Consider the following 144,179-nt stretch of genomic DNA (forward strand, 5'->3'; position numbering starts at 1 on the left):
AGGTAATGCTAAAATGATGTTGCTTGAGAGACACACACGAGAAGTGATGTTCTTTTTTTTGTGTAGTTGAAAAGAGAGTTTTTTTCTGAGAAGAGATATTTCGTTTGGGTAATATTTTGTGATTTTTCGTGTGAATGTTTAAATAAATTGTTTGGTACAACTCACGTCTTATTTCTGGTTGTTGTGACACAACAAGCATATGTATGCAAATGAATGTATGTACAATGTACCAAAAAAAACGGATAATCCTAAATAGCTTTCGATCTAATGATCTGATCTTCACGTTCTGTTACTCATTTTTAATTGTTTGAGGGGGTGACCACAAATATGCGAATGAATACATACTTTAAAATAATGTAAGAAATCGTGTAACAAGTTTTCGACTATTTTTTAATAAAATAATAAAAATAATAAATATTTTCTGAAATTCATCTTTTGGATGGAATTATCTTCTAAAAAACTAATTTTCTAATTGTGTACAAAAATTTTCAATCCGCTTAAAACTTTTTCGAGACATAGCGAAAAACGAAACAGTAAAATTAACATTAAGGGATCCAAACTTCGAACCCCATTTTCTAGTTTGCAGCTACACCCTACGTTTTGGGAATCAGAAATCCGAATCCGTTGAAAAAAAGGTATGTTTATTCAGTAAAAGTACGTTTTCGAGTCTGATTTCGTAACTTAAAATATTGTCTGCATCAATTAATTAGCATATCTATGGTTACCCCTTAAAACCATTAAGATTGAGTTCTAAAACGTAAAGATCCAATCATTAGATCAAAAGTTATTCAAGGTGGTCCATTGTTTTCTGCACTGCTCATACGTACAGTGCGCAAAAAAGTGAACCACCCTGAGTAACTTTTGATTAAATGATCGGTTTCTATAGTGATCTAATATTTACACCAAAAGCGCAAGCTTAATGGCTCACGGGGATTACCTCAAATATGCTAATTAATTAGTGCTGACGATCTTTGATTTTACAAAATCAAACACCAAAAACATTCTTTCTCTGAAAGAACAAAGATTTGTTTTAGATGGATTTTGAATCCTTATCTTCAAAATATAGGTGGTAGCCGCAATTTGGAAAATGTGGTCACGATAATTTGATCCGGAGAACGGTCGAAAGTTTGCAACCCTCATTGTTAATTTCACTTTCTGAATATTTCGTCATATTTTGAGAACTTTTCATGCGAATTGAAAAAGTTACACGCACAATTGTAAAATTTGTTTAATTCCAAGCAAAAAATATTTTTCAGGAATAATTTATTAAATCACTTATTTAGGATCGAAAAAATTTATGTATACGGTATTGTTATTGTTGTTATTGCTAATGTCACTTGCCAGTTCTGCTATGGGAATTCAAGTGATTTTAAAGTAGAGGGTGCATTTCTTGTTTTTCAGTGGCGCTACTGGTAAACAAGAATACAAGTTCACACACGTCACAACCCGTTCATACAAGGAGAACCCATTCATCCACAAATCGTTATTTTTGACATGAGCCAAAGAACGATCAATCTCCAATTCAGAACCCTCAGAGGTACAGTGCGAAAAAAGGTTTGTTTGTTTTGAGAACTTGGAACTTTTAGGACTTTGTATCCCCGGCGCATCAAACGTGCACAAGTCACCATTTAATACACGGAGATCCTTCGGGATTCGAACTCATGTCCTACCATCCGGGCAATCCGGGGCTGAAATTTAAGGTATAATATATCAATTAATCTATATCAATTAATGTATCAATCAAGGTAATATATCAATTTCAATAATCAAGGTAATATATCAAGGTAATAAATCAAAAACATAATTTTAAATGGCAAAATACAAAATTTGGATTAAATCGATCAAATTGCTTCTGCGAAATCGAAATTTAAACATTCAGATATTTGAACGTTTGAACAAACTAATTGAAATTTTTGAACTATTTTTAGAACTGTTGGCTTAAATTGCCCATTGTATCCGCGACACAAACTTCAACTCCCTATCATAGAAGGCTCTAATTTTATAACAGATACACAATTAACTCTCAGAGACAAACTTAATTATTATAACTAGTGTGGTGAAAATGGCTTATTAATATTGCTGTGATTTCCAGAACGGCATTTTAACGCAGTTTCAACTACATGGGTAATAGCGAAATGAATGCTAAAGTTGGAAAGATGTTAATTAGTGGTGCATTAAATTTACTTAAATGGCTAAAATTGCTTTAAACACGCATTAACTAACGGATACTTCATATTAATCAGTTATGCACGGATACACTTACATACGGTATAGGAACGCATGAATAGTAGGCGAAATTAATCCCATTCTGAATTGTTGAGCTATACCTGGTCTGCTCAGGTGTTTAATTTTCGCAAGCACTCACTACTTTGTTACATAATAGCACAACTGTATTATCGACGTCATTTAAATGTTGAATCTTAGAAGCAGCTTTCAATATATGTTAAAAGACGCCTTCTAATTATATGCAACGAAATGGAATTGACTAACTTATATCTTAATATAGAAAGTGGTCACTATTTTCTAAGAAAAAAAACATATTTGGGTAAAAATATACTTGAGGGTGCCCCTTGGCGAAATTGGCGACTTATGTTTGGCGCCATTCCTCTTTGCGAGGAGCACCGTGGTAACAGGAATAGCAACCAAAACAGTAACTCCCTATTACTCAATAACAATGGGGTATGGTGACTGATGCACGTTAAATCTGTCGAGTCTCAAAGTCCTCCATGCTCCCATTACAAATCAATACCTCTGGGGATACCGATCCAGGAGTTTCCTTGTCTTCTGGATTGGTTCAAAATTACAAGGCTACGGCGTTGAACATTAGTAGTCGTAAATCCGAAAATTGGGTCGGCTGTTCAACGGCGGTCATAAAATAAAATAAAATGAAATAACAGTGAGGCGGGATGTTCAAAATTCTTACTTTTTAACCAAACCTATAACTTTATTTTAACGTAATTAATTTCTTGTATTTATAATAAATTAATTATTAAGATATTTAAAATTACAATAAATTCATTGTATATAATTGATGCAAATTTATAAAATCTAAAACAAAGTAAACGCCAATTAGGCGGCCAAAAAAAAATGTTTCGTTTATTTGTAGAACTGCTCATATCTACAATTTCCAAACCAGGTAATTTCATAAAAATCATTTTTAGAATAAATTGTCGGCACTTATGCATTTATGTATGCAGGACAAATTTTTCAAATAGAAAATGTTACATTTGTTACACTAGACTAAAATAAATGATAACTTTTCATCTCTAAGAAACATTTAAAGGTCATTACAATCTTTCTTTCACAAAAGAAAAAGATATATTTCTCGTCTGTCTCCTTAAATAAAAAGTTATTTTTTAAAAGGAAAAAAACGTAAATGTGCTTAATGTTTTCTGCATCATTCGTTATATTTATTATATCTTTTTTTTCTGTTTGATATCCTGAATTAAAAGTACGAGAACTTTTAAAACATTATAAAAGAATTCAAATGCTTGGTCCGTAAGGAAACAAGATTTTTCTAGTGGTCCAAAATTGTACTTACAATAAAAAAAAGAATGTGGATTTAATGACATAGTAAACTGAAGGATTTTTGAAAAAGAGATGTAATTTTGCAATTACAAATTTTTCACAAAAAAAGCGCCTTCTTGTAAAAGTTGAAGATCTCTGCTTATTACAACAAACAACTTTTGATGCGAAAAAAATGAGCCATTACTGAAATTCGTATACTGAATACAATTTATATCATTTTTTGAGAATAAATTATTCAAATTGCTTAAATATATCTATGTCTATACTTTTTTTAAGATAATATATACGTTTTTTAACTATATTTTCGATAACGAATCAATAATGTTGCACATTTGCTTCTGGAAACTAAAATAAAAATTATTTGCTATAATTGTTACAAACTTGTATTAAGAGTAGGGGAGAGTGGGGTCAATTGTAACAGGGTACGATTGTAACAGAGCAAAAATTTCGAGTGTCGGGTTCTAGATTTGGTTCCTAGGAGGTGCACAAGGTGTATTTAACAAATCTACATGTACACCACTGATGGCAATCATTTTTATGTACTTTTGAAAGAGTTACATCACAAAAGATATTTTCACGTCACGCAAGTACTATTTTTGGTATTAGAATATTTTATTGTAATAAAGTAATTTTGTTTAAACAAATAAAATTAGTAACCGAATATGTAAGTGGACACCTTAATTAACATTTCAATAAAAAAAAGATTAGTTTAACTAGCATTGCTTTTAACAAATGAAGCTGAAATGGCGTCTTGGGGACAATTGTAACAATAAGTAAAGGGACGATTGTAACAGCTGAAAATAAATAATCTTATGTTTACAAACCATTACTTAACTCTTTAAGAACCACCAATAGTTTCCTATAGCATTTATATTATGTTGCATGTGCATCATTTTATTTGTCACCTTTCACAGCATAAATTAAAATTTTTAACCCCTTAAAGTTAAAAGTTTAACCCTTTAGGTCTCTGCTCATTATTATTTTTACTCCTAAAATATCACTACTATTTTGATCAATAAAAAAATATATCACAACTATGATAATATGTATAATTAACTATGTTTTAGTTGAATTTATGAACTGTTACAATTGACCCCGTAAGTGGGGACAATTGTAACAAGTGCACGACTGTCAAAAATTGTTAATAACTAATATAATAATATTTAAAATCAGGTATTTAATTTTTTTTCTAGTAGAGGATAGTCTAATTTACTCGTCTGTCAATTAATACTAATAATATATTGGATTTTTTGTTAGTTAAAAATAGTTAAGTAAAAAATGTTACAATTGACACCACTCTCCCCTACTTCATTGTGAGAATAGAGCTTGATTTATTCTTTTTACTCGCCATTCGTGCAAAAACCACTGTTGAGCAAATTTCAATTAGATAAAATAACCAATTCAGCGAACTAGAAATTTATTTTCTGTAAGTATAATTTATAATTACTTTCTGAACTGTTTCAACTCTAGATTATGATCAATGACCGGTTGCAATGGCATGTCTTCGGATCATCTTCAGGAATGTTTGCCAGACCGTCGCCAATAGCCCATTGTGCAGCTCTAGTGCGATGTACATAAAGTACCTACCTATCTAGTAGCAATTATTTTTAAGAATAAATTTTTTGACAAAAATTTTTATGCAATATAAATATTTACAAACAAGCAATTTTAAGAAATTAGTTCAACTGATTCTGAACATTTTAACAATTAACCTCACAAAAGAACATCTCAAAATCATCTTAGATTCTTTTGTCTTTTTTTGTAAATATGTCCTCTAAAAACTATACGAAAGTTTATTAAAATTTATATTAAAGTTCAGTAAAACTATAGAAAGAGGTTTTAATCAAATTAATTATTATTAAATTATGTCTCGGTGCTTAAAATTTCTAAAATAATAAAATATTAGACGAAAGACGCTCTAGCCTCAAGAGTAAATACAATTCAAATTAAAATTGCACTCTAAAAAATTTCAATAAGATTTGAAGAGTTGAAAACTAATTCATAATTCTAGCTTGCTTCTTTGAGTACGATGTCCAATAACTGTAATTTTTACATAAACTGCTGTTTGTAGAAAATGCAACACCATGAAGGAATCATCAGAATCAAATGAAATTCGCAGCAAATGTCAATTATATGATATTATGCAAATTAATAAAGTTTCAGAGCCATCGCGCGTGCGTGGCGCGCGCAGCGCCCTCTGAATTGATGCTGAAAGCGTATAAATAAAGTGCTGTAGCGGGACGTTGAAAATAGTCTATGATTATTTGTTAGTGGCAAACGTTTAGTGAGACCTGAGTATGCCTCCACGACGGAAGAATAAGAAATTCAAGCAACTTACGGAGTTTGAACGAGGGAGGATAATCGGCCTTCGAGAAGAAGGATTTTCCTATCGCGCAATAGCAGCTCGTATGCAGCGGAACAGTTCCACAGTGATGCGAGTTTGGAAGCAGTGGACCGACGAGCACCGAACAACTCGAAAAACAGGCACTGGACGACAGAAGGTGACGTCAGAGCGCGATGATCGACACCTGCTCCGCATGGCGGTGAATGATCGCACAGCTTCCTCCAGGTAGCTGGCAGCACATTGGTCTACTGCTACAGGTGTACAATTGTCGGCTTCGTCAATTCGTCGTCGTCTGCTGCGCCGTGGATTGCGTGCAAGGGTGCCATTATACAGGATTCCCCTCACGGCGGATCATCGACGGCTGTGTCGGCAGTGGGCTCTTGAGCACAGAGACTGGCGAGCTGATTGGCACCAAGTTGTCTTTTCAGATGAATCACGCTTCAATTTGTGGACCCATGATGGCCGTGTTCGTGTTAGACGTTATGCCGGTCAACGCTGCCTTCCTGAGTGTATTATTGAACGACATAGTGGTCGAACACCCGGAGTTATGGTCTGGGGTGCGATTTCGTATCATGGACGATCCAATTTGATACGAATTGAGGGTAATCTCAATAGCAACAGATACGTCCGTGAAGTGCTACAGCCCGAAGTCGTTCCTTTCCTTCAAGGCATCCCTGGAGCTATCTTTCAGCAGGATAATGCACGCCCACATGTTGCGCGGACTGTTAGAGACTTCTGTTCAGCACAACGCATGCAACTTCTTCCTTGGCCTGCTTATTCGCCGGATATGTCGCCTATTGAGCACGTGTGGGATATGGTTGGTCGGCGTCTCACTCGTGATCCGCGTCCTGCAGTTTCCAAAGACGAACTTTGGTTGCGCATACAAGCGATATGGAATTCTCTTCCTCAAGCAGATATTCAACATCTGTTTGACTCCATGCCACGTCGTATAGCAGCACTTATTGCAGCGCGTGGTGGCTGCACCAAATACTGATTTCGGACGCTTAATTTGTTTCTTTTGTTTTGAAAATTTCATCATTTATCTGTATCAGTACAAGTCGTTTCTGCATTAAATTTCATTTGATTCTGATGATTCTTTCATGGTGTTGCATTTTCTACAAACAGCAGTTTACTTCAGCAATATTATTTGCACTGATCATTTAGTTAAATAGTTGCCTCCCTTTTTTGATAAAAATGCTCAAAATTGTAACAAACTTTATCAAAATAAGTATAGTTTATCCTTAATATATATGGTTATAATCTAAAGCTTCCTAAATAAATTGGTGGTGGTCACATGGTGGAAACATGGTGTTGACAAAATCAGGCTGCAGAAGCAAAGGTCCTGGGTTCATTCCCAGTCTCATCTCTCTCTCTCACTCTCTAAGTTGGTGACCACGGATAATAAGTCTCTTAATCTTCAACTAACGTCAGTAATACAGTATTTCATCTCATTCGACTGTTTGTCTTGATTCGTTAAACAAAGCGATTGAGTCTCAAACAACGTCAAGGCTTGAACTGAAGATAACTTAGACGAGCATACCTCTTTTTCAAGGTCAGTAGACACATATTTTACGATCACAATTTTCGGTCACACCTGTATTTTGATGGTCCGATGGTTATGGGCATAAGTTTATTATTACGTAAGTGGCGTATGCTTCCGGTCACTGAAATTTTTAAAGTTCTATATCTGAAATTCTAAAGATTAAATTTTTTAAAGTTCTATATTTGAAATTCTAAAGATTAAATTTTTTAAAGTTCTATATCTGAAATTCTAAAGATAAAATTTTTTAAAGTTCTTTATCTGAAATTCTACAGATTTAAATTTTTAAAGTTCTATATCTCAAATTCTACAGATTAAATTTTTTAAAGTTCTTTATCTGAAATTCTACAGATTAAATTTTTTAAAGTTCTATATCTGAAATTCTAAAGATTAAATTTTTTAAAGTTCTATATCTGAAATTCTACAGATTAAATTTTTTAAAGTTCTATATCTGAAATTCTAAAGATTAAATTTTTTAAAGTTCTATATCTGAAATTCTAACGATTAAATTTTTTAAAGTTCTTTATCTGAAATTCTACAGATTAAATTTTTTAAATTTCTTTATCTGAAATTCTACAGATTAAATTTTTTAAAGTTCTATATCTGAAATTCTAAAGATTAAATTTTTTAAAGTTCTATATCTGAAATTCTACAGATTAAATTTTTTAAAGTTCTATATTTGAAATTCTAAGGATTAAATTTTTTAAAGTTCTATATCTGAAATTCTAAAGATAAAATTTTTTAAAGTTCTATATCTGAAATTCTACAGATTAAATTTTTTAAAGTTCTATATCTGAAATTCTACAGATTAAATTTTTTAAAGTTCTATATCTGAAATTCTAAAGATTAAATTTTTAAGTTCTATATCTGAAATTCTACAGATTAAATTTTTTAAAGTTCTATATTTGAAATTCTAAAGATTAAATTTTTTAAAGTTCTATATCTGAAATTCTAAAGATAAAATTTTTTAAAGTTCTTTATCTGAAATTCTACAGATTTAAATTTTTAAAGTTCTATATCTGAAATTCTACAGATTAAATTTTTTAAAGTTCTTTATCTGAAATTCTACAGATTAAATTTTTTAAAGTTCTATATCTGAAATTCTAAAGATTAAATTTTTTAAAGTTCTATATCTGAAATTCTACAGATTAAATTTTTTAAAGTTCTATATCTGAAATTCTAAAGATTAAATTTTTAAGTTCTATATCTGAAATTCTACAGATTAAATTTTTTAAAGTTCTATATTTGAAATTCTAAAGATTAAATTTTTTAAAGTTCTATATCTGAAATTCTACAGATTAAATTTTTTAAAGTTCTTTATCTGAAATTCTACAGATTAAATTTTTTAAAGTTCTATATCTGAAATTCTACAGATTAAATTTTTTAAAGTTCTATATCTGAAATTCTAAAGATAATATTTTTTAAAGTTCTATATCTGAAATTCTACAGATTAAATTTTTTAAAGTTCTATATCTGAAATTCTACAGATTAAATTTTTTAAAGTTCTATATCTGAAATTCTAAAGATAAAATTTTTAAGTTCTATATCTGAAATTCTACAGATTAAATTTTTTAAAGTTCTATATTTGAAATTCTAAAGATTAAATTTTTTAAAGTTCTATATCTGAAATTCTAAAGATTAAATTTTTAAGTTCTATATCTGAAATTCTACAGATTAAATTTTTTAAAGTTCTATATTTGAAATTCTAAAGATTAAATTTTTTAAAGTTCTATATCTGAAATTCTAAAGATAAAATTTTTTAAAGTTCTTTATCTGAAATTCTACAGATTAAATTTTTTAAAGTTCTATATTTGAAATTCTAAAGATTAAATTTTTTAAAGTTCTATATCTGAAATTCTAAAGATTAAATTTTTTAAAGTTCTATATCTGAAATTCTACAGATTAAATTTTTTAAAGTTCTATATCTGAAATTCTAAAGATTAAATTTTTTAAAGTTCTATATCTGAAATTCTAACGATTAAATTTTTTAAAGTTCTTTATCTGAAATTCTACAGATTAAATTTTTTAAATTTCTTTATCTGAAATTCTACAGATTAAATTTTTTAAAGTTCTATATCTGAAATTCTAAAGATTAAATTTTTTAAAGTTCTATATCTGAAATTCTACAGATTAAATTTTTTAAAGTTCTATATTTGAAATTCTAAGGATTAAATTTTTTAAAGTTCTATATCTGAAATTCTAAAGATAAAATTTTTTAAAGTTCTATATCTGAAATTCTACAGATTAAATTTTTTAAAGTTCTATATCTGAAATTCTACAGATTAAATTTTTTAAAGTTCTATATCTGAAATTCTAAAGATTAAATTTTTAAGTTCTATATCTGAAATTCTACAGATTAAATTTTTTAAAGTTCTATATTTGAAATTCTAAAGATTAAATTTTTTAAAGTTCTATATCTGAAATTCTAAAGATAAAATTTTTTAAAGTTCTTTATCTGAAATTCTACAGATTAAATTTTTTAAAGTTCTATATCTGAAATTCTAAAGATTAAATTTTTTAAAGTTCTATATCTGAAATTCTACAGATTAGATTTTTTAAAGTTCTATATCTGAAATTCTAAAGATTAAATTTTTAAGTTCTATATCTGAAATTCTACAGATTAAATTTTTTAAAGTTCTATATTTGAAATTCTAAAGATTAAATTTTTTAAAGTTCTATATCTGAAATTCTAAAGATAAAATTTTTTAAAGTTCTTTATCTGAAATTCTACATATTTAAATTTTTAAAGTTCTATATCTGAAATTCTACAGATTAAATTTTTTAAAGTTCTTTATCTGAAATTCTACAGATTAAATTTTTTAAAGTTCTATATCTGAAATTCTAAAGATTAAATTTTTTAAAGTTCTATATCTGAAATTCTACAGATTAAATTTTTTAAAGTTCTATATCTGAAATTCTAAAGATTAAATTTTTTAAAGTTCTATATCTGAAATTCTAACGATTAAATTTTTTAAAGTTCTTTATCTGAAATTCTACAGATTAAATTTTTTAAATTTCTTTATCTGAAATTCTACAGATTAAATTTTTTAAAGTTCTATATCTGAAATTCTAAAGATTAAATTTTTTAAAGTTCTATATCTGAAATTCTACAGATTAAATTTTTTAAAGTTCTATATTTGAAATTCTAAGGATTAAATTTTTTAAAGTTCTATATCTGAAATTCTAAAGATAAAATTTTTTAAAGTTCTATATCTGAAATTCTACAGATTAAATTTTTTAAAGTTCTATATCTGAAATTCTACAGATTAAATTTTTTAAAGTTCTATATCTGAAATTCTAAAGATTAAATTTTTAAGTTCTATATCTGAAATTCTACAGATTAAATTTTTTAAAGTTCTATATTTGAAATTCTAAAGATTAAATTTTTTAAAGTTCTATATCTGAAATTCTAAAGATAAAATTTTTTAAAGTTCTTTATCTGAAATTCTACAGATTAAATTTTTTAAAGTTCTATATTTGAAATTCTAAAGATTAAATTTTTTAAAGTTCTATATCTGAAATTCTAACGATTAAATTTTTAAATTCTATATCTGAAATTCTACAGATTAAATTTTTTAAAGTTCTATATTTGAAATTCTAAAGATTAAATTTTTTAAAGTTCTATATCTGAAATTCTAAAGATTAAATTTTTAAGTTCTATATCTGAAATTCTACAGATTAAATTTTTTAAAGTTCTATATTTGAAATTCTAAAGATTAAATTTTTTAAAGTTCTATATCTGAAATTCTAAAGATAAAATTTTTTAAAGTTCTTTATCTGAAATTCTACAGATTAAATTTTTTAAAGTTCTATATTTGAAATTCTAAAGATTAAATTTTTTAAAGTTCTATATCTGAAATTCTAACGATTAAATTTGTTAAATTTCTATATCTGAAATTCTACAGATTAAATTTGTTAAAGAGTCTATAAAAAAATTTATATAAAATGTATTTAGCAGAGTCAGGTCAAGAAGCAAGTATAGCTTTGGAATAAACTGATTTTGAAATTGATTCAAACAGTATACTAATTTATTGCAATTCCATATTTTATGACATTCGACTATTCACTGCAAGATATAATAGCCTATACAGTAACAAAGTTTTGCAATTTGACAATATGACCAAGAGATGCTAAAAAAAACCAAGATTGAAAAAAAACCCACTATAAATTACTTTAAGCTTAAATAAAACCCACTGTCAAGTGCTATATTCAACAAGAATCTAAATATATGTTATATGTAAATATATTTAATATATGTTATAAAGGTATATATTTGGTGCAATGCCATCTGTTAAAAAGACACTCACTGAATGTAATATAATTTAATACGAATCACGTACACTGCAAAATGTAACTTAATACGGAATGTACGAAATATTAAAACAGGGCACAATGCATTATTGTAAATTAAAGTGTGAACACGTATTTTTAGTTGTATAAATATACGACTGTACGTCGTATATTTATATACATTATTTTTATATTTATATACGCATATTATATTTATATACGTATACTTATATTATTTTTAGTCGCATAAATATACGACTGTAGTGTCGTATATACGACGATACAGATACCATTGACAATATCGATAATAAAAATAAAATGTGGTAGAAAATATGTGCCAAACAGAAATGTAAAACGATTTTTATTTATAAAAATCAAGTATCAAAAGAAGTATTTCTCATGAATGCAGAAGGAAAAAAAAATTTCTTTTGAAATTGTGTATCAGACAAGTTACATCGAAATAAAACAAGTAATATTCATTTATGAATAGCGAGCATTAAAGGAAGCAAAATAAAAGAAATAAATCGCTATACCTTTTTCTAATTTACCTGCCATACAAATAACATAATAGCATATTTCCAACAAATACTTGTTGACCAGGCATCAAAACTTTTATTTCATTCAAATAAAAAATGCAGACAAATCAATGAAATATTTATATTTTCCAATAACGTATCATACATTTACATTTAAGTATCATACAAAATATGTTAATACTAAATAACTTTACCTTAAAATACAAATAAAATACTTATTTGCGGGAAAAAAAATCATGTATAAAAATTACTTGTATAAAAAACGTCGAGAAACATAAAATAACAAAAGTCAGCTAAGTATCACTGGAATTACACCTTTTAAATATATCAATCAATATTTATTTATTCAAAAAATAATTACTGACAAATCCATAACTTGCTGAACAGATTGCACTTCTCTTTTGTTATTAAAATCATGCAGTATTTCAAGTCTTAAAATAAACAAGCACAAAAAACTCATTAAAAAAAAAACTCCAGCACACTTCATAAAAAAAATTAATTAATTCCTTTTAAAAGTGCATGCTTTTATCATTATAAAATAAACAATGGTTCTGTTGTTTAGATAGTTCATAAGATTTTAAAATATTAACTGCAAAAAAAAATAATTTTTTCCCACTATTTCTGATTAGAAAATATCGGATAAGCTGAAAGTTATTTTGCTTGTGCAATCTTGAAATATTTTTACAGCATTAAACTGAAATTACTTTTAATAAAATTATTTGAAAAGTTTTTTTTTCGGGCTGGCGCGTGGATTCCATTTTTTTTTTCTCTCTCTCTCTCTCTTTCTCTATGTTGTAGTGTTCCGTTATGTGTTAGTAAAAAGAGGAGATTTAATTATTCATTTAATAAAAGTCTCGGTCTTAGGTATGTTAAAAAGTATGTGAAATGAGAGATGTTTACGAACTAAGAAAACATGGTAACTGCATATTCTTTTAAAATTTCATTAATATTTCATTACAATTTCATTAAAAATTCATTTATTTGCATTAAAAAAATCATGACTGCTAAAGGAATGTTTTCTCGTTATTAAAATTCGGTTTAATTCTATTATTATTTGAAAATACTTTATCGATTATTAAAAAAATTTCTATGCTGATATCGTGCTTTCTCTTTCTTTCTGCTTCGCTCTTTCTAGAGAAATGTCGCGTAAAGTGTAATTAAAAAGAAGAGATTCAATTATTTATTTTAATTAGTAGTGTTAGACTTTAGTAGATGTTAGACTTTAGTGTTAGACTTTAGTAGATGTTAGACTTTAGTGTTAGACTTTAGTGTTAGACTTTAGTAGTTAGACTTTAGAAGTAATGTTAGACTTTAAATTTTAATACGCTTAAAATTAGCCAAATGAATGAAAATAGCATGCTTATGATTCTACAAAATACAGAAGTCAGAGTCGTAATTTTGGCGAATAAAATTGTGCTTTAGCGAAAATATTGGGGTGTGATTTTTCCACTGGAATGAAAATTTTATATTTAACTCGATCCTCAAAATTACGTCAAAATGAATTTTTCTAAGCAAACCAGTATTTTTTTATTCGATAAAAGTAATTTTCGGTAGATTCCGCTAATGACCAATTAGAATTGGGTCCATATAATATGAGCCAGAAATAAACTACTGTAAAATAGTTTTCTATGGGAAAAAATTTATCATTAAAAAAATTTTAAGGATTGCGTTTGGCGATGAAAATTGGCGAATGCTTTTGATATTTTGAAAATTTACTGGCTAATAATTTGAATTTCTTAACGCGGGCCCTGAGTAACTGTATATTTTAATGAAATCCATTTACATTAAAAAAAATAATTTCGTTAAAAAAAATATTACAGCTTTGCGATGCATGTAAAGAAAAACTTCGGAAATCTACCCAGGGTTCGCCCAATGGAAAAAAGACACTAGTCAATGCGAAGAAATTTGTCTACTGTAAAGAATATGTGGTAATGTAGTGTATGCTGTGAGTAGTATACTGAAAAAAAAATTTCGTAACACCAATTCGAATTTCGTATTGAAAAACTCTAAAAAATTTTCAAGTTAATACTGAATTGAGAGTAAACCATTAAAAATGAATTAACTCCAATAAATGAGAAAACTTACTCCAATATTTCATGCATTGAATTATTTTCGCTCCCAAAAACACTATCGTTGGCACTAATTAGATATCGTCAGCAGTATGTTTTCATTGAGCGAGTGTAGGCGAAAGTTAATTATTTCCTTTCACGCAGCTTAATAATATTTACTGAAACAAAAGTTCGCTATTAAAATATGTATGTATGTTTTGCGTGATAAGGATAATTGTATTCTGACTTACAAATACCTTTGAATTGCATCAAATAAATTTATAATATTTAATTTTTGTCCTCTTCAGTTTGCTAAGCTTAGTTTGACTTCATTTTAATATTGTCTCTGCACTGTGTGTATATTTTATTAACAAATTAAATTTGTTTCATGAAAGTGCATTTATTCGATCCTAAATTTATGGCTTCTCGCAATAATCATGAAAGTAACTCTTTTATATGTATCATATCTTACAGCAATTTTTAAATTTTAGTGTTACGGAATTAACAAATTTGTGATGGTTATGTGGTGTAACCACCACAATAAATATTAAATACCAATTTTACTAGTATATAAGACATGTTAACTTGATTTTATCTGGTACCTTTGGATATATGAAGGTTGACATAGTCGATAATGAAATCCCCTCAGTTACTTTACACAAAAGAGTGTAGAAGTACATTCTAGGTGCTTCGTTACACCAGGAACTATCCTTAGTTCTCAGTGTAGTAGAGCACCATTTTGATGTAAAGTACTACTTTTGGTGTTCAAACACAGGAAAAACCTTTTACAGTACACATAAATCGATCGTCTATCCTCTAGATTCGAGCTTGTATAATATAAAATTAGATAAAATCTCTTTAAATTTACTTTATAAGCATTTGAATATTATTACAAAGTTTTGAAATTTTTCAAGACACATCTATAATATTTTAAAACTTTTTAAGAAAAGGATTTAATTGCTATAATGATTGTAATTATTAACGATATTTCAGTAACACTCAAGAAATATTTCAAAATTATTGTAAATGTAGAACACTTAATCATTTTCTTATTCGCTTAAGTAATTCAATTTTACTTAATTTAATCACTTTTGTCAAATAGTAGAAGAACATTTACAGAAAAATATTTTTAAATGGATTATTTATGTGTGATTAAATGTCAAGTATGTGCTTTGATATACCATTTAAGCTATAAATACATCATTAATCCTCTTAACTATCCTAATAGCATTATTATATGATGTAGTTTAGTAACTAATATGAGATATCGCAAAAGCAGATAAAATTGCTAATAGGAAACATATTTATACAACTGATAAGAGATTCCCATAAGAAAATCATTTTTATTATAATAAATGGCTCATAAATAAATGTAATAAAGTGGAATAAAATCGGAAATAACATTCAGAGAGACTATTTCTTGGGGTTAACAAGTCGGCTACGCAACGTTTTTATTCTTAATATTAGTGAAGCATCCTTCAGAATTTAATCTTCCAATAAGTTGAGATTTGAAATAAATGAAATATGTATTAAAAATAAAGAAAATATTCTGCATCTAGCATTTCTAGATTAATTTTTGAGGAGAAAGTAATTTATAAATTACAAAAAATATATATAAAACATCGATTACATATTTATCTTACAAGCATAAATATAATATTAAAAATTAATTATTTTGTTTTCCTTTGTTAAAAATTTATGAAAATAATATATTTATTTCTCGACAAAAGTAACGGCAAAAATAAGTTAGAATGCGCAATGATGAAATATGTAGTTAGTTTATAACGTTAAAAGGATCTCGTACAATATAAGAATCTGATTAAGATATGAAAAAAAAACCTTTTTTTATATTCTTTTTATTCAAAAGTTTCTGAAATAAAATATTATAATTAATTTAAAAAAAAGGCATAGAGAACGAAGAGTTGCATGTAAGTAGCTAGTGGAGAACAAATAGTAGTAGAAATAGAGATAGCACAGGAGAAGGGACTAACAAAGACATAAAAGTTTTTTGTGCAGATGGAATATTTTTGCTATTTATCACTGAAAATTTATTGGTAAAATTTAAGGAATTGGAAAATTTTATTAAACTTTCACGTGAAATTACATGACAACACCGGTGGTTGTAAAGTAATAAACTAAAATTCATGGGTTTTTTTAAAGAAAAAAGTTCTTAATTTACTTTCCAAATTTAAGAAAAACACTTGTTTGTAAACTTTTTTTTCATACAAAATTTTGATAAACTATGGAATTTCATTTTTTATAGCAACCGTAAAATGTGTAATGCCAAAAATCTTGTAATTCCTCTTCGTTGATGCTTGATAAAAAAATTTCAAGCAAACATAAAAATAAAAATAAAAATAATTACCGTCATTCGGGGCTACTTTGTGCAGGATTTCGCAGTTTTTGAACTTTGACTCGTAAAAAAACTATGTTTATTCAAACTTTAGTAAAATTTATCGATATTATATTCATAACTGGACTCAGACGAGTGAATTTGATCAATATTGGCATTATTTGTTTGTAATATTTACGAATAATAAGTCAAAACATACCTTGCACAAAGTAGCCCCCAAATGGGGCTACTTTGTGCAGCGATTGGAATTCAGTTTAATAATCATGTTTTTAGTAAAATATTGATATAAAATTGTTAAAAAAGTTAATTGTTGACATTTTTAAAGACAAAAACATCAAGATATGTAAAGATATTAGTTTGAAAATAATTTTCAGCGTTAAAAAAACATTTTTTTTGAAGAATTTTTTCTTAAAAAGAATGTTTATTTCAAAACATTTGAGTTTAAACAAAAGGAAACCATATACATTTTTAAACATTGAAATGGATGAAATTTTAAAAATAATAATTATTACATATTCATTAACATTTATAATATTGTTAAATTTGAACATAACATCCTTGAATGAACATGACAGAACTTGCTCTTCAGTTTCTGTCAAAATCAACTGATGTCCTATAAAATATATTTTTATGTGTTAAATCGTTTGATTAATTCATTAGAAAAATCTTTGCAGAAGAAAAATAATAGTTTACCAGGAAGTTTCACGTGTTTCTTGTGAATTTTATTAGAGATAGTATTTCTGTGGATTTTGTACTTCCGAGATACTTCTGTAATCGACATACCACCAGCAACTGCTTTCAAACATTGTTGCAGCTTTTCTAAAGTGTCATCACGGTAGTTTCTCGTTCCTGGTACTTTTTTATAACGTCTGACCATTTTTCTGTCGAAAAAAAAAACGAATGAAACTTTGCACAAAGTAGCCCCAAAGTGCATTTTTTTTCATTTTCCGTTTATTTGTTATTAATTTTCAAATTTTTTTAACGCTAACATGATATAATTGTTTATTACTATATAAATAAAAAATTTAGCACTTACGACAATTGTTTTATCAACGTCTTTGCATTTCACAGCTAAAGTTTCCACGCACACTTTTCGACATCCGACGTTCTCGGAAAGTTGTTGACATTGGATGAACGAAATACACTCTGAGATTGTTTTAAAATTCGAAAAAATGTTTGTAGTAATAGAAGAGACTTCTATCTTCAAATTCCACACATTTTTAACGTGAAATAAACATAATAATGAATAGCAGCACTTGAAAAATGCCAAATTCGAATTTGCACAAAGTAGCCCCCGCTGCACAAAGTAGCCCCGAATGACGGTAATAATAAAATTTCTTAAAATTGAAGAACTTAATGACTAAAACAATATTTTACTGCTGTATAAGGCTTAAAATTAGACTTCCTGTCTAGTAGCTTCTGTTTGAAATAATTTCCTTTACCTTTTTTTCAAGTAATCCTAATCATAAATAAGTATTTATAACAATTATTAAAATTAACATTATTAAGAATATATTAAGAAGTCCAATTTGTTTAATTTACTTGCTTTTTTATAAGTAAAATGACCAAGTACGTAAACGCAGAACAAAAGAAATAAAAGAAGATAAAATTTTAAACAATAAAAAAAAAGAGAAATCTTAAAAAATATTATTTTTTCAAAAGAAAAGTAAAAATTTAAAATTATGAACAACGAAAACATATAAACTCGTCCTCATCTCACACGATTATATCCGCTATAACTGTGCTTTTTAATATTGTATTAATTCCTTGCCAGTGTCACCCGAATCCAGTTCGGGTAACTACTACTACGTGCAGTATTTGTGATGCCCGAACTGATTTCGAGCAGGAGAAAAATTAACGTTTCTAATTTATGAAGCCCGAGCTGTGTTCGTTTCTACTTTAGGATACTTAATTCACTATTTTCCTAACAGATGGCATTATTGGTCCTAGTTTTTCCCCGATTACGACTTCAGTCGAGGGAGGAAAAATATGGATGATGCAAAGACTGCGATATGTTCTTGCGTGCAGTACCGTGTTTTGGGTTGGGATACATCATACTGTAAAAGATTTGTAAAAATTATTTATTGAAAATCACATTGTTGTGTTTTTATATTATATTACACTAGTTATATTATATTTAGCTTCAGAATTTTGTTTAATTTGCTCTAATTGAGTAAGAGGTGCGCGTAATTCAATACTCTTTCATGGGTATGTAAAAATTATAAATACAGTAGTTATTGCATTTAAAATTTTATTTTTGTAATAAAATGCCATTTTCTAACTTTTATAATAATATAAAGCACAAAATGAAACAGTCAAAAAAATTTCCATTTTTGGACCATTTTTCTGAAATATCTGTTAAGAGGTTAATGCAGCAAAAGCAAAACTTAGCAATACAATAGTGTGAAGAGCACCAAAAAAATCAAAATAAAAATACTATTTTTAAAAACCACGTTTTTGTAGTGGAGAATATTAATTAAGAAACAAAAATTTGAAAAACGAAAAACGTGGGGCGCATGAAATACATAACAGTAACAGTATGTGTGCTCATGAGAAGATGTGCATGTATATCTGTAATTGTATCTGAATGTGGATGTGATTGTGCATGTGTATGAGTAAGAGAATGTGTATGTGTATACGTACTGTTATGTATTTCATTAGTGGTAGTTATGTATTTCATTTCTTTAGTGGCAGACACTCTACAATACTCCTCCACCAGAATTATAACTGTGATAGAATTCGATGAATGGACATCACTAGTTGTTTCAATACGGTTTCGCGAAAGACCAGGAGAGCTGTATTAAGTTCTCGGTCTGTGTTGCCATTAGCAGTCGAGTGTATATGTTGTGTGTGATCGAGACTGAGTAGCAACAGCGCGAGGAGATGGATAATGTCACAGTCACAAGTAGCAAGTCAACTGTTCAATGGGGACCATCTATCAAAGTATGAGTGTTCAAATCGAAGTGGGAGTTTCCGTCAAGGTCGGCGTGTTCACATCACGTCTGGGTCACCAATGTGAGGGGAGTCACGTCGACCCTGTCAACCTTCATCAATGTAAAATTAACCCAACATAGAATCGAGTTAACAAGTCTTATATACTAGTGGATTGGTATTTAATATTTATAGATGTAGACACACTACAGATCTTTCAATGGAACAGAGTTCCTTATAAGTAAGTGAGGAGCCAGTGGCTTATTGTGACGTTTATCGTCACTCAAAATTAGAATCACACGAAAGAGCTAAAATTAGATTTCTAGCAATTCTCAAAGTCTTCGATCAAATAAGACTTTAGTGGGTAATCTCCATTGCAAATAGTAACTTAAATTCGGATAGAGTAATTCAAATAAACTATTTAGTTAAAATCTTACAATGCTACCCACTAACTCGAAAACAACAATAACTTTTGGACTCATTATCTAAAACAAGGGTTTCAAACTTACATGAGACCGGGGGCCACAATTCAAAACACAACTCAAATGGCGGGCCGCAACTTTATCAAAATTTTATGTAGTACTTTTTTATGTCTGAAGGAACATTAAATATTACTGTCAGATTTTTACCAACTTGTACAAAACAAAAGTATTGAATTACAAATTAAAATAAGAAGTAGATTTTTAAAAATATTTAATTGCATATTAAAAAATTCGGGCTACAATAACTTTAATGTGCACCCATGTATCAATACCATGTACAATAACTTTAATGTGCACCATGTCAAAATTAATGTGCAACAGATATCTAATTGTTAAGATATGAAACTTTTAAAAGGTTGGTATTAAAACTTACATAGTGGCAAACAAAATGTTCAATGACAAAATTGAGTTGTGACAATAACAACCACCAGAGAATAAATCTTTACATTTAAAATTTACAAATGTGTGTGTAAATATTTTCGTCCAAACTGAGTGGTTTCAAAAAGTTAAATCGGAGAATTTCTTCGAGAAAATTTCTGATACACACATGCTAAATTATATTCACAAAAAACAAAAAATGAAATAAAAAAGAGCCACATACACGATTATTTTTGTATTTGAATAAATATTTTCTTGGATGCAAAACCTGAGAAATATTTTTTTTTGCACCATTGATTTGATAAATTTTACAGAAACGAAGAAATTAGGTTTTTATTAACGAGAAAAATATTTTAAACCCATGTAGATTTGTTCAGAAATTGTTCTCAAGAAAATGACAACTGATATATTTTAGTTCGCGGGCCGGATGCGGCCCTGGGCCGCCAGTTGGGAACTACTGATCTAAAACTTGACCTTTTCAAAAATTTGTAAAATTTTATCGAGCAAAAAAAATAACGATATAAAAGCAGCATAAGGAAAAGGTTAGAAAAGCAAGTGAGTCTACTCTAAGTAGATATCGAGAATAAACCATGTATAAACTTAGGTAAGTCTCTCTTTCCATCTATTCTAAAACAATTTAAGCACTAATGTTATAATGCTAAAATGGTTTAGTTGTAATCAATTAGCTGTTATATTTCATTTTATTTTATAACCATCGTTGAACAGAAGACCCAATTTTATGGGTTTACGACTACTAATGTTCAACTCCGTAGCTTTGCAATTTTGAACCCAATCCAGAAGACAAGGGAACTCCTGGATTAAGTATTGGGAGAAATTTGCTTCCATGGAGAACTTTTTGATGGAACTAACCCGCATTTGCGTTACATGGAGAGGAAGACCACGAGAACCTCCCACGGTAAGCCTGACGGCAAGGGGACTCTAACCCATGATCCGTCTACCACTAAGGCTATTTCACGTCAGCACTGTGATCGGTTCAAGCCAAATGCGGAATTCGTATCGACTAGGATTCGAACCCGGTTTGCCTCATTGGAAGACGAACGCTCTATCCATCGCGGCTCTAACTGCTATATTGTAAATAAAATATTATTTGTTTACATTTAAGACGAGTAAATTTCCTTAATTTATTTAATTATAACAACTATATAATCCCGCCCAAAAGAGCCAGATTAATTTACTTGCATTTCATACTTACAAATAACGTGTAAAAAGGATTTAAATCATTTTTGCAAGATTAAGTTCGCAAACAAATTCCCCTAAATATCTCCAAATTAATTGCTCTAACTTTTATTTATTTTATTTACCTACTTCATTTTATTTACCTACTTTCTAAAATGTGAATAATCATATTTTAAACTAAACATATATGAGTATCGAGCTTTCCAAAAGTTTAACAACAAAATCAAACAACCCCATTCCAAACGTAAATCTTGACAAATGACAATAAAACCATCTGAAGCAAAAATAGGTGGCCTTTTCTGGACATGTTGAAATGTAAAGAACAAAGAATTTTCGAGAAAATGTTCTCCTGAGATCGTTCCAAGCCAAACATTGATTACTTTGGCGGAATAGAAAACGACTTCGCTTTATCATGCCAACAAACAAAATAAATGACCAGGACCCATAACAAAAGAACCGTCGATTGCGCAGCTCCAAGAAAAGAAAAACTTGTATTATTTCAACGGGAAGGTATGGGGAAAAAATCGAACAACAGAACATTTTGCCAAAAATCTATCCGAAAATTTCGAAATTTAATTTCAAGTGTTGTATTTATTAGATTAAATTTTGAAGTAACAAAATAATGCTCGAAGAAATAAAATTAAACTGATTCATATTGAAAAATTATTCGTTTGATTAAATAAAAATTATTTTTAATAATTTTAATTACAAATAAAGATTTAACGCAGCAATCTTAACTTTATTTTAGAGTCAGCAAAAATTCTTGAATCGATGCAATTTTACTGTTCCGAAATATTTATTGCCACAGAAATTCTTTCAGAAGTTTTAAGGGCATGAAATACTTTCAGGAAAAGAATGTTCCATTTATTCTTAGATGCATGCCAAATAATTAGATTTATTCCAAACAATTCTAATCAAGATATGGGCTTACTGTAATATCCAGACAAAAAATATTTTTAAAGAAAAAAAAATGCTTTCAGCAAGAATAATAGTGAACAAAATATGCTTCAAATGCAAACGTAATATAGAACTGAAGTAATGTTTAACCATTTATAAAAGTCTTGCGAATAAGTCAATACATTTCATTAATTTTAAGAATTTGAAATGTGACTAAACAAATTGTGGATTTTGTTTTAGTTATGGATGCTCGTTAATTTTCCACTTACAAATATTTACTTTCACTTCGAAGTTGCTTTCAGTTATTTGAAATGTTCAATTAATCATTTTCAGAAACACCCAAGATAAACATTTTTCGCAAAAGACTAAGAGGCTGAGCCCCTGCTCGCACCGTCACCAACCCTCCTAGTGAACTTTCATTCATTCATAATTTAATTCATAAGATATTGAATCGTTATAATTTTATTTTTTAATCTTTTGTTAATATGTTAATTGCCACAAAAAGAATGATTATTTGGATTCGAAAAATAATCAATTCCTTTAGAAAAAATGTTTAAACTTAGGAATCTAGATTATGTGCCACAATAAAAAGTAATAAGTGATTAATAATTTTACTTGTTAACAATTTATAACAATGACCATATGGCAGTTAGAATTGGAAATAGTTCTTATCCCTTTTTAGAATTTTTTTTTTCCTCAAAAAATTTAGATATGAAAGATTCCGAACATATTATAATTCAAACAACATCTAATTAGTTTCTCTTATTTTTTTTTTCATTTTTATTACTTTTAAGAGCAAATCAAGCGCGAGCTTATAAAACGAAAATATGAAAAATTAGAATTATTCTGTAATAACTGCAACACATCATGCAATTTTGAAATCAATTTCAACCCTTCAAAACGCTAAGTGTTTCATAAATACCACATTTATGTATGTTTTCTTAGAATCTAGATCAAAAATTAAAACAAATATCTGTTATCATGGGATTTGCGAACTAATATTGAAGCTAGTAAAACCACTATCGAAATCTGACCAATTACAATGAAAGAAGGCGCATTTAATAAGCATCGAAACTGGTTTCATTGAAAGTTTCAAATAGTCATCTTTCAACTCTTCGTTGTTTCCCCCGCAATCAGATCTGCCACGTTGTGTATTACATTCGCTTTCCTATAATGTTACTTGTAAGATATCGAGAGCGTTTTTGCTTTTTCCGCGGAAGTTTATGGGAGATGTGTAGTGTATCTGTCACGGTGAAAGACCGAAATCGGTGGTTGTTGACTTTCACCGGTGAATGTCGACAAACACCAAATACGGGGCCGGGATAGCCTGGTCGGTAGGGCGCTGGGCCCATATCCAAGAGGTCGTGGGTTCGATCCTCGCCAGCCGAAGACTCCCCGTGTAGTAAATGGTGACTGATGCACGTTAAACCTGTCGAGTCTCAAAGTCCTCCATGTTCCCACAACAAATCAATACCTCTGGGGGTACTGATCCAGGAGTTTCCTTGTCTTCTGGATTGGTTCAAAATTACAAGGCTACGGAGTTGAACGTAAGTAGTCGTAAACCCATGAAATTGGGTCGGCTGTTCAACGACGGTTATAAAATAAAATAAAAACACCAAATACGTAGGTGAAAGATTGAATATTTCATTACATTCTTGTACATTCGGACCCTCACCGGTGTATGTCGACAATCACAGATATGCTTTGGTGAATGCCCGAAATATTTATTACATTCGATTTGATATGAATTTATTCGTGGATATAATTACATTTATTCGATATTTTAACCCTACACTGATGTTTTTTTAAGGTTAAGTGCCACTGCCCGGTGTACATTTGCCCGGTATACCCTACACTGATGTTTTTTTAAGGTCAAGTGTCATTGCACGGTATATATTTGCCCGATACTCCAAACACTGATGTTTCTTCTAGTCTATCGTCAGTAAGTATTAAAATTTCGAATAAGTATAAATATATCAAATAAATATAATAATATTAGCGAATAAATTAATATAAAATTGGATATAACAAATATTTCGGACATTCACCAAAGCGACTATGTGATTGTTGACTTTACCGGTGAGAGTCAGAAATAAGGGTATTTAGCAAATATTTCGGACATACACCAAGCGACTATGTGAATGTCGACATTCTCCAGATTTCGATGTTTCACCGTAACATATCTGCCACTACAAAAATATAATTCCAATTCCTTAGTATATAAGACATGTTAACTCGATTCTATGTTGGGTTTACCTTTTCATAGATAGAGGTTGGCATGGTCGATAACTACTTTCCCCACAAGATGGTTCTTCAGCCCACGAATGTTTATACATAAGAATTCTAAAAATGCATATTAAAGGTGGTATTTGTGAAACACCCTGCCTACACACATATTTTGTAAAAAAAATACAAATACTAAGCCAAAGCATAAATGAAAAATGTACGGACGTATATAAACTATCAAAAGTTATCAAATCATTCAATTTAATAAACGCAAGTATCAAAAAGCTAAAGGTATTTACTCAGCGAATAATACAATTATCTAATTAAATGCTACTTTAGAATTAAGTACTAATTTAAGGGTTTAAAAGTATCGTTAAAAGAGGTGTTTAGCAAATCGTCAATATTATAAACCATTCTACTTGACATTTCAGAATTTTTATTTTTCCCAGTTTCAAATAAGATTAATTTTAGTTAAACTTATAATCCTTCTCTAGTTTAAGTCCTAGTTATTCTTGCACAATCTGTGTCAAGCTAAGTCTTGGTATCATGCAAGGAATTAAACACATTTGTCCATAAGTCGTTAATACTTATTATTAGGCTAATAATTATACCTTTAATTTCCTTACCTATTTTTTATTACTCATTTTTGTTTAAATCAACTTCACGCAACAACCAACCTTCCTAAAAAAACATCCATATATCTAGAACATTTCATAAAATCCGAAAGCGTATGTTTCATTTAAGAACATCTATTATATTTCATAAAACCCGAATGCGTATGTTTTATCAAAAAACTTCAATCAATCATATTTCATAAGACCTGAATGTGTATGTTTTATTTAAGAACATCCATCACATTTCGTAAAACCCGAATGCGTACGTTTAATTTAAAAACATTTATCATGTTTTATAAAACCCGAATGCATAAGTTTTATTAAAAAACATCTATATATCTGCAATATTTCATAAAACCCGAATGCGTACGTTTTATTAAAAAAACATATATCTATCATATTTCTTAAAACCCGAATCCGTATGTTTTGTTAAAAAACATCTATCTATCATATTTCATAAGACCTGAATATGTATGTTTTATTTAAAAACATAGACAATATTTCATGAAACCCGAATGCGTAAGTTTTATTAATAAACATCTATCGATCTATAATATTTCATAAACCCGAATGCTCATGTTATATTAAATAATATCTATCTATCTATAATATTTTATGCAACCAGAATGCGTATGTTTTATTCAAAAACATCTATCTATCATATTTCATAAAATCCGATTGCATAAGTTTTATTAAAAAGCATCTATCTATCTATAATATTTCATAAAACCCGAATGCGTATATTTTATTTTTAAAAAAATGAGTGTTTTTTAAAACTCCACGTGTGATTCCACACAAAAAATCTCTAAAGTTATATAGGGTAAATTAACCACTGAAGGAAGCTTAAGCTTCGCTTGCCTTTTAAAAATTCATATTAATTTCAGAATTCCTAATTTTAGTTAAATGACTGTGGCAACATATTTGTTACTAATTGCAAATTGCGAAAAAAAATTGTCGAGAACTTACATAATATTGTTTTAACGTTTTGGAGGTTTAAATAACAAGTAGTAAGAAGACCAAGTGAAGGAACAGCTATTACCAGTGAAGGAACACAAAATTTCCCAGTGAAGGAACACTTAACTTCGGTTATTTTTTAATGCTCTTTATGAATTTATATGCCATACAAATATCTGAAAACAAGCCTATTCTTGAAATTACAACATACAAATACTTGGAAAATTTTAACTTTTTTTTGTAATCATGAATTGAAAAGTAAAGTGTCAACATATTAACACATATTGTTCATTCACTGGGAAATCTATGCCCAGTAAAGGAACATGCCTGTTCCCTCACTGGTTAGTAGTTGTTTTTAGTATTTTTAACATGCTTTTGATGCGGAACATCGCTAAAGGTACAAGAAAATTAAAGTTTATCTTTTATTTTCATTAACTTAGAAAAAAAACCAGCAAAGGAACACTTGTTCCTTCACTGGTTTTTCATAGTTTGGTGATCCAGTGAATAAACACCCCCTTATCTCAGTACTTTATTATGCTATGATGCTTAAAAAAATAAAACGTAACTTCAATAACTATATTTTGAATTCTCTTTTTCACAGTGAGAAAAATAAAACTATAACATGCAATTAATTCCACTTCAAACATATAAATACAAACACTCGCCTTATAATTTTTTCAAAGAAATAAGGTGTTGCAGAGATAATAACATATTCAAAAATATTTCCAGAGAAGTCTATTTGACCAGGTAATCCAAAATATTGCTAGATGACTTCCTATTGTTTGGCAGTAAGCTATTGTTACCAATCAATCTAAAGAAAAGCTTTCAAATTCTTATTTTTAATCAATATATATGAAATGTTCCTTCACTGGTTCGTTTACCCTAATCATTACTTTTAAGAAAAATGGAAGCTAAATTAATTAAATGTGTACACTGTCAATTTTTAGCGTGTCCAAATATCAAAAAATCGTGACAACAACTTTCCACCAAAAACTGCAGGACGTGAAACATATAAAACTCGGTTAAATAACAGATAACTCTTTGCATTTCACCACACCAAGAACCAGGCATCGTTCCAAGTGAAGTGAATGTTTTTTTACATTAAATGGTGAAAAGTAGCTGCCTTCATTTTTAATTTTCAGTCACTCCTAAACTTATAATTACGATAAGATACGAAACAAATAAAAGTCAGTAGAGTAATTTTTTATGATGAAATAAGAAACATTTACTTTGGAACCATATACTGTGAATGACTTCCACTGGTGAATGTTGACAATCACATAGTCGCTTTGGTAAATGTCAGAAATATATACTAGGTCAAATGCCAATGCCCGGTATGCCCTACATCATTTTTAAGGTCAAGTGCTATTGCTCAGTATGCATTTAACCGGTACTTCGAGCACTGATGTTTCTCCTAATCTATCCTCAGCAGATATTAAAATATCGAATAAATGCAATAATATCAACGAAAAAAGTTTGATCTAATCGGATATAAAAAATAATAGAAATTCACCAAAGCAACTACACTGGTGGACAAAATTAAGAGATGGGAGACATTTTCCCAAATATCTCAAAAAATACTGAATATAAATAAATGAAATTCGGTATGGATACAGCTTATTCCATGATAATAAAGTATGCAAAACAAAAACGAAAGTGCCATTCCCTGGCAAGACCTATTGCCAATAAATCCAATGTAGACTGAACTTATGGATAAGAGATGACAATAGAAGTGAGGCTTGTACAGTGTGTGTTGCCTCTCTAGTATTGTGCATTGTCACCCTTGGCAGACAGACAGAATGCACAACAAGTATGCATGCTGTTAATAAGGGAGTTAAGGAGGACTTGTGGAACACCCTCCCATTCTTCCACCAGAGCAATTTTTAACTCCAGAATGGTTCTGGGGAGAGATTGGCCCATGGCAATAGCTCTCCTAAGAGTATCCCAAGCATGTTCAATAGGATTCATGTCAGGGGATTTTGCTGGCCAATCCATTCGTTGAATATCCTCGCTTTCCAGATACTCATCAACCATGAGAGCCCCATGTGATCGCTCAGTGTCGTCCATAAAAATGAACTCAGGGCCAACAGCGCCCCTGAAAAGTCCCACATAGGGCACTAGGACCTCTTGCTTGTACCTCTGGGAATTCACGGAACCATTGTCAAACACATGGAGTGGTGTGCGGGTATCTTGCATGTGCGAATGAATGTGTGAAAATGCTTTCCATATCTTAATTTTGTCCACCAGTGTATGTGTTTGTTGATATTAAACGGTGAAGGTCGACATTCTCTTGATTTCGATCATTCACAGTAGCATATACACTAATTCTTAAAATAAAATTAGTCTATAGTTTGTCTAAAGTAAGAACTCTCCTAGCCATTAGTCTGGACCCAGGGGGGTGACTGTGGTAACAAAGTATAACTATTTCAAGTAGGGGTGTGGAGTCGGCGAAAAAAAAGGGAATATTTTCTTCGGTCTATTGTGTTAACCTTAGAGTGAGGAGAAGCTACCCTCCCTGAAATGCGCTATTCTTGTTTCCATAGCAGCAGACGGCCTCAGACTTTGTGGCGGGGGGGAGTTCTTACTGTAGACAAACTATACTAATAAAATTAGTTGTAATTCTACACAAAACATAGAGAGGAGTTTGTTTTAGGCCTAAGGAAACAGAAACAAAAAGAAATTAAGTATTATAAAAATACTTAATGAATTGGCAGTTTTATCCAAATCCTGTTATAAGAACATAATTGTCGTAATTTCACAATTAAAGCCGTGTATATTTTTTTGTAATAGTAAACTTCTGTCTCTGTGAAATGCTCTACAGCGTGTGAACCTCTTTCACCCCTTCATGATTGATTTTAAACAATCCACCATAATCACCTTTCTAAACGTCTGCCAAAATTGTCGGAACTAATTCATAAATAGGCAGGTACTCTATTTTACGCTACACTAGAGCTGCACAATGGGTTATTGGCGACAATCTGGGAAACATCCTTGAGAACGACCCGAAGACATGCCATCACAATTTTGATCCTCTGGAGAGGGTGTGGCTCCCTTGCTTTGGTAACCCGACAACCTGCGCACGAAGCACTTTACGATACACTTTACAATAGAACAGTTTAACGAGGACCGATACCGCGCTCCCTTATTTCCTACTCAGGTTGATCAAAGTGGTCACCCTCCCGCTTACTGACCGCAGCCAGTGATGCTTGACTTTGGTGTTCTACTGGGTACCGTGTCTTTATGATCAGTCCACTGCAGGATAATTCTAAATGGAGCAAATGCATTCGAGCATCTTGTAAGCTTTCTCAGTTGTTGTTGTTTAGATTTAACTACTTCCCTTAAACAATGCATGAATGCTTGGCTCGGTATTCACTTGAAATAAATTACTCATTCAGTTATTTTTAATAATTTTTCTATAACATACAGTCTCTGGTCAAATTATTAGACGCACTAGTATAAGATTCTATGTAAAATCTTAATTATCAGGTGATACTATACAGCTTTATTGTTTTTACGGGACTGAAACCTGTTTGCACTTGTTTACGCTCGTGTATCAGTTGGTGAAATGAGACGATATATAATATAAATTTGACAATAGGATAAATTGGACAATGTATTATATAAATGAAGAATATTTATTATATCAAGCATTATATTAGTATATTATAATAATTAGATCAAATTATTAGATACACTGTAGTGTTTTAATAATCACATGTTTTGCACGAGTTTATAGGCAATACTTTTATATTTAAACATACATGTAATGGGTATTTTATTCAGGAGAATTTTATATACTTCCTATTTGTATTTATTTTAAACGTATTGCATTACAATGATAACCAATTGATATAGAAGCGTAAGCAAATGCAAACCGGTTTCATCCGAGTAAAAACTATAAAGCTGTATAGTATCACCTGATAATTAAGATTTCACACAGAATCTTATAGTGGGTCTAATATTATGACCAGGGACTGTATTTGGACAGTTATAACACGACAGTTTTTACATTGTTTACTTATCACTTGAAAACAATTTTAGACTTTTGCGCATTTTTTAAAAACGTTTCCCTGACCATACGGAGAAAAAGTTTCAGAATTACTCTCGGAAACGGCTAAATAAAAAGAAATATCACAAATAAAATTGCCTTAGAACCATAGATTGAACTCTAAATTAATTAATCCAAAAAAAAACATATCTAGACCCCCCATCCTTTTAATACTTACCCGTTTCCTAATAGGGATGCAATGGACAATAATTCTTTCACTTTCATAAAAAGAAGAAATGTGACGCGTTCGAAAAAAATAATATTTCCAGACGTGGTTACAGACAGGCCCCTACAGGAATAACAAATTTAATTAACCGGAACTTTCCCGTCAATTTCGAGATTGCTTCTAAATCGCAACCACATTAAGAAAATTGAAATCTCTCTCACTTTCGCAAACTTTTATCACTCCCCTTTTCTTTTAGAAGGGAGTTGTTATTTTAATACATCAAGGGATGTATTAAGGTAATATTCATTCATAAAATGATTAATGTTAATTAAAAGGCTAGAAATTGAATTATGGAGGAAAAATAAAAATTGTAAGTCTTTTAAAGGAGAAAATGAGAATTTTTTTTCATATTTCTTCTGCGTTTACATTTTTATAGAAGTTGCAAATTAGTTCTGTTATGAAATTCCAACTTTTGAAGGAAACCAATGTGGACTTGTGAAACGGGTAGAATTTAAAAAAACTTTAAATTTAAGCCACGTTTTTTCTTAATGCATGCTGAAACATTTTACTTCAACTCCCTTTTTATTTATAACTGATAATGCGTAGTTTGTTTCTCTACAAGGTAAAAAGAAGAAAAAAATTGCATTATAATTTTCAGTTTTTAAAAAGAATATCCTTAACGTTTGTTTTCTTAAAGTTGTAATATAGACTGTGAGAATGCATCAGAAAATAAAATAACAAAATAAGAATTGTGAGAAGTTATTTACTATTTATTAATACTGGTGGATTCTATATCTTCATGCATATGCCGGAGATATCTAATGTAGAAATATAATTTATAAAAGAGGAACAAAGGTGAAAAACTGAGTTTTTTAGAAACGCGTATGCGCAGCATGTTACACAATTTTCTTCCTCCTGCAAATCCTCCAAGTATTTAAATGTCAAAAAGAAATGATGTAATATTTCACACGAATCATTTTTTTATTAGTAAGTTTTTTTTTTGGACGCAGGGAATGCGCTGTATGTTACACAACTTTCTTGATCCTGCAAGTCCTCCAAGAGTTTAAGTGTCAAAAAAATGACGCAAGATTTTACACGAATCATTTTGTTATTGTTTCTTACTTTTTAAAAAAAAATGAGAAGTAAAATAATTTTTTTGGAAAAAGTATTGGTTGGCTTTCATCATCTTCCTATTCCTCACACTGCTTTTTCCTTAAGTATCTTTAGAAACAAATGTTAAATCTCCTTCTTTGGAAAAATGCAGGTTGGTATCAGCTTTCAGCTGATTCTTTACGCTCATTTTTTCCAGAAAAATCTCGGGAAAAAATTGATCTTTTTGGAAGAATTATAGGCTGGTATCCACCTTCAGCTAATTCCTTACACCAATCTTTTCCAGAAGAATCTCGGGGAAAAGATAAATTAATCTTTTTGGAGGAATTATAGGCTGGTATCCACCTTCAGCTAATTCCTTACACCAATCTTTTCCAGAAGAATCTCGGGGAAAAGATAAATTAATCTTTTTGGGAGAATTATAGGCTGGTATCCACCTTCAGCTAATTCCTTACACCAATCTTTTCCAGAAGAATCTCGGGGAAAAGATCAATTAATCTTTTTGGAAGAATTATAGGCTGGTATCCACCTTCAGTTGGTTCCTTACGTTGATTTTTCCATAAAATTCTCCATAAACAAAAGAGAAATCTGACTTTTTGGAAAAAATGTACAGGTTGATATCTACCTTCAGCTTTTTTCCTACACTGGTTATTCCTAAACTACCTTGAGAAATAACAGTGAAATCTATTATTTGGAATAAATACCGGCTTTTGTCAACTTTCAGTTGATACCTTAAGCTGATTTTTTTCTATAAACATCTTGGGAAGAAAAATATCGGATTTTCACTCAATTTTATTAGCCCGAAAGCCTCACCTTAAACATACTAATTAATTAAAACAGACGATGTTTTTTTTAAGTTATAAGTATAAACAGAAACCTTCTCTGAATTACAATACATATTTTTCGTATCTAAATGAAAAGACCTTTCTTTCCTCTATATCTGGATCCTTAAATGTAGGGAAGGGTGACTGCAAGGAGAGAGGTCAAATGTTTCGACCTTTCTATGTCCAATTTACTTCTTGCGTTTTTGCTTTTTAAGCGAATTGAAAAGATTTGTGCACACAATTATAAAATTTGTTTATTCAACGATAAGTCCATGCGTAATAAATATTTTTTTAATAAAATTATTTATGCTTTAGTATTTTATTGAACAATAGCCAAAAAAAGATTGATTTTATGGTAAATAAATGATTGGATGAATTTTAAAAATACATTTAAAACGGGAAGATGCTAAATTTCTGCGTGTTTGGCCTAATAATTCTTGAAAAAAAAATACACAACTTTTTCTTAAATGTGATAACTCAGAAACTGTTCGACCAATTAGGTTTAAGTTTTAATCTTGATCGAACCAAAAGTTAATCAGAGTTTTCAATTTTTTTAAATTATACATTAAAAAATTAAGCATTATTTTTCCATCTCCTTCTAACATACAATATTTACATTAAAATATTTAATCATCACATACGAAAATAATTCACTTTTCCTAACTAGATATTCTTAAAACATTGAAAAAATTATCCGTGAAGACAAAACAAGCAATAGCAATTCAATAGAATTTATCAGTAGCGTTTTAATAGCACTTCAGTCATAGCAATCTTTCAATAGCATTTTTTGAATAAAAAAAATTGGCTAAGTGAAAACAAAATGAAACATCTAGCGTTCTAATTAGAATTTTAAAAAAATTATTTATTTCTGTTAACCCCTTCCCGAATCCAGTGCGGACAATGTGGAAATTTGTGATGCCTGAACTGAATTCGGGCAGGTGAAAAATTAGCGTTTCTATTTTGTGAAGCCCGAGACGTGTTCGTTTCTACTTTAGGGTACTTTAGTTCACTATTTTTCTAATAGATGGCATTAGTGGTTCTAGTTTTTTATCAATTACGACTTCGGTCGAGGGAGGGAAATGTGGGTGGAGATTTTGGGATATACCATACTGTAAAAGATTTGTAAAATTTATTTATTGAAGATCATATTGTTGTGTTTTTATATTATATTATGCTAGTTATATTATATTTAGCTTCACAATTTTGTTTAATTTGCTCTAATTGAGTAAGATGTGTGCGTAATCCGTTACTTTTTTATGTGTATGTAAAAATTATAAATACAGTAGTTATTGCATTTAAAATTTTATTTTCGCAATAAAAAACCATTTTCTAACTTTTATACTAATATAAGGAAACAAAATTAAACAGTCAAAAAAGTTTTCCATTTTTCGTCCATTTTTCTGAAATATATTCTCCAGTGTTAAGTTGTAAAAAAAACTTTAAAAAATGTTATCAAGTTACTTACTTATAACTCTTAAACTATAATTTTATTAAATGGAGAAATACTTTACAATCATATAATGACGTGAGAGTATAGGAGCACTAATTTGTAACACTCTACTTAAAAGTATTATAATAACAATATGCCTTTACTCATTGAACATTAAAATACATCAATAAGCAATCAGTTACATTAAAATATTGTTAAAGGAATTTTATTATCAATTTCTCTTCTTTCTTATTTAAAAATTAAACTTGAAAAGTTTCTTAACTGATTTCATTGGTAATTTCAGAATAAAAACGAATATATAGATACTTTATTTCATTTTCTGCAACTTAAGAACTTTTATCATAAATAAAATAAGTGTTAAAAGATTTCATATTGAATTCGAACTTATTGCATTTCATTTAAGATGTATTGGTAAACAAAATAAAAACCCGACTTAATTTGGGGATTGAGTTGAATGGTTGTTTATTTGCTTTCTACTTATTTTGCAAAAGAGGAAAACAATGCTCCGTGCCAGATAGCAAATACAAAAAAAAGAAAAAAACAGATTTGAGAAAAGTGGAAAGAAAAAATTTAATTTCATATATTTTAGGAAAGTTTATTGAAAATAAGTACTAGTCCAACACTATTAACATAAAGTTGGCTGCTTTCCATATAGAGTTGAAAATAAAAGAGGAAACTTGTTTCAGATTTATATGATGAAATTACTTTGGAAATAAATAAAGTTTGACTTTCTCAAAGTTAAACATTTCTAGAAAGTTTCGTGATTTAAATTTAGCCATCAATATTTTTTTGTTAGCTTGAAAGTGTATTTAAAAACGAAAGTTTATTAAACATTCGGAAAATAACTCATTTTCAAGGAATGACTACCACATGGGCAGAAACAGAATTGGCCTAGAGGCTCTTAAATATTAATAATTAAAAGATTTTATAATTTAAGATTTTCACATCTCGTTTAAGGTTGATTCAGTAAACATTTACACTAGTCTAAATTTTGTTCAAAGGAATAATAATATTAAGTAAGCATTTGTGAAAATATTTACTTAATATTATTTATATAATACTTAATTAATTGTGCTAAAATTGTGGTCACCAGCACCCTGGCTGCTGACCGGTACCGATCCGTGGTTCAAATGGTCACCAAAGGAACCCTTTCCATTTTTTCATTTAATTCCAAATATTCGTCTGACTTTCTATGGACGAGAGGTTAACTGGAAGCTGAGATGAAACTTAATCTGAGATTAACTTAAAACTAAAATCCGTCACCTAAACCTGCTTCCATAGTATATTAACAGTATATAACTTTAAAGGCATGTTTAAATACAATTAAATTAAAATAATTAAATCAAATTCCTCTAAAATATGAACAATCTTCGTCTTCCCACCCCCCTTGAGTGAGCCGCAAGTAGTAATCGGTCCATGGAAATAAAAAGGGTTGCGAAGCACTGTCCTAAAGTACAGAACAACCAGCAAATGACAGACTGTTTTTAAAGTTAAAAATTTTGGAAACAAGGAGCGATAGACAAATGAAACAAACAATATGTCTATTGCGAAGGCTGTCAAAATTGTATTCAGAAATTTTGGAATTTTTCATCACGTACCGACAAATGGCACTGTAAGTTGTACAGAACACAAATATCATGAAACTATTCTCAAACTGTGATATTTCTGTATCAGAAATGAAATACCAAAATACACCTTATTCAATAGAATATATGATTTAAACCTAATATTTCGGCAGGGCTAAAGAGAATACAAGGGCTAGTTCACTACGCTCTTAGAGCTGAAGCTACGATTTCACTCTTCATGACGTCACTGTGTCCACAGATCTCGGAGATCGCAAGCAAAGATATGATAACTTTGCATCCTTTTCTTTGTAAAAATAAGTTAGACTTTTTCTGGTTATTAGCCTTCAAACTTTAATTAATTAACACATTATTTCCGTTCATAAACATAGTTCAAAAAAAACTTTCTTGGTTATTATATTAAAAAAAAATACCATTTTAAACTTATAAAAATGTTCTGCTAGTTGGTGAAAATGACACGATAAATACTTTATTTTAAAAAGTTCAGTTTTAGCTTTAACTATTAAGAAAAATGAAGGCATATATCGACACTTTTTTTATCTACATATTCTTTTATTACGATAAGTTAAGTTAAATTTATAATCCCTGATTTTAAAATATGTCGTTAATAGCAATTGGTTCATACTTAATCATTAGGAAACATCAACCTTAAACGCTAATTACTGAAACAAAATAATTTAGGTTCATAATGACATTAGAAATTTTACAATTGCTTATAAACATTTAAATTTACGATGATATGATTTATAGATATTTAAATTGAAGAGAATATAATTTTTAAAAAAAATCATAAATATTTAGAATAACTACATTAAAAAATATGTTATGAAATTAGGAGAATTTCAACTATATACTATATATTTTATTTATACTTTTTATTTACATTTTAATTTTCTTTGACTTTATCCATTTTTTAATTCTTTTCACCTGCCTTTCTTTATGAAGTAACGAGGCGGTTTCTATTTAGATAATGAATTTTTATAAAAGTTCTTTACGACAGAATAAACGTATTGCTGTTTTATATTAACTGCGTCATTTCGGAATCTATTATTTGCATAAATGTTCATTTACTTTAGGGAACACGCGAAAAATTATACTTTTTCCTTTTGTTTTTGTATCAGAATTTTTGCAAGTTTCAATCGCCCAAACTGGCGTTTCGATAATAGTTTTAAATTCTTGTAAATTCACTGCAAAAACTGAGGAAAGTCATTATAGAAAATACCAAATGTCTTAGAATATCTCGCAAAAAGAAATGATCCAATATTAGTTAGAGCTAGTAAGGTCAAACGCTCCGTTCTTGAAGTAAAAGTGCGAGCTTTGCGCCAAAGTGACGTCACTAGAGTGACGTCGGAGGATCGGCGCGGCGAGAGATAGTTCAAAGGAGTGAACCAGCCTCTTTAGCCCTGATATTTCGGTGCAACATCTTTTCACATTTGACAGCTATTACTGATCAGTGATGGTTCTCAGTGCTATCTGTCGTCAATTTTTGTAACTATTTTTCAAAATTTTCGCATGGAAATTTTAGAGTGGTTCGTACTATATGCATTATACACTTACAATGGAACCTAGGGAAGTGTGACTCGCCAATTTTGAAATAAACTAGTGGGATGCATGCCTTATGAGGAATAATTTTAGGAAACATTCATTTCGGCCCATAGAAGGTCCTATCAGAGATAAAAAATAATTTGATACATAGAAAAATCGGTATTTTATTCAAAGCAGACTATGCAGACTATTAGTTATTGTAATTGTCTCATACTCCAATTAATTCGTAATTAATTGGATAATTAATTACTTTCACGCACTATATAATGCATATTTATTGTTAAAATTGATTTTGAAAATTTTATATATCTGTAGTTTTTCCGAAAAACCTGTTAGGTTAATTTAAAAAAAAAAACTGACATCAAATTTCTTTAATTTTTTTTTCCAAAAAACTTTTTAAATTAATTGGAGCATGTAATTGCAAATAAATAAATTAATTAATAATTAATTAATGATTAGCAAGTAATTAATAATTAATTAATTTTTGATTAATTTAGTAATTAACAAATTTGTTAATTATCCAATTAATTACAAATTAATTGGATTATGAGACAATTACAATAACTAATAGTCTGCATTGAAGTAATAAAATACCGATTTTTCTATATATTGAATTATTTTTTATCTTTCACAACACCTTCTATGGGCCGTAACGAATGTTGCCCCCTAAAATTATTCCTCACAAGGCATACATCCCACTACTTTATTTCAAAATTGGCCAGTCACACTTCCCCAGTTTCCCTTGTTAGATGCAATGCAACGTGGTCATTAAGGGGTGAGGTAAACAAATTTAGAATCTCATTGATGCAGCATTGAGATGCTAATGACCATAATAAATAACAATACAAATCACACTATTACTGCACAGTCTAGTGCTTGTTCGTGAAATTTTAATTGATATAAAGTAATACAAATTTCATGAACAGAAAAACTAGCCGGTCCCTTTAATTAGTAATTAACTATTTAAGCGCAATTAATTATTTTGGCCAGGTCCTCAACTTCTCTTAATTAGCCCAATCTTGCTGTCGGGGAAAAGAATAATTTATGCCGACAGTCTTTCTTTGGTTCCCACAGTTAGCCTGACGGCAAGGGAACTCTGACCCATTATACGTCCACCACTTAGGATATTTTACGTCAGCACTGTGTTTGGTGCGAGCCGGTTGCGTAATTCTTATCGTCCAGTAATCGATAAGAAATGTAAGATAATTAATCAAATAAAGGAACTTAATTTTAAATTTGTTGCTAATTTTAAAAACAATATTTAAAACTGTGCATAATATGCAAAATCTGTTTTAAGTATAAATTTAAGGGAAATTAAAATATCTATAAATTTCCCCTACTTTAAATATTGGATAAATAGATTACTAGTATAAGTGCCTGAATCAACATTTTCATGCAAGCGCAGCTAAGTCAAACAATCTTACGCAAGTTTTATATTTGACAATACTTTAATTCAAAAGAAAATTAAACAAATCATTTTTTATGCATTTTGCCAAGCAAAGATTTTTAACAGTATTTTTCCATTAAAGACAGTATAAGTATTTAACACAATACATTTTATGATGATTAAAACTGCAAACAAAAGATATTTTTAATTTATTTTTATAATGTATATTTTTTGGCTGCCCAATCGCTTGTATTTCTTTTAAATATTAGGAACCAGGAAATTAAATATTAATTTTGAGTTAAAAGCCTTTATTATATTTCTATCTTTCTTTTATCTTGATTTTTTTTTGTCAATATCAAATAGTATTACGTTACTACACACAACTTTAGTTCTCGCGGATTTCTCAAGTCCTTTGTGTTCTTAAAACTTTTATCAAAAGGAAATATTTTCTATTTCTTATTTGTTTTTCATTTACCTTTTATATAATGTTTTTTTTAATAGCGGCATTAATCTCTTTTTTCTTTTTAAATATTCTGAACCCGAAAATATAAAATATTGTTCTAAATTGAAAAAGTTATATATTCATCCACTTCTTTTACTTATTTTTGTTATTTTTTTCCGACACCAAATGCTTTGTTAGATATAGAAAATAAATATTTGACAAAGAACAAATATGTTTCTGATATACAAGAAATAAATATACTGGGATTTGAATAAATCCTCAAAAAAACTCTGATGAAAATAAAATGTATACACATAAGTAGAAGCTTTCTTAAAAAAGAAGAATCGAGGGAAAAAACAGTAATTCCTTATAAATTTTATCTAAAAAAAAATATTTCAATTCCTTTTTTCTTTTGGATTTTTTTCCAGATTTACGGCAGTTTGGGAAAGAAATGGGATATTTATCAAGAAAAATCTCCCACTTTATTACCGAGGAGTGTTTGAGAAAGGAGTCATTTGGAGCTTATTTGTTATGGAACTGAACAGTACTCACTTTTATTATGTCTAAAAATAACTCCAAGAAGAAAAATTATTCCCACGTGTTATTTTTAACATTTCTTCACTGTTTATCCTTCAGTCTTCAATTCTTCTAAAAAATATTATTTTTACCAAGCAGTTGAAATTTTAAAAAAATTGAGCTAAATCGAATGATATATGAATATTAGAGAAAAATGTCAAAAATATTTCTACTATAATCTATAAAAATATTTATAGATGCAGCACTTTATAGACAGTAAAAACCAGTCTTTCTCTTAAAGGCACCACTTTTTACTTTTACTAATTTAAATTATTACTTCATTTTACTTGAATTTTTACAAATATATTAAAACTATATGAGAGAAACATGAACGATTCTATCGTCATTTTCAGAAATATTTTGATATCTTTTAAACATAATAAAAAATTTATGGATACTGTTTACACACTGTAGAAAATTCTGAATCAAATTACGATATAAGACACCAACACTTTAAGTGCATCATTCGTAAAACCCATTTTACCGTAAAATCTATTTTTACCACAAAATATTATACCGCCATTTTTACAGTAATATTTACTTTTAAAAAAATTTATAAATGATTTTAAGATAATTATTGTTTTTAAAATTACAGTATAGGGGAGAGTGGGGTCAATTGTAACATTTCTTACTTAACTATTTTTAACTAACAACAAATCCAATATATTATTAGCATTAATTGACAGACGAGTAAAGTAGACTATCCTCTACTAGAAAAAATAATAAATATCTTATTTTAAAAGTTATTATATTAGTTATTAACAATTTTTGACAGTCGTGCACTTGTTACAATTGTCCCCACTCACGGGGTCAATTGTAACAGTTCATAAATTCAACTAAAACATAGTTAATTATACATATTATCATAGTTGTGATATATTTTATTATTGATCAAAATAGTAGTGATATTTTAGGAGTAAAAATAATAATGAGCGGAGACCTAAAGGGTTAAACTTTTAACTTTAAGGGTCTAAAATTTTTAATTTATGCTGTGAAAGGTGACAAATAAAATAATGCACATGCAACATAATATAAACGATATAGGAAACTATTGGTGGTTCTTAAAGAGTTAAGTAATGGTTTGTTAACATAAGATTATTTATTTTCAGCTGTTACAATCGTCCCTTTACTTATTGTTACAATCGTCCCCAAGACGCCATTTCAGCTTCATTTGTTAAAAACATTGCTAGTTAATTAACAAAACTAATTCTTTTTTTATTGAAATGTTAATTAAGGTGCCCACTTACATATTCGGTTAATAATTTTTATTTGTTTAAACAAAATTACTTTGTTACAATATAATAATCTAATACCAAAAAAAGTACTTACGTAGCGTGAAAATATCTTTTGTGATGTAACTCTTTCAAAAGTACATAAAAATGGTTGCCAGCAGGGGTGTACATGTAGATTTATTAAATACACCTTGTGCGCCACCTAGGAGCCAAATCTAGAACCCGACACTCGAAATTTTTGCTCTGTTACAATCGTACCCTGTTACAATTGACCCCACTCTCCCCTACTGTACAAAATTACAGTATATTGTACAGTATAAGTACTGGCATCTTGAGTGCCGGTACTTTTTATCGTAATTTGGTTCGGAATTTTTCACAGTGTAGCCTAGGATGTTTGACATTGGTTTACAAGGTTATTTTTTACTTAAATTGCAAACGTTCTCTATTTAATAATGATTTTTGAAGAATTTTCAAACCTTCTTACTTAGAGACTGCTAGATCTTCTAGAAGGAAACTCTTACAAAAATGATTTCGTTTTCATACCACAGTATTTAAATATCTAAAGAATTATCAAATGTTTGAGTTGTGCCCAATTATTTACCGATAAAAATCTGACCTTAAAGTGTAAAATGAATTAAATATTACATAAACTGAACTGCATTTATACAATTTAACTTTTGATTTGTTTGCTTCTTACTGTTCTTCATAATTTTTTTTTATTTTTCGTATTGTTCGATGTATCTTCGATGTTACAGAGGTATCTGCTAAGATCCTTGTTTCAGTACAATGAGTTAAACCTCCATTATCAACAATTTGGTAAAAAGAATTTTAAAGAAAAGCTGAAAGCAATTTAAAATGGAAAATAAAAGTAAACGATTAGCAATGTGGCTGTTATTTAAATATCACAACACAGGAAATTCAAATATATATTTCAATGACAGATGGCAAAGAAATCGAAAACAGAAATAAAAAAGAATAATAAACAATTATCAAACAGCAGCGGTCGCCATAGCAACGCATGCAATGATGACGCATGCGCACTGTTTACTATTACTCTTCAACACAGTTGAGAAGCGTAATGACGTCCAAATAAGGTGCGCATGTCATCAAACCCAAAACAACACTCTTTTTGCCAATAGCTGAAATTTGAGACTCAAGTCCGGAGAGTTTGGTAAAAATCTACTTCACTATGAATTAAACGAAATAAAATTTAAATCCTATTAGGTGAAAGATAAAAGTGTAAATCAATCAAAATTATTTAGACAAAAATTTACAACCATATTAACAAAAATATTACTCGGGTGAATATTATGATAAAATTACATCTTATAACAAACTTAATTTATCAATTTTGAATTGATAAGTTAACTATAGCCTTGTGACTTTTGAAGAAGAAGGCAGAAGAATTTCAAAACTTCGGAAAAATCGATATTAATAGAGGAATAAGTTGTGTTTTGATTCATAAAATCAAAAACGAAGTTTATTTCGTTAAGTTGAAAATTCGGTTAAAAAGGTATGCAAATGATTTGTATGCATCATTTGTAAGAATCTCCTTACTTCATGAATATTCACTAAAAAGCTTTCTTGTAATGTGATACTTGTGTATGTGGAAGTGCATGTTTGCTTTTAATGGTATTTTGTACAAATTTACTTTGTGAATTTATTTTTACTATTATATTTTTTTAACTTGAAGGGTAGTTTTAACTATAGAAAAATATAATTAATATTTAACATTTACTAATTAATAATCTTAATACTTTACTTGGATTCGGTAAAACTTATTTATCTAAAGTAAGTTAAAGTTGGACTCTCAGAAAAATCGTTTCATCTAACGATTCCACAGTTGCAAAAACAACAAAAAACTATTTTTGTCAGTGAAAAATATATCACACGGTTGATTTTACATGCATGTTCTGTTCCTTCTTGTAACCATGACCAAGCATAAGTTCCCTTTTGTAATCCTGGCCAAACATAAGTTCCTTCTTGTAACCCTGGTCAAACATCAGTTCCTTCTAGTAACCCTGGCCAAACATAAGTTCCTTCTTGTAACCAATTCCAAGCATAAGTTCCTTCTTGTAATCATGACCAAGCATAATTTCCTTCTTGTAACCTTGGCCAAACATAAGCTTCTTCTCGTAACCCTGGTCAAACATAAGTTTCTTCTTGCAACCATGACCAAGCATAAATTCCTTCTTGTAACCCTGGTCAAACATAAGTTCCTTCTTGTAACCTTGGTCAAACATCAGTTCCTTCTTGCAACCCTGGCCAAACATAAGTTTCTTCTTGTAACCAATGCCAAACATAAGCTTCTTCTTGTAACCATGACCAAGCATAAGTTCCTTCTTGTAATCCTGGCCAAACATAAGTTCCTTCTTGTAACCCTGGTCAAACATCAGTTCCTTCTTGTAACCCTGGCCAAACATTAGTTCCTTCTTGTAACCAATTCCAAGCATAAGTTCCTTCTTGTAACCCTGGCCAAATATAAATTCCTTCTTGTAACCAATTCCAAGCATAAGTTCCTTCTAGTAATCATGATCAAGCATAAGTTCCTTCTTGTAATCCTGGCCAAACATAAGTTCCTTCTTGTAACCCTGGTCAAACATAAGTTCCTTCTTGTAACCCTGGCCAAACATTAGTTCCTTCTTGTAACCAATTCCAAGCATAAGTTCCTTCTTGTAACCCTGGCCAAATATAAATTCCTTCTTGTAACCAATTCCAAGCATAAGTTCCTTCTAGTAATCATGATCAAGCATAAGTTTCTTCTTGTAACCAATGCCAAACATAAGTTTCTTCTTGTAACCATGACCAAGCATAAGTTCCTTCTTGTAATCCTGGCCAAACAAAAGTTCCTTTTTGTAACCCTGGTCAAACATCAGTTCCTTCTTGTAACTCTGGCCAAACATTAGTTCCTTCTTGTAACCAATTCCAAACATAAGTTCCTTCTTGTAACCATGACCAAGCATAAGTTCCTTCTTGTAACCCTGGTCAAACATAAGTTCCTTCTTGTAACCCTGGCCAAACATCAGTTCCTTCTTGTAACCATGGCCAAACCTTACTTAAAACAGTTATTAAAAAGCCTCTCTCCGCTTGATCGAACACTAATATAGAAGGTATAGAAGCCGAGGAATAAAATTCGAAGTACGCTTTTAATCTTTTTTGAAGAATTCTCACGGCAACATCTTTCGAAACGTATAAAATACAAGATTAATTTGAGATATAAAATGTTAGGTAATTTAGATTCTCTTTTAACTTTTTCTGATTAAGTTATACCAATACAGTTCTGCAGGCAAAGGTTTTTGTACAATTAGCGCTTAGAGAACTTTTTAGCATCGTTCATAAACAACCGAAATTTCTTCATCAATAAAATTAAATTTAAAAAAATATAGAAATGAGTAATTTTAAAGTACTGACTCAAAACTACGAATCACGAAACTCTATTGCCTAGAAGCTTTTGGGATTTTTTTAAGCTTTTAGGTTCTAAAGCAATTTTTTTCTTGATAACATTAAAGAAACCAATTTAGATAGCTAGCAGAAACAGAGATTAGCAGAAATCTTAGATAGCTAGCAGATAGCTAGCTGAAATCTTGATTAAAAGCGAAACAGTTAAAAAAGTTATTTCTGAAATGTATCTTAAATTCTTTTCTTGTGTCTATATTCTACTGTTATTTCCAACAAATTTTTTATATTTCAAATTTCAAAAAAACTATTTTTACCTCATACAAATTCCGCATATTTCTATGTACCTTAATAATTTTAAGTTTCTAAGCCCGACAGTTTTTCCGGAGGAGAATAAAAAAAGAAGCAAAAATATGAGAAACACATAAAATTCCAATAATTTTTAAGCAAACTGAATCTCTTTTTAAGAAAAAATAATTGCCCATGTTACGTTTATAAACAATCATTGCCCTTTTCGCACTTCAAATTTCAACTCTGTATTTGCATTCATGCGGCCTGCAGAGCATCGCGTGGTGTATTCTTTAATTTCTCGAACTAGATATCAAATCTTATTTTTTACAGCACTTCCAGCGTACCATCTGTACACTTTTCTATACAATTCTTAATTTTATTTTAATAACCGTCGTTGAACAGCCGACCCAATCTTGGGTTTATGACTACTAATGTTAATTTCCGGAGTCTTGTAATTTTTAACCCAATCCAGAAGACAAGGGAACTCCCGGTTTATGTATTGGGAGAAATTTGCTTTCGTGAGGTAATTTTTGATGGACCTAACCAACTTTTGCATTACATGGAGAGGAATACCACGAGATCCTCCCACATTTAGCCTGTCGGCAAGGGGACTTTAACCATTGATCTGTCTACCATTGAGGATATTTCATGTCAGCACTATGGTTTTGGCAAGCCAGATGCTGAACTTGTATCGACCATCCATGGCTGGGATCTGAACTCGGTTAACCTCGTTGGAAGGCGAACACTCTATCCCCTGAGCCATCGTGGCTTTCTACCCACTTTCGTAATTTCCAATTTCTGAGTCTTATAGTTTCTGCGCAGTAAAACAAAGTTTAACAATAAATTACAATATTTTACACAATTTTCTATTTTTACAGCTATAATTTTTAAATATAAAGCAGAATTTCGAAATTTTGATCAATTTGAAATTAACATTTCATTATAAATCGTTTTATTTATTTTTCAATATTTTTAGTTTATATTTAAAAAGAGTTATTTGGAATAATATAGAATAGAATAATAGTAATGAGTTACAATAGAATAATAACTTCATTGCCATAGAATAGAATATTAATACTTATTTACTAACTATTAATACTTATTTACTAACTATTAATACTTATTTACTAACTATTACTACTTATATACTAAAAAAAAACATTCTTTCAAAAAAAAAAAACAATTATTCAAAAAAAACAAAAAAACATTTAAACAATTGACGCAGGAACAAACGAGAAAAATAGGATGTTTTCATTAACTTTCTTCCTATAAGACGTCAAGATTCCGCGTCGAAAAAGTGTTTAGATTTGGTTACTTTCAATTTTGGCGAGAAGATTATAATATCAAAGACCGGCGTAAAAAACTTATTTGCATACATTAAGCGAGAAATTCGTGCACCTTTTTTCTACTTAGAAAAGTAAAAAAAGAATTGTGTCAAAAATGGAAAATACATCTTTAGAAGGAATTCTTTAAAATCCAAACCATTGCTCGAAATAAATTCCATTTCACTTTGATTTCACTTTGTAAATAAAAATTTTCAACCTGGTTTTCAAGTAAAATATTATCATATATTTTACTAGTATTCTTTTTATTCTTTTGGATGAAGGAATTTATCTTTTTAAAATGTTACCGAGATTTTCAATTCAAAATGTTTTTTTTTTTTACATCTGAAAGAATAATATTTTGATACTAACAGTTTTTATCTAAAAAACTTTTTAAACTATATAATGAAAAGAGTTTTATATGGGAACTTTAATGTGGTTTTCTCTGAAGGAAATAAAATATTTGTAATTGGTTTCATAAATCTGTATAATAAATGAAAAGATATGTATTTTTTCAATCATTCTAAGCGTTCTGAACAAATTTAAAAATAATTTATGAATAAAATTCTGAGCCTGATGATGATGAAATACTTTTCTCTCTGTCAAACTATCGCTTTATAGCAACAAAAAGTCTGCATAGTTTGAGAGTTTTTTAGCTATATAATAAAATAAAACAAAATATTGTAAAAAAAAATTTATTAAGAAATATGAAGAACAATGTGTGGTGAGAGTAATTTTGACAATGCGAACATTCATCTGTGAAAAGGTACCCCAACAAGGAGTCTAATATACTAGTGAATTGGAATTATATTTTTGCAATGATAATACTACAGTATTATCCCACCAGAATTATATCAGTGATAGAATTCGATGAACTTATACCACTAGTTGATTCATTGCTATTTTGAGAGAAGCAGGGAGAGCTACATTAAGATCACCGCAGTTTTTAAGTGCTGTTCGTGAGATCTGTATTAAGTTCACGGTCATGGTAGCTCCTGTGTTACCATAAACAGTCGAGTGTATGTAGGCCGACGTTGCGTGTGATCGAGACTGAATAGCAACAGCTCGAGGAGAGGGATAATATCGCATTCTCAAGTAGCAAGTCAACTGTTGAAAGTAGATCATCCATCGAAGTAGGCGTGTTCAAATCGAAGTGAGAGTTTCTGTCAATGAAAACGTGTTCACATCACGTCCGGGTCACCAATGTGGGGAGAGTCATATCGACAATGTCAACATTCATCTATGTACTCCCACATAGAATCGAGTTAACGTGTCTTATATAAGAGATAATTGGAATTGTATTTTTGTAGTGGTAGACGCACTACAAATGTAAAAATTAATATTTCCAACGTAATGCCAATTGTACAGCTCCTCTTTGATTATAACCTTCTCCCTGAATGGCTTGCGGTTAAGCAAGTGGGCCTAACTGCTTTCAAGTTGAATTGTGTAGCATGAAAAATGCTTTTTTTTACATGAAAATATGTGCTTCTTGTCCATTTGAGGCAGAAAATAACGAATCAATAGTTACTTTAGTTTACTACGCACCGTTTATCCACCTGTTCACATTTTAGCTTGAGACTTTGCATGTTTCAACTGCACACAGTAACGATTTTCAGGCAAAAGTAAGGCGCGCGATTGTGGCTAACTAGCAGGACTTGGGGGAAGATTTGTATAAGTATTAATGCTAATGAATGGTGAAAAGTTGCACTTAAAAAAAACGCTCCTGAAGTTTTATCACTCACAGAACATAACACTACATAAATACTCGACACTACGTAACACTACATAAATACTCGAAAATTGAGTACTTAAGGAATATTTTACTTTAAAGTAATACGATATACTTTAAGAGAAAATAAAATGAAAGAAGAATTCTCGAAAATTCTAGACATATCTAGTCTGTAACCCTTTAACCTTACTAATCTAGTCTGTAACCCTTTAACCTTACTAATCTAGTCTGTAACCCTTTAACCTTACTAATCTAGTCTGTAACCCTTACCAATTTTTTTGAAGAAAAAAAATTTCAAAAAATCAACATATTACAATATAAGTACAAGAAACTAAAACAAAACATAATACACAAGTTCTAAGTCAAAATTTTAATTGTTTTATGCGTAAAAAAATATTTAATTTACCATCAGTTTACTGTCCCGAATTATTTCGGGCAAATGAAAAAAGTTAAATATGAGTCTTTGTATAGGTTCACATCTTCATCATCTGAAAAATCATCTGCATTACTTTCACTTTAGCTGACGAACGCCATTTTTTAAAATATTTTTTCTGAGTAAATTCATCAGCCGTTGTATATACATCTGTACAAAACACGTCTGCATTCCCACAAACATCAAAACTCCCAAACAAAACTTGGTAAACCTCCAATCACAGCAGATGATTATTATTTTTCGTTTTGCTTCCGGCCGATGAAAAACGTGATAAAACAAAACATATTGACGAATTCTGTTATGACCGAGTTTACTCGGGATAATAAATGTTTGCAATATATACATACCCTGTCGGGATAGCCTGGTCGGTAGAGAGCTGGACCCATGTCCAAGAAGTCGTGGGTTCGATCCTCCCCTGCCGAAGACTCCCTGTGTAGTAAATGGTGACTGATGCAAGTTAAATCTGTCGAATCTCAAAGTCCTCCACGTTCCCATAACAAATCAATACCTCTGGGGTATTGATCCAGGAGTTTCCTTGTCTTCTGGATTGGATTCAAAATTACAAGGCCACGGAGTTGAGCATTAGTAATCGTAAACCCATAAAATTGGATCGGCTGTTTAATGACGGCTATAAAATAAAATAAAATATATACTAGTACTTACCCGAGGGATAATCAAGGAAGCTGTTAGAAAAGAAACGTGATCAATCATTAAATTTTATATCAATTCTTTCAGTGTAACTTAAATTGCTCTGAATTACTGAAAAATTATGTATTTGTTGTGCAATATTGATTGTCAAGTAAATTCCCCCACATTTAATTTTTTTTTGTAGAGTTAAAGTGAGTTAGTATTCCAGTTTCTCCATTAATTTCTTTTTCGCTTGACGCAATTTTTCAAGCAAATTTTAGTTTTATCGCTCAACTGGATGTTCTGACCGACCCACATCTTTGAAGTCAAATTTTCATTTTTAACCTTGGTTCAGAAATATTTCGTTCAGATACGCTACCCTCTCCATATACAGCACAAATGGCACGAGAAGCTCTTGTGGCCTTAAAATCTTGATTAAAAGCGAAAAGAGAAGGTTACAAAAATGCGCACTTTTTTCTATTTGATATTCCATTTTAATTAATTTTAAAATATATAGAATTTTTTTCATGCCAGACATCTTATTTTCGCGATAATTAATATCGAAACACGTTCATTTAATCGTATGAACAATTCGCTGACATGCATTAAAATAAATATAATTTTAGAATTTTTAAATATTTTCAAAAATGATAAATTCTTTCGAATGTAGATTTGAAACTAAATAGCGTTATTCAGAAGAGATTACAATTGGGAATTTCTGAGAAAATGCATCTGCAGAAATTCAGAATTCTGTCAATAAAAAAAAAACCCTTTGTATTTTTAATGCATTTTACATTTTAGCAATCATGCACCAATCTATTAAGTGCAGGTTCTTGTTTTGAATAGTATTGAAAAATATAATTTACTTTTAATTTTTATAAAAACTTCAGCTAGTTTTTCTTAAATTTCAAATTTGCTGTAATATGATTCGAAACAAAGACAATAAACAATGACAACTTAAAAAAAACTTTTATGATGTCGTTGACTTCATGTAAACTAATTGCTTAACTTTTTTAAACATACCTGATAGACAATAGAAAAAATTAAAATTGGGCAAATTTATTTACCACCCTTAGTAATTTTTGACCTAATAAAGCTGACCTAAAGATTTCATTCTTTCAATTTTCCTTAAAAGTGTTATACTGAAATATACATAACACATTTCCTAACATTTAAAAACCAAATGGTTGTCTTATTTAATACTTTTTCAATAAATCATTAATATAATCTGTAATCTATTCGTACCATAACCTTGAATTGAGTACAGAATAAAATCTATTTTTAGAGATTCCCTTTACATCTGCCGAACAAATTTCATATTTCATTTTATAACCGTCGTTGAACAGCCAGCCCAATCTTATGAGTTTACGACGACTAATGTTCATCTCCGTAACCTTTTAATTTTGGACCCAATCCAGAAGACAAGGAAACTCCTGGATCAAGTATGGGGAGAATTTTACCTTCGTGGAGGATTTTTCGATGGTGCTAACCCGCATTTGCGTTACATAGAGAGGAAGACCAAGAGAACCTCCCACGGTTAGCCTGACGACAAGGGGACTCTAACCAATGATCCATCCACCACCGAGGATATTTCGCGCCAGCACTGTGGTCGGATGCGGAATTCGTAACGACCAGCCATCGTGGGATTCGAACCCGGTTTACCTCATTGGAATGCAAACGCTCTATCTCCTGATCCTCAAGCCGAACTCATTGCCATAGAATTCAAAAACTGTTAATGGCAGCTGATGTTCTGATTTTATTAAAATTCGTTATTATTTTTAATGTTTTCTTGGTTCTGCCAGCACATTAGAATTCGTAAGTCTAGGAAAAAGAGCCTTGGCACTGAATTTAATCAATTAATGCCCAGTACATGGATTCCTTAACTCTCCTTATCAAAAACTATGCTAACGCGCGCAAAAGACTCGCATTTTTGATTTTTCTTTTTTTTTGAACTGACGAGTCTTGTAGGGCTTAGCCCTGCAGTCACACCCTACCACCCATTTTCTAAATTTAATAATTTATATATACGCAAAAGTGAATTCATTTTTCACTTGGAGCTCCATATGATTCCATATTTCTGAAATAAAATATTTTCATTATTTATCTAATTTAATTCTTCATTAAAGCAGTTCCTATTGTTTAATATCTGCATCTTTCTTGCCTATTGGAATAATATATGCACAACTGAAAATGCACCAATCAACATCCTCTTCAACGAATGGTGAATTCAACAGCTATCTCTTTCAATCAACAAATTTAAAATCAATTAGTCAATCAGAAAAATAAAAATGAATCGTCCTTAACTTTTGATCTAATAATCGGGTTATTTAAGGCTTAAAAGTATTACATATACATTACATTACATTACTGTCGAGCATATTAGTTGAACCTAATTAACCTAATTAATGACTAAATCGTCAATTTCAATCACGTTTAAACGGAAATTGACTAGACATAGAACATATGTGACTATCACTAACAAAACATAAAATAATCCCATACAATTCTGCTACAGTTGACAAATAATATGTAACATTGTTCTTGTCCATAGTCCGTTGAAAATGTATATTTTTTTATGAATCGCTATGTATGTTATCAAGCATATTATCAATAGTAATTAAAGAACAAGAACTTAAACTTCAAGATTGTGGTTATCCATCTCTATATTAAAAGGTGAAGATTTTAAGGATGGCAGAAAATGTATGCTTGTTCAATAGTAAATACGCTTTAACGTCTGATTTCATAACTTGAAATATTCATCATCATCATAATTGGGCAGACAGCCCAATATGAGCCAATGCCTTCCTCTGAAGATTTCTCCATGACGACTTCTGATTTATCTTTGATTTCCAATTCTTTTCAATAATTGCAAGAAGAGCCGCGATGGCTCAGTGGAGGGAGCGTTCGCCTTCCAATAAGGCTAACCGGGTTCGAATCCCAGTCGAGGCGAATTCCGCATCTGGCTTGCACCGACCACAGTGCTGACATGGAATATCCTCAATGGTAGGCGGATCATGGGTTAGAGTTCCCTTGCCGTAAAGATAACCGTGGGAGGTTCTGGTGGTCTTCCTCTACATGTAACGCAAATGCTGGGGCACCAAGTAAGGTAAGCCAAGCAGTGAAGGAACACTACCCAGTGAAGGAGCATTTCATACATATTGATTAAAAATAAGAATTTGAAAATTTTTCTTTAGATTGATTGGTAACAATAGCTTACTGCCAAACAATCGGAAGTCATCTAGCAATGCTTTGGATTACCTGGTCAAATAGACTTCTCTAGAAAAATTTTTGAATTTGTTATTATTTCTGCAACACCTTGTTTCTTTGAAAATATTATAAGGTGAGTGTTTGTATTTATATGTTTGAAGTGGAATTAATTGCATGTAATAATTTTATTTTTCTCACTGCGAAAAAGAGAATTCAAAATATAGTTATTGAAGTTGCGTTTTATTTTTTTTTAAGCATGATAGCATAATAAAGTGCTGAGATAAGGGGGTGTTTATTCACTGGATCACCAAACGATGAAAAACCAGTGAAGGAACAAGTGTTCCTTTACTGGTTTTTTTTTCTAAGTTAATGAAAATAAGAGATAGACTTTAATTTTCTTGTACCTTTAGCGATGTTCCGCATCAAAAGTATGTTAAAAATACGAAAAACAACTTCTAACCAGTGAGGGAATAGGCATGTTCCTTTACTGGACATAGATTTCCCAGTGAATGAACAGTATGTGTTAATATGTTGACACTTTAATTTTTAATTCATGATTACAAAAAAAAGTTAACATTTTCCAAGTATTTATATGTTATAATCTCAAGAATAGGCTTGTTTTTAAATATTTGTATGACATATAAATTCATAAAGAGCATTAAAAAAAAGCCAAAATTAAGTGTTCCTTTACTGGGTGTTCATTCACTGGTACGAGCTGTTCCTTCCCTGGGTCTTCTCACTACTTGTTATTTGAACCTCCAAAACTTTAAAACAATATTATGTAAGTTCTCTACAATTTTTTTACATAATTTGCAATTAGTAACAAATATGTTGACACCGTCATTTAACTAAAATTACGAATTTTGAAATTAATATGATTTTTTTTAAAAGGCAAGCGAAGCTTAAGTGTTTCATGTCCTTCACTGGTTAGTTTGCCCTATTCTCCGCAAAATCTTTCTCTCAAATATTGTGATACAATTTTCTTCCAGTTTTGTCATTGTCCAAGCTTCAGAAACGTACGTCAAGACTGGCCGGACAAGAGTTTTGTAGATCAGGAACTTTGTTTTTCTAGATTTAATAAATCTTCTCAACCTTTAAACAGCCCTATTTGCCAAATAGAGTCGGTTTTTTTTATTTCAGGAGTAATTCTGTTGTCAATTGTAATAATTGATCCTAAGTAAGTAAAAGCTTAAAATATTATCTGGTCTAAAAGTGACGATAGCAATTTTCATTGAAAATAAAATGAAAAAAGTAATAATTTCCCTCGAGAATAAAGTTTAAAATTTTTTTTCTGAAAGTAAAATTAAAATAATCAAACAAAAAAAAATAAATGTAGAACCATTTCTCTGGAAAATAAAGCTCTGGCTCTTTTTCTTTTATAATTAAAAAGGTCGGGGAGTTTTGCCAGATTTCGTGCAAAAATTGTATTAATCGCTCATCATTGGATTCAACTGGATAGCCAGAGCGAGTTAAAATTTCCCTCTTCAAGTTAGGCATACCAATCAGGAGCAGCGGTTAGAGAACTTGCTTGAAAGAACTTGCTATCTTTCTATTCACAGCACAAATGTCACGAACAGCTTTTACGGTTTTAAAAATGTGTTTTTGTGGTTCAAGCAAAGAGAAAAATGTTTCAAAAATGCTCATTTTTCACTACTTGACATTAAAAGCAAATGTAATAGGAATAAACTAACAGTGTATTAACTTATCATTCAAGTGTTTGAAAATGACTCTATTAAATCATGTGTAATTCCAAGATTTTGACAACATAGTTTACTGATCTACTCTAGATAAGAAACTTCAGAGGGTAGGCCTGATAATATTATCTTGACCCTAATGAATCTAAAATTTGAACTAATAATCAGGAGGGGGAATAATAAAATAACACTATTATAATATATTTATTTCTCTGACTGTTATATGGCTTCGAATATATTTTAAGATTTACTTATGATAAAAAATATACGAATATTAAAATCCTCCCACTTTCATTAGAGCTTGAAAACAACAGCTTTTAGTATTTTTAAGACCAGAAATAATTAAAAAAATAGAAACAATAATCGAATAGAGTTTTGTATACTAAAGTGGGTGATATTGTTACGTCTTGAAAGATTACAGTTTGCTTTTGAGTTAAGAAGTTTTCATTACATTATTTACTCTATAACTTTCGATTTATTTTGTTCGAAAACAATAGAAGCACGTATCGAAAATTTTAATACAAAACTAAAATTTCGGAATTAGAAACTTAGTAAGCAAATTGAAACAAAAGTGCTTAGTAAAAAAACGGTGACAAACATGCATGAATAATTTGCAGAAAGAAAAGTTTGAAACAGAATTAATTAATAAAAAACTCTTTTTTAAAAAATTTGTTTCAGAAAGAAAGGTAAGCAAGAAGTAATTTTTACTCAATTCGCCTGTGTCAATTAATCTGTATTTTAACAATTTTATTTTTTCTAATCATGCAAATTAATTAATGCATATCCTAATTTAAATTAAAATATACGACAAAAAAATGTACTTTATCTGAGTAGCTGTCGCTTTTCTTTAGTGATGTGTATATTTAAGATGAGCTCTTTCGTATATTATTAAATTAAAAAATATCCAAATAAATTATGTAGTGATAAATAAAAGAGATTAAAGAGTAATAAATGAAATAAAACCATGAAATTATTTTGAGCTGCAAACTCTAATTGCCTTATTTTCAATTTCCTTACATTTGGAAATTTGATGTTTAAAATTGCTTAATTTAAGATACATAAAAATTTCATACATTACATTTCAAACAAATTACGATGATTATGAAATTAAATTTAGGAAAAGAACTAATAACGGAAAAATAACTCGATTTAAAAAATAACAACTGGAAAAAAAAAACTTTTTTCTCAAAATGCACGAAAAGCTAAACTAATTAAAGAAAAAATATGAATAGTAAAGGTAGAATAATCAAAGTTTATAATATTAGAAAAGCAAGCTTTTAGCCGCTCCCTTAGCTTAACTACTGAACTTTTTTGACATTTTTGCTATGAATTTGATTATGCTTACTTTTCTTACTCTTTTTTCTTCCTTACAAAGCCCATGTGATATGCTTATAAACTGAGAAGTTGAAATTTATTGGATCGGGCATGATTCTTAATGAAGTAACTTCACGAATTAAAGGAAAAATACAAAAAAAAATATCCAGTCCAATCGTAACCTATACAAATTTATTTTTAAAAAAGAAAAAAAAAACTTGTACGAATGAATAATGATTTAGCAGCCGCCCTATTTTGGAATTCAGTTACATTAAATTTATTATTACTGTAAAGTATGATACACATAAGAGTAAAAATATTTACTTTTACCATACAAAATGAAGCAAGAATCATAAAATTTAGAACGTACCTATACAATATTTCTTAAAATAAAATTAGTTTGAAAGTCAAACATATACACAGCAACGAGAGAATAATATAAGAGTTCGAAATAAGCAAAAAAATACCGAAGTTAACAGATATTAAATTTTATAAAATTATGTTATAAAATTGCTTAACAAAATAGAGATATATATGTAAATTTTAAAAAAACATATATAATCATCATTTTACAACTAAAAACATAGATGCATTTCATAACAGCTTATTTGAATTATTTGTCGAATCAATAAGAGAAGATTTAAATTATTTTTACGGAATAATTATTCGTGATCTATTAGTAAATAGGATTGAAACTTAATTGATATTAAATAGGCTATGATCAGTATGTTAATTCAATTCGACTAGAACTCGAATTTTACCAGTACGTAGTATGTAAACAAACCGCATTCTTAGCCGGCATATTGCCACTATATTGAAACTGCACAATTATTCATTTTAAAACTTCAAATAATGGTCCGGTAGCATTTTTATACATTTGAAACATTCTCCACCGTTATTTCACACAATTTAGTTGAATAGTTTAAATTTACAATAATTATTCATCAAATTTGCGGTGCTCCGAAAAACACAACACTCTCGGATTACATTCAACTCTCACTTTTGACGATTCGGCAGCTCTTGAGTTATAAACTAAACTACATTCAGTGGCGTGACAGCTCGTAGAGGGCCGAGGCCTACTGTGCCCGTCTCAGTTTTCTTGACCTTGGGCTCTGGGGTGCAGGAGCAGATGTTCCGGTCAGGTGGTCAGCCGAACGCGGAACCCCAGTGTTTAGCTCCTAAGCATGCTTGGTACTCATCTATCGACCCACTGAAGGGATGAAAGACTGAGTCAAACTTGCCCGGCCCGAGAATCGAACCAGGGACCTGTGGCATGACAGCGCGAAACGCTACCGCTCACCCACCGGGCGTCAGCTCTTGAGTTATGTTTGATTAATTTTGAGAATAATTTCGTGACAAAAATCACGTGATTTGTAACGCAGCACGAACTTTGAAATATATGACTGAACTCGGAACCTCATAGTGGTTTGGAAGGAAATTGTTAACTGGAATGAAGAATAGATTATCGAAAATAAAGTGACTAAAGGAGCCGACTGGCTGCATGGTGGTCAAGGAGTTGGTCTCGTGCCAGGAAGATCCCGGAATCGAATGCCATTTCGCACATGGGTATAATTTATCTCTCTGTTCTATCTATTTTTCTCGTGTTGTCAGGATGACATTGATCTACCTGTACGATGCCCACGATAGAATGATAATAAGTAAAGTTAGATACTACTAGCATTTTATTTATTTGGTAAAAATTTGAATGATGAAATATCTCTCTAATTTTAACAAAATTCGAAGAATTGACGATTGTTAGATTGACGAAAAATTCGCTCAGAGCATATAACAGGAAGCGGTTTCGTCAGAAACGAAAAAAGTTTCGTGATCTTCGCGTATTCATTGTGAATTTGTATTTATTGTGATTCCATTGCCCATAAAGGGAGTAAAAAACTTCTGAGATTGGTGTAGTTAAATTTTAACATCAATTATTGGTGTTATTTAACGTTTAGGGTCAGTTTGAACGTTTTTTGCCATTTCTTATGTTATTCTTAAAGACATACGTGAGCTTCGAAGTTCATATTTTTTTTTACTCTTCCTGAATTGTATCTAAGTATACTATATCGAAATTTCATACCTTTCTGCTGATTGGTGAACAAAAATAATTACGGAAGTACCTAAAACAGCCAAAAGAGGTCATTTTGACCCTTGTAAGAAAAACGTTCATTTTTGAAGTTTTAGACCATTTTCTTGATTTTTCAGTACTGCAAACATTATGAAGATGAATTGAAGAACAGAAATTAAGGTTCACCTTTAAAAAAAATTTTACCAGCAACATTTTTCGTGAAATTATATTGTATCTTATATTCGATTACCGAAGTAGCTTAGTTTACTATGCTACTTCAGAAATCGAATTCGGAGCGTTCGTTCCTACTGAATTATAATTTCGTCATTGCGTCTGAAAGAAACCATGTACAGTCCGCAAAAAAAAAAACGAATCACCCTGAATAACTTTCGTTCTAATGATCGGATTTTCACGAACTAAGTGTCAATCTTAATGGTTCCTGGGGGTGACCTCAAATATGTTAATTAATTAGTGCTAACTATTAATTAAGTTACGAAATCAGACACAAAAACGTACTTTCTCTAAATAAACATGTAATTTTTTTTACATATTTGGAATCTAGACCCTTAAATTAGGGGGGGTAGACAAAATTTGAAAAATATTGGGTGGTAAATTGGGCCGCAATAAAGGTTTATATATTTGGCTATAGTCCAGAAAACTGCCAAAAAAAGTCGCCTGCGCAAATAAATATTTTAAGATAACCCATTGACTAATTCAAAAGAGGAGTGCTTAATTTTACTAGGTTGCTACGCAACCAATCTCTGATAGTAAAAAAATTGAAATAATGTTCAGTGATTGCTCGGGGGGGTTTAATTTATTGTTAATAGAAAATATCTCGAAGTTTCCAGGCCATAAACAATTTTTTTAGGGGATTTCTGTCCAAAAAGCAAAAAAAATATTATTTTAATCTCCTTTGAAAAGTAAATTTGAATCGATTTATAAATTATTTATGATAGTTTTTAGAATTTAAATACATGAACTTTTTATCTGATATTTTTTAGATTACACTGTTTTTACTATATTTATTCGAGGATTTTATACTAAAATCAAATGAGCATAACTTATTATAGCTATATACAAAATTTTAAGGATAATCATTTTTACAGCTTTAATCGAGTCTTCTAGGCAAGAAAGTTTGAAGAAAAAAAAAGTGCTTTAAAAATAAAATGTAGATTGTATAATAATTCTAATGCGCATTCACAAGGTTTTCTATAATTTACGATATTTCTTTTTTCTTAACTCAAGGAATTGCTGAATGTTTAGTGGCATTTTAAAAAGATTGAAATATGTTATGTTTAAGAATAAGATATTGAAATAATATGTTGCATATTGTAGGATTCATTGTTTAAAAAATCGCTTCATTCTACTAGATATTCAGGTTACATCGTTTCCTTTGGATAAAAGATGATTAGCAAATAGCATCCTCATGTTTCGATACATTCTGAAACTTATACGTTCGCAAATTCACCATAAAATGTCGCACAGCATATTCTTCAATTACGATAAGCTGCATTTACCACCAAATACTGCTACTATGGTTATTTTTGTTTTCTTATATATATCTGATGCTCTTTTTTTTAAACAGAGCTCGTAAGATCCTTAAGATACTGAAATGCGGGTACAAAAACTTAAAAGATAAAATATTTAATTTCATTAACTCAAAGTATCTGGTGTCAAAATGTTAATTTTTAAGTTAAATAAAACTTTTTCAATATTGATGTTCTTACGTTTTTAAAGACCATATGAATCCAGATAAAATATTAAAATGCATATGTTTGCTTTAACGAGTGTAAAATCCTTATCAAAATATTGATCAAGACCCAAATGTAAAACAGTATAATTGACGATGAAAACTCAACTGGCTTCAAAACATATGAAGAGGGAGGTAAAAGTCGACATGTTTCGAGTTTTCAAATATAATCGCCCATTCTCAAGACTTGTCAGGCTTGGATAACTTGTGACTTTTATTATTGGACGCTCAAAACATGTCTATTTTTATTATCATCTATTATTTTTTTAAATCAATGAAGTTTTTATATTTTCGATTCAGTTTCTTGGGATTATCCATTTAGTTACACAACATATTAAATTATTTCACTCGATATTAAAATAAGTTTTACATATATTATAGGCACAGGTTCTTTGATTAAAAAAATAATAATTCACTACTTTGTAAAAAAAATTAATGCAGTAAAAAAAAATTTTTTTTTGCTGCAAGCCTTAACATTTTAATTTAAGGTCATAAAAAAATTCCGTTTACAATTGAATTTTCAAAAGTCGAATGTGAAAATGGAATGTCCCCTAGTACCAGGAATCGAAATTAAATAGTTACAAGAACAACTTTTTTAAACAAGTTAGCGCTTCCGTCCTACTCGAAGTTGTTTGAAAAGGTATTTTTTATATATCGATTCCAAAGTTTATTCTACATATATTTCAGGGTATACTTTCAGAGTATTTCGATCGAGTTTATTTTTACACCCTTATTTGCTTAAAATTATTAAATAATTTACTTAAAATAAATTATTCAAGCTACATGATTTAATGCATTTATAGTATAATAATAAACGGAGCTTCTGACGCATATCCTTAACCTTAATACCGCTATCATAAAATAAATGGAATAAGCTTAGATAAATAATAAAAGTTAATTTTTCCCTAGTTTTAATTTTCAAGGAATAATATGTTTCGATCAAACAGATTTCATTCTGGAAATAGCGAAATTATTGAGAAGGTCCCTTGGAGCAATATCATTCTTATCCTCTTTTGACGAAATATAGGAAAAATTAGTTTTCACAGTTTCTGTAAAAAATATGTTAGCCTACTTGCCACGTTTTTTTTTAAATTTTTTTTTTATTAAAATAAGTTCGGAAATTGTGTATTTTTTATAGCATTTTTTTTAAAAATCAGATGACTCTAAAATTGGCACAGCTTCCGAATCCTTACAAATTTCAATTTTTAGTATTTCCTGCTTAACAAAATAAGGCATTTTCCTGATAACAAATTATACTACAATAATACCTTGGAAATCATGCTAAAGTAAAAAACTAAACTAAATAGTTTAGTGTATTATCAGAAAAAAAAATCTACTTGGTATCATAAAGAGTAAAAGATATAATGAAATAATTAGTGAATCACACGTGGTCAGATAATTAAAAATTTAATTTCACAACTAAGATAGTAGGACGACATTTAAGATACTGAGATATTTTAAGACACTAAAAAAATTGGCTACGTATTCCACAGCTTTTGATGTTTTATAAGTCACTACAAAGAGGACAAAGATACCGAACATAAACACTATTTTAGATAATCTAAGTTCAAGTCACAAGAAACAAAAAAAGACAATCAATAATTTATATTCTTTTTTCAAAAAAAAAATAGTATGCTAAGTAAATAATCAGCTGTTTTGCATTAAATAATTTTAAACAGCTGAATGTTTTTAATTTCTTAACAAGGTTTTATCCTTAGCTAGCAGACAATAATTCTTTAAAAAAAACTCGACTATAATTTGAAAAGGAAACCTAAATTAAAGAAAATCTAAATTAAAGCTCTAAAAAAATTATAAGTATATTAATGAAGAAATAATAAACGTAAAATGGTAAAGAATAAGAATTTTAAAATGTTAAAATTTAATTAAATAGTTGGTAAAATAGTTCTGCGATACACTTCCGGAAATTTCTTTTAAGATTAGGATGATATAGAGTAAACCAACAAATGAAGGAGCATTTCATAGATATTTCTTAGAAATAAGATTTTAAACGTTTCAATTTAGATTGATTAGTAACAGTAGCTTACTACCTAACAATAGGAAGTCATCTAACAATGCATTTAGTTACCTGGTCTTTGAGTCTTCGCTGGAAAAAGTTTTGAATTTGTTAGTATCTGTTCAACGCCTTGTTTCTTTGACAAAATTATAAGGTCAGTGTTTGTTGTTATCCGTTTAAACTACAATTAATTGCATATAATAATGATTTTTCTTCTCATTGTGAAAAAAAGAATTCAAAATATGGTCATTGAAGTTACGTTTTATTTATTTTAAGCATCATAACATAAGCAAGTACTGAGATTAGGGGGTGTATATTAACTGGATTACCGAACGATGAAAAACCAATGAATAAACAAGTGTTCCTTTACTGGGATTTTTTCAAGTTAATGAAAATAAAAGAAAAATTTTAATTTTCTCGTACCTTTTGTCATATTATAAATCAAAATTATGTTAAAAAAAAAAAAAAAAACTTCTAACCAGTGAAGGAACAGGCATGTTCCTTCACTGAGAATAGATTTCCCAGTGAATGAATAGTATGTGTGGATAATTAGTAGTTCAGCGACATAGAGGACTCCTAAAATTTAGTTAAATGTTGTATAAATAGTTCCTATAACAATTTCATTTAAATATGCAAATTTAATTGCTAAATTTATTTAAAGAATTATAATAATAATTAATTTATTATTTATTTTTATAAATGTAGTGATTAGTTCATACCTTAGACTCCTTAATAAACTATGTTTATTAACTAAATATAAATTCAACAACTAATATAATAATAAAAGATTGAATGGAAAATTTCTTTGCAGGATTGTGTGCCAATAATTAGCTAAATTATTATCTTATTGCCGTCTTTAATGTCCTAACGGGAACTGGTAGGAAAAATCCATTTAAAGACAATTATCTAGGTGAAAAATGGGTGAAGTTTTTTTAAGGCGACATCCACCGATAACTCAGAGCAATGCGAAGATAATTTCAAAAGGCAAAACTTCCCTTAGAGAATAATATTCGAAATACTGGTTTTAAGAACTTCAGAAGAATCTTTAGGAGGGAAGTAGCCCTGGCATCCTTTTATAAAGTGATTGTATTTACAATGGGAATGAAACAAGAGTTGAATACTGCCCTTAAACGGGAAAAATCTGCGGCCTTAAAAATTATAAGGATTTATATTCTAAAGTACATAGGAAAGAAAAAGTACCTCCATTGGTAGTTTTTTCTTACAGAAGAATTCGTTGAGATATTACAGAATCAGTCCCTGCTACATATTTCATTGGAAAAAGCTATTCATGAAATGAAACGATGACCGCAGCAACATTTTACAAATATATTGCAAATGTTTCTACCCATGGCTAATTAAAAATGCAATCAAATTCCATATTTTGCTTCTTCTGGATAGGTATAAATCTCATATCAATTTGAAACTGAGCAAGTTTTGTTCCTCAAAACAAATTTTCTGGTTTAGTTTTCTACCTAATTCATGGAAATCTCTCGTTAGATCTTGAAAACAAAAGAATTGTAAAACAATATGTCTAGAAAATTTTACATCCATTTTTAAATAAGATTTGAGGCATCAACTGATGAAGTTAAAAGGCTTTTTTGAAATGCGATAATTTTTCATTCGATGTAGAAAACGTTGACTGTAACAAATGCATGCAAAACAGACACCAAGAGTTAATGAGCAAGACAACTTATCAACAAAACACATGCTTCGAGAGTAACGATGCGCTATTTCTTCAGAAACTTGAGAAGGAAATCTCACAAGTTATGTTGCAAATTTTTAAAGGAACATTGACAGAAAAGTTTAATCTCCCAAATATCCAATAGCCTGTGCTTTTCTCAATATTGAAGAATTTATTTCAAAAAGAACAATTGTATAATCAAATTTTGGCTCTGAAGCTGAGACAACTAACATTAATAATGAAAGTATCTTGAAAACTGATTTTGAGATAAGTCCTCTTGAGGCATTGTTAGTTGCAAAAACAATTGGTTTCATAAGTAACTACTAGATATAAGTCAATGAGAGATGGGTTTTACTCAAACTTCGAAACTCCTTTTTCTCATTTATTATCCAGTGAGGAATTCTGGAAATGGAACTGGAAAATCAAAAGAAATTTCGAAGATACATTTACATTGGCCAAAAATTTGGAAAAAAGAGGAAGGTTAAATCAAAAGAAAAAGAAATAAATTACTCATGACGAAGAGAAAAAAAATACTTAAAAAGATTTTTAAAAAAAGCTTACAAAATATGGGGAAAAGAGTAAACAAAAAATGATCGAATTATAATAATAATAAAAACATCATCGGATTACACAATGATAAACATTCATAATTTAGAACGGACTATTAAACTGTGAGAAAAAAACGAAAAACATTTTTTTTTAAATTATGTATTCAAACATATTTTACTTTCCATTCCATGACTAAAAAAAAAGTAATATTTTCCACATTAACTATGGTTATATGTCGTAATTCCAAGAAAAATCTTGTTTTTAGACATTTGTGTGGCCTATGGAATCCTAACGAGCATCAAACATTCTCAAAATTAAGTGTTCATTCTCTGGAAAATTTAGTGTTTATTCACTGGTAAGAACTGTCCCTTCACTTGGTCATCTTACTACTTATTATTTAAACCACCAAAAGCTTAAAACAATATTATGTAAGTTATCTAACTTTTTTTTACATAATTTGCATTTAATAACAAATATGTCATTTAGCTAAAATTACAAATTTTGAAATTTTTATGAATTTTTTTTAAAGGCAAGTTAAGCTTAAGTGTTCCTTCATTGTTTAGTTTACCCTATAAGATGTTGAGAAATTTGCGATGTTGTGAGAGATGTTTAAAAATGTTGACTACGTATTTTTATTAATATTTATAAAATATATATTCAAGAAATTGATAAATATATTATTCCAAATCTATGCATACGTATGTATATTATTGAAATTGTATCAGTTATTGAAAAACAAAATAAAAAAAATAAAAAAATAGTCACATTAAATAAGCACAATCTGGTGTATTCTATCAGAAGCACGCTTTTTTAAAACTAGACATTTGTTGAATAAAGTGTTTTTTATTCAAAATTCTTTACTAAATTGCAAATAAATTATTAAATGACTAAAAAGGAAACATCGTATTTTATAGTGTGAAAGAAATAAAAATAAAGAAATTAGCAAACGATTGTTAGCGAAAAAAATATGAATGAAATTTTACGCTACGCGCGCGAAGTCAAGTTCCTCCCAAGTTTATCACATTTTAATATTAATCGCCCCAATTAGTTATTTCTTTATTGTCGCCAAATTATTTTTTTAAAAATAATTAATTTTAATTTTTCTCAGCTTCTAATAAATAAAAACAGTTGAAACTTTAGATTTTTCAATTGAAAAATATGTAGATTAATATGGTATAAAAAAATTCATACCTTATAATTCAATATTTTTTCATCCTCACTTTAATTAAATAATAAAAAATAATAAATAATTATTAAAAATTATTTTCTGCATGAAATTATCTTTGGGTAAATGAGTTTTATGAGTGGGTGCAATTTTTTTTGAATTACTTCATTAGTTTTGAAAATATGACTGAAAACGCAAAAAGCGAAATTGACATTAAGGGGTACCAACTTTGAATCGCTCTCCTGACCAAACTATGGGGACCACATTTCCCAGATTGCGGCTACCCCCTATATTTTGAAGATAAGGAATCCAAATATGTAAAAAAAAATGCATGTTTATTCAGAGAAAGTACGTTTTTGTGTCTGATTTCATAACTTAATTAATAGTTAGCACTAATTAATTAGCATATTTGAGGTCACCCCCAGGAACTAATAAGATTGACACTTAGTTCGTGAAAATCCGATCATTAGAACGAAAGTTATTCAGGGTGATTCGTTTTTTTTTTTTTTTGCGGACTGTACAGTCTCTGGCCAAATTATTAGACGCACTATAAGATTCGATGTAAAATCTTAATTATCACGTGATACTACACAGCTTCATTGTTTTTACGGGACTGAAACTGGTTTGTACTTGTTTACGTTCGTGTATCAATGGGTTAAATTAAACGATATATAATATAAATTTGACAATTGGATAAATTAGACGATATATTATATATAAATGTAGAATATTTATTGTATCGGGTATTATATTATTATATTGTAATAATTAAATCAAATTATTCGACCTACTGTAGTGTTTTAATAATGACACGTTTTGCACGAGTTTATAGGCAATACTTTTATATTTAAACATGCATGTCATGGGTTTTTATTCAGGAGATTTTTTTATATACTTCCTATTTGTATTGATTTTTAAACTTTTGCATTACAATGATAACCCATTGATACACGAACATAAACAAGTGCAAATCGTCTTCAGTCGCGTAAATGCAACAAAGTTGTATAGTATCATCTGAAAATTAGGATTACACATAGAATTTTAAAGTTCGTCTAACCATTTGGCAAGGGACAGTACATACTGATTATAAACGGTCATATCAGTTATAATCCTGTACAATATAGTATTGTTAGGAATTGCCATGTAAGCAACAATAAATTTTTATTGCATGAAGTTCAATTCACATAACTTTGATTGCAACTGATATAAAGTTCAAAGCATATTTTTCGAAACATATTATTTATGTAAGTTGAAAAACCGGCGAATAAATTACGACCTGGGAAAAATATAGTAAATATCTAAGTAAGTAAATCTGCAGGCACATCGGAATTACCGTCTTTTGCCTCAATAAAACTTGGAGAGGATTTTGTTGTTGTTGTTGTTCATTTAGGTCGCACTAGAGCTGCACAATGGGCCATTGGCGACGGTCTGGGAAACATCCCTGAGGGTGATCCGAAGACATGCCATCACAATTTTGATCCTCTGCAGAGGGGATGGCACCCCCGCTTCGGTAGCCCGACGACCTGCACGCGAAGTCGAGCACTTTACGGTAGAACAGTTTAACGAGGAAACTTGGAGAGGAATTTTTTCGGAAAAGATTACAGTACATTTGAACAAAAGAAAATGTCCTCCTAATTTCTATGCCAATTTTTCGTCATGATATTCATATTTTGCATTGTAAATGAAATTTAAATACTTACAATTTTGATAAAAAGTTAGAAACCAAAAATAAGCAAAACGAAATTTTAAGGAAATGTATGTTAGCAAAAACGGCACTTCATCAGGGGACACAATGTCTGCAAACACCTTGGAGCATTTCTGTTGTCAGTGGTTAAACTAAGAGCTGACTATGAATTTAATAATAATTTCTCGAACTGTTTTCAAACTATTGATGCAACTAAAATATACAACTTTCTCTATTTGTATACATTTAGTGATAAAAAGAAAATAATTCTAAAACTTTGCAACAATTTGTAAAACCATTTTCAAACGAGCACTATTAAAATATTTTCAGAAAAAATGGTTAAATAACAATTTATTTAATTGTTAGGATACCATATTCAAACAAAACACTCCAATAACCATAATATTATGATGCTACTCAAATTGTTCACTGCGAGAAAGACCGTTTATTAACTGTTTTCACCTAATACGGTCAAACAACGAGAATTTTATCTGTCCAACTAGGTCCACCGAATTAAGACACTTAGTTCCTTGCGGCTAGGTACATATTATGACCAAGATTGCTAATCTGACAATCTCATGACCAAAATAAAAAGAGGTTCGAGTCCTAGTGTTGACCCCACTTTTAGATCCTGCACAATCGGAATACGATACTCTAAATCATGCATAGATGACAACACCAGAAAACTGTTTAACACACAAAAAAATCTAGTATTTCCATCTCTTACGATAAGTGCAAATACTAGATAAACTAATAAAACCACATTCTACGGCTCATTTGATGAAACACAACTCAACCACATCCTAATACAAATGTCAATTACCTAATAAAAAACCTAGCTCCAATGTCCAATAAAAAATTTTTACGGCTTTGAAACAACTGTAATTATAAATGATAAAAAAAAAAGTTTAGTTTTGTATTGTTAGTTTTTTGTACATACTAATTGTAAACGGTTTCGAAACCGTAAACGTAAACAATGTTCTTTACCGTAACTTTACGGTTAGTTACTTAATTTATTTAGTATTAAATAATCATTTTTCAAATACGTATTACGCGAAAATTAGAAGGAAAGGGCTATTTCATTAAGTTAAATATGTAAACAATGAAATAAATAATTCACAATAATTGCAAAATTATCTTGTCTTAAATAAAATTACAGGGGAAATATACGACTTTTTCTATGTGTTTAGTTACAAAAGAAAAGAAAAAAAATTATAAAATTTTCACTATGAATTCGTAAAACCATTTTCGAACGCAATTGGAAGAGAATACTGTCTGAAAAACACGTTCGAATTATTTGTTTTAAAAGTAAGTGGAGCGAACCTTCTGACACTCGGAAAATGGAACTGTCAAAAATAAGTTGACTTTATTCGTGTCTCGATAGAATATCAGAAACTTCTTTTTTTTTTATTATTTCTTTTTCCATTTCAAATGTGAAATTCAGTGGTATGTAATTCCAACTTGTTCTTGTTATTTTTCATACTAAAGTACGCCTGTTTTGTTTCATCCCTTTCGGCTTTTTGAATTATATTTTTTAAGAAACCGTATTAGGATGTAATACTACAGAAAGGAAAAGATGCCATTTTGGTTATAAAAAAAAAAGGAACGTATGCATTTTAAAGAGTGGATTTCAAAGCTCTCTTTTCGAAATATGATGTGATCATTTTTGGAAAAATTTCCCCTTTACTCACAAATTGGTTTTTCTAAGCTTATTGTACTTTTATCAGATACTATTATTTTCGTATTTATTTGAAATTATCTGAAGGCATAATAGGTAATATTCTACAGTCACTGGCCATATTACTATACGCTCTAAGATTCTATATAAAATCTTAGTTATCAGGTGATACTATACAGCTGTATTGTTTTTATGTGACTGAAACCGGTTTGCACTTGTTTACGTTCGTGTATCAATTGGTTAAATTGGACGATATATAATATAAATTTGAGGATAGGATAAATTAGACGAGATATTAGATAAATATGGAATATTCATTATATCAGGTATTATATTAGTACCGTCATTCGGGGCTACTCTGTGCAGCGGGGGCTACTTTGTGCAGCGGGGGCTACTTTGTGCAGCGGGGGCTACTTTGTGCAAATTCGAATTCGGCATTTTTCAAGTGCTGCTATTCAGTATTATGCTTATTTCACGTTAAAAATGTGTGGAATTTGAAGATAGAAGTCTCTTCTATTACTACAAACATTTTTTTCGAATTTTAAAACAATCTCAGAGTGTGTTTCGTTCATCCAATGTCAAAAATTTTCCGAGGACGTCGGATGTCGAAAAGTGTGCGTGGAAACTTTAGCTGTGAAATGCAAAGACGTTGATAAAACAATTGTCGTAAGTGCAAAATTTTTTATTTGTGCATTAATAAACAATTATATCATGTTAGCGTTTAAAAAAAATTTAAAATTAATAACAAATAAACGGAAAATGAAAAAAAATGCACTGTGGGGCTACTTTGTGCAAAGTTTCATTCGTTTTTTTTTCGACAGAAAAATTGTCAGACGTTATAAAAAAAATACCTCGAACGAGAAATTACCTTGATTGCACTTTAGAAAAGTTGCAACAATGTTTGCAAGCAGTTGCTGGTGGTATGTCGATTGCAGAAGCTTCTCGGAAGTACAAAATCCACAGAAATACTATCTCTTATAAAATTCACAAGAAACACGTGAAACGTGCTGGTAAACTATTATTTTTCTTCTAAAGAATTAATCAAACGATTTAACATACAAAAATATATTTTATAGGACATCAGGTGATTTTGACAGAAACTGAAGAGCAAGTTCTGTCGTGTTCATTCAAGCATGTTTTGTTCACATTTATCAATATTATAAATGTTAATGAATATGTAATAATTGGGTATAATATAGCCTACGTCACAGGTTGTGTTGTTCCTACTAAATTTAACCCATGAACGGCATTTTCTGCGAGCCTAACTTCAAGCCACAAATAAACAAACGAAGTGTTCGATCGTTTAAATAGCTGCTCGCCAGATTTTATTGCATTATAAAGAAAAGTTATTGAAACTAAATACAACTAAATAAACAACAACTAAAACAAATAACAACAACTACTAATAACAATAACTAAATAAATAACAACTAAATTCCATTCGTTTAGCATTGCGTCATATGTTGTTCCTACTAAATCGAAGTAGTTGTGTTTTTTTCATATTATACCCAATTATTATTTTTGAAATATCATCCATTTCAATGTTAAGAAAAGCATATGGTTTCCTTTTGTTTAAACTCAAATGTTTTGAAATAAACATTCTTTTTAAGAAAGAATTCTTCAAAAAAAATGGTTTTTTAACGATGAAAATTATTTTCAAACTAATATCTTTACATATCTTGATGTTTTTGTCTTTAAAAATGTCAACAATTAACTTTTTTAACAATTTTATATCAATATTTTACTAAAAACATGATTACTAAACTGAATTCCTATCGCTGCACAAAGTAGCCCCATTTGGGGGCTACTTTGTGCAAGGTATGTTTCGACTTATTATTCGTAAATATTACATACAAATAATGCCAATATTGATCAAATTCACTCGTCTGAGTCCAGTTATGAATATAATATCGATAAATTTTACTAAAGTTTGAATTAACATAGTTTTTTTACATGTCAAAGTTCAAAAACTGTGAAATCCTGCACAAAGTAGCCCCGAATGACGGTATATTATAATAATTAGACCAAATTATAAGACACACTGCTGTGTTATAATAATCGCATGCTTTGCACGAGTTTATACGCAATACTTTTATATTCAAGCGCACATGTAATAGGTTTTTATATGATTCCTATTTGCATTGATATATTATTTTTTAACGTATTGCATTACAATGTTAACTAATTGATACATGCAAATAAACAACTACAAACCGGTTTCAGCAGCCTAAAAACAATAATGCTGTATAGTATCAACTAATAATTAAGATTTTACATAAAATCTTAGAGTGCGTTTAATAATATGGCCAGAGACTGTACTTTTTATATTAATTATTAATTTTCGTCATCAACCGTTATTGTTAATATCAATAGATAAAATTTTTAATTGTTGTAACACATAAAATTTAGATAAACAGTGCGAAGAAAAATAAACGGGACTCCATAATTTGAGGGGTCAAGAACTGAAATCCTTCGTAAAATTGTTGAGCTTATTCCGAGAAAATGCATGTATATGTCGATTTCGTAATTTAATATTGTCTGTACTAATTAATTAGCATATTTTAGTTGAGATCCTCTAAATGTTAGGATTAAATCTTAGTAAGTAGAAATTCTATTATTATATTAGAAATTATTTGGGGTGCACCGTTTCTTTTTTCGTTTTTTCACACACTATACACTATAAAAAGTGTGGTGTAATGTTTTGATCTATTATATGTGATATATCTTCAAATAATATCTTCAAAAAAATATTTTGAAAAACTTTGCTGTAGGGGAGAGTGGGGTCAATTGTACCAGGGTACGATTGTAACAGAGCAAAAATTTCGAGTGTCGGGTTCTAGATTTGGTTCCTTGGTGGCGCACAAGGTGTATTTAATAAATCTACATGTACACCCCTGCTGGCAACCATTTTTATGTACTTTTGAAAGAGTTACATCACAAAAAATATTTTCACGCTACGTAAGTACTTTTTTTTGGCATTATAATATTATATTGTAACAAAGTAATTTTGGTTAAACAAATAAAAATTATTAACCGAATATGTAAGTGGACACCTTAATTAACATATCAATAAAAAAAAATAAGTTTCGTTACTTAACTAGCATTGTTTTTAACAAAAGAAGCTGAAATGGTGTCCTGGGGACCATTGTAACAATAAGTAAAGGGCCGATTGTAACAGCTGAAAATAAATAATCTTATGTTTACAAACCATAATAGAACCACCAATAGTTTCCTATATCATTTATATTATGTTGCATGTGCATTATTTTATTTGTCACCTTTCACAGCATAAATTAAAATTTTTAACCCCTTAAAGTTAAAAGTTTAACCCTTTAGGTTTCTGCTCATTATTATTTTTACTCCTAAAATATCACTACTATTTTGATCAATAAAAAAATATATCACAACTATGATAATATGTATAATTAACTATGTTTTAGTTGAATTTATGAACTATTACAATTGACCCCGTAAGTGGGGACAATTGTAACAAGTGCACGACTGCCAAAAATTTAATAACATTTAAAATAAGGTATTTATTTTTTTTCTAGTAGAGGATAGTCTACTTTACTCGTCTGTCAATTAATACTAATAATATATTGGATTTTTTGTTAGTTAAATTAGTTAAGTAAAAAATGTTACAATTGACCCCACTCTCCCCTATTGCTTACAAATTATAAAAAACTTAAAAAAAATTCTTAAGTAATAAAATTTAAATCAACATGGTGCTTATTTAGCATTTGATTCTATTAATATAACGCTTGATATGAAAAAAACAATTGTTTTAAATGATGTTTGAAAAGCAGGGGAATTTTTACTATCTTTACTACATTCGCAAATGATATTTTATTGAATTACGAGTTACTCTGTACTGAGAAAAAATTCTGGTGAAAGTACCGTACCGAAATTTCTGGTAAATAAAAAGTAATTTTGGAAATAAAAATCCTAATATAAGGTATTTTAGGCATTCATTTAGTAATTTTTCTATTCATAAGGTAACATTTTATCAGAAATTCTGATTTTCGAAATTATAGTTCTTATTACCACACATAAAAAATACAGAACTTAAAAGTAATTTTAATCGAATAAATTGTTTTTATCCCATACTCTAAGGTATCATGATAAAATTACCAAATTTCATTACGCTTTATGCAAAACCATATTTTATTGTTAAGTTTACCAAAAGCTTTACCAAAACTACTTCGGTAAAAATTACCGAGATTTTGATTACTTCTATAAAGCCAGAAACACGGTAAATTTTACCATATCCTGGTAATTTTGACCTTACTGTTTATCTCAGTGAATTATGCTTAATCCGCTGTAACATATTTACAAACAAAAAACTTTGAAGTGAAACTAAAGATGCATAAATTAACATGTTAATGTCAAGCGTTCATTTTTTTTAAGATTCTAGATTTGCATCACGCATTTACGGGAATTATTTAAAATGCGATCTAAATTAATAAAAATTTACATGAATAATTTGAAAAATTAAATTTTTTGTAAATTTGAAAATGACAATACTTGTGCGAAAACGCTTTCTTTGTTCATATAATTTTTTTTTAAAATTAGAATCAAAAGTAGTATTCAACAATTTCAAACAGAAAATAGTCAGCTTGTTTAAACAGTAATCAGTCAATTTAATTGCATTGAATAATTGTTTTGAATAATGCAATTTAAAAACAAAGTATTTCTATGTAACTTTCCTTTTTTGGCCCTTAAAATTTTATTACAAAATTTTTATATCTTCGAATTAAGCAAAACATCGGAGGCAGAGATTTTTTTTTCAAAATTCTCCAGAAGAATGAAAATATTTAACATCAGCTTACTTGAAGCAAATAATTTTATGGAAAATATGTAATTTGAGTACGAAAAAAAAAACTTACTTTTCTGAACATATTATAAAACCCATATCATAAATTTCTATGTCAAAGATTAGAAGCTCCTTCAGGATTTTAAGAAGAAAAAATCTTTTTCGTTTTACTTTTACAAACTAAAATTTTTTAGAGACATCCAAATACTTCATTGTTGATCTATTTTAAGCAAACAAACCACCTTTTGTTATAAATATTACACAAATTTATTTTAGGCATAAAAAGTTATGAGGGCTTCAAATATTTTCCTTGAAGTTATAAAAGAGATCATCAATTTCATTTGGGAGTGTCTTATTCAAAAATACTTTCGGATTTACATGAAAAAGAACTTTACGAAAAAACTGATTTTCTTCCTTCTCATCATGTTTATATATATACTCTGATGCATTAGGTTGGATTTATTTCACAATTTATGAATATTTAGGATTTCAGGACTCTAATAAAGATTTAAATATATACAGTAAAACCCCGCTACAGTGAACATGGTTTATAGTGAACTACCGGATATAGTGAACGAAATGTTCGCTACCATGCCTTGCTATACACATGTAACATTATTTTTTGGGAATAAAGTGAAGCAAAGGAAGTGAGGAAATTGGATATTATGAACTTTTTTCTGTCTTCGACTGATTTTTTTCTTCATTTTTTAGCAATTTTGACATTTTTACATAAAATACATATACCGCTTTTTAAAACCATCTATTGAGTGAAATGTAGCCATAAGCATTTTTTTTTGCTTGCTACTTCTATCTCAGCTTCCCGTCCCTAAATGTTTTGTACTCAAGACGAAAAGTAATAAAAAATAAAAGTCAACACACTTTGTGCTACTACATATTTTTTTTCAATCATTTTTGTATTTCTTTTTATTGATCATTTATTTAAATAACTAGGAGGCTTCGCCCCCTGCTCACTGGTGCTCGCCAACCCCCGGAACTGCTTTCGCAGTTCATTTCGGATGGCTTCGCAATCCGATGCTCGCTTTACTCGCTCATTGGATACGTTCTTAACGTCTAGCTTTTGTATACTTTTTTGAACACTGAAGTTCCGAAAACTTTTCACTGTAGAAAATTCTAAACCTGTACATTTCAATATTAATTTGAAATTGCAAACAGTTCGCATATTTTTCTTAATCACACTATTCTAAATTTCAGTTGTTGGGAAAAGTAACTGTTGTAAGTTTTGTTTTAAAGTCTTTCCCGCAAAAGGGCTAAAGCCATGTGTTGTAAAACAATATGAAATAGTAGTCTGCCACTGAACGCCGGATGTAAAGCATCGGCTTTGACGAAGATAATTTTGTATTTTTAATTCTCTGAATGGCGCCACCCTAATATGGAATTTGTAAAATAAATGTATATATTTTTGATTGTTGATGAAGCCCATCATTTTGCGTTTTCATCAGTGTTCAGAAGCAGAACAACTATAAGTTCTTTATTTTATCACAAAAATATAAAATGTATAAAAAACAAAGAGTAAGAAAATGAGTATAGTCATAGAAAAAGCTAAAATTATAATATAGTATTTATCAGTTAAAATAAAACTTTTTGTTTAAGTCGTTGTTAACAATTCAAATTTCTCCGAAGCAATTCTAAACCTTAATTTTGCTCACTACGTGCTCTTGCGCGCCGAAGCCTATCAATTAAAACGTATTAGCGTTTTATATAACATGGATTAGCCATATGATGCTCACTACGTGCTCTTGCGCGCCGAATCCAATCAATTAAAAATGAAAACTGTTGCCAGCGCGAGAAAAGAAATATCATCGGTTTTATTGATACATACATACATACATACGTACGTATTAGCGTTTTATATAATATAGATGAGTAATAAAATTGAGCAGTATGGAAAAATTAGTATAATAATTGTTTGCAGCATAGATAGATTGAACTCCCGGTTATGGTGAACCAAAATTTCGGTCTATGAAGGTTCACTATAGCGGGGTTTGGCTGTATATACATATATGTGTAGTATATCAATAATAATAAAAAGAAGGGTTTTTATCTTTTATGTAATTCTAGAACCTTTTGTTATCGAGTTCTGAAATTCTGGCGACGGCAGTAAAAAGCAAAGTGGCAATTTTAGCCTCAACTCTATAAATCTTTCGAAATTTTCAGATTGGGATAGAAGCTGGAAAAAGGAATTTTTCTCATTAATTATCACTATAAATTAAGCTATTAACAATTCTGTTTTTTTTAAATTTAAAAATTAATACTAATATTGAAAAATTAATAATAATAGTAAAAACTTGATATATTAAAAAATTAAAAATGCTAAAAACTTAATATATTAGAAAATTAATACTAATATTGAATAATTATTACTAATATTAAGAAATTTTCTTTTGTATTAATTATTCCTATACATTAAGCAGTTAAAAATTATGTTTTTTAATTGAAAAATTATTAGTAATATTGCAAATTTGATATATTGAAAAATTAATAGTAATGTTGCGAAATTGATAGATTGAAAACTAATACTAATATTGAAGAATTGATTTATTGAAAAATTAATAATATTGTTGAAAACTTGATATATTGAAAAATTAATATACAGAAAAGTCAACACTATTGCTGTAAGATAGCTTACAGCTCTGTTTGATTAAAAACAAAATCTTATTGCTTGTGTTTGAATAATTTATCATTTTTCATTCAATATAGAAATAAGCTCAAGGGTCAAAATGGATGAGATATAAGGGCTATGACAGCAAATTAGTATTTCTAAATGTTTAGAATGTTAGGAAATGTTAAATGTTAGGACCAGGTGTTCATTTTTTATTATAGTAGCGCTTTTTAGAGATGGTTTCTGTAAAACTAAATTGCTCAAAATCGTCTGTATTCATTATTAAAAAAAGTAAGTTACTAAAAAGCAAAATTAAATGAGAAAAAGGGTAATGGAGAAAATTCGTTACTGTACTTGCATTAACTGTCGTGATGATATTGGCTATCTCATGATAGTCAAAAATTACCACTATCAAATAACTTTCCCCGGTTCATATCCCTTTCAAGGAGCCCTAAGATACTTATTTCCATAGTATCGGTACTAAAATTGCTTAGTATTGGTACAGTTTTTAGAATTATCAAATATATTAATATAATACTTCATACCTATACTAACTGAATGCATGTTCTCCGTACGGGGTGTAAAAAACGCATCAATAAGTCTGTGCTGAACAACACTGCAAAATCAAGCGCAAAATTTTTAAAATTAACTTTGCCTTATAGTACGTAGCTCATTATTGTTACTTTGTACGTAGCTTAATATTGTTATTTAGTACATAACTTATTAGTTTCCCAAGAATAATTATCCTAGCGCCAATAGCAATATTGTTGGTTTTCATGCTTATTCCACAGAAAATTAGTTCCCTTTTTCTAATAATTTTGTCTTTTAGTGCAAAACTTTTGTTTTCATTTCTATTACCGTTAGATTTCAATTGTTTTAAATTGTGTAAAATTACGCTGAAAATCGTTTAAAATCAGACTGTACTTATCTTTATAATAAATCTATCATAAAAATGGTTAGTATTGGTGCAGCTCTAATCAGCACAAAATTTACTCTAAAATACGTTGTCGCTACCCAAAATTTGAACTTTTAATTTATTTGCAATTTTACTCATTTAGATTCGTTTTGAATCTCGCATATTTAAGGCTCGCTGTATATCCTGGTGGCGTAACTACCACTACAATTATTAAACATCAATTCACTTAATATATAAGACATGCTAACTTGATTCAATCCTGAGGTTACCTATAGATTGAGGATAGATGAAGGTTGGCATTGTCAAATGGTCTTTCCCCCACACCCTAAATCCAGTTTACACACAGTCAGATCGACATACATAGAAATTATTGATTTTATTATATATATAGATTATTTGTTGCCCTTCTCTATGGATTTACGTTATTAAATTAATCAAAACACATTTTTAGCAAGCATAACTAGCTGCATTATTCAGTATTATCAGGCATAATGCTGTTTCTTAAAGCAACTCATGATATTGAAACTTTACGGCAGTCAAGCAAATTCCATCTGTGCTTATATCTTCTAGAAGCTGTGAGAAATCTATTATTAATCTAGAAGCCGTAATAAATCTATTATTAGAGCATTGGTGTCAATATTAGAGCTGCTTTTTACGGTATCCTGTAACGAATATTTTCATTTTCTCCATCAATTTAGCTGTTTAGTACATAGTTTAATTTTTTATTTCAATAAGTACCTATTACCAAAAATAATTAAGCATCATTGACATCAATATTATTTTATCGATTTTTAATGCTCTCCTATACAAATTAGTGCCATTTTTCGATTAGTTTTCCTTTTTAGTACATGGCTTTTATTACTTTCGGCTTTTTATTACTTTCTCTTCAACGCACTAGTACTATTTTTTTCCTTGATTTTGCCTCTTAAATCACAAGTTATTTATCTTCATTTAAATTACGGTTGATTTCAAGTTATTTAGCTTTATAAAAGACCCATTTTAAAAGCATAACTGTAAACAAAAAAAACACGCGGTTTCAGATAACCTTAAGAATACTACTGATGTAGTCTGCTTATGCTTTCACGATCACATTGATCTTTCTCATAACCTAGCATGAGGAATAAAAATTAATTACGTGTTGCAAAACGTGCAATTTACAAGTTTTTTTATTAGAGCTATAAACTAACAAACATTGTTGTCTTTAAAATATTTGACAAAACTGACCACACACTCCGCACACTGACCACAGCCAGTGACGCTGCGAGACGTGTCTTCACGTTCAGTCCACTGCGTGGTTTTCTTAGTATGACTTAAGAACTGAAAAATGCAGGAAAATATAACATATAAAAAATTTAATTATTTTAAATTATTTTAATTATGTTTGATTTATGCCTTTCAGATTTGTGCAATATTTCGTTGTGTTGATTAATACCTGTTTTTTTAATTATTTACTTTTCCAGTACTAATGCATGATTACGAAAATGGACAAATCTTAAAATGTGTGTTAACTAAAATTGATACAGATCGAACTGCATGGCTGATCTATTCATGAAAGCTCAAATAGTTTCAAAAGATAACGTAGTTGCAAATTTATCTAATTAAATACTCGTATAACATTTAAATGTATAAGTACGGTGAATTAATTCGACAAATATATACTCATAATTAGTCAAAACTACTTATACTTACCGAATCGAAAGATAACTTCAATACTTTTCACTAAAATTTACTATTACTTTTTTCTGATATATAGCCTATTCCGTCAAAGCACTTACCAAATTAATTATATGAATTATTAGTGTCTTAAAATATTGAACTTAATACTCAATTTACGCTTATACTTTAAACTACCATCCCCTAAAAGCTTTCCCAAATTGTAAACTAGCAATGATGTATTGCTAATGGTTGTTTAAACAGGCTTTTATCAGGAACAAGGTTCTGAAATGTTTGTAATTTAATATTACAATGACTATGCATTTACATTGAGCAATATTATCTCTATTTGACCTTTTAAAAACTTAATTGAATCTATATATATATATATATATATATATATATATATATATATATATATATATATATATATATATATATATATATATATATATATATATATATATATATATATATATATATGTGTGTGTGTGTGTGTGTGTATATATGTATATGCATATATACATATATATATATATTTATATAGATAGATAGATAGATATAGATATATGTATTGAAATAGCTACAAGAATTCCTCAGTTTTAGTGATAAAAAATTTAAACTGTAAATTTCTACTTTTAAATAACAAAATTAAAACTATGTTATGTTTAACTTTTCAGCAGGCTGTACACACTTGGAATTAAACCTCTCCTTTTTCGCAGACTCAACAACTCTTGCGTTATATTTCTTTATTTTTTACAAGCATTTTGTCACAAATCGCATCCAAAACGCGCCTTCTCCAGCATTTAAAGAAACAGTTTTAACCAATCACGTTTCATTCTGTGAATTCACTTTTATCACGTCAATCTATAATCTATAGTCCTCGTACTCTATGTCTAGATTTCTTTCAGTGAATGGCAAAAATTAATCAAGTCACCGACTATAAAAATTTATTAACGCCTCTAAAGCTATAATGACGATAAAAATACAGGTCTATACTTAAATCTATTTCGTAAAATGTATAGTTACGCAAAATTTTTCTATAAAAAGCTAACCCTTCATACGTGTAAGGTAAAAAATCTAAAAAAAAAACACAACTTTAATGTACTGTAATTTTTGATGCTAAAATGCACTAAAATTTTTAACAGTGTAAATACTTGTATTTATAACCTGCAAGTGAAATAAAGCTAATAACTCTATAACGCTCGATTTATATTTATCTTACACAGTCAGTCACTTTTGTATCAGTTATTTTAACCATTTAGGATACGCAACTGCATTGAATATACGGAGACTACAATGTTAGTTAGGTTGAAGTGCACGTAGACATGGAACATGTAGACTGCAGAAAATCTAATTAATATCTAATTAATATCAGTTCAAAATAAAGAATAAAACAAAGAGAAATTAAAGACATATGAAAAAAAGAGGGAAATAATAAGTAATAAGTAAAAAAATAACAAACAACAGCTTTAAAAAAAATTTAAAAGAAAGGGATAAAATTTTATTTAAAAAAACCGGAAAAAAAAGTCGGAAAAAAAGATATAATCTTTTCATCAGCCCACACGATTATACCCGTAAAACAGAGTGCTTTCTGATAATGTATCAATAAAGCCAAAGCAAAATATATTAGTACAATAGTGTGAGGAGCACTCAAAAAAATTTTTTATAAAAATTACAACAAATAAAATAGAACACAAAAAGTAAAAATAAGTAAAAATAACATGTAAAACAGAAAATAAAATAAAAGAAAAAGAAAAAACAGTAAAAAACAGTTATATATATATATATATATATATATATATATATATATATATATATATATATATATATATATATATATATATATATATATATATATATATATATATATATATATATATATATATATATATATATATATGAACCAGAATATATTTAAGTTTTTTACAAGCATAAAATAACAATTTTCACTTTCAAACAATCTAAGAACAAATATTTCTTTTTATTAAAAAAGTAGCCTTACATTATCAGCCTTACAACGATTGTTAAAACACAAAAGAAAATTTAAAAATATTTTCTGTATATCAAATACTCATCTAGTAGCAACGAAAAAAATATCATGTTTGAAAAATACAGTGCATGATTCAAACTTTTAGCACAGAAAAAAAATTTTATTTCTTGATGAGGAAAAAAAAAATCAGATTGAAGCTTAGGTAATAAAAAAACATTTCATACTTTAACAGATGTTTGTTTTCTTTAATGCAGAAAAGGAGCGCTTGATAGAAAAAAATCGTTTACGATAAACAAAAGTAAGCGGATTTGTTGTTCTGTTGAGATTTTAGATAAATATGTTGACATATTTTCTATGATAAATAAGTAGTTAATTTGCATTAAAATATTATTAAAATTTAAAAAAAAGCGGGAAAAAATTATTTTATAAAGCTTAAAAATTATTCATAATAAAATATCTAAAATTCGAAGAAAATAGTCGAGTGCAGAACTTAACACTCTATAATACGTTTTATAATTTTAAACTGGTATTCAATTTAACCCCAAATTTATATTTTCTATATATGTTAAAGAAGCGAAATAAATATTGACTATTTTTCGTTGATGGAGATAAAATCTCACTCGAAATGCTTATTTCATAAGCTCGTTGTTTGATTTGAAGTCAAAAGTAACCAAAAAAAATAAATATTATAACAAAAATCAGAGAATGAGTGAATCAATGATGCCACACAAAAATTTAAGTTTTAAAAATTTGAAAAGCTTAAGAGAATGATATATAAGTCTTCCTAACGAACAAAATTACTTCGTATTAATTTCCTATTGAGTAAAACATTCTTCATTCCTTAAATAAAATTTTTTTAAACACAGTTGAATATTTATCAAATTCAGAAAACCATTTATTTTATTGCGATTAACATTAAAAAAATATGCTTATTTAAAATTGTAATTATTATTGTTATTAATCTTATTAAATAAATATTTCTATTAATTAATCTTATTTAAAATTGTATTAATTGTAATAAAATTGTAATTACAATAATTTTTTATTCCTTAAATTTAATTTTCTTTAAATACAGTTGAATCCTTATCAGATCCAGAAAGCCATGTATTTTATTGCGAATAACAATTAAAAAATATGCTTATTTAAAATTGTAATAATTATATTTTTTTATTAATTTATCTTATTTAAAACTTTATTAATTGTAATAAAATTTGGAAAAGTTGTTTATTCCTTAAGTTCAATTTTTTTAAATGCAGTTAAATCTTAATCAAATATAGAAAACTATTTATTTTATTGCGATTAACATAACATTTAGAATTATAATAATTATATATTTTACGAACATAATTGCTATTGCTTTGGGGGGAAACGGCAACTTTTAAGAAAGCAAAATGATGAATAGGAAGCATTTACAGGGGTTGTTGACAAAAGAAGATGAAGTCTCCTAATCAGTTAAAAGAAAACTCGTGCTAAAATTATATTCTGTGAATTTTCCAAAATAAAAATTGTTTTATATCTTTATCTACTTACCGAGGAAATAAATCAGCATAACACCTTAAAAAAACTGCAGGTAGATTGCAGTTATTTCTGACAAGGATATTTCAAATTGCCCACCATTAAAAGCAAACTGCATGCTTAGTAGTTAGTCAAAAAGGAAATATTGCCAACGGAAACTTTAAGACACTCTATTTACAGTAAAACTGAAATTAATTACATATATAAAGATTTTTGGCGGAGTACTGGAAGGTTCAGTTCAAAAAAGAAAAGAATTGAATAAATAAGGAAAGTTTGACGTACCCCAATTTCATCACTAAGTCTTTTATAAGACTCAGACATTATGCAGAATTCTTATTTACTTTTTTTTGGCATTTTTCAAAACGCAAAAGATTTAAAAGCTCTTCGTTGTAAATTGCAACTCATTCATTTCCAGGATTCGAAACTTTGGAATATATTTCGGAATCTAATGCCGCTTTAACCCTCTGACTGCTTAATTTCTCAATTCGTGAGTTGTAAGCAAGTGGTTTAAAATGTGACCCTCAAAGCTGGCGAGTTTAAGTTTCCTCATCTGTTTCCCATTTTTCGTCGACAACTTCACGTTTTACATTTCAAATCACTTTGGTTTATTCTTATTCACGTTTGGAAAAACTTCAGAATGGGCATCTACTTTTTAAGGCTTGAAAAACATTAATTATTATTTTCATATGCAAATTTTTAAAGGCGATGAATTTTTTTTTAATCAAGAAGGTAAGGTGTATACGAAATTAAAAATCTTCTTGTTTACATCATGTTGTGATCATTGAAGTTAACCTTGACGAATGGTTTGCTCTGTGTATCTGGTTCATAAGAAATGTGTCAGCTAAAAATGAAAATTTAGAAATGAAATAAAAGTTGTAATCGTCATATTACGATCACTGGTTACCCATTGATCAAATGATTTTTCTTTCTGGATTGACTCCGTTAAACGCCACAACATTTCAAATTATGGGTTGCAAAAACTGTCTCCATGGATGTTTGTCGTCGGATTGGTTTTCATATCCTGCCTATGTACGTGTTTCAAGACGTCACACAATACTTTTTCCTTCTTCAGTATTCATATTTATATTGAAATCACCGTCATGCCATGAATTATACGTTAATAATAAAAAGGATATAAAAATACTTTAAATCATTATTACGTAAATACATTAAAAATACCTGCTAGTGAAAATAAAAAGAAAATCAGCAGCGGTCGCCATAGCAACGCATGAAATGACAACGCATGCGCACTGTTTAGTATAACTCTTGAACAAAGTTGAAAAGTATGTGTACGCCGTCAAATCGAAATTAGAACCCATTTTGTCAATGGGTTAAAAAAGCTTTGTGTGTTGCACCTAACATAACTAACCATGCAGCTCCTGAATATTGAACCTAATGATTTGTTTCATAAAAGATGATTGTTTTTGTTTTCAAATAAAAGTCATACTTGAGTTTCTAGTAACTAACTATCATGTTTTATGGCAATTTTTTGATTTTTAATTCCATTTACTGAACTCGTAACAGTTCAGAAAATGCAGTACTTGATTTTACATAGTAACACTAAACACTTGATTTAGATTCTTTATTTTCCATTTATTTGTTTAGTTATTCTTGCGCAAACTTTCTAGGTCGGTATGATTTAGGGAATTGGGCAACTGGTTGCCTAAATCGTACCACTAGCAAACCTGGTAAAAATAATTAATTTTCAATACTTGCTGCAAAAATATTAGTAACAAAAATTAATATAAGTAGCTGAATAAGTATATTTTATTAATAAAATACCTCAAATGTAAATGTCTGTGATTTGTGACTGATAAAAATTAAAAAGTTAAAAGTGGTGCGATTTAGTGGGACTTGATTCTCTCATCTATATTTGCTTCTGTTTCTTTTCTTCAAAAATTCCTTGAAATTGACAAAGAATTAAAAGATTTTACTTGGTTTTTCAGCATACAAAAAAAAAATGCTGCAAAAAAAAATAAAGAAAGAATACAGCTGTACTCTAATACTGAAGAAAGATTTATATCCACGTTCAGGAGAGATCTTGTACTTTAACTAGGCTTTCTAATCACACAATCGATATTCTAAGTCGATTAATTGACGGCGTAGCGGAACAGATATATCGATTGTGTACTTATTGATGCGCAATTCCTCTCTCGAAGACTAAGCGACATCTATGTTGATGGTTTTTCTTGGATATCTCGAAGATTTATCAGGAAAAAAATACTTAATCGAAACGTTTTGATGCGTAACTGAGGCTTTCAATCAGGTCTAACGCAATATAGATTGTGAGAGAAGGAAAAATCATGCGAACAGATCTTTCACTTGAGATGTTTTTCCAAAGATATTTCGCCAAGAAGAATAAAAAAAAAGTCACATTTTGGTCTAAGCAAATATTTAGTTTCCGACAATCCCGTTACAAAAATAACTTACTAGTTTCGGAAAATAAATAAATACTTAAAAAAAATATTTAAAATTTTAAAAATTCAAACTATTAAAAAATTGTTAAAATCAATAAGTAATTCGCAATTCGCTGACATCATCACAGTAAAGTGATGGAGAAAATTTTCCACTGTTGAAAAATCAGATTGCATTCGCTTTTCAATAAAATAAAAACAATGCGCATTTTGTGTAATTTTCATTGTCAAGGTAACAAAATAATGGATAGTTATGTACAAATCATTGTCTGTACTGTAAAAAAGTGTAGTGTATCTTACTTCCAAAAACGGCGACAGTTGTTTTACTTTTGGTGCAAATTAGTTGCCCCCATTTTTGGTGATCAGTAACACCAAAATGTGTGATGCCTTCAATATATAATACGCATATGAATTTATAAATTTATTTCTATGATACGAATTTCCATTATGTACAATTAAAATGAATGCACTCAATAATTCTTGACGTCGCCAATAGCCAATTGTGCGACGTAAATAGCATATTACTATAACAATAATTTTTCAAATAAAATTATTTTGTAAATGAAGGACAAAGAAAACATTATAACTAATCCGTATGATGTTTAAGTCAAGAATATAAACTTATTCTATATATTTTACTGATATGTGTGAATTATCTCATGAGAGCAAAATTTTCTTCACAACATACCTTTTGTGACAGTAAAATTATTCTTCTGCTGATGTTTAACAGTGTGTGAGATTACTAAATAACTACGCCTTCTAGTGCTCGATAATAAATTGTATACCGTTCCCATATGATGATTTCCTAATGAATGCAAAATTGGTGTTCTCGAAAGTAAAAATAATTAATTAAATAATATACAGTCCCTTCGGATGAAACCTTTATTCACTTGCTTATGTTCCTGTATCAATTGGTTAACGTTATAATGCAATACGTTAAAAATAAATACATATAGGAACTATACAAAAAATCTTCTGAATAAAATCCCATCATGTATGTTTCAAAACCATGTATGAGTCAAAACCATGTATGCTTAAATATAAAAGTATTGCTATAAACTCGTGTGCAAAACATGTCAAAAAAATTATAGTGAGTCTAATTTGATCGAAATATTATAATAAACGAATATAATATTGATATAATAAATATTCTATATTTATATAATATATGGTCTAACTTATTCTATCGTCAAATTTAATAAATTAATACACGAACGCTAGCAAGTGCCAACCGGTTTCAACCGGTTTTCCAGGAAAGCAATAGAGCTGTGTAGTATTACCTGATAATTAAGATTTCACATAGAATCTTAATTATAGTAAGTCCAAGAATTTGACCTGGGACTGTATTCTTTTAGTCAATTTGGAGCCCCGCAGTGAACTGATCGTAAAGAGACGGTTCCAAGTTGAACACCGAAGTCAAGCATCACTGGATGCGGTCAGTAGGCGAATGGGTGACCTTTTAGATCAGCCTGCGTAGGGACCGTGGGTGCGAGGTATCGGTCATAAATAAACAGTTCGACCGTAAATAGCTCGACTTCGCGTTCAGATCGTAGTGCCAACAGAGCAGGGGAGCTATCCCCTTTGCAAAAGACCAAAATTACAATGATATGTCTTCGAATCATCCTCAGGGATGTTTCCCAGACCGTTGTCAATAGCTCATTGTGAAGTTCTAGCTCGACGTAATGAAAGTACTTACCTACCTACCCACCCACTCAATTTAGAGATCTATTACACAGCAATTTTTACTTTGTGAACTTGGCAAGTTTGCATTTTTAATTGACTCTTTAAACCAATATTATAATTTATATTAAATGAGAATTTGGCATTAAATTAATCGTGTTATCAAACACGACTCTAAATTTCTTTGCAATTGTGAAGAAAAAAATCTGTCAAAAAAATATAACTATTATCAGTTAATATTTTGTAACCATATTTCTTATAATTTGGTAACAAAACAAGATATTTTAAACAATAACATTTCAGGAATTTTGTTTCAAATTCTTGAAACAATACTGAATTTCGAGCGATATTCAATTGTAACATTTAAGAAAAGTAACATTTCAAAACTGAAAGACGTAATTTTATTACCTATTACACAAATTAATTATTGTGTAATTAAGTATTATATAAACAATTTAGTTACTCCTTACTTTATTTATTCGAAAATCAACTTTCAAATATGTTTTTTTTCTTTCAAAATTAATGAAAGAATTTGACTTCATCGTTCGATTAGGGTTTTTGATGTTTACCTTTAAAACTTAAATATAAAATTTCATGCTCTTATTTAATTATACTAACTAACGAAATATGGAAAACAAATTTAGACAGATGCTCGCTTACTCGTTTATTATTCTGAATTTGAAATCCTCTTAAAGATTTGAAAGTACATAGTTTTGAATATTTTATTTGACATGTTTAGAAAGTTGGATTTAAATCAAATTTCCATGCAGAATTCATATTTTGTTAAATAAATAAAGGCGATTATGTTCAGTACATTTGGCTAACTCAAACTGCCAAAAGTGGGCTTTAGCATAGGTTAAAACATATTTTAAATATTTGCTTAAGAAATGAATAAATAACCAGCGTATTAAGGTTGTTGTTTTTTTTTAGTTCATAGGATTTGAATAATTTCTTCCTTATACCTGAAGGATATGCTTGATTAAATTTGATAAATACATCATCTCTCGTTTCTATATTATTTAAATTTGTCCCAAAGTTTCAAGTATTAGAAAAATAGTTTGTAGAGGTAAATTTGATTAATTTTTAAGAACAGAAATTTTGCTCATAGATGTAGTAAATATATTAAAGTACGATTTTAAAGTTATTTGTAGTATTATTACTCTTGCTTATTTTTAACTCGTGTTTATTTATTATTCTCTTAAATATTTAAATTAGTTCAGAGAAATTTCGTATTTCTCTCATATAATTATTAGTTATTTCATCATCCAACGCATGTTTTCTTACGCATAATAATTGAAAGACAGTATGCTAAATAGAAAATTGCATACCTTGAATTTCTAATCGCAATCGTATCTTGAACTAATAATCGTATTTTAACATAATAGTAGTACTTAAGAATTTTATGCAAGGATTTTAAGGAAATTCTACAAGACAATTCGTCTTTTTTTTTAATTCCAACTATTAGTTCACACTCTGTCTATATCTTATTAGAATTTTCAATCGTTAATAAAAAACTTTTTATTTATCCACTCAAGTTCAAACACATTTTTTTTCAACTTGTTGTGGTTGACACTTGATGCTAATACAGTTTTTTCTAATATTAATTTATTAATTAGGTAATGATGAATAAAAAATGAAATGGAATTTTCTAACGTTATTCTTTGTAACGTAATGGGTTAAACGTTAGTCTTTGCTTTAATTTTTACTATAAGGGATTCAGATTTTCTATTATTTTAAAAAATGGCATGAGTGATTGTTTCTAATTTATAGCTCTATTTGAACAAAAAAATAGTTCATTGCGAACATTTAAATATGTAATCATTTTATATTCGCTGTGTCAGACGAATTCAATTTAGAGGAATGATACACGTCACTAAATTTATACTATTATAGTTATCGGATACCACTTCGGATATAATATTTTCAAGTCCCACTATAAGTTCACCCTCTCTCTATATATACATACACCGAAGAGCCATTACATTATGACAACCCTGCTAATAACATGTAGGACCACCTTTAGCCCTCAAAACTGCTAGCACCCGCCATGGCATTGATTCCGCAAGGTGCTGATAGGTAGTCTGAGGTATCTGGTACCAAGCGCTCACCAACTGGTCCTGCAATTCCCTCACATTGCGAGGGGGTAGCGTAGCAGCACGAATTTGGTTTTCCAAGTAGGACCACAAATGCTCTATTGGATTAAGGTCAGGTGAATTTGGGGGCCAAGACATGACTTGAAAGTCACTGGAATGTGAACGAATCCATGACGATTCGACCCTTATGACATGTTGCATTATCTTGTTGGTAAACACCATCCCTCGCAGGAAAAACTGTTGCCATGAATGAGTGAACTATGTTCAAGTAGCTTACAGACATCAGGGATTTTTCTATGAGGATTATGGGTCTTAATGTGCCCATGAAAATATTGTTCCTGGGCAAGAAACCATGAAAACGTGGGCGAGTCCATTGTTATGTAGATGGAGGGTGGTCATAATGTAATGGCTCTTCGGTGTATATATCTTGTTCAAATTCTCAATAGGTAATAAAGCAATTTTTATGATCCACTCAAGTTCACAAAACTTTTTTTTAATTTTAATTGATGACACTTGATTATAATACAGTTCTTTTTTCAAATATTAATTAACTAATTAAAATTATTTGATTAATTTTAGTTCTATATAGGAGAAAAAATTTTAATTATTTAATAAAAAGTAACTAAAATTAAAAAAAATTTAATGTCCTAAGTAGGAATCGACTTTAAAAAAAATTTTATATCTATTACTTGTTGTTGTTAATATAGAAACATCGCTATTTTATTGTTTTTGTAAATTATTTGTATTTTTCATTGATCAAACAATCATTACAATGTTATGCATTTGCTTGAAAACATTTAAATGGTATGAAGAAATTAACTGCTAGATTGATCAATGAGATAGCAATAGAATGCAAATCTAAATAAATAAATATTCGTGTAATTTTTAAGTGAATAAAGCAAAAAACAGTTTTTTAAAAAATATTTAAAGTGAAGAAATTCTAATTAAGAAATTTCAAGTTCTGATTCAGCAAGTTGAAATAAACTGGCTTTAGTTTTTATTCTGTTTCATTCGTATTGTGAGTCGAATATGCCACTACAAAAATTTTTATTATGCCTTTTTTAATTAGTTTAGGTTAAATAAAACTTGAAATTGAATTAGCTCAAATTCAGAGCAAGCTGAAATTTACCCCATAGGGTTCTTTTTCTTTCATTTTTCAATCTTATTGTAGATAGAATACTCAACTGAAAGCATCTAATAATATTTCAATTAATTTAGAATTGATAATAATTCGAATAAAGCTGGCTCAAACTCCGGTCGAGCAAGTTAAAATGAGCCATATAGGGTTTGTTTTAAGTTTCATAACTGTTATTATTATTAAGGATAGAATATTCTACTGAATGAAAATGATATTATCTCAATTAACGTAGTATTTTCATACCTTAGAACACAGCTGGCTGAGGTTTTAGTCGAGCCATTATGGGACAACTGTTTTACTAATAAGTATCGTTGTAACACGATGTTTCACACAGATGTCTGAGACTCATTTAAATTCAGTAGACAGTCTCAAATTAAACGAAGCTTCACCGTTCCTGATTTGGATATTGAGGTATCGTTGATGAGTTTCTCTCCATAACCAATTAAGCCTTCAAACATGGCTAAGTATATTCCAATTCCATACTGTTCTCAATATTAAGCCAATTCAAGTGTAATATCCTTGTCTATTTGAAAGCGCAATATGCTTTATAAACTATACAAGTGTAAAAAGTAGACATGTCTCGAGAGCTCAAAAATGGGCAACCATTCTCAAGACTCATCAGATTGAGAAAAAAAGCATGTTTGAAAAGGAAAGGTAAGAAGAATTGATAAAGATAATTGAAAAGAATGTACGAATTGACAAAGAAAGGATGATAATGTACCTAACATGTAATGATCACAAAGTTCAGAATGTAAGAAACTAAAGTTTCTTTATTTTTATTTTCAATGAGCTGCACGATTGGTCTTGCCGATGAGTAGACCTAGTGCGTTCTCCAGAGGTGGTATCCACTCTTTCAGGACCACCACAATGGGTGAGATACCGTTGGTCATGTTAATTTGGACGTCTAGTTTCTGCCACACTAGATGTCAGCACCGAGAATATATTTGGATGCTAAAGTGCACTAGGAATTTAATTTTACCGGAAATGCCAAGAGCCAATAAGGCACTTCAGGGATCTTTTACATGCCACATAATCATACGACATGGCCGCTGAGGATTTTCTGCATCCCGAAAATCCGGTGTCTCGGCCGGGGATCGAGCCCGCAGACTTGGGCTCAGAAGGCCGACGACAAACCAACTGCGCCACCCAGACGCAAGAAGCTAAAGTTAAGCTATAAAAAACGGGGTAGTCGAGTAGCAGTGTAACTGAGGTGTGGTGAATAAATCTTGTTGTTATCCGGAGAGCCTGCAGTCATAGGAATGAAACAAAATTCCAGAGAATTAAAATAAACTATGTGCAGGGGTTTAAAGAAAAAAATAGTCGATGCGTTCCAAGCGATAAAAAATCGGTGCCGCTTCTCAAGACTCGCCACTATACGTGAATGAAGGAAACTAAACACATTAAAAAAGAAAATGTCGTAATCAACTATATCTTATTATCCAACAGCCTTAATATCTTGAGATCATTTATTTCATCTTTATTGTTTTATGTAAACACTTTCTGATCACTTAATTGAACGCGAGAGTCAATCAAAAGGTAATTTGCATCGATGTAAAGCACAATATTATAAAAAGAACTCTAAATAATTGTAAAAAAAAAAAAAGTTTTTCAAAACTGAGAACTAATGTGTCAAAGTAGCTCCGAAGCAAGTATAGTCAAATTTGAAAACTTCTCGCATTTAAAATTGAAACAGTATATTTTTTGAGCAAAATGTATCTTCTTAAAAGTGATTTAATTTACAACAAAAATATTTTAATTGTAAAATAATTAGTAAAATCAGACGCCGATTCAAATTACTTTATCTCAAACTGTAACGTGGAATTTTTAGAAATTTTTGAGTTATACAAGTATTAACTGAATCTTAGAGTTAAACTAACTCTTTATTCAGCATAGAATAAAAAAATAGAACGATGATTGTATAAGAAAACAAAATCTGAAACGTAATATTAATCGTACAGGTTACTTAACATTAAACGTGATATTAAAAGTAATATTAATCGTACCTTTAAATTAGGGATGTTAAAATATTTATAAAAGAAAACAATATCTTCATGACTTACATCAATTTTTATGCTGATGACAACCAAACAAATATGAAAAATAATGTGGGAAAACTGGATCCGATCACGTGATTCTAAAACCAATAAAAATATATTGACAACAATGGAAAACTGTGACGCCATCATTAGATTTTTATCTATAGTAAGATAATTTTCCAGGAAATTGTTATATTTCCCAGTTCGAACCTCAAATGTGAGAACTAATTAGATACCTTAAGAAAATAATGTTAGAATGCTAAAACATAATAGAATACTAACAGTAAATGAAATGTTTGCGGAATTACTTTCAGAAGACACATTTACAACTGTTTCATAACAAACAACTGATTTTACCTTTCGATAACTGACTTATTATTCCCAAACAATTAGGACATTCTTTATTTACGTTGTATTTATTTCCTAATTGAAAGTAGCAAATAAGGAATAACAAATGTTATCTAGAATTGTTCATTTACTTCGGGCAGCAAAAGTGTCACTAATGATTATTTTCGGAATTGCTACATTGAAAAGAATAATTACAATAGTGTGCCGTCAAATCAATTATGTGTTAAAAAAGATGAAATTATGAATTTATTGATTTATAGCAAGTATTATTTAAAAAAAATTTTCATCAATTTCTACTTTGGTCAACAAAGAAAAATTTTATTTTATAAATTTTTTATTAAATAATTACAATTTTTTCACCCATATAAAACTAAAATTAATTAATGAAATAATACAGTCGAACCTCGCTAACTCGAACCTCGATTTCACGAATTTTTCGATACCTCGAAGAAAAAAAAATTCCCTTCAAATTTCCTATACACTCAATGTTAAAAAAAATTGATTTCACGAATTTTTTTTTCTAATCCCTCGATAACTTGAATTTTTTTTCCATAAATAGAGTAGATTTTTTTTTTTTCTAAAATTAAAAAAATATTCCAAAAAAAATAAAAAAAATTTAAGAATGGCTGACAAGGCATGGAATGATGTGTCTTCCTCTACGACAATGAGTGGTTCAAGAAGTCTGGATTCATTAAAGATCACGAAAGTAGTCAAACAATCAATATCATCAATTCTGCTGAAAACTACACCGAAAATGATTGAAACAGATTGGCCGGACTCATGAAGCTTGATGACATGGAATTTCATGACTCTGTAAACGTAGATGATGCAGTAAGACTGTGTGGTCAGTGGGATGACATCGCTCAAACGAAAGCTTCTTGTGAACTATCAGAAGAGGATGAGGAAATAGAAGATTTACCGTCCAATGTTACTAACAACCAAGCACTTTCTGCAGTGGACACTGTAAGGAGATTTATTGAGAGGCAGCCGAATATGTAAGAGACATTTAAAGCTATAGTCCACTTGGAAAGTGTTATAGACAAACTTTCTTACACATCTCTAAAGCAAACAACAATTGAATCCTTTTTTAAATGAAAGTGTAAAAAGTGTTTTTAGAATAAATATGGAATAGTAAATAAGGTATGTAAAGAGCATTTTTCTTTATTCTACCATCGATAACATGCGATATTCGATAATTCGAATTTTCGATATCTCGAATTTTTTCTCCTCTCCCTTCAAGTTCGAGATATCGAGGTTTGACTGTATTTAAAAAAAACTGTATTAACATCAACTGTAATCCACTACAAGTTGAAAAAAATGTTTTTGAACCTAAATGGATAAATAAAAAAGTATTTTATTAACTATTGAAATTTTGAGCAAGATATATAAATATATATAGGGAGAGTTTGAACTAGTAATAGGAACTAAAAAAAATGGTGCGTAGCATCAGATAAAAGTATAAATTTGGGTGACGTGTACCACACGCGCTACCACGTAAAATGTTCTTTATTGAATTTATCGGACACAGCGAATATAAAATATTTAAATGTGAGCAATAAACTTTTTTTTGTTAAAATAGAGCTATAAGTTAGAAATGATCTCTGATGTTATTTCTTAAAATATACGAGAAACAGAATGGTTTGTGGTGAACCACCTTCTCACCAGATGGCGATGAACTTTGCTCGCCAGGTGGCAGTACAAAACTTCCCCCTCAAGGAAATGACTTTTTTATAAGATGGCAACATCTCTGTGTTAAAACCTTAGTTTCAAGAAATGGCAACAGGTCAATTGGGTATACTATAGCCTACGTCACAGGTTGTGTTATTCCTACTAAATTTAACCCATGAACGGCATTTTCTGCGAGCCTAACTTCAAGCCACAAATAAACAAACGAAGTGTTTGATCGTTTAAATAGCTGCTCGCCAGATTTTATTGCATTATAAAGAAAAGTAATTGATATTCGATTTTTGATTAATAATTGATTTGTGTGGATAGTGGCATTTATGTGGATAGTGGCATAGAATTTAGCATTGCGTCATGGTAAATGTTATTCCTACTAAGTGGAAGTAGTTGAGTATTTTTTATATTATACCCAATTGTCAAACATTCATTCCGACTTGCTGACCGATGGACTTACACCTTTTTTTGAAATGCTGCTGTCGCTAATCCTGTCTGTCTTTCTACGTTGTAACATAATATAATTTCTTTTATTTTTTATTATTATTAAACTGTGTTGATAGTTAATTTTTATTGAATTAATTTATTTAATATATTTAACCTAATCACCACAGGTTTATAGTAAAGTTCAAAACAATGACGAACGCTTAACAAATCAGAAAATTCCATTTTGTTTTTCGATCATACCTATTTAATGATTGAATTAATATTTGAAAAAACTGTACTGACATCAAGTATAATCCACTACAAGTTTTAAAAAAAAAATTTTGAACCTGAGTGGATGAACCAAAAGTGTTTTATCAAAGAATGAAAATTTGAACAAGATGTAGGGAGAGAGTAAACTAACAGTGGGAATTGAATAAATAAACCGTTTATACTTTATTCAACCTTTTAGGCAATTTTAACAAACATTTTCATCTTACGAGCTCAAACTTTTACATCATGAAGTATCGCTAAAATTTTACTCGATAAAAATTAAATTTCTCGTTGTTTTACTTTTTTAAAATGGAACATTGCATTTTGTATTCTACCTGTAACTGTTTCTAAGCAAGCGTACAGAGTAAGTTTGATGTCATTGAGCAAAATTTTAACGGTCCATAAATCATTGGTATTGAGGTGATAGGAGTTATCGACTATGGCAACCTTCATCTATGAAAAGGTACCCCAAAATTGAATCGAGTTAGCATGTGTTATATACTAGTGAATTGATGTTTAATGATCGTAGTGGTAGTTACGCCACAGCATCAAAAAGAGTTTCCCATCGTAATCCCTACTAACATGCAGTTGAAACAATGCAAATTATCTTGTGGCGTAACTACCACTATAAATATTAAATACCGAATCACTAGTTTATAAGACATGTTAACTTGAATCCATCTTGACGTATCTTTTGATAGATGAAGGCTGACATTGTCGATTTATAATTCCCCTCAAGGTGATAAATAAGTCCCTTCAATGGTGACCCGGACGCGATTATCAAACTCCCCACATTGGTGACCTGCGGACGTTATAAGAACACGCTAATATCGAAGGATGGTCCACATTAAACAGTTGATTTGATTAATATAAACTGCTTAAGGCTACAGTGGACGTTCAAAAAAATTTTTTTTAATTTTTATGCTACACTAAAACTTTTTTTATAACTTATGTATTCTATCAAGATATGCCCTTGCAAAAATTTTTGTAAAAAATATTTGGACCATTTTTGAGAAATTTAAAATTTTTTAAAAAAAATTTCATCAATTTTAAAATGCTCCCAGCGGCTTAAATTAATTTTTTTTTTTTTTTTTAATATTCTTTTTTTAGAGATAAATGTTAAACGCTTTATGCATTATATAGGAATTTTCCTAAATTTATTTTAAATTTATGACCAAAAAACAAATTTTATGTAGATTTTTGCTTCAAAATAAAGGTTGTTAGGTACATGAAAACCGATAACTCTTTTATTACTTGTTATAAAACAGAAACAAATGCATAAACTTAATCTAATATACATATAAATAACTAGAAAAAAATTTCATCTCAATAGGATGAAAACAAAGTCAACTGGAACATTTTGAATACGTGAAACATAACAAAATTTCAATTTTGAGAAAAACAGCTTTTTGTGTAAGAAAAGGGGCGTTGCTTCATAATGTGAAAACGAAACTACCCTATAACTTCTCAAAAAATGACGAAATTTAAAAAAAAAAAATTCAGTTGAAAAAGCAATGAAACAAGTGTCTAAATATGTCCAAAAAAAAAAACCGAAATTTTTATCAATTTTTGGCAATATAAAGGTCCACTGTAGCCTTAAAGAAAAAAACAGATCTGGTGAAGTAAATAAAGTCTCCCGGTAGTAAACAATATAGAAAAAAAAATGAGCGAAATGCTATAAGGAAAAAATGAAGAAAAAAATGAGCGAAATGCTATAAACAAAAAAATGAAGAAAAAATATAATGAGCAAAAATTTATGTAAATAAATAAACAGCATGAATCAACTAGTGGTAGTCGTTCATCGAATTCTATCACAGATAAAATTCTGGAAGGGGAGTAATGTGGCGTAACTACCACTATAAATGTTAAATACCGAATCACTAGTATATAAGACATGTTAACTTGAATCTATCTTGAGGTATCTTTTGATAGACGAAGGTTGACATAGTCGATTTATAATTACCCTCAAGGTGATAGCTAAGTCCCGTCAACTTCAAATGTATTTTAGTTGGTATCAGAGATCCCGTACTTAAACATTTGTTCTTCAAAGCGGTTACACAATGATTTATCAGAAAGTGCAAATATTTATGTTTAAGTGTTTATTTAACTTTCATGCAGTTTTGCAAGAAAAGCATCACTGTTCAATATTTAAATTTAATTAATTCACCGCTACGTGAAAACTGGATGAGTAACTGACGAAAACAGCATCTGTAAACCTTCCTCTTAAGACTTGAGAGAAAAATTGGTACTTCTCTGTTAGCCGGGCGCAAGCGAAAAATCGCCAAATAATGTAGAATCCCTCCAAGTTTCTTAAAGTCATTATAATTGGAATTCTACGCTATTTGGCTATTTTTCGCTTGCTCCCGGTTAACGGAAAAGTATCGAAAAATTTAAATAAAATTTCCAGATTCACCAACACAAAAACAGAAAATCGATTGCACTGAGGAAAAAAAGTATGGTCAAAACTACCTGAATATGGTAAAATCTACTGTGTTTTTTGCTCAAGGGAAAAACCAAAAAACCCGGTATTTCTTACCGAAGTGCTTTGGTAAAGGTTTTGGTGAAATTACATTAAAATATTGCTTTATTATATGAGATAAAAATTTGGTATAGGTGATAAAATTTTAAATACCTTAGAGTTTTAGATAAAACCTATTTATTCGGTTAAATTTACTTTTCATTTTCACATTTTTTTCTAAATGTGTGGAAATAAGAATTCTAATTTCGAAAACCAGAATTTCCGGTAAACTGTTACCATTGGAAAGGAAAATTAACCAAATGAGTGGTTAAAATACCGTACGCATAGTGCTTGTTAACCTGAATTATGGTTTGATTTTTGAAAGAAATGTCAATACCATACAGTGTGGTAATTAGCAAGTGACATCTCCGTATATAGCAAAAGTGACATTTTGTATTTGAAATGGAAAAAAATGAAGGTATTTGTACAGCTGTTGTAACGCATAAAGTGTATCATGCAAAATCTGGTCAAGTCTGTTTAATCATATTAGAAACACTCTTAAATTTTTGCTGACAATTTAACAGGTTTCGATCTTTCGTATAGCTGTCTTTATCAACAGTAATTATTCAGATTTCAATTGTTTTTTCATGCAATCTCGCTTCAGTCTTTATTTGTGTCCCCAACGTGTTTACATTTTTGCTTTCATTTCTGACTACGAATCTAACAAGACACGTAAATTCTGCACTTAATTCTGACTATTAATATGCCAAAGATATTTTTGAAACACTCATTTTTATTCAAAATATATAAATATGTAAATACGCAGGGTATTCCATAAATACTACCCTTAATACGTATTCTAAGAAGGCTTATCAAAAATGAAAACTACACAATATACGCATTCGGTTTTACAAAATGATATTTAAGCGAAGAAAAATTCAACAAACGCTATCGAAATATGAAAAATTGCAGTAGAAGAAGGTAGATGCGATAAACAACAAGACTGATTTGTTTGCAGGAAAACATAGAGAGGTTAAAAGGCAACTATAAAAAATACACTTTCAAGTTTCAACCAAAAATTATACTTCTTTTGACGATTATTACACTTACCTTTTTTTCAGTAATTTATCAGGTTTCGTTGGCGTTTTTGGTTTTTTCTATGTTTATATATAAAATTGAAACAAATAATTTGTAAGGTCAGGTGGGGGAAGGTGGATACATGGGGTAAAGTGGTTATATGGTGAAAAAAGCATCTATTTTTTTCATTTAAATTGAGATAATTTGTCTAATATTTTTAGTGGGATTAAGGCACACATTTTTATTCCAGTTTTAGAAACTGTTAAAAAATTTAATGACAACAAACGCAACAACTTATACAGTGTGTTAGTTTAATCTGTTGAGGAGCTTCTTTCTGTAGTTTGTCTACCGCTACAAATATACAATTCCAATTCACTAGTATATAAGATATGTTAACTCGATTATATGGTGGGGTATATTTTCATAGATGACGGTTGACATTGTCGATAGCTACCATCCCCCATTGGTGACCTTCGGACGTGATGTAAACACACCTACCTTGACAGAAACTTCCACTTTGATTTGAACACGGCTACTTCAATGGATGGTCCACATTGAGCAGTTAACTTGCTACTTGTGGCTGTGACATTGTCGACCTCACGCTGTTGCTTCTCGATCACGTATACTCTCGACTGCTAAAGGTAACACAGGAATGACCACGACCGTGAACTTAATACAGCTCTCGCGATCAACACTCAAAAGTACGGTGATCTTAATACAGCTCTCTCAGCTTCTCACAAAACAGCAATGAATCAACTAGTGGTATCCGTTTATCGAATTCTATCAAAGATATAATTCTGGTGGAGGAGTACTGTAGTGTATCTACCACTACAAAAATATGATTCCAATTCACTAGAATATAAGTCATGTTAACACAATTCTATGGTGGGGTACCTTTTCATAGATGAAGGTTGACATTGTCGATAACAACACACTCCCCACACTTCTAATATCATTAAAAACTGGTAAAGTATACTAATTTTAGTTCAAGCAGGTAAAAAGACATTTAAAAAACAGATCTACATAAAAACTTGAAAATAAATATTAAAATGCTATCTATTATAAATTGTTTTCTAAGGTGGTGTAAAATTGATATATAGTTAGGCGTAGCTAAGTGTTATATGGTGGTTTTTTATTTCTGTATAAGCTTTAGTAAGTATCTAATATTCCATATTTCATAATGATTTGGCTAAAAAAACTTACTTGTTCGGTTACAACTCTGTCTAGTAATTTTAACACTAAAAACAAAATTTCCTTGAATTTTATTTTTTAAAGAAAAGAATGGTAGGGGGGAAGGAACAATATAATTGATATTACAATTAAATAAAAAAAATTTAAAAGAATAGCATAACGGAACAACCTAGTCAGCATATTTAACGAAAATATGAGTTTTTTCAGGCAAGTTTATGTTATTAAATGGCAGTTTTTTCATGGAAAACAAAACAATTTCCATAAAATAAATAAATTGAATAAAAACATCACGTCTGCTATAAATATTGAAAACACTTTAAATTATTACTATCGATATTAATTTTTACACCATTATTTATGATTCAAATAAACCAAAATTTATTACAGTTTTCCTGCTTTTTGATGAATTATGTAGAGTTCAGCAAAATATCTGAAATGAAACGCAATTTTGATAGCCATAAACATTATCTCTTTAATTTAAAAATGCGAAACAAAAATATTTTTTAGCATTTATTCTTCTAAATATAATCATGATACATTTATTTAAGATCATTTTTATTTATAAAACAATATTTACATGTGTTTGCTAGTGAAATATATGCTAAATTTTAGGACTATTCTCTTTTTCCCCACTCGGGTAAAGTGGATATTTTAAAGTTATATTTCATTTTAATCTATATGAATTCAATGCATATAAAATGCATCAAATTTTTTTGAAAAATAAATTTAATGGTTTGGTTTACCTGATCCTATGCTTTTTTCATTCCATTTCTGATAAGGATTCTAAAAATACAGGTTAAAGGCGGTCATTTCGGAACACCTTGCTTACAATGGTGTAGGTTTTAATAGCTTATCATTAATTTTTGCACAGATAAATTAATGCTTATTAAAACAAGTTATTAATTTTCGTACAAAATCATTTCTTTCGATAAATGATCAAAAAAATTTCTATTTCGTATTATGTTGATTTCAATTTTCAACGCAGTTTTCGCTTAAAAACAAACAGGGTATTCCGTAATAACTGCTCTTAATTCGTATTTTTGATCTCCCTGTACAATATATGTTAACGCCCGGTGGTTGAGTGGTAGGGCTTCACACTCTCGGACCAAAGATCCTTTCTTCAATACTCTGGCCGGGTAAGGTTGACTCAGCCTTTCATCCTTTCAGTCTGTCTATAAATTGAGTACCAAGCATACTTGGGAACTAAAAACTGGGAATTCCGCGTTAGGCTGACACCAAACCGGAATACCCAACCACTATTGTATTTTATTTAACAATCATCGTTGAACAGCTGACCCAATTTTCGGGTTTACGACTACTAATGTTCAACTCCGTAGCCTTGTAGTTTTGAACCCAATCCAGAAGACAAGGGAACTCCTGGATCAAGTATTCCTCGTTAAAGTATAAGTACTAAGTAGTACTAAGACCCCAATGTGTACGTTTTTGTTTTCAGTTTTGGTAAGGATTCTATAAATACTTATTACATCCTGTATTTGTTCAAGATAATTTAATCGACCATCGCTTGACTCTTCAATTTTAAGGAAACTCGTGTCAGTGTTATATATATTAACTTTCCACTTAACTCATCTGAGAATAAATTAGCCAATAATGGGTGCCATTTAGTCACAGACTGAACTGTGTAATTACTGATAGGGGAATATTTGGCACATTTATTATGAAGCCAAATATGAGCCACGGGAAAAAGATGCGCTCGATAATTCTTCAACAACTGTCACCCAACGTCATCACTGAATAATTGATGGATGTTGACAAAATATATATTTATGAAGGCAATTATAAGTAATCTTCACGTAAATAGAATCCAATATTTTCACTTTCTTTAGGATGGTTATTGCGGCTAATAATATAATTCTAATAAGTATTACATTGGCATAAAAATGCCAATAAAGTTTATATGACATTAATAGAAACTTATATAATGCACTCTGTAAAAGTTCCATAAATAATACGTGAATATTATTAGAAGCATTTACTAACTAGTAACTTTTACACTGTAGTGCTTCTACCACTACAAAAATATAATTCCAATTCACTAGTATATCAGACATGTTAACTCGATTATAAGGGGGTGAGTACCTTTTCCTAGACGAAAGTTGATATTGTCGATAGCAACACACACCCCACATTGGTGACCCGGACGTAACGGGAACAAACAGACCTTGAGAGAAACTCCCACTTCGATATGAACTTGTTATCTTGACAGTAACGCCAGCTTTGATCTGAACACGCCTATTTCTATGGATGGTCCACATTGAACAGTTGACTTGCTACTTGTGACTGCGACATTATCCACCTCCTCACGCTGTTGCTATTCAGTATCGATCACACATAACGGACAGCGTATTCACTCGACTACTAAAGGCAACACAAGACTGACCATGACCATGACAGTGAACTTAATACAGTTCTCATGATTAGCACTAAAAAATACGGTGATTTTGATAGAGCTTTCCCGGCCTCTCCAAAACAGCAATGAATCAACTAGTGGTATCCGTTCATCGAATTCTATCACAGATATAATTCTGGTGGAGGACTACTGTAGTGTATCCACCACTACAAAAATATAATTCCAATTCACTAGTATATGAGACATGTTAACTCAATTCTATGGCGGGGTACCGTTTCATAGATGAAGGTTGACATTGTCGATAACAACACACTCCCCCCGACATTTTAAAAAGTCTTACACTTTCCCTCAAACGGCAGTCTCATTCAGGGCAGTCTCAACAGAACACCCTTTTGGGTTTTCTGTTGAGATTGCCCTTAATGTGTATTTAGAATTCATTTCAAAGATGGAAACTAAAATACATACTCATGGGAATAACATGTTAATATTTGAAGAAGGTAAAAACATAAAGGTCATAAGAAACCTGACAAGTTACAGTAAAGAAAGCCGAATAAAATAAATATTAAGACTCAATTAATTGGAGTTTGAAATTTGAAAGATTTTAATCTAACAATCATCTCTCAACTTCTTTCGTAACCAAACCAGTCTTGTTGTTTATTACTTTCATTTTACTGTAGTACTGTGATTTGTCAGATTTTTGGTTGTGCTGTTATTCCTCCCCCCCCCCCTTAAAAACGGATTTACGACACATTATATGCTTTTTCGCTTACAGTTTTAATATGTATCCTAAAAAGAGCGGTCGTACTGATCATGTTAGTTATATACTTTAGGAATGTTTTTTTCCTTTATTTTTCATTTTATAAAACGCAATCAGAATTCTTCCTTGCTTTTTATTAAGCTTAATATTTTAATAATACATGTAATAGGTTTTTATTCAAGAGATTTTTTACACACTTCCTATTTGTATTTATTTTTAACGTATTGCATTACAATAATAACCAATTGATACACGAATGTAAACAAGTGGAAACCAGTTTCGGCCGCGTAGAAACAATAAAGTTGTATAGTAGTGTCACCTGATAATTAAGATTTGACATAGAATCTTATAGTGCGTCTAATAATTTGGCCAGGTACTGTACATTTTCCTAAGAATCTTTCACACATTAAAATATAACTTATCAAATTGCTGTTATTATCGTAAAGATATTATCAATCAACCATCACATATAAACTTATTGCTCTAATTCATATTTGCAAGCATTTACACACTATTGAAAAATAAATTTATTTTTATTGTTGCATTGACTCACTTAACATCACGAATACTCAAAATTATTCTTTTTAGCAGAAAATACTGTTTTAAGGCATTCATTGAAAAGTTTTGCTATCATTTATGTTAATACCTGTCAATAGACAGAATTATAAATTTGTTCTAAAATTTGTAGCGTGTATAAAATTAAAACTTGTTGTCAGCTACTTGTTGCCAAAATACTTGTTGCGTTTTCTGACTTACTATTTCAGAACTGCTCATGAAACACTTACCTAAACATAAAATGAAAGTAAATAACAGAATATTAGAAATATATTTATTTCATTGCTAAAGATACCTTACAATACCTAAGATATGATCATTTGGTAAACTTATAAATTTAAGAACCAACCACTCAAACTCTCAAACGGAACTTAATTGCATATCTAGATTATTTGGGCGATGATAAAATTCCCTTAAGACATCGTCGAAATTTTGAACAAGTCTCAAACCTTTAGTTATAATCCTTTAAGGAACGCAATTTCTCAAGAGCACATATTTAGCTTCACGAATGAATTAATTAATTCATAATTCGTTCGCAAATAAAAGCTCTCTTTTAAAAGAGTCAAACAAACACTACATCATTTGTTTTTTCTTTTCTAATTTAGACAATTATGTATTAAAATATATTGTTTTCACTGAAAAGTCATGAGTACATCTTATGAATATTTATAGTACGTCTAATAATTTGGCCAGAGGCTGTAAATATGCTATTATTGGCGTTATTTAAATGGCATTATGTTAGAATTTTAATTTTTGTCTGTCATAAAATTGTAACATTTCAATTCCGTAATCAGTTTAATACTTTTCATAACTGTTTTAACAATTGAGCAAAGAGAATCGTAAGCTACAATGCCGCCGAATTAATTCTGAAACCAAAAATTAATTCTGAAGTCCAAGATGACGACAGATTATGACAGATCTTAAGGATTAATATGAAGTTAATAAGGTTTAATTAAGCAACAAAAGAAAAGCTTAGTATACTAATACGTACGAAATTCCTGAATGTTAATGAAATTATTTTCATGTTCGCATTATTCAAAGTTCATAAGAAATGCACTTTAAAGTAATTTCATATCATAAAAATTTCTAAAAAGACTTTGAATAACTAATTAATGAAATTTGTTAGGTAAAGCTTTAATCTTTTGAGTGCAAGTAGAAATATTTCATAGATTTTTAAATATAAATTTTTTATTAAAACCTTATTTATATGTTTAATCATCATTAATATTCCCTCATTGATATGATTTTAAATCAAAATTCACTTTAAAGTATACTTTCTATTATATGAATCGTATGAATGTCATTACACCAATGGAAAACTATTGAATAACTGTGTTTACATTTCATCATTATTTACTGATGTAACAGTTCATTTACATTTCAATCAAATGCACTTACTAATAAAGGGCTCTCTTAAATGATTACACTACTCAAAAAATTGAATTACGGTTAAAATAGTTTTTTTATTTTAGAATTTTGCGTTTATTCTTAACTAGTCTTTATAAAATTAGATTTCTTGCAAAATTTTCTCATGAATACTGTTCTTAATTTTTAATGTAAGAAAAGAAAATTAAAAAAAAACTTATTTTTTAATATTATTTTTCATACACATGGAAAGTTTTACATTTTTAGTAAATTGGAGTTTGGTTTTCTTATTTTTCTACATAATTATTCAAATTTTTACCGGACGAATAATCCTGCTTAACTTAAGAATTTTTTTTTCTTATTCTTGTTGCCTAATTTTTTGTGAACCAGTTATGCCACACAAAATACCTTGTATACCAAGTTTCAAAAGAAAATGCTAAGAAGTAGCAAAAATATTAATTAAGGAATGCTTTTGTACTTAATTAAAATGAAATACTTTGAACATGCATATTTCTCTCACTGAATCAGGCTTTCAGCCTCAATGCTTTTGATAAAAATGTGAAAAACAAATAAGAACTATTTTTAAAGTTTTAAAAGCCCACTGTCCCCTAAAAACTAGGCAACCGTAAAAGGCACATTTAAGGAATCACAGATTTTTTTTATTAACAAAATCTTAAATTTGAAGAAAAATATGCGTGCTATTACGTGTTTTAATCTGATCTATTTGAGCTCAGACAACTTACTGCAAAAATACTGAAACTAAAAACAGAAAACAACAATTTTCTAAATTAGAATCAAACTCGAGTATATTGTTTAAAATTATGCTGTCTTTAAATCTGTTTTGCTCAATTCAGGTTTTTCCATCTTGTTCACAAATTTACTAGAAAAATAATAGAGTTTTTTTTTAAATTATAGCTTTATAAAAAATTTAATTATAAAAGTTGTTTGCATTACTTCATTAAAGCGTTAAGTAATAACTGTACGTTAAACTTCCGCAAAAAAATTTAGAATCGTATGTAAAATTTAAGATAAGTTATCGAAAGTTAAAAACAAAAGTTGTACGTTGATGCTTTCTCGAATAATTAAAAACAACCTAGGACCCTTAATAGTAAAATAGTTTAAGATTAAAATATTTATAAAAATATTGTACTTTATAAAAAAAGATTTGGTAAGCTAGGTAATAACTTTTCTGTTAAACATTAATACTTTTAAATACATGCAAAATTATTTCAGAGGTTCTTAGGATCTATAATTTACTATTGCCATAATTATATTCTCAATCACCATTGTTCTTTCTTTTATGAACTGTTAACGTAAGCATTCGAGAAAGGAGCTTTGGTACAGATTTTTGTTGAGAAAAGGAAAAGGAGTCTGAGTAATGCTTACGCATAACACTAAAATCACCTTATTTTCAGAATTCAAAAATATAGATAAAAAGTATTTTATGAAGAAATTCTTGGAAAAAATTTAAACTCAAAATACAATTCAAATTTGTATAAATAAAAGTTGGAAAACAATTTTTTCAAGTATTTTTACAATTTTATGAAAGGAATTAAAATCTATTTTTCGTTTTAGTTGCACTTTACATCTTTTATGTCAGTTGCAACTTTAATTTGAATTTAACCCAAAAATTATTACATAAAAAGTCTAGACAAAAGCAAAGAGCATAAGGGTTACAGCTTTCTTCCGTAAGCAGGGAAAGGGGTTTGTATTTTGCTTTATTTTTGCTGTGGAGGAAGGGGGGAAGTTAAAAATTGTTAGAAACATGCTCAGGTAATATTTGGAGGGCCCCTTAACTCTAAATGCTCGGTAATTTCTACCGAAATGTTTTGGTAAATTTTTTTTTTGGTAAAATTAACTATAAAATATGGTATTATAATATGTGATTAAGTTTGGTAAATCCGGTAAAATTTGGAAATTTTATTATGATACCTTTGGGCATGGCATAAAAGTCATTTATTCGGTTAAATTTACTTCTCAATTACGCATTTTTTATTAAATGTGTCACGGACTATAATTTTGAAAATCAGAATGTTCAGTAAACCACATAAGCGGAAAAATTTCCAAATGAAAGGTTAAAATACTGCATATTTTGGTTTTTAATATCAGAATTATGTTGTTTCTTTTTTACCAGAAATATCATTAATATACAGTAGCGTAATTTTCCCAGTATTTCTTTCTCCCTGCGAATTTTTCATAAAATGAATGTCACCAAATTAATGAAAAACTTTTAAATAATGCTTCAAAGATTTTATTTTTATTTATTGGTGTGTCGTTTAATTTACATTTTAATCAATAGCAAATAAAACATAAAAAAAAATTCACTTAGATGATTCCATATGAAAGTTTTTACAGATGAGAAACTATGAAACTAAAGTAACGAAGCCAAGCTAATGAAATTTTGACACAAATGTAATGCAGCAGCATCGCATTTTTTTATTAGAATTCTTTAATGAATTCCTAACTAGTCGTGACAAAAAATAAAATAAGATTTATAACTATATCTCTCATTGACTACAGTTTTTAAGTATTTGATGAAAGAGAAAGTAAGTTTTCTATTCGCACTATTCATTTGCTTAAAGAGATTTTTAGATTTTCCTTAGAAATAAATTTCTTTTTATCATACATATATAAATCATTCACACTTTATCAGAAGAAATAGCCATCTTTGGTGTAAAAAGTCGCCAAATATAAATAGTTTATTCCTGAATATAAATCATTAGAACTGAGATTTTTTCCACTAGTAAAAAAAACATTTCTTGTCACAAAATAAAATGTTGCTCTTTGTTTATTTGATATAATGCTAGCCTTTAATATTAAAAAGAACCTCATGATTTAAAAATAGAAAAAATAAACCATAATTCTGGAGGAACAAAACGATTGGAAATAACAACACGGATTCAGAAATGCCTATAGATTTGAGGAATTGGTGTTTAATGTTTCCGAAGCCAGTGTAATTACACTCAATTTAGAATTTCGAAAGAGATTTTCTAGTATTTATGATTATATTTCTTGTGGATTACGATATTCGGAAAAAATTTTATAACCGTCGTTGAACAGCAGATCCAATTTTTGGTTTATAACTACTATTGTTCAACTCCATAGCCTTGTAACCTAGAACTCAATCCAGAAGACAATGATGGAACTCCTGGTCCAAGTATTGGAAAAAATCTGCCTCCATGGAGGACTTTTTGATGGAACTAACATCCTCATTTCTGTTACATGGAGATGAAAACCATGAAAACCTCCCACGGTTAGCCTGACACAAAGAGGACTCTAACCCATGATCCGTCTACCACTGTGGATATTTTACGTCAGCACTGTGCTTGGTTCGAGTCGGTAGCGGAATTCGTTGGTGGTTGCCCCAGCCACCCCAGTGGTTGCTACCAACCACCACTGGGATTTGAATCCGGTTTACCTCCTTGGCGAATATTGCAGCTTTGTGAGTTTTATAAAATATGTTTTAAAAAGCTGTTACAGCTTAAAAAGCTGTTAAAAAGTTGTTTTTTTCCTCAAATATTTGCGTTGAACGCCACGCAATTCATCTAAATATAAAAACCAAAACTGATATTCTTGCATCAGTTTCGGACTGATAATAAACTGATAATAAAGCAATAAAAAAAACGAAACTGATAACAAAGCTATAAAAGAAAAACAATAATAAAGCAATAAAAAATATGTAACTAATAATTAATCAACACTTCACAATCATGCACAAAACGTAGTATATCAACATGATTAAATCATTTTATGCCCAATTATTTTATGATTAAATGAATAATTTCAGGAAACTGAAGAGGTAAGATAGTACTTAATTAAAAACTTCCTTCGCGTCAAAAATATACAAATTGGAAGTTAACGTGTTTCAAGCACTCATAAGCAAGCGCCAATTTTCATGACTTGCCAGACATGAATGAGAAGAAACAAGAATATTTTGAAATTTGAAACTTAAATTTGCAAACGAAACATTGAAAAATAAAGATGTAAAACAAAACTAGAAAATCCACAGCAGCCAGAAGAGTAAAAGATAAAAAACAGAACAAGAAAAACCGCATTAGCTGACTGGGGAAAATCAAGGTAAAATGCACTTCCAAGCAGTATGGAGAGTTTGTGAGGAACTAATACCGTTAACAAGGGAATCAGCATTCATGTGAATAAAGTAAGGTTCCACCGCATCAAGATGGGCTGAGCTAACTGTACTGCCCAGCTTTGTACTGCCGAAATTGAATTTATGCCCAAGATTTCAAAAATGTGCAACAATTGATGATTTCTCTTATTCTTGATAACCGACAACGAATTCATGATATTATGAATATCAGCAGTTTTTTTAATCGCTTTAAATTTTCATTTTGAGAAAAAAAAGTCAAATGTTTAAAAAGTAGAAACTTTTTAAAACACTACATCCTTATTTTTCCAGCCAGCTCATTATTCATAACATTGACAATATTCGAGCAATTTTCTCTGTCGATTATCAGGCATGTTTGTGAAAATAAAATTGATCCTATATATTTGCGAGTATTCCTTCAAAATGTTTACTTCTGCTATTCAGTTTTTACATTTATTATGAAGCCATCAAACATCGGGAAATGTTCTTTATGTCGATACATTTGTTCGCGTCGAAGAAGTAGACAGCATATTTCGGAGCAAAATATCGTACCTTCTGGAAATGGAAGTTAGGTTATCATCTATCTTAGTCTCAGAGTAATAACGTTCTATTTCAAAAACCACAAAAATGCATGAATATTTTAAAACAAATGTAGGAAGTAAAACATAGGAGGGAGAAGAAAGAATACTTTGTAAAAATTATTCTTTTTGGAACATTTTTATTGAAGAAAATACTGAAAATCTTTTAATAGTAGGGGAGAGTCGGGTAGCCCCTCCCAATTAAGGAGTATTGCTTGTATTTTTGTATAATATTGAGTAATAATCAACATTTTTGTACGTTTCTATTGTTTTGTCATCTAATTAAATAATGCAAAAAGAATAAACCAAAAAAAAGAATAGTTTAACTTAAAAAAATAGAAATTTAAAAAAACATGTTTTTCAGCTCTTTTCAAAATGTGCCGGGTAGCCCCACGCAGTTACAAAAATTATGTTTTTTGACTGTTTTTTCAGGTGTAAATGAAAATGACCAATGTATTGACAATAGATAAACCTCATTTATCATTTTTATCACAAAATTCAACCGATTTTTCTTAATTTCATGACTATTGTTTTCCATGTTACCAGCTGCATAAATACTTGAAACTTTGAAAATAATCTTTTTATAATATAACAATTAATGTCCGATGGCCCATTGACTTGAAAAAATATTCTATACATATGAAATTGACAGTGGGCGGTGGTACCCGACACTCCCCTAAATGTTTAATTTCAGATTTAACAATTTAATGTTCTTCCGTCTTTTGCTATTATAATATTTCAAAGATATTTTTTCTCTTTTATTTTAAATTCGCATACAGTCTAACATACAGTCACCTTTACAGTCTTTGGCCAATTTATTAGACGCACTATAAGATTCTATGTAAAATCATAATTATCAGATGATATTATATAGCTTTATTGTTTCTACGCGGCTGAAGCCGGTTTTGCATTTGTTTACATTCGTGTATCAATTGATTAACATTGCAATGCAATAGGTTAAAAATAAATACAAATAAGAAGTATATAAAAATCTCCTGAACAAAAACTCATTATACTTGTGTTTAAATATAAAAGGATTGCCTCTGCAAAGCATGTAATTATTGAAAAACTGCAGTGTGTCTTATAATTTGATCTAATTAGTACAATATACTAATATAACACCTGATATGTTAAATAGGCTCTATTTATATAATATATCGTCTAATTTATCCAATTGTCGAATTTATATTACATGTCATCTAATTTAACCAATTGATAAACGAAGTGAACAAGATCAAACCGGTTTCAGTCACGTGAACACAATAAAGCTGTAAAGTATCACCTGATAATTAAGATTTTAAAAAGAATCTTATAGTGTGTCTAATAATTTGGCCATGGATTCATAGTAAAAAAATTGCAGTTATTTGAAATAAAATGAATTATTTTTATGTTAAGAAGCTAAAACACTAAATTAGCAAGCTTTGGCTAGAATTAGACTACGAAAAAAGAAATGAAGCGTAGCTCGTTTATTGTTTTAATTAAGAATCAGAAATTCCAACCTACAATTGGAACTGGATCGTTTTCAATACTAATTCAGGTTAATATCACAAATAAAAAGTTTCCCAAACTGATTGACGTGGTCCCAAAGGTTAAAGCAAGGGAAAAGAAATTAGACAACAACCATTTTGATAATGGGTAACCAGTGATTTTTTTCTTATCTTTTATTTATATCATTTTAGCTTTTTTTTAATTATTATTTTCCTATTCTTTTTTTTCTCTCAAGACGTTTGCATGGCACTCTTTGTTTAAAGCCTATCCACCACGACAAGGTGGTGCCACATCGGATAGGATCGGTTTTTAATTGACCTGCCAAAAACCGTATAAAAAGCAGACAGTGATTCGATTTTTAATTGTCCTTTGGCCAAAAATCGTGTAAAATGCAATCAATAATTTGGTTTTTAATTGTCTTAAAGCCAAAAACCACAGAAAAAGCAACTGCAAGAGAAGGTCAGCTTTTAGTAAGCAGCCTTCTTCCTCCTCTTTCTGGGAGGTTGTCCAGACACAACATAAGCCCATGGGAAACCCTCATGGTAATTCACACCCTGATCAGCACACTGACCAGCTGGACATCTTTTCCTCTTTGTGCCAGACCGAGTCTGCACAAAGTCAGTTGCAGGTGAATGAGATTCTTCACCCTGTTCATCGATGGTAGCTGAACAGCAACTGAGATTGGAAAAGAACTTGCAGATCTTTTTGAACCACTTCATAATTTCAGTGGATATTTTAAACGCTTTTTTTTTAAAAGAGCTAAATAAGAACAAGTTTATCGCACCACTGTCAAAATGGAAATGACTTAAAAAAATTAAGTTCTCATTATTAACTTTTTAAGTATTTAAAGTATTGTTGAGATTTTAAAAAAAAAGGAAAGTAGTGATGTTAATAACGACTCTAAACAATGACTTGCTGTATTGTTTATATAAGCATCGAGGTTACATTGTTACGCATTAAAATAGATATGTGTGAGTGCAGGTTCAATAAAATGAAAAAAAATATTGATTATTAATGGAGAATAATACACATCTTGTAGCAAGAAATGTTGAAATATGTTACTTCTTTTTAAAATTAATTGAGTGAATTTTAAAATATTTACACGCATGCGCACAACTATAAAACTCTTTCGCCTGAGTTTCTCTTATTATCTTTATACTGTGTTGCGTTATACAGTACGTTTATACAGTACGTTAAGCGTTACACACAAAGTGAAAAACAAAAGGATTCTGTTCATAAATGCAACAAAAAAAAATTAAACATTAATCATTTTGCCAATGAGTATCCTGTGACTATTTATCAGTAGCAGCCAACTAAAGTTGATTTTTTTTAAATATATAAGTACTTCATAAGGATTTTGGAGCATGACCATTTCTCGATCTGATCTTTAATTTACTGTTAAAATATTTATAAGTAATGGTGGAAAAAATTTCTTTTAATTCTAATTCTTCAAAATATTTATACAATATCTTAGCTACCACTGGAAAAAATATTTTCTGAAACTATGGAAAACCCGTTGTTGAATTCTTATCAAAACCAATTCGTTAATTAACATAATACCAGTAGTACATATTACCGTCAGTGATACATATGAATTAAGCATCATCTGTGAATGTCGATTTTCTACGGTTTTCTTAAATGAATTTCCAATTAATCTTTCGTCCATGAGATTGACTTTTTAGCACATAGCTTATTTTATTTTATTTTAATTTATGCACATTATCAATATTAATTGAGCATTAGCGCCAAAAATAATATACAGATTTTTTTACGGATACCCAAAACGCGAATAAGCATTTTTTCTACCTATTTTTGCTTTTTAGTTCTGAAGTTACTTTTTTTATTTCAATTGATGCATATTACCAGCATTAATTAAGCACCATTGTCGTTAATGATAGTATGACGATTTCTTAAGGTTCTTTTTGGCAAATTAATACCTTTACTCCATTTATTTTGCTTTCTAGTATATTGCTTATTATTTTATTTCAATATGCATATATTACCTTAATTAATTAATCATGATTGGCATAATTAAGTCTCATTGGCGCCAATTTCTTATGCTTCTCCTAAGCGAATTAGTACCACTTTCCCATTAATTTTTGCTTTTGATTACATAAATATTTTGTTCCTATTCAATTACCGTTGGTTTTAAATAAGTAATTTTTTAGAAACACGTTTAAAAGAATTAATGTAAATAAAACAAAAGCACGTGGTATCAGACAGAGTATAAATTTGGTGACGTAGACCACGCGTGCTGCCACATAATGCTCATTGAATTTATCTGACATAGCGAATATACACTCAAGAGCCAAAACATTATGACCACCTCTTAATGACGAGTTGGCCCATCTTTAGCCCGCAACACAGCTGCAACCCGCCATGACATGGATGCCACAAGTCCTTGGTAGTCCTTGGTCAAGGAGGCAGATTGTACCAGATATTTAAGCAACGGTCACGCTAATCCGAGATATTGCGACTTAGTGGTCTTTGAACTCTGAGCTGCCGTTCCATGACATCCCAAATGTGTTCTATCGGATTGAGATCCGGTAAGTTAGACGGCCAGGACGTTAACTGAAATTCAGCATCATGTTCCTAGAACAACTCCAATACAATTTGAGCCTTGTGACACGGGGCAAGGTCCCGTTAAAAAATTCCATTTCCAGCTGGAAAAACGGAGGCCATGTAAGGGTGCAACTTGTCCCCAATGATGTTCAGATACCCTGTAGCATTCATGGTCTGCTCTACCACAACCACTGGTCCCAGAGACACCTAAAAGAACATTCCCCAAAGCATAATACCGCCACCACAGGCCTGTGTATGACCTACTGTACATTAAGGGAGCAACTGCTCGCCTGGAAGACGGCGTATCTTGACACAGCCATCGGCGTGATGAATGACAAATCGTGATTCAACTGACCAGGAAAATCTCTCCCACTGATCCATGGACCAGTCACGATGTTCCCGGGTCCAGCGCAGCACTAGTTGGCGATGACGCTTGGTTAGCAAAGGAACCCGAGTGAGACGTTTGCTGCGTGGCCCCATATCCAACAGTGTCCGCTGAACAGTGTGCTCTGATACTATTCTATTTGACCCTGCATTGAATTGGGCTGTCAGCTAAGCCACTGTCTGGCTCCGATTTTGCTTCACTAAGCAAAACAATCTCCGATGACCTTTTTCTTTGATAGCGTGTAGACGTCCAACACCATGTCGTCTACTGCTGGTTTCACCGTCATTCATCCACTTTGCATAAATACTAACAACTGTAGACCGCGAACAACCCACAGTTTCGGAAATACTTGTTCCGAGCCTTCGAGCCATTACAATCTGCCCTCTATCAAAGCCGCTTAGATCTGCAGCCTTTCCCATCACACACAGAAGTAAGTGAAGGAATGGAACTGGAACTACATTAATTTTTTGGGGCACCTACACAATTGTGTTTATCCCCAGTAGAAAAGTTGTTGTGCCTGATGAGATAAGATTTCTTCAGGTGGAAAAATTTTACATGAAGTGATGAAAAAACATCTAAGTAGACTTAGGGAGAACTTGAAGAAAGATCTAGAAGTTGATAAAGTGAAGGAATGAGTCTTCAAACTCTCCAGCAACAGTTAAATACCATTTCCACCTGATCACGTGTCTTCCACGTCATCCAGGAGAGTTCATTGCAAAATGTAGGGGTGGTCATAGTTTTGACTCTTGAGTGTATATAAGCCTTAATTTTTAACAGCTCGTTTGAGGAATCATTTCATTAATTTTTTTAAATAAACCTCATAAATATTTAATGTTTTTGCATTTAGTCCTCGTAAAGAATCATTCTGCCACTTTGCGTGCCCATTTCTGCATAATTAATCTCTAGTTCGAATTAATACATTCTTCTACTCCCACATTCGTCGCAGCAAAACAAATTCTAATTGTGTTTAAGATAAAATAATAAAGGTGAAATGATGTGAAAGAAGAGATAAGTTGACGAAAACTTATCCCAAAAGAATCCCGTGATTATAGGGAAACGAAACATTTTTTCCATTTCAGTGTCAAGTGAAGGAAATGATAAATTACGCTTTCGTAGTTATCTTTTCAAAGAATAAATCTCACAGAATAAAATGTATTTGGCTCATTTGCGTCATCAGTTTTTTTTTTCAACATTATTTGATAAGGTAAAATAATTCTGTTCAAACGTTTATTTAAATATTTTTATGCCATTAGAGACTCTTTTAATAAAGCATTTCTATGGCAACAAACTCAATGAGGTAACAAAAAATTGACCATCTTTCGGCATTAGCATAAAATGTGACTTCATTTTTATAAATTCTATCATTTTAAAATAATATTTAGAGCCTATTAATTTCTTTTAGTTTACTTTCTAAGAATGCTTTATCATCCATATGCTGACAAACGATTAATTTAATTTGTAAAATTTTATTCCTTTCATTTATTTCAGACATTTTTCTTTTCTTTTCTATTCATTAATTTTTTTACGTTGTGGCTTAACTACCACTGCAATTATTAAAGTATATAAGACATGCTATCTCGATTCAATCTTCAGGTTCCTTTTGATAAATGAAGGTTGACATAGTCACCATCAGCATGGATTGATGCACGAACATAAACAGGTGCAAACCGGTTTCAGTCGAGTGAAAACAATAAAACTGTATAGTACCTCTAGCAAAGAATATTATATACTCACATTATATATTCTTTGCCTCTAGTGCGTCTAACAATTTGTCTAGGGACTGTACGGATGTGATGGATAGTCTATTGAAAAATTTGACTTGTTATATGCGACTGCGTCCTCCTCGCGCTGTTGCTTCTCAGTCTCATTTACACACAATTGGATCCTGTACACTATCTACTGCTAATAGCAACACAGGCGAAACCATACACACAACCGTGAACTTAATACAGCTCTCACGACAAACGCTCAAAACTCGATGAACTTAATACAGCTTTCAGAACAAGCCCTTAAAATCCGGAGAACTTAACACTGCTCTCCCGGTCTTTGTCAACTAGTGGTATCCGTTCATCGAGTTCTATCGCAAATAAAATTCTGGTGGGGGAGTATTGTGGCGTAACTACCACTACGATTATTAAATATCAATTCACTAGCATATTAGGCATGCTAACTCGATTCAATCTTGAGGTACCGCAATAATTGTGTGTGTGTGTGTGTGTGTGTGTGTGTGTGTGTGTGTGTGTGTGTGTGTGTGTGTGTGTGTGTGTGTGTGTGTGTGTGTGTGTGTGTGTGTGTGTGTGTGCGCGTGTGTGCGTGCGTGCGTGCGCGTGTAAAACATATACATATGTACATGAAAAATAGCTTTTGCACACTTTTTGCTAAAAAATAAATAAAAGCCTTGAATAAAGAGTCTTGAAAAGTTCGAAAATTCCGGTAACTAAACGTACGTTAATTTATTTATTTTTTTATCCATCGAGGAGGTGTGAAGTACTGTGCATATCATGCTACATAAAACTGTACACTCAATTCTTTTGGTCGTAACTTCATTTTTATACGAAACAAACATCAAAAGAACTATTTCCTTTTATTTTTGAAGGATTCTTTTCGATTGATCATGACCTTAACATCATCGAGCTGAAATATTCTCTTGTGTAATGGAAGACCAAGAATGTAGGAGAAATTTTCTCCCAAAAGGTCGAAAAATGTAAGAGAATTGTACTCTTTTTTTCACCATCTAATTCTAAAATATCTCTACTTCGAGCACCCAGTTGTTGAAGGAATTTTTTTGAATGCTAACGAATGTAAATATTTATCTACTTTAATACACTTTTGTGATATGACTCACTGTTATATTGTAATCAAATTTTTGTTAAATTTTTATAACAATTACTATTTCTCTCTTCACGAATTTTATAATATTTAATTTTCATCCACTTCTAGTATGTTAAGATTAATTTGAATTTGTCCTAATATTGTCTGTGTTATGAGTAGGTCTGATTTACGAACAAACTTTTTTTTAAATAAGTGAGGCTCGTGCAAAACTAACTCTTCTTACTTTAAATTGTTTCTTAAACATAACTTTGTTGACTCTCATGCATATCATATTTTGTTGTCCTTAAAAAATTTACGGTTACAAATGGGGGCAACTGCTTTGCATTGAAAATAATTTAAAGGAGCTCCTCTTGACGTTTGGTGTAAAGTAGTTACTAAGATGCACTAAAACTTTTTGCAGTGTAAAAGTTATTATTGAAACGAATGAGTAAAATTTTATGCGACAGCAGAACATTGTTTAAAGAAAATAATAATCTTGAAAAGTGTTTTTTTTTAAATCTTTTATTTTTCTTTAAAAAAACAAAAGATGGTACTCATCAGTCAAGAAGAAAACTTAAAAACAAGCTATCCATTAAGGAAAAACTAAATTTTATAAAAACTACGATACATCAGTTGAAAGTTGTTAATAAAACATAAAGTGCATTAAAATGTATTGTTGCAATTTCTGAATCTTCGACTACGACGAAATAAAATTAAATTTTGTTCCATCGTTAAAAAAAAGTAATTAAATTGCTTTCATAGAAAAAAGGATTGCAGAAAAAAAAATCATTATGTCCAAACATAAACTAGCTTACTTTTTTTATTCAATAAAAAATGGAGAGAAGAGGAATTTTAAAATAAATTACACAAAGTGCAACTTAAATCTTTTGAAATATTTCCTAAACATTTTTTTTCTTCGATACATTATAAATTAGTTTTCATTTACTGCGAAAAATTATTCTAAATATAAGAAGTCACATCAAATATATATATATATATATGTTACGGGCAATGTAATTATTTAGGTCAGTATTCATAATGCTTAGTTATTATGAATAATGACCATTAAAATTGGGCAGTTTGATAAATTTGAAATACTTTACGATAATTTCTCACATTGCCCGGACATTATAAATACCGCTATTATTTCGTTGGGCACTTTGATTAATTGACAGCAATGGGACAACCACGTGCGTGTGGTGTGATTCTGGCTGGCCAATGTTTACCGTTCAATGTTGACTATCAAATTAGTCGCTTTGGTGAATGTCCGAAATATTTATTACATCCAATTTGATACTAATTTATTCGTGGATATAATTACATTTATTCGATATTTTAATACTTACTGACGATAGATTAGAACAAACATCAGTGTTTGGAGTATCGGGCAAATATATACCGGGCAATGGCACTTGACTTTAAAAAAATATCAGTGTAGGGTATACCGGGCAAATGTATACCGGGCAGTGGCACTTGACCATTAAAAAACATCAGTGTAGGGTATACCGGGCAAATGTATACCGGGCAGAAGCACTGAACCTTAAAAAAACATCAGTGTAGGATATACTGGGCAAATGTATACCGGGCAATGGCACTTAACCAGACCTAGTATGACTAGACCTTTGGTAAATGTCCGAAATATATACTAGATTTAGTGCCACTTTTGCTATAGCTTAAATATTTAAAAAAAGTTAAACAAAGCGTTTGAATCAATTTTAAACTGATACCGAAATTATTGCTTTAAAATTTTATAAAAATAATAAAAACTGCGCCAGATAAGAGTAATTGAAGTAGTTGCTTTATACAGCGCATGTGCGGGAAAAAAATTTTGAAAAAAACTATCCAGGTGCATGTAAAAGTGGATGAATATCCCAAAACACCCTGTGGCTGTGTGTGACATAAATTGCCCACTTGACTTTTAGCATTATACATAATGACCGGGCAATGTAATAATTGCAACATAATTTATCATTTTGTCATATCCTTTTGGTCACTTTTTAAATTGCCTGGGCATTATAAACAATGCCCAATTATTTACATTGCCCGTGACCTATATATATATATATATATATATATATATATATATATATATATATATATATATATATATATATATATATATATATATATACACCGGAGTTTCAAGAGCTCAATTTCAAATTACATTTTGTTGTAGGCTTGAAACCTTAAAAATATGGATTTAAAAAGGATAGAGTATACTTAAATATAAGGTAATAATTAAAAAGTATCGGGTATGTAATCTAAACTATCCTATTTTTTGTACTCTAAACTACAAAAACTATCCCCCAGTCGTAGCAAATGAAGGTGATGTCAAGATTTTAAAAACATGAGAAATTTTCGGAGCTTTTCCAGTCCTTATATCGGTTGCTGATAAAAGTGCTCACCGACAAGTCACTGAAGATGAGATTGTCTTAATACTAATTTTCTGAGTTAGACTCAAACTAATAGATAATGATATTAGATAACGACTTAGATTAAAACTAATTTTCTGAGTTCTGCTCATTTAACGTTACCCAATGGGCACCTGTGAACTTAAGTCAAGGAGGCGAGCAACATTATCCACGCCACACTGCCACAGATACCCGTTCTTAGTGTGGGCCACATTCACGCATAACAGAGAACACACAGATAGAAGCATCCATGCCCTGAGCGGGACTCATACCCGCTGCCATTGGCTTCGCAGTCACGCAGGGTAACCGCTCGGCCACCTGCCAGGCGGATTCAAATCTATATCGGAGGTGTAACAAATTTTATCGATTCTTTTTCCTCCAAGACTTGTTTTTCATTTAAAAAAAACATTATAGTTTTTTTTTAAGTTGAATTAAAATGCAAAATTAAGAAAATTTCTGTTTCATAACGTGAAACAAAGTTGACTTAGATGCCAGCTATTAAAGGGGTAAATAAGTGAATTTAGAAGTGATGGAATGACAAAGTACAAATATTTTATAACCATCATTGGACAGCTGATTCAATTGTAGTCCTACGATTATGTAGCAACTCAGTAGCCATGAAATTTTGAACCCAATAAAGAAGACAAGGGAAGTCTTGGATCAAGCATTGAGAGAGATTTGCCTTCGTGGAGGACTTGTATATAGAACTACCCGCGTTTGCGTTACATGGAGAGGAAAACGACGAAAATCTCCCACAGTCAGCCTGAGGGCTTAGAGCCTCTAACCCATGATTCGTGTACCGAGGATATTTTACGTCAGCACTGCTGTCGGTGCGAGCCGGTTGCGGAATTCGTATCGATAAGACATTGCTGGGATTCAAATCCAGTTCACCTTTATCCCCTGAGCCACCACGACTGAAGTATAAATATTATTAAAAAAGAACAATTAAGAGAAATCATTTGAATAGTAAGATTAAACGAGGTTTAAAGAAGGGAAAAGGATCATCGCTAGGAAGAAGCAGTTTGGACACAATGCATTCAGAGTCAGTATAGAGATTGTATCTGAAATCTAACTGTTTTAAGTTACGAAATCTGACAATGAAAAAGAAAATTTCTTTCAATAAATTTCACTTTTTTTCAATGAATATGTATTCTCGAAATTCTAAGAGTAGCTGCAATAAGTAAAATATGGTACCGTTGTTTTATGCTGAAAACTGATAAAACTGATTTCGCAAAAGAGTTGACACTCATTTCACTTTTCGTGAAGTTTGAAATCTCGGTAACTCTTAAAGCGAATCGAGAAATTTTTGATCACAATTTTAAAATACGTTTATCCAAAAATGATTCGAGTCAAAAAAATAATTTTATCACTTATATGATTTTTATTAATTATTTTAATAACAGTTGAAAAAGATTTGAATATTAAGGTGTACTAAAACATTCGTGGATTAAATCTACGCAATTTTAAATGATGAAAAATTCAGAATATCACCGTTTCATCCTAAAATTTCACAGTTTTAAATGAAGAAATATTAAAAATTTGTAAATGTTCTTCCCTTGAAATTTTATTATTCTAAACTAGTTGACCGATTTCGTTGAAATTTTGATAATTAAACAAGCTTAATTTAAAATGATGTAAAAATATGTATATCTTACGTTTTAAGAAAATTGCGAGCAATTAGGTTTTGTTTCATTAAATAGTTTGGCAAATCAATATTAAATGCCGGCTAAGAGACGTGAATAAAATTTCTGAAAATTCCCATTTCATAACTGCTATTAAATCAATAGAAACTTTAAAAAGAAAGTTCCGAAAATTTTATAAGTCATTATTTTTTTCTAAATTTAAAATCTTACAGGAATACACTGCAGAATAAATTAAATAAAACATATTAAATATTATTTTATAGAAGAAATATTTACAAAATGACTATGCAAACAAATGTTTTACAAAAATATTTTTGTAATTCTGTAAATTAATAATCTAATAAGAGATGTTTTAGTTGTTAACTCAACAATTTTATCTCAGAAGCCGTAATCAGGGTTTAATAGCTGTAAAGAATCTAAGGCGAATTTCGATCATTTCATACTTTTGAGATAATCAGAATGAATTATTTTGTGAAGAAAATAAAACGCTGACTTTGCCCCCCCCCCGACCCCTCAACCTTAAAGCGATGTCGTAAAACATCGATTTTACGTGATTTTACTAACACTATTAAATTTTTTTAGAACCCTAAGAACCTTGATAATATAAACAGGTCCACCGTACCATTATGTCCCCGTTTAACCATCTGCTCGTTTATGGCATTAATAAAGGCAAATCAAATGTGACAATTAAAATATTTAACTACCATAGTCATTCATAGCATAATATCCCCGACTGTAAAAAACGATGAATAAAAATATTGAAAGTTTTGAAAAGAAATAGTAAGCAAAAAATTTAAAAATTGTGATCACCAAAAAGTGATCACTGGTTACCCATTAGCAAAATGGTTGCTGTCTAATTTTTTTTTTCCAGTTTGAACTTTAGTTTAGAATTTGTGGTTCTTAATTAAGACAATAAAATATCGTTCAAATGATGTAATTCTCTTTTATTCACAACTCAAAAAGTATTTGTGGGATCTCTCTGGTCCCATGTGTCAAAAATAACTCACCAAATTAATGCATAACAAAATTAAATAAATAAAAAAAGAGGAATTCTGAAAAAATTATCAAACAGCTGCTGTCGCCATAGCAACGCATGCAATGACAACGCATGCGCACTGTTTACTATTACTCTCGAGCACAGTTGAAAAGTGTGATGACGTCCAAATAAGGTGCGCACGCCATGAGACCCAAAACAGCACCCATTTTGCCAATGGGTAGTAGGAGACTATTTTTCCATCTTAAAACCCATGTTTTCTCATTTGTTTCTTAAAAATCCAGTGCTACATTTTGTAACAACATAAAATGGTGTAACGTAAATTTTACAAGCCCCCAAAATTTATAAAAAAAATTGTGAATGATAAATAACAGAAATATTCCATTTGCTCAGACTAATCTCCAACTTCCCTGGAAATATCATCACTCATTTTTTCGATTCCGTAAGCATGAATATTTGAAAAATGTATTTTCTCTTTCATATTATAGCTTTTCTTACAGGTATGAATAAAACAGCATTATCCTATTATAAAGAAATATATCGATAAAATATATGAAATAGCTCGACAAAAACATGAATCATGTCACAACATGCCCTCTTCAAACAGTTTTGTCAAAGGTTTGAGAGATTTACGATACTTTCTCACATTTTTGTCACTTTAACAGTAAGTTGTTGAAACTCCAAATAAATTTGCCTTGAAATCGAGCTAAATCCTTCGATTCCAGTTTTCCTATTTCACGTTAATCCAGAAAAGAATCCAGTAGAAGAAGCCAATTTAAAATTCTGAAGAATGGATGATCCTGTCAAAATAAGTTCCTTTTTTCTTATTATATTTTAAAAATGGCGCAAATAGGAGGCTTAAAATATCTAAAAAGCTTATAAAAAAATATATGTTTTGCTATTGTATCGTTTTCAGACTAACATTTGAAATATTTTATTTTGATAGCATCAAATAATTCAGTATCTAAAACCTTTAAATGCGTTTTTCGTCCCATACTAAAAAGTGTACAAAAAAATAATATTTTATTGTCAAAAAAAAAAATTTTTTTAAAGTAATTAAAGCGCATGTATAAAAATGTTAAGTTGATCATAGAGTCCGTGGCCGAATTATTAGACGTACTATAAGATTCGCTGTAAAATCTTAATTATCAGGTATTACTATCCAACTGTAATGTTTTTAATCGGATGAAACCAGTTTGCATTTGATTACTCTCCTTTATCAATGGGTTATCATTGTAACGCAATACGTTTAAAATAAATACAAATAGGAAGTATATAAAATTCTCCTGAATAAAAACCCATTACTTGTTTGTTTAAATATAAAAGTATTGCCTATAAACTCGTGCAAAACAAGCAATTATTAAAACACTATAGTGCATCTAACTATTTGATCTAATTATTATAATATACTAATATAATGCCTGATATATTAAATATTCTATATTTATATAATATATCGTCTAATTTATCCAATCGTCAAATTTATATTATATATCTTCTAATTTAACCCATTGATACACTAACGTAAACAAGTGCAAACAGGTTTCATCCCAGTAAAAACAATAAAGCTATATAGCATTACCTGATAATTAGGATTTTACATAGAATCTTATAATGCGTCTAATAATTTGACCAGTGACTGTAAGTTAATATAAAATTTTATTTGAGTTTAAGCTATGTAAATCTAGGGGTGCAAAAAATTACCCCTCTAAATTTCGGTCAGTGACCGACGAAAAGTATTCCAGTGACGGACTGTAAAAAAAAAATTATATGCGAAAAACTATCTTGATTATAAAAATTTAGGTCTGTCCGTAATTATTCCCCTATAAAATATATAACCATTGGCCGTAAATCAACTTCTTTTAAAGATGGTATAAGTAATCTTTATTTCAGGCCTTGAGATTGTGCGATGCTCATGTGGTTTGGTTGTTCAAAATAAAAAGACGTTCCTTTGCAAAGTGCTGCCCGTGAAAGAAAGATTTAGGGGAGAGTCGGGTAGCCCCGCCCACAGTCAATTTCATATGTATAGAATATTTTTTCAAGTCAATGGGCCGTCAGACATTAATTGTTATATTAAAAAAATATTATTTTCTAAGTTATAAGTATTTATGCAGCTGCTAACATGGTAAACAATAGTTTTGAAAATATGTTGAATACAGTAGTCATGAAATTAAGAAAATTGGTTGAATGTTTCGATAAAACTTCATTTTAATACTAAAAAAATAATTTTTTCTATACATACAGCATTAAAGTATGTAGTCTTAAGTTTAATTTGTACGAAGAGAGAAGTTTATGTGTGAAAAATTGTTCGAGTAATTTCAAATTTTAAAAAAAATTGGATTTCGGGTAGCCCCGCTCACATGAATGTCGGGCATCACCGCTCAATTTTATTTCGTCGATAAATGTACGGTTGCAAAGATTATTATTTAATTGCTTCAAATTTGAATGTTATATGCATTTTTAACAACAAATATTGTTGTTATTAATTGATTGTTATTAAATGATGGAATTCACTAAAAGTATATAAATATGTAATAAATAAAATAATTTTGCGATAAAAATGATAAATGAGGTTTATCTATTGTCAATACATTGGTCACTTTCATTTACACCTGAAAAAACTGTCAAAAAACATAATTTTTGTAACTGATCGGGGCTACCACGCACATTTTGAAAAGAGCTGAAAAACATGTTTTTTTAAATTTCTATTTTTTTAAGTTAAACTATTCTTTTTTTGGTTTATTCTTTTTGCATTATTTAATTAGATGGTAAAACAATAGAAACATACAAAAACATTGATCATTACTCAATATTATACAGAAATATAAGCAATACTCCTTAAGTGGGCGGGGCTACCCGACTCTCCCCTTCGCTGTTCCCTTTAATTTCATTTCTTGTCTTTCTTTCTTTTCTTTTTTTTTTTTGTAAAATTTAGGCACTTTTTACAAAAAATGCAGAAAGTAAAATTTAAGGAGTGATTTTGAAAATTATCTCGTAAACTGTTACAAGAATTTTTAATTGGCTTAAAACTAAAAATTCTAAAATATTAGAAAAACAATTTACTTTTAAAATTTTTCTTTTCAGCTTAAAAATTGCTGCACAGATTTTGTATTTCAAAGCACAAAAATACTTAGATCTTCTCTACAATGCAATGTTTGAAGAAAAATTCTAAAATAAAGAAAATAGAAATAATTTTCACAAAAAACCCGACTTTCAAGAAATAAATTTATTAAATCTGTTAAACCAATCATCAACTTTAGAATTTTTTTATATTATTTAATGAGTGCAAAAGCTTTTATGTCTTACAATTCAAACTTATTTCAGTCATTATTAAATAACAAAAAAATAGCGACAAATTATTGAAAAAAATATTTTTTGCTTGAAACTTTGTTTGGTTAACGATTTTCCTATAAGTGAATGTCAAATTTTTCGATTTACCCAAATGATTCTAGAAAGGTAAAATGAAAAACACAATAATTAACAATTAGAAAAACACAAAAGTAAAAATAACAAATTTACAATCGAAACGACTGATCATTCGGTAGCTCTGATCATTCGGTAGCTCTGATCAATCAGTTTTAAGCATATTTCTCAGATTGCGGTTATATTTTAAGATGATAGAAGGAAGATGGAAAGAGTTGACAATTATCCCGAAATTTAACAAAAAATTAATAAAAACAACCAATGAGCCTGCCTAAATAATGATAGTATATAAATTTATTTAGGAGCAGGGGTACTCTGATTGGTGGAGCGTTGAGCGAGAAGTCATGAGTTCAATACTCGGGAGCTGAAGTCTCCCCGTGCAGTAAATAGTAATAGGTACACGCTAAATATGTCGGATCACAAAACCATCCATGATCCCATAGCAAATTATACATCTGGGGTACTGAAGATTAATCGTTCTCAAGTGCAGGTCAAAGTTACGATCTGTGGATGAATGAATGAGTCCCCCCTATATACGGGAAATGACGTGTGGGTGACTGAAGTCTTATTCTTAGAAATACATGGCGCCATTGAAAAGCAAAAAGTGCACCCTCTGCCTTAAATTCCCCTAGTTTCACCAATCAGGCTCGCTGGCATTGGAAAGTGACATTAGAAACAGCACATTTATTTAAATATTCATATGAAAAAATGTAGCTTATGCATAGTTCGAAAAAAAAATTGTTCTAAAGTGAGTGAATTGTTCTAAAGTAATGAATTGCTCTAAATTTTTTATCTGATGATCGGATTTTTTCATGTACTGGAACGGAACCTTATTAGTTCAATGGAACGACATCAAATATGCGAATTAGTTAGAGTAGACTCTTTTTAAAGTTACCAACTCAGACACAAACTTTCTCTGAATAAACATAACTTTTCTCAATAAATTTTAATTTTTTAACTCCCAACGCATGAGGGGTAGCCGCAGTCTGAGAAGTAGGATTCCAATACTTTGTTCGGAAGAGCGGTCGAAACTTTGGAACCCCTAATGTTAATATTACTTTTTATCTCACCATATTTCTATACCATTTTAAGCGAATTGAAAAATATTTGCCCCGCCCCCCTGTTATAAAATTCGCTTGTCAAAAGATAATTCCCCACCAAAAAAATTGGCAAATATTTATTATATTTTTATTATTTTATTCCTTGATTATTTTATTATTATTTCATTATTTATTTTATTACTTGTTTATTTTATTATTATTATTTCACATTATTCTTTTATTATTATTATTTTATAAATAAAATAATTAAACATTTTACAGTCGAAAACATTTTAACAGCAAAATACACAAACTTTAACATCATATTAAAGAACGTAATTTTATATGGCTATACACGAAGTTTGAGCAAAATCAATCGAATAGTTCCTGGGAAATCATGAGTTTCACATTTTAATGAATATTTTTTTATCAAGTTATGCATTTAAAATTCGATTTCGCAGGAACTATTCATTCGATTTCGTTCAAATTTTGCCATGTAACCGTGGACTGCAGAGTGACCCATATAGTATTTTTAGCAAGAAATATATAAAGTTAATGATTCTCAAACTAATAATCGATGTCACATTTTTCTAATAATATTAGGTATGCATAATCTGGCTGGGTTCCACTCTGAAAATAAATTGTTAACAGAAGTAAATAGAAGTATGATATGTTAACAGAAGTTTAAAACCTCGAGATATGGTGTGTTGTCATCCATGGCTTGAAGGTATCATAAAATTAATTGTATGATCCCTAGTCATATTATTAGTTGTTGTGGTTGATGTAGTTCATTTACGTCGCTCTAGAGCTGGACAATGGGCTATTGGCGACGGTCTGGGAAAGATCCCTGAGGATGATCCGAAGACATGCCATCACAATTTTGATCCTCTGCAAAGGGGATGGCACCCCCGCTTCGGTAGCCCGACGACCTCCACGCGAAGTCGAGACTTTACGGTAGAACAGTTTAACGAGGACCCATACCGCACACCCTCGGTCCCAACGCTGACTGATCCAAGTGGTCACCCACCCGCACACTGACCGCAGTCGGTGATGCTTGACTTCGGTGATCTGCTGGGAACCGTGTCTTAACGATCAGTCCACTGCGGGACGTCAAATTATTATACGCACTACAAGATTCTATGTAAAATCTTAATTATCAGGTCATACACTACACAGCTTTATTGTTTTTAAGCGGCTGAAACCGGTTTGCACTTGTTTACGTTCGTGTATCAATTGGTTATCATTGTAATGCAATACGTTAAAAGTAAAAACATTTAGAGTTGCCTAACAGCTGGTTCACAGGTGACGTACCTCCTGACAGTCACTTTGCTTCTTATGCACATGCCCTGGATGTTAGTACACATGATGCTCTGTCAAATCTTAATATGTTTACTAACTCTGTGAGTAGTTTTTCTGGTATAGCATAGCGTTAGCTACGTATTTTAAGAGATGGACTTTTTCTCCTTTCTATATTCTTTGACTCAAGGGCGGCGTAAGAAAAGTAGAACTACTAACTATGTTTGCGAAACACGTAATATTTTGGGTAAGTAGGTACTTTACTTATTAAGTAGCATTAAAGTTGCACAATGGGCTATTGTAGTTGATGTAGTTCATTTACGTCGCTCGAGAGCTTAACGATGGGCTATTGCGACTGTTTCGGAAACATCCCTGAGGATGATCCGAAGACATACCATCGCAAATTTTGATCATCTGCAGAGGGGTTGGCCAACACCTCCTAGAAAAGAGTAGGCCTCTGCACGGGTTACCATAAATAACCTTTAGTAGTTATATGACATATTTCGTATTTTCAACCACTGCGCAGCTTAGTACCCCGAACGTAATGACATCTTTCTTATTTTTCATCAACTGCGCAGTTAACTTCGTCACATCGGACTACTAAATTGATCCGTGCTGAGGCCTTCAGACTTCTAGGAGGTGTTGGGTTGGCTCCCCTTCTTCATTAGTCAGACGTATTTTTCGCATGTAAAAGCATTTTTCCATTTAAGTGTTTTCCTTATTAAAAAGCAGAAAAATGTGTTTCTTCAAAAACATTTTGTAGTAATAGCTAAAGGATCATACTCGCAGTTTTTAACTCGTTTATGCATACAATTTGCGTATCCATATTATAAGGATTTTGACTGTAACGTATAAGTTTATAGCCGAAATCTCGTTGTATGCCGTACACGTTGGATTAGACTTTTACAGAAAATCGTAAATTCATGTTTATTTGTATGCTCGCTTTTCAACATGAAACAAAGAGCTCTCTATATGAAAATACACAGAAATGTTTGATATTTTTCTTTATATTATTTTATTTGCCAATTATGTATGTGAAACATTATCTACCGATTCTATCAAGAACTGTATAAAATTAGGAACATTTTCCCTGTAATTTAGTCTCTCCTAATGAGCCTGAATTTTTACCCTCCATGGCAGTAATAAGCATCTTTAAGAAATATTCGAGCCTGGTTCACCTTATTAGAAGGCGAACACTCTAACTCCTGAGCTACCTTTGCTCATTACCATTATATTGAGTGAAATCACTGAAAAATGTTTCATTTCATGCACTTATAAAATTGAATAAAGAATATAGGGTGAAATTAACAGTCGCCATCGGTCACAAGACAATTAAATACACTGATGAGCCAAAAAAACTGGTATACCTGTCTAATATCGTATAGGGCCTCCGCGAGCACACATCCAAAATATGTTCAATAATGTTCATGTCTGAGGATTTTGGTGGAAAACGGAATTGTCTAAATTCAGAAGAGTGCCGCTGGCCACCAAAATCCCCAGACATGAACATTATTGAACATATTTTGGATGCCTTGCAAAGTGATGTTCAGAAGGTATCCCCACCCCCTATTACTCCCACTGGTTTATGGATAGCCCTGCAGGATTCATGGTGTCAATTATCTCCAGCACTACTTCACGCATTGATCGAATCTATGCCACGTCGTGTTGCGGCACTTCTGCGAGCTCGCGGGGGCCCTATATGATATTAGGCAGGTATACCACTTGTTTTGGTTCTTCAGTGTCAGTGATTCAGTGGTTCAGTGATAAATGGGGATTAAAAAAATTTTTCCCAGTTGCCTCTTGATGATCATTTTTTCGTCAAAAAAGTTGAAAATGCACCTTATATGCATTTCATTAGTTATTATTATCAAATATGAAATTATTAGAAATATTTTGTATTCTGAAAATTGTATTCTGCTTCTAAAACTTTTTCCTCATTTTCGAAATATGCTTTTTGTAATGCATATGCTATAGTTTGAAAATCCTTCTACAGTTTCTTTCTTTTTTTTTTTTTTTTTTTGACCATTTGAAATTTTCTTATTTTGAAAAAGAGGCCACATTTTTGGTAAAAAGTGGCTACTGATAATGTTACGACAAATTATAATAAATAAAAATAATTTATTTCGGAAATTATGTAGAGTTCCAAAGAAAAAGATTAATCTCAATTTTTAATATAAATATACATTATCAAATTATACATTTGGAAAATGCCCGGAATGTGTGAAGATTAAAGATTATATTTACGATTTTTATTTACTTAAAAAGTATTAGATAAGATAATAATTTAGTTTTTGAAATTTTAGGAAATATGTTATGCATATTTCAGCTTGACGCTTAGTAATTTACAGTAATACACAAATCTTTCGTCATCAGCATAAATCTTTCGAACATTAAGGAATTAATATTTGTTTAAACAGATTTGAAGACTTCCTTCCAAAAATATAACTCAGAAAAAAGAATGATATTGACTTCCGTATGAATAAAATAAATTTTCGAAGGAAAAGTTCTTTCACGATCATGTTGACTTCCATTTCCAAATGATTCGGCATGCATCTTCTTATAATAAGTGTAACTAAGACTGAGATTCTTTCTTAAATATGTTTTTTACAGTATTCAAATTAATATTTTTGTCATTATCAGAAGGTTTATTATTTATAAAACCTTCTTTAGGAAGTAAAACATGTTAGGAATATTTTTCATATTGTATTTGTTGCGCGATATTAATTTTTCAATTTTAAATCGTAGATGCATAACTGTAGATGAATTACAATGACTCAGGCCCGTCCTCGGCGGTCAAAAATTCCCAGCTGGCAATGAATTTCTCGAATCCGACGTCCGCGCGGACGGCATTTTCTCGTTAATGGTCGTGATATATTTTCAATTTCTGTTATCTTACAAGAGTCTAGCTCCTCACTTCTAAAATGAACCTCTAATCTAGAAATGCAGCAACATTCTGCGCATGGTGGAATTGATGTTTTCTCTGTCTGGGAGTACTGCAGCGGTCGAAAGGGGCCTTTCAGCACTGAACTTAAAAAAAAACACGTTACGTACTGGTCTGAAACAAGAAGCGTTAAATGCAATTATGAACATATACCTAAATGGAAAACCCCTTTCAGATTTCTGAGCAGAAACCTGTGTAAATCATCAGCTTGATTTTGGAACTGGCAAACGTTATATTTGATTCATTTAAAGAACGCTGTACTCTCGGATAAATTGACATTCTAGATAATTTGACCTTTGTCATTTAAATTATTTCATATAAGAAGTAAATCATTTCATGAAAGAAATACTAGGTTACTAGGTACCTAGTATTTCTTTTATTGTATAATGTAATCCTAGTAACTACTAATTCATTGTGCAATTTATATAAATGTTTGTAATAAATAAGAGAAAATTATATTTTTATTTATTTAGAAGCTACGGGTTAGTTTCAAAGGAGGACGGGTACATTGTTGGACAAGCCGTCCTCGGGGACGGGTAAAATTTCAGAGGTTTTTCGAGCCCTGACTCAGGGAATAATCATTCAACCCAAAATAACAGTGGCTTGCACAGAAACGAATATTTTCTTTCCGTTTTTAATTCGAAAGAGTAGTTTTGAGTGATAAGAATGTTTAGAGACTCTGAAAATAAGGTAATTTCTTATTTTCATTAAAATATTAGATCACAGTAAAGACTAAGAATTATACTAATTAGACTAATACTAATTATTAGTCTAAGTATTGAAATGATTTCAAAGTTGGAATGGATAATTCTACTTATTTTTAACTTAAGTACCTAAGCATAGATTTGAAGAGAAATAAGAGTAACTAAATTATAGTTTGTATTAAGTTATTAGTTTTTAAAATACTATTTTTAAATAAATCATTAAAAATTGACCTTTAAATTAAAATTTAATTTAAGAATGTTCAAATTCTTTGTAACGCTTTAAATAACTCTTATAACGGCTAAACCCGTTGCTGAATAGCATCTTTTAAAAATATTTTACTTTTAACTTAATGTTTCTTGTTAAAAAAAAATCTGCTAACTTGAGTCTTTTAGTTTTTTTTCCGAGTTTAACTAGTCTTTAAAAAGCAACTCATTTAAAACCAAATTCATTTACATATATAACTGAGGAAATTAGATTGCTATAATACAACTTAAAGCTACGTTTCATTTTGAGTTTGAAAAACAGCTTCTATATTTTCCTTTAAAGTACATTTTTTATATTTTAACTGGGTGACAATTTAAGTATTCAATTACTACTTGTAATTGCTCCACACAATGGTTTAGTTAATTATAAATAATTGGATTTGTTTTAGGAAACAATAGCTTCTCGACTTGTTACTTAAAAATTTGTTCAAAGTGTAATTATAATAATGAATGAGAAAATCACAATGACACTTTTAGCGCTACTTAAGTTTCAGTTAAAATTTTGCAAAATTTTTAGGCTTTTATAGCAATCGAGCAGCTCTGCGCATCTATATTTGATACGGCAGAATTAACTGGATATCAGTAAATGCAAAAGAAAAGTAAAAAAATGTGTTCTTTTTAATGCCTAATAAAACTTTTGAGTATTTTATGAATATTAATGATATTTATTGATGAGAGAGACTCTAGATGTTTAGCCACATGTTAGAGAAAACGCACCCACTTTAATTAATTAATAATACTTTTAAAAGTTAAAATAAGCATAATAACTAGAAACTGATTAAAACATATTTTAGACATTTTTTGGAAGGTTTAATTTAATGACTGCATATTCAAATGCTAAGCACCCAATCTAAAGTACACAAACTAAATCAGCTATTAATAAGAATATTTTAGAGCATTTGTTTAGATTTTTATGAATTTTAATGCAGATCGCTATACATTCATACAAATTCACAAATTATCTGATATTTTATTATTTCATTTAAAACATAATTGGGCTGTGGCATTTGAGCACAAAAAATCGAAATTATGTGAATTATAACTGTTTAAACTCTGTTTTTTCTTTTTTTGGGGGTTAGAGAATATTGATTGAATCAATAATCTATGAAAAAGTTAAATTACCTACTCAATTCTCGCTTGGGTAAGAAATATTGAAAGTTTTCGTTGCGGGCGTGATACTCTTCCGAGGAAGCCGCCGAAATTTGATTTACATAAACAGTGAATGATAACATACAAATATTTAGGAAAGCAGGTTATTTTTTTCAAAATTTAGATACCAATGAATGATATAGTAATATAAATTTTCTTTGACTTTAATCAGCTTACGTCGCTTTTTTTCCTTCTTGGCCGACTTTTAAGATTCTTTTCTTTCCTTGTTATGGATCCTCCCATTTCTATTTCAAGATATTCTTCATATACGAGGGCTGTAAATTAAATAGTGGCAACTAAACCTTGAAACTCACAAAAGGGCGCGCATGCGTAAATGGGGTATGGGTGCAGTGAGGTGGCGCTGTTGTCGATGTGTAGAGTGCAAAAAACAGTCGATTTGCTTAGAAGGGTAGTTGTTGCGTGGCGTTAAAGTGAGGAGTTTCGTTTCCATCGCTCTAAAGCATGTTGTGAAAAAGCTTAATGACAAAAAAAGACGAGATGCTTGAATCCATCGTGCTACTGTCCTATATGGTAAAGCATTTGCTCCAAAGGCTTCCACTAATCCTCGATAGCATTGTGTTGCATTTTTGCCACGGGCAACCTCGATTGTAAGCCACGACCGCTGATCACCTTTTGAAAACATGCTTTAGAGCGATGGAAATGAAACTCCTCACTTTAACGCCGCACAACAACTACCCCTCTAAGCTAATCGATTTTTTTTGCACTCGACAACAGCCCCACTTCACAGCTCCCACATCTAATTTGCGCCTGCCCGTCCTTCTGTGAGTTTAAAGGTTAAGTTGCCACTATTTAATTTACAACCCTCGTATAAGTGAGATTTTCTTTAATTTTTTTCCTGATGCCTCAGTAATCTTTTTAGTGATATTTTCCTGATGCCTTAGTCATCTTATTATTTCATTCCTTTTCCAAAAGAAAAAAAAATTATAAATTGAATAAATATAGCATTAAAAGACAAAAAAAAAATTTCAAAAAATTTTTAATATTTTTTATTGAAGTGATTTGAAATTTTTAATTTTAGATGAAGTTTATTAGGTTAAATTTAGTTGTATTTAAAACTTTAAGCATCTACGTTTTAATTTACGTTGATAAACACTTGAATAACAGCGTAAAGCATTTTTTTCCTTATTCATTAATTCAAATTCTTATATTTTGTTCTATAGAGAGCTGATAAATGCACTTCAATATTGTTCCCTTTCCAACTCTTATGAATTGAAGAAGCTTTACAATGCCTTATTAATTTAATATCTTTTTATAATCTCATTATAAGGCGAAAATTCTATCCCCTGAGTCATCGCGGCTCAACAATTTCAACATTTTTTAAACATATCATAGAAAGCGGTGTTCTTAAAAAAGTGCATCATTGTAACGAAGAGTGAAATTGAGTGCATACTTTGTCAAAAAAATATATCTTGCTTTATTTCGGGATTCCGGTACACAAACTATGTGTTGTTTTCTGATTTTCTTTTCAAAGAAAATTGTTTATTACTGATTCATACCTTCTGTTTTGTGGAATAGTATCAAGTTCGAAATAAAATTGTAAAAGAAGATAGGTTGTATTAAAATTCACTAAAATCTCTACCAAAGGTCAACAAAAACAATGGGATGCCTGTAAGTGACGTAATGTTGGTATCTCGATCCTGATTGGTTGCTGAAAAGTGGCATGCGTTTATGTTAGCAACTGTCCTTTCCATTTTATTTTGAGTAAGCCAAGCCCGTCAACTATCAATTTTCTTAGGTAGAACATTCTAAATTCTTTCCCAAAGATTCTTTTTCAAAGATTTCAATGCTTTCACTATATATTTACACTGACACAAAGACATGCTGGCCGGGATAGCCTGGTCGGTAGGGCGCTGGACCTATGTCCGACAGTTCGTGGGTTCGAACCACGCCGACCGAAGACTCCCCAAATAGTAAAATGACTGATGCACGTTAAATCTGTCGAGTCGCAAAAGTCCTCCATGTTCCCATAACAAATCAATACCTCTGGGGGTACTGGATTGGAGATCGATCGTTCTCTGATTCAGGTCAAAACTACGATCTGTGGATAAATGAATGTATGTATGAAAGGGTACGCCCTATGAACGGGTGAGACGTATGGTGTGGCAGAAGTCGAATTCTTGGCCATAGATGGCGCCACTGTAAAACAAGAACAATTGCACTCCCACTGCATAAGCAGGCATACGTCAACGACAACAACAACAAAGACATGCACGAAGCCATGCGAAAATAAACAAACTAATTATGCATCGAAGTTTTCCAAGTTTAGAAAACAAAAATGCATCCCGATTACAATAAGATTAATTTATTACTTAATAAATTACTTAAATAAATAATAAATCTAAGATAAGTAAAAGAAATGCAGGAATTACACTTCAACTAATTTGATGTGTGATATGGTTCTGTATTTAATTGACTTATCGTTAATTAATATTCTAACTTATGTAGAGAAACTTAGCTCAACTCTAACACACTATTTTGCTGATAAAGATTAGCCGGCGCTAATGTCGTGGGTCACATATGTGGGTATGGGAGGTCTTCTTCTTGAAGAGAAAGTACCCAATTACCAGATTAAAGCCCGAATCCTTAAAAAAATATATATATTATTTTCTGACTCGATACTTAAAAGTATTTTCATAGAAATTAACAAAGCATTTTTTCCTGCTACCGTGGACACTTTATATTTGTTTTAAAACAAAATCTGGATCAGAAAGTAGAATGCATGCCTTTCAAATTATATTGGGTAGATCTTGCAAACCTGTAATGCGAAAAAAGCGTGGTATAGCTAATAAGATTAAAATATGATACACGAGTCTAGCCAATGAGTTTAAAATCAAATAAAAGTTTAAAAATAGATTTTTGTTATTCTCAAAAAAATAAATATCTCAACTCTACATAGCTGGTAGAGAGATAACATGCTTTTAACTTTTTAGTATATAGAATATGTCAAACATATTCAAATTTATTTCGAAAATAGAAGTGATATTGCTCGAGGCAGAATAAAGTTTCGTGTATGTTGTTGCTCAATGCAGAATAGAAAATAGAGTAAGATCTGAACAAAATCGCGCATACTCTTGAATTGCATATTTGAAATGCGAAGTGAGTACAGCCAGTTGAAAGTATTCTGAGCAGTTCTGCATATTCTTGACAAGTGGAGGTTCGTAAATGTCAGGCTATGCGTCTTTGCTTGTCTTCAAAATGGAAAATTTTTTCGCATTTTCCAGTTCATCCAGTTGTGAATTCCGTGATGGAAATATTTTTTTGTGACTCATGTAAAATATGCTTTATAACTTCAAGCCATCTAATAAAACAAGTTTTATTTGATAGTATAGTGTTATATCGGTTAACAAAATATGTCTGGTTCTTGGCACTCCAATAAAATTAGATTTTGGAAAATAAACTTGCCATAACCTTTTTTTTTTCATAGAAAGCTTAATTGCCCTTTTAAAGGATACCTGAAAAATATTCTCCCCCCCCCTTACGCCTCTTTTTTGGGAGGGATTTGAGGGAGATAATTGAATCTCTTTTATACGAGTAAGGGAAGAATTGTATCAGCTGTATTTTTTCATGATAAACTGAATAAAACCATTTTCAAAACAATCAGATTGTTAATTTAGAAGTTATAAAGATTTTCTGTACAAAAAAAAGTACAATTTTGTCCCAGAATCTATTTACACATCTGACATTGCTATCAAAACAAGTGAGGTGTATTGCTTCCAATGTACTCTTTATGCTGAATCAAATGATACTATGCACAAGTCAATAGTTGCAGATGTTGTAGTTCATTTACGTCGCACTAGAGCTGCACAATGGGCTATTGTCGACAGTCTGGGAAACATCCCTGAGGATGATCCGAAGACATGCCATCACAATCTTGATCCTCTGCGGAGGGGATGGCACCCCCGCCGCCCGACGACCAGCGCATGAACTCGAGCACTTTAGGGCAGAGCAGTTTAAGAGGACCCATAACGCACACCCTCAGTCCCTACGCAGACTGATCAGAGTGGTCAACCACCCGCCCACTGACCGTAGCCAGTGATTCTTGACTTCGGTAATCTGCTGGGAGCCGTGTCTTAGCGATTAGTCCACTGCGGGACGCACAAGTAAATAGAATGAATAGTTTAAACGTTGCGGGGTTTTCAATTTACAAAAAGTTCTTATTTTGACATGTACTTTGTACATATTCTATCTATTGCTATCTAAACAAGTGAAGTAATGTTTCCAATGTATTTTTATGCTGAATCAAATAATACTATGCGCAAGTCATTAGATTAAGTAGTTAAAAAGTAGTGAGGGTTTTAATTTACTAAAAGTTCTTATTTTGACATGTGGTTTGTACACATTTTACTCTGCAATCGGGATACTATTTAAACATGTAAGGTTTATTTTCGTAATCGTTCATTCTGACTTAAATGAAGAAAATTCAGGAATTGACTCACTACTAAACAATCTCTTTAGTAAAAAACATGCAACGAAGTTTATATACGAGGGATGTTTTTTAAGTAAGGGCCGTTTTGCTGTGTACGCTGATAGGAGACGCATGCGTCTCTACGAGTGCTTATGTCAGGTCCCGACATTCCTTTGGAACAACTGTGCTCAGTTGTAGCTGTGTAGGTAAATTGTACGGTCAGTTCTGTGTCTTTAAAAAGTTCACATTTAACAAATCGCCAGCCACGGACGAGATACGATAAGTGATGCGTTTTTAATCTGCAAAAAAACCTGTCTGCTGCAGGCATTCACTGGCAGATTCTTGAAGTAGCAAAATTTCCTGCCATGATGACAGGGAATTTTGCTACTTTATGACAATGACTCTCTTCGCAATTCTGATCCCAGCTTTAGTGATCTTTTTTAGTTGGGAAGTTTTAGACCACTCCTCCTTACAGCCCAGACCTTGCGCTGAGTGATTTTCATCTTTTCCGATATTTCAAACGTAATTTTGGTGGTCATCACTGCAACGATGATGAGTTAGTGAAACCATGACATCTTGGTTAACGACACAGGCGACAAGTTTGCATGAAGAGGGTATTCTAAATCTAGTTGTAAGGTATGATAAGTGTTTAACCCCTTGCCAGTGTCACCCAATTCCAGTTCGGGCATCAACTACTACATGTGCAGTATTTGTGATGCCCGAACTGACTTTGGACAGGACAAAAATTAACGTTTCTTTTTTGTGAAGCCCGAGCTGAGTTCCTTTCTACTTTAGGATACTTAATTCGCTATTTTCGAAATAGATGGCATTAGTGGTCCTAGTTTTTCACCGATTACGACTTTAGTCGAGGGAGGGAAATGTGAGTGGGGATTTAGGATATACCATACTGTAAAATGTATTTATTGTACGATTTGTAAAATGTATGTATTGAAAATCACATTGTTGTGTTTTTATATTATATTATACTAGTAATATTATATTTATCTTCAAAATTTTGCTTAATTTGTTCTAATTGAATAAGATGTGTGTGTAATCCATTACTTTTTTGTGTGTATGTAAAAATTACATATACAGTAGTTATTGCATTTAAAATTTTATTTTTGTAATAAAAAACCATTTTCTAACTTTTATATTAATATAAAGAACAAAATTAAACAGTTAAAAAAAGTGCTCCATTCTTGGTCCATTTTTCTGAAATGTATGTCACTGTTAAGATGTTAAACAAACTTGGCAAATATACTGAAAAAAAGAGAAATGTATGTGGAATATTAAAATAAAATTGCTTCTTGAAAATTTTCTTTCGCTTGGTTTTTATTTACGAACGGCTCTTAAAAAAACAACCGCCGTGTTAACCAAACATTAAATAGGAATTTAAAAAACGAAATTGTAGGTTAAGTTGCCTCATAAGTTTACTCCCTCAATTCTTGACTCCGTGTCTAATCTTTTCGACAACCATTAGCATAATTTTATCATTTAGAAAATTAAACTTAAAGATTTGTTTTTCTATTCATAGGTTTCATAAAAAAAAATTTCTATGTAAAAAGAAAATTTATTTTACCCTCGCTGGTCAAAATTTTAATTACAATGAAAAGTAGTTTAAAAAATAAGACATTTCATTTAGGTAACCTCTTGAACAGTTTTACGACATTGTTATTTGTGTTTAATGGATTATGTATCATAACCAAAATGTGAAGAAATTATATAGAATTGGGTACTTGCCCTTCAAGAAAAAGATCTCCCATGCCCACACATGTGACCTATGGCGTAAGCGCCAGCTGGGAAAGAAGAATTCATCTTAAATTGTAAGTTGCCTATAAATTTTGTAGTTAAATTAGATTAATTTACATGAATTTTGGATTTTTTTATACTTTTTGGGGATTTTTATATTCCGCTTGTTGCATTGTGATTTGGAGGTCAACTATTACTTTCACTGAGTAGCAAACTCGGCTAGAAAAAATAAACAGCAGATGGCGCTACTGTAAAAAAACGACACAGTTTTTTTCTAAGCATATCAAGAATAGTAACTGTCATTCAATTTAAAAAATTTAGTGATTAAAAGATTTTTCTATATGTTTAATTACGAATATTAATTTTTTTAAATAAAATTAGCTGACCAAAGTTAAAAACATTATAAAAGCACAAATAAAGTTTAGAAATGGACATACTATAGTTTCGGCTCTCTAACTCTCTGAACAAGAACCTTCCTCAGTCCCTAAACACCAGAATGTTATTTCTAACACCAAATATGAGTGTGTAAGACACCAAATGATACTTCTCAGTGTAATTAGTTAAGTGCTTAAGCACTGGGGTAGGCTCTTGTTTCATTTCTTGTCACCATTTTCTAATTTAATTCACGTTGTTTTTCACCTTAGTCTATAAAGCACGAAACATACCCTATCCTTTCGTATATTAACTGAGTTTTATAAATTTGAATTAAATTAACCCTAGAAACAAACGATTTTTATAATTGTTATAAATGATATTAATGTTTTAAACCAATTGCCAGATTTCTCATCCGAATTTCTGAAATCATTCAGCATAGTTCGTTTTAAGTTTAATTTTAAAAGTTAGCAATCAAGAACTTATTTTAAATTGGTAATTTTAATATGGTATTTCATATGGTAATTTTAAATTTAGTTTTAATAGTTAACCTAAAGCAACTCAATTCATTTATTTTATTTTGCCACATAATTTTAAGTTTTTTCCTTTTCACATTATGATAATACAATAAGATATTAGAATATATATAAAAGTGACAGTAAGTTATAGAGTAGTACCAGCAAACTCGGTAGTTACTTAATTTTTTAAGTTTTAATTAATGACAGTTGTTGTAATTACTATTGTTGAGAATAAAAAATAGTCTGTTCGCGTAAACACACATAAGAAACAACATGAAATCTCTATTTATATATAGAATAATGACTGAAGCATTTTGTGGCAAAAAAGACTATTTATTATTTATTCAATGATATTAATACAATTATTCATGCCACAAAATTGACTATCATGCTGTGAGGCTCAGAAGTTACGGACTCAAGGAACACAATGTCCTGTTTGGGTTAGTCACCATTTTCACAATCTTCACAATATTGACAGCTGAAAAATATTTCATGAAGTACATTAAACACAATGTCCTGTCAATGTGCCATGATTTTTTTTATGTCAAAATCGGGAAAATCACCACAATACTGTCCGTGGAGAAAATATGTATGTAGCACATTAAACACAATGTCCTGTCAATGTGCTATGATTTTTTTATGTCAAAATCGGGAAAATCTCCACAATACTGTCCGTAGAGAAAATAGTTATGTAGCCACATTAAACACAATGTCCTGTCAATGTGCTAAATTTTTTTTGTGTATCAAAACCGGTTATGTGTCACAATCAGGAAAGGGTCAAAATCGAGTGAGTGTCTATATCGGATAAAAGTCAAAATAGGTTAAATGTCAAAATCGGAATTTCTGTGAGACTTTTCAACATTTCTAGAAGAAGGAACTTTTGTTCCGCATCTCTCTTTCACACTTTCGGAAATCTCTCACCATCCGTTTGTAGTGTGCAGTTGAAATTCCCATGAAATTGAAATCACCTTTCACAGCTCTATTCTTCTTGATGTCAAGTACAGCCTGTCCTATAAGGACATAGTCCCGGATCTTTAAAGGGAACTTTTCGAATTTAGCATTCCTTATACCTTCCACATCCACTGCAGTTTTTTTATCCAATTTTTTATCAAGAGCTGCTCTGTCGTTTTCAACAATTTCCTGCTCAGCAAGAACAACGTTCCAGTCTCGTAACTGGAACTCATTATGAATTTCAACTGCATGGTTTCTCTCTAAAACTTCATCAACATATTCAGCAGTTTCCTCAACCACTGCAGCTTCCTCATCCAATTTCTTATCCAGAACCTCTGCGGCTCTGCTTCTTTCAAACGTTTTCTGCTCGTCAACAACTTCGTCCCAGTCTCTCAACTGGAACTCATTATCAATTTCACCAGCGGTGTTTTTCTCCACCACTTCCTCTACATATTTAGCAGTTCCCTCATCCACTGCAGTATCCTTATCCAATTTCATATCTAGAGCCTCTGAAGCTCTGTGTTCTTTCTCAATCGTTTTCTGCTCGGCAAGAACCTCGTTCCAGTCCCTCAACTGGAACTTATCCTTCTTTCCCTTGGAACTAAATAAAGATACAATCTAAATTTTTCTTACTTTTATCTATAACTAAAATATTTAAATCAAACTAAAAAGATGATCTTAAATTCATTTCCAATCTTTTTGTAAATCATAAAGCTAATTTTCTTAATTTGATTTTTCACTGTTAACTTTAAGGTGAAAGAACTTATTGATGCTGCAAATGTTTTTCAACAAGAAAGATGATTTGTATTTAGATTTTTAAAGTTTTTGTACATTATGAATATAATTTTCTAAATGTCTCTATATGTTTATGATAGTATTCTGCTCTTGAATTAAGTCCTATGTTCGATGCATCATGACTATTAGTAGGAAAAAAATCATCAGAAAAGTCTGTTTAAAGTTAACACACTGCAATTTTTACAAGGTGAAAAAAATCCTGGTGAAATTACCTTCCTGTATGGTATTCAGATTCCTGGTAAAAACAACATATTTATGATTAATAAAACCTAAACATACGATATTTAAACCATTCATTTGGCAATCTTTCCGTTCATATGGTAATGGTTAACCGGAAATTCTGAATTTTAAAATTATATTTCTCATTACCACACATTTGGTGATTAATGCAAAACTGAAAATTAAATTGAACCAATTTAGTGTTTTCTTATGTCATGCTCTAAAGTAGCATGATTAAAGTTACAAATTTTAACAGATTAACTTATTTTTTCATATATTAAATAACCATATTTCATAGATATTTTTATCAAAATCTTCACCAAAGCGCTTCGATAAAAAGTTACTGAGTTTTTGTTGTTCCCCTAGAGCCAGAAAAATGTTAAATTTTACCATATTTTGATAGTTTATACCCTACATTTTTTTTGGGGGGGGGGGGATAAACTGATACATCATATTATTGATAATTTTTTTGGCGTAAAGACATAACTTTCACAATAATATAATTAAATTTATTTATTATTAAATTCAAAATATTTTGATGATATTTTTGAGTTAAAAAGCTTATTTATACTTTGCTTCAATTTTTTTCACTGTAGAAATTAGTCCTTATTTCATGAATAAGTAAAATCTAATCTTTAAGAAAGTTTTTCGATAAATTTTTTGCACAAAAAAAAAATTAAGCTAATAAAATCAAAAATTAACAAGTTTCTTATCAGAAAATACGAGTTTGAATTTTAGTTTTAGAAAAAGGAACTTTTGAAACAAAATTATAATTTAAGGAGAATCAAAGTGGTGTTGCTTAGAAGTAATAATAAGTAAAGAAAATTAAGTAATAGTTAAATAATTAGTGCGCTTAAATGTGAAAAAAAAAACATTATGTTAATAATGATTTTATAATATGAAAGAAACTGAAAATAGACATACTTTGTGTTAATGAAAGTGCAATAAGTATGACCTGCCAATTAAACTGAATTACTAATCATAAATTGAATTTTAAAGCTAGAATAAAGGATTGCACAAGTTATTTTCGTCTTCCCTAAAACGCTTATTAATATTATTGCATTTAATATTTTCCTAATTATTAATGTCTTTAAAATGATACAGCTATAGTCATATGTAATAAGCGTTTTAATCCGTTTTTATTGGAAATATTCATATGTCCGTCATTGCATGAGTTTTTCAAAAAATCATGAAAAAAGTTAAATTGTTTTTTATTTGATGACGTTTAACTTTATAGATTTGAATTCAGCAAATATTTTAATACAAGCACTTGTAAAGAGTTTTTTTTTTCCTCGAAGAAAAATGTTGCGATTTTAATGGAATTCTGCAGTGTACTTATAATTTTATGAATTTTACAACTTTACCAAATGAAACAAAATGCTTTAAGAAAGAAAGAAAAACGTTATTGGAATAGTTTTTCAGTTTTTCTTTTTTAATAATCAAAATAATTTTAAAGCAATTCGGCTTATAGGTTAAATTGAATTTGGTAAAAGTTTGTTATTATTACAATCAATATCTAAATAAGATCACTATCTAAAGTAACTTATGTTGATGGTCAAAGTTGATTTCAGAGAAATATGTAATGATAACGTATAAGTAGTTTATAGAAATTTACTTAAGGCCTCACATACCTTTTAATGCTTCAAAAAATCGATTTTTTTTTAATAATATTTTATTCTATTCTATGGATCTTTCTGAAAATTTGGAAAAAGAAAGCATAAAAAAATTCACATTAGATCAAAAGTTATCGAAAAAATAAGTCATACATTTTCTTTAATAAAATATGTCCTGTTTTGTGTTTAAACTCATTTATCTCAAAATGCTATTTTTACACCTTGCGCGCACAATATCTCGAAAACTATTGATTAGAATTGCACAAAATTTTTACAGCAGGTCTCAAATACCTGTTTCTATAAATTAACGAAGCCATTTGAAGGTGGGATTAATGTATTGACATTTAAAAAAATGAAATAGCAATTTTTTTTGTTAAAATTTTTTAATAAATTTTAAAAAAATTTTTGCATAGAGAAAAAAGTAAAATTATTTGTTCATTCTTCGTCATTTTAGTTTTACCATATATTTCTATACTCACAAAAAAAATCAAGCAAATATTATGTAAACTTTTTCCAGAAGCTTGCGCGCAAATAAAAACAGAAAAATTTTATTGAATTAAAATTTCAATTAATTAAGAAATTTCGTAATTTTTGAAAAAATTTTTTGCATTGTTTTCAAAATGTAGACTATGTATAGTGTCATATTTCAAAATTTGGTATTTTTAGAATAATTATTATAAAATTGGCAGATGATTGAAAATTGCTCGTTTTCTCTCATTTTTTACCTATTAAAAGGTATGTGAGGCCTTAAATAAAACTGAAAGATAAATGTAACAAATTTGGCGACAATAATGCACATAAAAAATAACTATTACTTAGAGTTATTTAACTTTTTTTTAAATTTAATTTAAAATTTTCTACAAACATATGTCAATTTAACATATGTCTACTTAAAATTATCAAATGCTCATTACTTACAGCTTTTTTCGAATATATCTCAAAAGTTTAGACATTTTATTTCAGAATAAATTCTTAACTCAAGAAATTCAACCAATTTTCTCAAGAGTTTAACAAGAAATGGTGTTCTTTAATTGTTGAAATGAGATTTTGTGCAAGCGCGCATTGTTAACTTGGAGACGATGGTATTAACATTGTTGTAATACCGAAATGTGATACAAACAAATTATTACAGAGCATAGTTAATTTCTTTTCGTTTGTTTAAAAATAAATATGAATTAGGTCTTTCTTTGTCTATTGTTGGTATTAGTTTTATTAATGTGAAAGACATGGCGTTAAATAATATGCTATATTGTTGTCATTATTCTAAAAACATTCGCATTTGCTTCAAATAAAATATAAATTTTTTTGAGATGTGATTACTTTTCGTCTATTAAACAATAAATTATGGTATTACTTGAAATTAAGTTGCATGTACCAGCACGTATCTTTTAGCATTTATTATAAAATTCATTGTTTTTTAACACACAAAATTAGAATAGTTATTTTATTCTGATGAAACATTACACACTAAAAAAGCATGTTTAAAACTACCATAATATGGTAAAATTTACTTATGGTCAAATTTACAATTTGTTAAAATTTACAGTTATTAATTACCTCTGGTGGTAATGAACCAGGAGTTCCTAGTCTTCTCAATTGCTTCGAAATTACAAAGCTACGGAGTTGAGAATCAGTAATTCCAAACCCAAAATTGTGTCGGCTGTGCAACGACGGATATAATATAAAATAAAATAAGTTTGAATGCTAATTAACGAAAAGTTAATTAACCATTAGATAATTGACTATAAGTTAATTAACGATAAGTTAATTAAATAAAGAGACGTATCGCACATCGAATTTGTTGAAATATAATTCTTTCTCGTCTGCTTCTTTTACTTAACTCAGATTTATTATTTATTTACATATTTTATTGTAACCGTGATATATTTTTGCTTTGTGTACCTGGCAACTTCGATGCATAATTAGTCTGTTTATGTTAAACACGGCTTCGTGTCTGTCTATGTGTTAAGTCTCTGCGAAAATATATTGTGAAGTAATTGAAATCTGTGAGAAAGAATTTTTGAGAAGGAATTTAGAATGTGTCACTTAAGGGAATTGATACTTAATCGGCTTGGCTTACTCGATGTAGAATGGTAAGAGCAGTAGCTATAATAAACAATTACCCCGTTTCAACAACCAATCACGTTCGAGATACCCGCACTACGTCACTATCAGGTATCCCATTCTGTATTTTATGGGAATTCCACTATAAAAATATCCTACAGTATCTAGAATGCGCTAAAAATAAAAAGTTGTAATTTTTATGTAAAATTAAAAATAAATTAAACAACATAAATTATATTATATTGATTGACATTTTTAAAAAAATATTTCTAAATGTATTTGAGAATAATTTTTTTTTCCAAACTACATATTTCAAAGTAAAAATCACATTTCTGCCTTTGTTTAAACTCGGGTCCCAGAAGGCTTACAAAAATTCTAGAAAATTTGAGTCAACCCTTATATAGTAAGTCTTTTTAAATAAGATTGTAAAATTGAAAGAGAAGATTACATTTTGATGATGGTTTGGTTTTTATGTTTAAAAAGTACAAAGGAAAAAAAATTAATTTAAAAGGAACTTTCTTTTTTTACTTTTCATAACTGAAAAACTAAAATATTCTTGTTAGGATAATTTTTTTTAAATAAAATTGAGCATCCTAGTTGGAACTTATTCAAATACAAGAAGAAGAAAAATAAATTTCGGTTCAAATACTAATCCAGAATCTTATTCTTACTTCAAATAAAATTCTTATATTCTATTTCGGAATATTTTTTCCATCCTCCTTAAATATGAATGCTTCAACATATCGTAAAAAAACGAGATTTCTGGAATTGTGCTTTTTTTTCCTTCCTTTCATAAATCTTTTGTAGGCAATATGGCGAACAGCATTCAATTTTTCCATAAAATATTTGTGTCATAAAACTAAATTTTGGTATAAGTTCTGTCAGAGCCTGAAAATAAATTAACCGTGTACAGAAATGATTTTATTTTATTTATTGAATTAAAAATATGTATATCATCATGCGTTTGTCGTGTTTTTTTACTTTAAAGCGTTTTTTTTATAGTAATTGACGTAGTAACTTAATGAAATAATAGAA

Source organism: Parasteatoda tepidariorum, chromosome 10 (genome assembly GCF_982258835.1).
Source record: "Parasteatoda tepidariorum strain Cologne lab strain chromosome 10, Ptep-v5.0, whole genome shotgun sequence".
Classification (NCBI taxonomy): domain Eukaryota; kingdom Metazoa; phylum Arthropoda; class Arachnida; order Araneae; family Theridiidae; genus Parasteatoda; species Parasteatoda tepidariorum.